Source organism: Hemiscyllium ocellatum, chromosome 35 (assembly GCF_020745735.1).
Source record: "Hemiscyllium ocellatum isolate sHemOce1 chromosome 35, sHemOce1.pat.X.cur, whole genome shotgun sequence".
Taxonomy (NCBI): Eukaryota; Metazoa; Chordata; class Chondrichthyes; order Orectolobiformes; family Hemiscylliidae; genus Hemiscyllium; species Hemiscyllium ocellatum.
The window spans coordinates 21931756-22074990 of record NC_083435.1 but is presented as its reverse complement, the minus strand read 5'-3'; the positions used below and the strand labels follow the sequence as shown (position 1 = coordinate 22074990).

At 49.5% G+C, this 143235-nt stretch overlaps 4 protein-coding genes across 14 annotated transcripts in view; 1 reads left to right on the top strand and 3 right to left on the bottom strand.

The window, feature by feature from the left end:
- vars2 (valyl-tRNA synthetase 2, mitochondrial) overlaps window positions 1-8519 on the top strand; it is a 33655-nt gene extending 25136 nt beyond the window's left edge. Inside the window, exons 16-20 of the mRNA XM_060850653.1 lie at window positions 572-781; window positions 1597-1708; window positions 2528-2700; window positions 6564-6713; window positions 8144-8519. Coding sequence (XP_060706636.1) covers window positions 572-781; window positions 1597-1708; window positions 2528-2700; window positions 6564-6713; window positions 8144-8233 — 735 coding nt within the window. The 3' untranslated portion in view covers window positions 8234-8519. The remainder of the gene's footprint in view (window positions 1-571; window positions 782-1596; window positions 1709-2527; window positions 2701-6563; window positions 6714-8143) is intronic.
- A 15193-nt stretch (window positions 8520-23712) lies between these two features.
- mgat1b (alpha-1,3-mannosyl-glycoprotein 2-beta-N-acetylglucosaminyltransferase b) lies at window positions 23713-59384 on the bottom strand. Of its 7 annotated transcripts, XM_060850838.1 has the most exons (3): window positions 59307-59384; window positions 49642-50466; window positions 23713-25424 (listed from the first exon to the last, which is right to left on the bottom strand). In XM_060850838.1, exon 3 carries the CDS (start codon window positions 25304-25306, stop codon window positions 23915-23917), a length of 1392 nt encoding a protein of 463 aa, XP_060706821.1. In that variant the 5' UTR covers window positions 25307-25424; window positions 49642-50466; window positions 59307-59384; the 3' UTR covers window positions 23713-23914. The 7 variants fall into 7 exon arrangements, with proteins under 7 accessions (XP_060706821.1, XP_060706825.1, XP_060706827.1 ...); XM_060850842.1 differs by lacking the exons at window positions 49642-50466; window positions 59307-59384 and adding an exon at window positions 48580-48631; XM_060850844.1 differs by lacking the exons at window positions 49642-50466; window positions 59307-59384 and adding an exon at window positions 47105-47239.
- Window positions 59385-64154: 4770 nt separating this feature from the next.
- Window positions 64155-76523, bottom strand: polr1h (RNA polymerase I subunit H). Of its 5 annotated transcripts, none has more exons than XM_060850535.1 (5): window positions 76449-76523; window positions 73769-73900; window positions 68297-68403; window positions 65576-65685; window positions 64155-64732 (listed from the first exon to the last, which is right to left on the bottom strand). In XM_060850535.1, exons 2-5 carry the CDS (start codon window positions 73893-73895, stop codon window positions 64708-64710), a joined length of 369 nt encoding a protein of 122 aa, XP_060706518.1. In that variant the 5' UTR covers window positions 73896-73900; window positions 76449-76523; the 3' UTR covers window positions 64155-64707. The 5 variants fall into 5 exon arrangements, with proteins under 5 accessions (XP_060706518.1, XP_060706519.1, XP_060706521.1 ...); XM_060850536.1 differs by lacking the exon at window positions 76449-76523 and adding an exon at window positions 76265-76383; XM_060850538.1 differs by lacking the exon at window positions 76449-76523 and adding an exon at window positions 75704-75915.
- A 2870-nt stretch (window positions 76524-79393) lies between these two features.
- dhx16 (DEAH (Asp-Glu-Ala-His) box polypeptide 16) lies at window positions 79394-126828 on the bottom strand. The gene is made up of 21 exons (XM_060851110.1): window positions 126754-126828; window positions 125724-125931; window positions 123858-124069; window positions 118527-118695; window positions 117436-117492; window positions 115728-115982; window positions 114877-115098; window positions 112881-113069; window positions 107984-108094; window positions 107330-107445; window positions 106757-106967; window positions 105477-105575; window positions 105041-105193; window positions 98621-98761; window positions 91788-91950; window positions 90345-90463; window positions 89773-89840; window positions 85663-85825; window positions 85306-85467; window positions 84303-84476; window positions 79394-80031 (listed from the first exon to the last, which is right to left on the bottom strand). The coding sequence occupies exons 2-21, from the start codon at window positions 125919-125921 to the stop codon at window positions 79903-79905; spliced, it is 3111 nt and encodes a 1036-aa protein (XP_060707093.1). The 5' UTR covers window positions 125922-125931; window positions 126754-126828; the 3' UTR covers window positions 79394-79902.
- Window positions 126829-143235: the final 16407 nt, after the last annotated feature.

The window sequence follows — 143235 nt, the reverse complement described above, 5'->3', positions numbered from 1 at the left end:
CCTGTGCCCCTCCCTCACTGACCGCCCTGTGCCCCTCCCTCACTGACCGCCCTGTCCCACTCCCTCACTGACCGCACTGTCCCACTCCCTCACTGACCCCCCTATCTCTCTCTCCCCCTCACTGACCCATTCACTCTCTCTCTCTCTCTCCCCCCCTCACTGACCCGTTCACACTCTCTCTCTCCCCCCCCTCACTGACCCCTCTCTCTCTCCCCCTCACTGAACCCCCCCTCTCTCTCTCTCTCTCTCTCCCTCCCTGACCACCGTGTCTCTCTCTCCCCCGCTCACTGACCCCTCTCTCTCTCTCTCTCCCCCCTCACTGACCCATTCACTCTCTCTCTCTCTCCCCCTCACTGACCCATTCACACTCTCTCTCTCCCCCCCCTCACTGACCCGTTCACACTCTCTCTCTCTCTCTCCCCTCACTGACCCCTCTCTCTTCTCTCTCTCTCTTTCTCTCCCTCCCTCCCTCCCTGACCACCGTGTCTCTCTCTCTCTCTCTCTCTCTCTCTCCCCCTCACTGACCCCTCTCTCTCTCTCTCCCCCTCACTGACCCCTCTCTCTCTCTCAGGAGTGTGTGAAGCCCGTGTTGCAGTGCGGGGAGCCCACTCACCGGGAGACGGTCCGGCAGATCCTGTACGTGTGTGTGGAGCAGGCCCTGCTGCTGATCTCCCCGTTGATGCCGTACCTGAGCGAGGAGCTGTGGCAGAGATTACCGCACCGTCACCGGGCCCGGCAGCCCAGCGTCTGCGTCAGCCGCTACCCAACCCCCAGCCAGCTGGTACGGCACGGGCTCACCGGGGGGAGTGGGGTCGGGAGAGGGAATTGGAGGGGTGGGGTGTGGGGGTCAGCCTCTGGGCGTGGTCAGTGGGGTGGGGGGGTTCGGGGGTTTCCTGTGGCTAAAGGAAACCGCTGGTTATTCCATACACGGCTGTTGGAGGTGGAGGGTGCGTGCTGGGGGAGTGGGGTGTAGGGGGGAGATGCAAGGGGGTGGTTGCTGGGGGGTGTGGAAGGGGGAGGTGATGGGTGTAGGAGGGGAGAGGGTGGGGGCCTGGGGGGGTGTAGGAGGGGAGAGGGTGGGGGCCTGGGGGGGTGTAGGAGGGGAGAGGGTGGGGGGCAGGAGGGGTGTAGGAGGGGAGAGGGTGGGGGCATGGGGAGGGTGTAGGAGGGGAGAGGGTGGGGGGCCGGGGGGGGGTGTAGGAGGGGAGAGGGTGGGGGGCCGGGGGAGGGTGTAGGAGGGGAGAGGGTGGGGGGCCGGCGGAGGGTGTAGAAGGGGAGAGGGTGGGGGGCCGGGGGGAGGGGTGTAGGAGGGGAGAGGGTGGGGGCCTGAGGGGGTGGGGGGAGGCAGTGCCAATAGAGGGATGGTGTGGGTGGGGTCGGAGGGAGATGGGGAGGGGGTAGGTGGGGGTCGTGGGATGGGCAGAGTGTGCGTCCCGAGGTGCGAGGGGGGGGCGTTGCTGACGGCGTAGTGGTGATGGTGAATATCACCCTGGGAGGGAGGGTGGGGTTGCTGCCTGTGGGGATGATGGGTGGGGGGGGGGGTCCCGAGCGCTCCTGGGTGCCTGGCTCTCCTCGCTGTTTGTCCATCTTTTCCAGCCGGAATGGCGGGATCCCGGAGCGGAGTCGGACTTTGTGCTCGCTCAGGAGGTGGTGCGAGCGGTGAGGGCGCTGCGTGCAGAGTACCACCTGACCACAGCGCGCCCGCAACGTGAGTCCCCCCCCCCCCCCCACCCTCGCCCCCCCCCTTCCCCCTCCCCCACCCACACCCCCGGGGACAAACGGGCACTGGCGAGGGGGCAGGGGTATCAGGGGACCAGGCCATGGGGGGTGGGGTAGACCATCGGTGAGGTGCTGCTGCTGCTGGTGCCACCCTGCTCCCTACCCCCAGAGGCATTGTGGCAGGGGGGGGGGGGTGGTGATGAGAAGCTGCTTGCTCAGGGTTAGGTGGGGGGGGGTGGCACTCCTGAGCTATCATACGGCGAACACTCAGAGGTGGGGAGGGGGTGGGGGTGGGAATCGGTGTGGTGGGGTGGGACCACCTCAGGGCGACGGGTATCTGGGGGAGGGGCGTGCTAGGGGGAGAGGGGTTTGGGCTCACGCTCTCTGTTGCAGTTGGATACAGTGTGGAGAATAGGCCATTTGGCCCATCGTGCTGGTCACTGTCCAACGCCCTGGTGTTCCCTCCCCGTCTCCCCCCCCCCGCCTCCCCCCTCTCCCCTCCCCGCCTCCCCCCTCCCCCCCCCCCCCCACCTCCCCACTCCATTGCCCAGCCCGGGCGAGGGGATGTCTGAATACTACCCCGACCCTGGCAGGGTGCGGAGGGAGGGGGGAGGTTTTCTCGCGGTGGGGTGGGGGGGAGTGTGGAGGGGGGGGGGGGTTTCCCCACTCCTCCTGCCTGTGACATCTCTGTGCCCTGGGGTGGTTCTCTGTTCCCCCCACCCCCAGCTCGCCCATCTTCACTAGGTGGAGCAGCTCCCACTGACTGTGTGTGTGTCTGTCTCTCTCTTCCCCCCCGTCCCGTCTGCAGTGTACGTCTCCTGTGAGGCCGGCGTGCGGGCCCGGCTGGCTCCCTTCCTGGGCCCCCTCCGGACGCTGTCCCGCTCGGGTCCGGTGCAGCTGCTGATCCCCCGAGAGGCCGTCCCAGCCGGCTGTGCGGTCTCTGTGGTTAGCCAGCACTGCCAGGTCCACCTGCTGCTGAAGGTAGGGGCCCCCCCCACCCAAGGGCCAGCGAGGGGCCCTCCCTGGGGTACTGACCCGCTGGCGCACGGCCAACAGGCAATCTCGTCCCACTGCCCTGCACGTCCAAGGGCCAGAGGGAGAAGCGTGTAGACCCACAACAGAGAGATGGTACCAACATGGGCCTGTTCTCTCTGGAAGTTAGAGGGTTGGGAATCTCTAAGACGTCAATCAGGAGATTTAGGGTCGATAGAGATAAACTGTTTATGCGGGTCAGGGACCCGTGTAAACAAGGGGCGTGGTCTGGGGATTAGGGCCGTTCTGTTCAGGAGAGATGTTAGGAAGCACTTGGAGTCATCATACAGAGTGGGAACAGGCCCTTCGGCCCAACATCCAGGCCCATTCCCCTACCCTATTACTCTACATTTACCCCTGACGAATCCACCCTAACCTACACATCCCTGAACACTATGAGACAATTTAGCACGGCCAATCCACCCTAACCTGTACATCCCTGGGCACTATGGGACAATTTAGCACGGACAATCCACCCTAACCTGCACATCCCTGGGCACTATGGGACAATTTAGCATGGCCAATCCACCCTAACCTGCACACCCCTGAACACTATGGGACAATTTAGCATGGCCAATCCACCCTAACCTACACATCCCTGGACACTATGGGACAATTTAGCATGGCCAATCCACCCTAACCTGCACATCCCTGGGCACTATGGGACAATTTAGCATGGCCAATCCACCCTAACCTGCACATCCCTACACACTGAGGCAATTTCCCATGGCCAATTCTCCTAACCTGCACATCTTTGTGACTGTGGGAGGAAACCGGAGCACCCGGAGGAAACCCACGCAGACACGGGGAGAATGTGCAAACTCCACACAGACAGTCGCCCGAGGCTGGGATCGAACCCGGCACCGTGAGGCAGCGGTGCTAACCACTGTGCCGCCATAGAGCCATACAGCACGGAAACAGACCCTTCGGTCCAACCCGTCCACGCCGACCAGATATCCAAGACTAATCGAGGTTGCCAGCACCTGGCCCATGTCTCAGCTACACCCAAAGGCCGGGGGACGGTCTGGGGAACCCTCTCCCACAAACGGCAGTGGATGCTGGGCCAGTTTTTCACCTCAGATCTGAGAGAGAGAGATACCTCCGTGTTTAAGCGAAGGCCTAAAGGGGTGGGGGCCAAAGGCAGGTACGGAGCGTGAGGCCACAGGGTCCGCCATGATCTCTCACTGAATGGCGGAGCAGGCTCTTGAGGGGCTGAGTGGCCTCCTGCTGTTCTTGTGTTTCTCCCTCCCCTCAGGTAATTGCCCAATCTATTATAAAAGCCTACGGTAGAATCACTGTCCATTCGGCCCAACAAGTCCATACCGACCCCTCTGAAGAGTGACCCACCCAGACCCATTACCCTATTTCTCTACATTTACCCCTCACTAATGCACCCGACCCACACATCCCTGAGCATTATGGGTAATTTAGCATGGCCCATCCACCCTGGACGGTGGGAGGAAACTGGAGCACCCGGAGGAAACCCACGCAGACACGGGCAAACTCCACGCAGACAGTTGCCAGAGGACGGAATCGAACCGGGGTCCCTGGCACCGTGAGACAGCGGCGCTAACCACTGAGCCACTGCCTGTAGCAAGGGGGGAGCATCCCCAGCCTGACCTCTGTGATCCCGGGGATGTGCGAAATTACCCCACAGGCTGGGTGGGTGGGTGAGTGGGCTAGCCGCGAGGAAATGCAGGGCGGCATGCTCTTCGGTGGGTCAGCATGCACCCGATGGGCCGAATGGCTTGCTCCTGCCCCGCAGCGACTCGACGAAATGCGTCAGGGTGACTCGCTCCGAACGCTGCACTTGCCCAGCCCCCGCTAGGTCTTTGGGTTCCGAAGTTAATTTTCAGACCCTTTCCGCTGCCCCGAAAGTTCCCTCTCCCCCCCCGCTCTTCCGTTCCGGAGAAAACAGCTGCAGCCCGTTTGGTTTTTCCCGGCCTTTGCGGCTCGTCGGGACTTTCCCACCCGGACACTGGTGGGAATGTGGAATGCACAGTCCTGGAGAGTGGAGAGGGGGAAATTCGAGGTGGGAAACCACTCAACTTCTGGGCAAGAAAGCAGTTGGATGAGCCACAGTGTAACAGTCAAGGCTACCAGCCTGTGTAGGTGGTAGTGTACGGTTTGCCCCCAGAGACTCGATGCTCTCTGACTGTATGAGCAACCCGCTGGAAAACCATTTCTGGACCTTCTTTTTAAGACTGAGAGACCAGAAGTGACTGTGGCGCTCGCGAGTGCCTTATTCCTTCCCAAGTTTTAACGTGACGTCTCTGCTGTTGTCTGTGAGCCCTCTCCAGACGATCCCTGGCGCACTGTCTGTTTGTCAACACCTCATGACCGTGCAGCGCTGCCCTTCAGTGCTCTGCAAGTCTACTCCCCTCGCTCCCACTTCGACACCCACTCTCCGCGTGCGCCTCTGTTTGATGAGATCAAAGCACCTACCCCACGGTCGGTGCTATTAAAATTCACAGCCCGACGTTTTCAGGCTGAGAGGGAGCGCTATGGCACCTCTGGAAGTGGTTCACCCTCTGCCAGTGCACGTTCGTTCCCGTAACCACGAAACAAACCCGACAGAAAATGCCCTTCAGCAAATCAGGCAGATCCTGTGGAAGGAGAGGTAGAGGCTGGTTGGGAAGTGGGGTGGGTGGGGGTGGCATAAGGCAGTGAGCTGGTGCAGAGGGGCAAAACCCCCACAAACACATTCTTCACTCTATCTCTCTCTCTCTCACTCTCGCTCGCTCTCTCTATCCCTCTTTCTCTCTCTCGCTCGCGCGCACTCTCTCTCTCCCTCAATCTCTCTCTCTCCCCCTCAATCTCTCTCTCTCCCTCAATCTCTCTCTCCCTCAATCTCACTCTATCTCTTTCTCTGTCTATCTCTCTCCCCCCCCCAATCTCTCTCTCCCCCCCAATCTCTCTCTCCCCCCCCAATCTCTCTCTCCCCCCCAATCTCTCTCTCTCCCCCCCAATCTCTCTCTCTCCCCCCCAATCTCTCTCTCTCCCCCCCAATCTCTCTCTCTCCCCCCCAATCTCTCTCTCTCCCCCCCCAATCTCTCTCTCTCCCCCCCAATCTCTCTCTCTCCCCCCCAATCTCTCTCTCTCCCCCCCAATCTCTCTCTCTCCCCCCCAATCTCTCTCTCTCCCCCCCAATCTCTCTCTCTCCCCCCCAATCTCTCTCTCTCTCCCCCCCAATCTCTCTCTCCCCCCCCAATCTCTCTCTCCCCCCCAATCTCTCTCTCCCCCCCAATCTCTCCCCCCCCAATCTCTCTCCCCCCCAATCTCTCTCCCCCCCAATCTCTCTCCCCCCCAATCTCTCTCCCCCCCCCAATCTCTCTCCCCCCCAATCTCTCTCCCCCCCAATCTCTCTCCCCCCCAATCTCTCTCCCCCCCAATCCCTCTCCCCCCCCAATCTCTCTCTCCCCCAATCCCTCTCTCCCCCAATCCCTCTCTCTCTCTCTCTCTCTCTCTCTCTCTCTCTCCCCCCCCCCCCCCCAGTCTCGCGCTCTTTCTCTATTTCTCACTCTCATTCTCTTTTTCTCTCTCGCTCGGTCTCTTTCCCCCCTCTTTCTCCCCCTCTCTCTTTCTCCCCCTCAATTTTTCTCTCTCTCTCTCTCCCCCTTAATCTCTCTCTCCAGCTCTCTCTGATTCTCGCTCTCCCTCTCCCCCCCCCCCCCCCCCCCTCTCTCTCCCTCCCAATCTCTCTCCCTCCCTCCCAATCTCTCTCTCTCGAGCGCGCGCGGTCTCTCTTGCTTTCTCTCTCTCTCTCTCTCTCTCTCTCTCTCTCATTCTCTCTCTCTCTGATTCCCGGGCAGGGCCTTATCGATCCCGGGAAGGAGCTGGCGAAGCTGTTGGCCAGACAGAGACAGATCGGGGAGCAGCTGTCTGCCGCCATCACCAGAACGCAGATCCCTGGCTATGAAGAGAAGGTTCCGGAGAGGATCCGAGAGGGTCACACCCAGAAGGTGGGTGCCCTTGGCTGGAGCAGGGCAGGCAGTGGGCGACTGGGGCAGGGCAGGGCAGGGCAACAGTGCCCTGGGCAGCTGGGATCAGGCAGTCTGTCTGCAGCACTTCCACGTGTAGCCTGGTGTGACATTGGGAGCAACCTGATCTGGCAGATGGTGGCCAGTGTTTGCCCAGGGTAGCCAGGGTTGGCCGTGTCAGATGGCCAATGGCGAGGTGGGGAAAGCAGGACACAGGGAGGTGTTTATTCTCCTGGTTGGTTTGGTCCCGGGATGTGGGCTTCGCTGGCTGGACCAGCCTTCATCGCCCATCGCTAATCGCCCTTGTAAAGGTAGAGGAAGAGCTGCCATCTTGAACCACTGCGGTCTCGCGGCGCTGTGTGGGACGAGGTCTCGGGATGTGGTCCCGGTGACAAACTGGAGGGGTGGTGATCTGGATCCAAGTCCGGGGTGGCACGGTGGCTCAGTGGTTAGCGCCGCTGCCTCACGGTGCCAGGGACCTGGGCTCAATTCCAGCCTGAGGACAGCTGTCTGGGTGGAGTTTGCACATTCTCCCCGTGTCTGCGTATGGGATCTTCCCCCACAGTCCAGGGGGGCCCAGGCACGGTGGGTTAGCCTTGGGAAATGCAGCATTACAGGGATAGGGTAGGGAGGGTGGGACACTCTTCAGAAGGACTCAGTGGGCCGAGTGGCCGGTTTTCCACACTGTAAGGCTCCTGTGTAGTCAGGGTGATGTGTGAGAGATGTGGAGGGGATCTTCAGGATCATGGTGTCCCCATCTATCTGCTGCTGTCAGAGAGTCATCGAGTACAGCATGGGAACAGACCCTTCGGTCCATCCCATCCAGGCTGACCAGATATCCCAACCCAATCTAGTCCCACCTGCCAGCACCCGGCCCATATCCCTCCAAACCCTTCCTATTCATATACCCATCCAAATGCCTCTTAAGTGTTGTAATTGTACCAGCCTCCACCACTTCCTCTGGCAGCTCATTCCATACACGCACCACCCTCTGTGTGAAAATGTTGCCCCTTAGATCTCTTTTATATCTTTCCCCTCTCACCCTAAACCTATGCCCTCTAGTTCTGGACTCCCCATCCCCAGGGAAAAGACTTTGCCTATTTACCCTATCCATGCCTCTCATGATTTTATAAACCTCTATAAGGTCACCCCTCAGCCCCCGACGGTCCAGGGAAAACAGCCCCAGCCTGTTCAGCCTCTCCCTGTAGCTCAAACCCTGGCAACATCCTTGTAAATCTTTTTTGAACCCTTTCAAGTTTCACAAGGTCCTTCCGAGAGGTGGTTGTCCTTCGAGGGCCTAGAGGTCAGGGCGTTGGAAGGTGGCTGTCTCCAGGGGTTGGTTTTGCGCGCGCAGGAGGCGTGACTGATCCTCGTTTTTAATGGTTTGGTTTTCGAACCCTCCCGAACGGCAGGTCCGCTGTCTGAGGGCTGAGCTGGAGCGAGTGCTGCAGGCCGTCGACAATCTCCAGAGTCTTCGGAAAACCCATGGTGACGTAGCGTGAGGGGGCGCGTAACCCGGGAATGCATCATCGGACAGGCCGAAGCCTCCACTCGCCCAGCCCTGCCTGCTGGGCCCCATCCTCTCTCTCTCTCTAACACCGGCCCTGGGGAGGTGGGATGGGGAAAGGGAGCAACTGTGAAGCCAGGCCGTGGTCTGCAACTGCCCCCCCCCCAGACTGGGGCTGAGCCGTCAGCAGGATTTGGCGCCCAGGCCCTGGGAAGGCCGAAGGTCTCGGGACTGGAACAGCCCCCGCTGTGAATAAAAGATTTTCAGACATGGTTCCTGCAGCGAGGAGGTGTGACTCTCTCTCTTACTCACCCGCTCGGTTGCGGGGGTTAGCACCGTCCAGGCGTTCCCGCAGGAGAAAACGCTACGAGGTTTACGGGGGAAACTACTCCCAGTTGCACCCAAGGTGGAGGGCGGAGAGAGACAGACTGTGTCCGCTGTCCCACCCAGTCCTAGAGGGAGGAGGGGAAAGGACAGTGTCTGACCCACTGTCCCACCCAGTCCCAGAGGGAGGGGGAGGGGAAAGGACAGTGTCTGACCCACTGTCCCACCCAGTCCCAGAGGGAGGGGGGGAAAGGACAGTGTCTGACCCACTGTCCCACCCAGTCCCAGAGGGAGGGGGAGGGGAAAGGACAGTGTCTGACCCACTGTCCCACCCAGTCCCAGAGGGAGGTGGGGGGGGAAAGGACAGTGTCTGACCCACTGTCCCGCCCAGTCCCAGAGGGAGGGGGAGGGGAAAGGACAGTGTCTGACCCACTGTCCCGCCCAGTCCCAGAGGGAGGGGGAGGGGAAAGGACAGTGTCTGACCCACTGTCCCACCCAGTCCCAGAGGGGGGGGGAAGCGATGGAACAGTAAAGGGCTGGAAGTGTGTTCAGATTGCACGTATCTGTACCCCACCCAGGACCCTTTGATGCGGACTGTTGTATGTGATCTCCCTGAAGCGAGTTGCAGCCTGTGGGAGCCTGTGTCCCTTTGTGCACTCTGCCCTGGGATCTACGCCGTCGATAACCTATCAGTCCCACTTCCTTTCCGGACTCTGCACGGCTCCTCCGAGTCTGAACCTTTATCTCTCTCTCTCTCTCCGGTGCCTGTGGACTGTCAGCCGCCTCATGCTGACTCATGGGGAAGTCTCTCGGCACGCTGTGACTGTGTACCAGAGCTTGTACAGTGAGGTAGTTTACAGGGAAGGAGGCCAGGAGCTAGCGATGGAGGTTGGCAAACAGCCTGGCTTCAGTGTCCGTGCAGCAGCGGAAGCTCCGATTATGCTGGGTAATACTGTCAGAGCGTTCGATCGAGTGTGTAGGAAGGCCCTTCTGTTGAGGGCCCCCTAACCCAGGGCAGAGGTTACATAAAAGGTGGGGGCGATGATTCCGGAATTTTCTTTTCCACTCGAGTGGGTGCAGCTGGAACTTTGAAAATGTGGTAGAGGCAAAATCCCATCAAGTGTTTAACGGGTTTAAGTACCAAGGCCCTCAGGGCAGTGGATGAAGAGGTGGATGTGGCCATGTGCTGGATAGATACACTGAGCTGCATAGCCACTTTCCACACCTATCCCATTTATATGTTGACATGATTCTGTTAAAGCAGCAATTGTTACCTTAAAGCCCACATACACAGGACCCCTCGCCCTGTTCCCTTTCATCCCAGTGTAGGACCACCTTCAGCCTCAAGAGGTGGCACAGTGGGTTAGCACCTCTGCTTCACGGCGCCAGGGACCCGGTTCGATCCCAGCCTCAGGCGACTGTCTGTGTGGAGTTTGAATTGAGTTGAGTTTATTGTCCCGTGTACCGAGACGCAGTGAAAAGCTCTGTCCTGCGAGCAATACAGGCAGATGACAGAGTTAAGTCGCGTAGATAGTAAATAATAGGGAAACAGCGACAAAAACAAAACGCAGGGACAGGCGAATGCTAATAATTTGTGAGTCCATTCAGTATTTGAACAACATTCTCCCCTGCGTTCCTTCCAGATGCTCCAGTTTCCTTCCACAGGTGTACAGGTTAGGTGGATTGGCCGTGCTAAATTGTCCATTGTGCAACTTTAATGCCTTGGGGCACGCAGGGTTCACAGAGTGGGATGCTTTTCTGCGGGTCAGTGTAAATTTCTGGGCCAAATGGCCTGCCTCCATGCTGTAGGGATTCCAAATGCCCCCTTCCTGAGGCCTCCAGCATCGTAGATACAGCTGTTCGACTGGTCAGATTCACTCCACGTCTGGAATGCTGCGTGCTGTTCTGGTCTCCTTCCTATCGGAATGATGTTGCAAAACTTGAAAGGGTTCAGAAAAGATTAACAAGAATATTGCCAGGATTGGAGGGTTTGAGCTACAGGGAGAGGTTGAACAGGCTGGGGCTGTTTTCCCTGGAGTTTCGGAGGGCATGGGTTTAAGATGGGAGGGGCAAGATAAAAGAAACTTAAGGGGCAACTTTTTCACACAGAGGGTGGTACGCGTATGGAATGAGCTGCCAGAGGAAGTGTGGAGGCTGGTACAATTGCAACATTTAAGAGGCATCTGGATGGGTATATGAATAGGAAGGGTTTGGAGGGATATGGGCCGGGTGCTGGCAGGTGGGACTAGATTGGGTTGGGATATCTGGTCAGCCTGGATGGACCGAAGGGTCTGTTTCCATGCTGTACGTCTCTATGACTCTACACAAAGAAATGGCTGAAGGCTCCGGGTAATGTGAAGGCGACCTGTTCCGCTGTAAACTTGACCTCCAGAGTTGGCTGCATCCCAGCCGGGTTGTTCCAGTTCAGCTCCGACACTGTCCCAGCGCTGTTGGGAAATGCCAGGCTATGCCCAGTCCACACACACACACACACACACACAACAAAATCACGGCAAATGTGATCTGGTCCCAACCATCTGCTAAACAATGGAAGGTGTCATGCGTGCTGCTGTTAGGCTGCACTTACTCAGCAGTGCTTGGGTTGTGTTCCATGGAGGGGATGCACTAGTCTCCTGCCCTCACTACAACTTTGGTCCAAACATTGGAGCAAAGACTGAACTCAGCATGGGAGCTGAGAGTGACGGCCCTAAGCAGCGGGCTCCTTCACAACCGGGAGTCTGTGGGAATCGGGGTTTTGGAGTCACGCTAGGTTCAGAGTCAGGTTTGACTGGTCCATCCGCTCCATCCCAAGATACTGCAGGAATTGTTAATGCTGGAATGTTTGAGCTAATTACTTTCAGCTGCTTTTTCAATGACCTTCCCTCCATCATAAGCTCAGTGGTTAGCACTGCTGCCTCATGGCGCCAGGGAGCCGGGTTCGATTCCAGCCTCGGGCAACTGTGTGGAGTTTGTACATTCTCCCCGTGTCTGCATGGGTTTCCTCTGGGTGCTCCGGTTTCCTCCCACACCCCAAAGATGTGCAGTTTAAGGTGGGTTAACTGTGGGGAAACTCAGGGTTACAGGGATAAAGGTGAGGGTCTGGGTGGGATGCTCTGAAGGTTCAACATGGACTGACTGGTCCCCTTCCACATGCTTGGGATTCTGCAGGTTAAAAAAAAAGTGTGGATGCTGGATGGTAACTGCACAGTGTTCAGGACCGTTTGTGACTTCAGCTACTGCCTCAATCTGCACGCTGAAAAACCCGGATGATATCCAAGATTGAGATAAATGTCAAGTATTGTTCATGCTACCTGAGCTGGGCAATCGCCATCTCCAACAAGAGTCATTCCAAAAATCTCCTCATGATGTTCAATGGCATGACCATTGCTGAGTTCTCCACCACCCACCTATACCCCCTCCCAGCGGCTGGAAGAGCAGGGAGGAGGCTGGAAATTCTGTCAGGAGTAACTCTCCTCCTCAATCCCTGCTGTCCACCTACAAAGCCTGGATGACATCACTCAGGAAGCTCAGTACCACTCAGGGCGTGGCAGCCTGCCCATCACCTTCAGTCTATCCCAGTGCACAATGGCAGCGGTGTGCATAACATCTAGCTGCTGAATTACAGCAACTCTTCAGGGGGTCTGTGATTCAGGGAGGGGATGCCAAATGGTGGAGGACCCTTAGTTCACTCTTTCAGTATTCAGCCTGATCGCATTAACTATTCACTCAGCTTTCCTTTCCGGTATTCTAGTCTCAGTTCTTAGTTGGAGTTTCCAGCTCTGTGTTTGTATTTCCATATTCAAATCCTCACTGTTGTCCCGCTGTGTGGTATCTGATTCCATTTTTTCTTCCCCTCAGAGGCAGCTCTCGGAGTGAACAGAACTTCTGACATTCCTGTTTATTATTTTTCTTTTTTGTTATATTTTCTGTTCTTTTTTTATTTTCCCCACACTATTACCTAGCAGCGATAGTGCTTATTTTTCCCCAGTACCCATCTTGTGTAAGTGTGTACGTAGGTGTTGGATACAGTGAAGAACAACATGCGTAATTCTAATTCCATTCTTTTCTGTCTACTGAAAATCGAGTGATCACCTGCAGTGATCTACTTCACCATCAGCTCTCAAACCCCACCCACCCCACCCACCCCACCTACCCACTTCACTTTCTCTGATGTACAGGTTCATCAGAAGTTTCCTTCAACTCAATAATAGGAATTCTGAACATGTGGTGTTTGGTTCCCATTACCAAACTTTGTTCCCTCACTGCTTCTTCACCCCTCTCGTTGAACTAGACCTATATCAGCAAAATTACACAGACCGCTTAATTTCACCCCCATGACACACCCAACACAGCACTGAATCAGCTCAGCTGCTGAAAACCTCACCATTACCTTTGCTGCCCCTGGCTTCAACCATAAACATAGACACATTGCAAACTCTGCCACCCGTGTGCAGCTCCCACTAAGCTCTCTTCATTCCACAGCCCTGATCACATTGGCTTTGGTCTGTCAATAGTAGAGTTCTACCCTTCTCCACCTTGTTTTCAAATCTCTCCACAGACCTCACCTTCTCCTATCGCTGTAATCTCCTACAGTGCTCTGTGGAGGATTCTCCACATTCCCCCAGTCCTGGCCTGTCATGTATCCTTGATACCCTGTGCCTCAGGCTGTTTCTCCACTGAAGTTGTGGATTTCCTTTGGTCAATCTCTCTTCTCATAAGCCCCAAAGAAACTCCTCATTTTTCAGCAGGCCCTTGGGTCACCTGTCCTAATACTCATTTGGTGTCAGTTTTGCCGTATGATACCCTGTGGATATTTCAATAAAGGTGCTGTGTAAATACAAGTTATTGTTGTCACCTCTGGGTTTGCTCATTCTCATGGACGGCTCCCATTCATCTAAAACTCTGCTACCTGCTCAATTGTGTTCACTCACCTACACTGGTTGCTGGTCACAGAGTCACTAACCTGTTGCAAATTCCACATTGTGGGAATGTCGGTGGACGATAATAGATGGAATTTAAATTTGACAAATATATCTCAAATACAAAGCTAGTTTCATGAACGGTGCCTGTGGAATTGCCAGCAATTGTGGTTAAAAACCTGCCTGGTTTCTGAACACCCATTGGAAAGGAAAGTCTGCTTTCCTCATCTGCAATTGCCTACATTTGACTCCAGATCCATAGCAATGCAGGGTTGATTCTTATCTATCCCTTGGAAATGGCACATCAATTAGTTCAAAGATAATTGGGAATGGACAACAAATGCTGGCACTGCCAGTGATTTCTACATCACTTGTTCATGGCCTTGTTGCTCGATCCTCCCGTGTCCTTCTCCAGTTTTACTGAATCAGAGCGGACCTGGACTGTCCCAATTCCTCCAGCTATTTGTGCTCTACCTGCCTCCCCGCACTGGTCACCAAGTCTTCAAGTCCTGTGACTCTGGCCACTTCAACATTGCCTTTAAACTCCATCTGGGGTTAAGGATTTTGGTCACACTTTCTGAACTCTCCTCAGCTCACGAACCCTCTCTGGCCTCTTACTCCTGTGTGGCACAGCTTTCAGGAATGGTCTCTTTTCTGAACTTTTCTGAAAATACCAAACAGGGGTCGTGTGGTTGATACGGTCTTTCCGAAGACAACTGATAAGATATTAAATCAAGTTCAATGAAGGGGACATTTTGGCAGCCTGAACTACAAAACTGACTCAGAAGCAAAGGATAGAGCTGAAGAGTTGCTTTCCAGGCTGATGGGATGTATATAGTGGTGTCCATGAGGGATCAGTGCTCATTTCTGATATATATCAGTTCTTGGGTATATAGAGCAGACGGTATGGGACTTAGAAATGTGGTAGGAGAAAGTGAGGTCTGCAGATGCTGGAGATCAGAGCTGAAAATGTGTTGCTGGAAAAGCGCAGCAGCTCAGGCAGCATGCAAGGAGCAGGAGAATCAACATTTCGGGCATAAGCCCTTCTTCAGGAATGGCTTATGCCCGAAACGTCGAATCTCCTGTTCCTTGGATGCTGCCTGACCTGCTGCGCTTTTCCAGCAACACATTTTCAGCTTAGAAATGTGGTAAACAATGATGAGATTAAAAAAAGGAGGACCACAACTAAATAGGCACAAGCCCGTGGCAGACAAAAATGAAGAGGAGTGACGCATCTTGATGGAGAGGTAGGTTGAGAGGAAACATGATACAATTCCAAAGGGCATTCAGAAACAAGGAGTGAAGTAATTAATGCAAGTGACAGGAAAGGCTGGTTAACAGTGCACAGAGTACAAGGAGCATGCCAGGACGGAGATTATCAACACCGACCCTCCACAGAGTAACCCACCCAGACCCATTTCCCTCTGACTAATGCACCTTACACCTAATTTAGCATGGCCAATTCACCTGGCCTGCACATCTTTGGAGTGTGGGAGGAAGCCCACGCAGACACTGGGAGAATGTGCAAACTCCACACAGTTGCCCGAGGCTGGAATTGAACCTGGGGCTCACAGCAGTGCTAACCACAGTGCCACCCCACACAGTTATTCTGACAAGTAGTCAACATCATCCAGAGGAGTAAGCAAGGCAGTCAAAGTAATCTAAACAGAGAAGTAGTGTCCAAGAGGGGAAAATACCAGATTGGTGAGTATTGGTAAGATTTCTGCTGTATGACTTGTGGTAGTTCTTTTTTTGCATTACTGGTGTACAGGTCAGTTTGACCAAGTGGAGTGTATCGCTGTGGTATATACAAAGTCATGGATGGACCATGTGTTCCAGAAGGACATATCTGCAATCAGTGACCCCAGTTGCACGTGTGTAGGTGATGAGGATCAGCACTTGAGCAGTGGCATTCAAGACGCTGTTGTGAATCCACAAGGGAGAGAACAATTTGAACAGCACTTTCAGGGAGGTTGTCATATTGAAGGTTAGATGTGTACTTGAAGCAAAGGGATGGAGAACACTAGGTGCTCTAAGATAACTGGGCTGGAAGGTGCTTGCTACGAGTAGGTTAGGATTGTTTTCATTAGAGAAAAGGGGATGGGGGGGGGTACCTGATTGAGGTTTACAAAATCATGAAGGGTATGGACAAGATGGATAGAGACAAGCTTTTTCCCAGGGTGAAGGATTCAATAACGAGAGGTCATGCTTTCAAGGTGAGAGGTGGAAAGTTTAAGGGGGATACATGCAGCAAGTACTTCACACAGTGGGTGGTGGGCATTTGGAACGTGTTGCCAGCAGAGGCAGGCATGGTAGATTCATTTAAGATGCATCTGGACAGATGCATGAGGAGGTGGGGAGCAGAGGGATACAGAAGCTTAGGAATTAACCAACAGGTTTAGACAGTAGATTTGGATCGGCTCAGGCTTGGAGGGCCGAAGGGCCTGTTCCTGGGCTGTAAATTTTCATTGTTCATTGTTCAACTAAGCTGGTAGTGCAAGAACTGCCAGAGCCTATCCTGCATGCCAATTGGTGTTCCATTTTGAATGCTGGTGAGAATGATGGTTCTTCAGGGGAGTGTGGCCAGAGAGAAGTCAATGGCACCACAGATGGCTCGGCTGTACAGTAGAGGGATAAAGGATTGAACAGCATTTTTTTTTTATTCAGGGAATGTAGGTCTTGCTGGCTGGGCTAGCATTTAAGGCCATTCCTAATTTTCCTTGTGGGCTGCCTTCCTGAACTGCTGCAGTCCATTTCATGTAGTCACACCCACAATGCTGTTAGGGAGAGAGTTCCAGCAGTTTGACCCAGTGACAGTGAAGGAATGACGATATTTTTCCTACTCAAGATGCTGAGTGGTTTGGAGTGACTTGCAGGTGGTGGAATTACTTGAGAAAGATTCCTAAATACTCACCTGCTCTTGCAGCCACAGTATTTTACGGCTAGTCTAGTCCAGTTCAGTCTCTGGTCATAAGTAAACTGCAAAGTGTTGGTCCTGAGAGATCAGTGAGGGTTGCACTATTTAAAAGCAACTGTGGGAAGCTAGAGAAGTGATTGCTGGGCCTCTTGCTAAGATATTTGTATCATCAATAGTCACAGGTGAGGTGCCAGAAGACTGGAGTTTGGCAAACGTGGTGCCACTGTTTAAGAAGGGCGGTAAAGACAATCCAAGGAACTATAGACCAGTGAGCCTGACCTCGGTGGTGGGCAAGTTGTTGGAGGGAATCCTGAGGGACAGGATGTACATGTATTTGGAAAGGCAAGGACTGATTCGGGATAGTCAACATGGCTGAATGCATAGGAAATCATGTCTCACAAACTTGATTAAGTTTTTTGAAGAAGTAACAAAGAAGATTGATGAGGGCAGAGCAGTAGATGTAATCTATATGGACTTCAGTAAGGCATTCGACAAGGTTCCCCATGGGAGACTGATTAGCAAGATTAGATCTCATGGAATAAAGGGAGAACTAGCCATTTGGATACAGAACTGGCTCAAAGGTAGAAGACAGAGGGTGGTGGTGGTGGGTTGTTTTTCAGACTGGAGGCCTGTGACCAGCGGAGTGCCACAAAGATTGGTGCTGGGCCCTCTACTTTTTGTTATTTACATAAATGATTTGGATGCGAGCATAAGAGGTACAGTTAGTAAGTTTGCAGATGATGCCAAACTTGGAGGTGGAGTGGACAGCGAAGAGGGTTACCTCAGATTACAACAAGATTTTGACCAGATGGGCCAATGGGACTGAGAAGTGACAGATGGAGTTTAATTCAGATAAATGCAAGGTGCTGCATTTTGGGAAAGCAAATTTTAGCAGGATTTATACACTTAATGGTAAGGTCCTAGGGAGTGTTGCTGAACAAAGAGACTTTGGAGTGCAGGTTCATAGCTCCTTGAAAGTGGAGTCGCAGGTAGATAGGATAGTGAAGAAGGCGTTTGGTATGCTTTCCTTTATTGGTCAGAGTATAGGAGTTGGGAGGTATGTTGCAGCTGTACAGGACATTGGTTAGGCCACTGTTGGAATATTGTGTGCAATTCTGGTCTCCTTCCTATCGGAAAGATGTTGTAAAACTTGAAAGGGTTCAGAAACAATTTACAAGGATGTTGCCAGGGTTGGAGGATCTGAGCTATAGGGAGAGGCTGAACAGGCTGGGGCTTGTTTTCCCTGGAGCGTTGGAGGTTGAGGGGTGACCTTATCGAGGTTTATAAAATTATGAGGGGCATGGATAGGATAAATAGATAAAGTCTTTTCCCTGGAGTCAGGGAGTCCAGAACTAGAGGGCATAGGTTTAGGGTGAGAGGGGAAAGATATAAAAGAGACCTAAGGGGCAACTTTTTCACGCAGAGGGTGGTACATGTATGGAATGAGCTGCCAGAGGAAGTGGTGGAGGCTGGTACAATTGCAACATTTAAAAGGCATTTGGATGGGTATATGAACAGGAAGGGTTTGGAGGGATATGGGCTGGGCGCTGGCAGGTGGGACTAGATTGGGTTGGGATATCTGGTCGGCATGGACGGGTTGGACCGTTTCCATGCTCTATATCTCTACGACTCTATAACCTGGATTTGCATCTTACGACCTGTAACCTGCAAGGCTTACAAACCCGGTGACGATAAATAGGATTAGGTTGGGCGGGCGGTGTATTCAGATAATCCATAAACAGCGGGCAGACTTGCCCCTTGCTGTGCTGTTGATTTTCTATAGCATATTTGCCTCAAGATTAATGCAGAAATCGGGTACAATGGGGAAGTTAAAAGCTTTGTAAAAGGCTGAACTGGCCTCAGCTAAACGTTTGGCAGTCAGTTCTGGGCAGCCACTGCTGAAGAAAGGAAAGGGTCTGAAAAAACTGCTTCGGTGCAGAGTTTCAGTGGTGCTGAACTTGACAGAGATTTGACACAGCTAACGTCATGATCTTCCAGAAGAGCAATCATTTCTGCAGAAGGGTGTGTAACTGGAAACTGAGGGTCAGGAGCAGCCTCAGAAAACTGTGTGACAAAGCCAGTTGTGTTGTGCAACCCCACGATTTGGAAACTCTTAAAAAGAACTGCAGATGCCAAAAAAGTCAATCAAAACCAGAAATAGCTGGAGATACTCAGGGGGCTACTCAGTGCAGCATCTTTAGAGAGAGCGAAACAGTTAACATTTCGGGTCCAGTCTGAAGAGCAATCATTGAACTTGGAATGCTTTCTCTACACAGATGGTACCAGACTCTGCTGATATTCTCAATCCATTTGTGATTTTGTTTTGGAAGTTTTTTATCCTTGCACTCAAAGCTCTTCATGGTTTTATGGCTCCCCGTTTCTGTAACTTCCTGTGTGATATAAATGTATGCACCTTTTTCTCAGGGTGTTTTGAGTGAAGAATTTATGGCGATTGCTTGTGACTTGTTCAATCAACAAAAAATACAAGAAGAATAAAGCAAAGAACAGTATTTTTTTAATTTCATTTTTCAAAAAAAAAGTCACAGTAATAAAATAGAGGGGGGAGAGAAAACAACAATAAACACCCAATCAGTATCTCCTGCAGAATTAACTCCCCTTATATAGGCTGGGACAGTGGTCGGGGGACACATCCTTTCAGTTATCGCACACCTCAGCAAGTTGGTTTTTAAACAGATTTGAGGGAAGTTTGATTTCAAGGTGTACAATTTGATTCATTCTGATCAAAAGGTTAACAAACTTGGAAACCCACAGACCCTCACTTGTGTCAGTTGAAAAGTTACCAATCTCAGGGTTATATCCACTGACACCTCAATAGAAAAGTGAGAGCTTTGACATCATTTATCTCAGACCTGTTTCCTCGATTTTTTAAAAAAAAATCAACACCCTTAAAAAAAGTTCCTCTTGTACGAAGGTAGTGTGTACTTTTGTTTCTTTAATTCTAAAATTTAAAAACTGCGAGGCAATTTGCAACCAGGCTGTATGCTGAAGGTAAGGATCAGGGCTGGCTTAGTAAATTGGTCTTTGGCTATTGAGCATCCTCTATCTCTCTCGCACCCACCCCCCCCCCCCACCCCACCCACTCCCACTACACCCCACCATAAATATGGTGAGAGCCCCACTGTAAAGATTCACCCAGGCAACACCTTTTGAGTTTGCTGTAGATTTGGACTCCATACCTGCCAACTCTGACATTTGGATCTTCTTCCGAGAGTGTGGATTTCTCAACCTTGTGATGTGCACTTTTCAAGCAAGGGGAAGTGGGTGGGGGTTAAAAGATAGCTGAGTGCTTTACCCGCACATCGCCCCCCCCCCCCCCACTTTCTAATCCAGTGTTGAAGTCAAGTATAAGCCCCAATTCCCCTCCCCTTAGCATCACCCCTGTCCATTCTAACCCAATCCCAAAGCATCCATCCTGTCCTGGCTGACACAGTAAACTTTGATTCAGAAATGGGACAATCGACACCCAAATTACCAACTGGCTCAATATACCTACACCAGAGGTTCCGGGAATTGGAGGTTTATCTTGAGGGCTTTGTCTAGAATATCACACAGAAGAGCAAAAGTTTTTTTTTATTTTGAAAGAAAATCCAAGGTGTTCAAGGCAAACCTTTGAAATTAGGTCACAGGGTGAAAGTGAAGATCGGACTGGTATTTGGTTATTCACCTCAAAGGTAAACAACCTTTGAGCCAACAATCTCATTTCCAGCCCAGTCTCCACCTGATCATTTTCAGAGTAGGATTCCTCTGCTTTAACAGCAGATTTCCAGATGTCTGCGGTACCTTTTTTGCTTCACGGGTAAAAACAGGAATCAGAGTAATTAACTCCCGCCACCACCATAAGTGTTACTGCAATAATGACCCATCTTCTGCTCAGGAAGAGACGTAATCACATTTCCAGGCCATAACCCATCTTCCATTAACTGGTGTGACTTGCTGCTTGACCCACATAACCCATCACCCACAGTCAGTTTGGGAGCAGAACCCAGTCCATGGTCTCCTGCTTCTCACGGCTCCGCCCCCAACCCTTCTCAACAACAACCACCACCAAAAAAGGCCCATTTGCAATATTTTTAATAGATAAAGAAGAAGTTTCAAAGTTTTGCCTGTGCAAGTTTTTCTCGGTTGGCTGGCTGACGGGGAGATGAATCTCTAATTCGTTGGAGACTCTGATGGTAATTCTGGACAATTTGGAGACACTCCCCACAGCAGAAGGTTGCAGCAACACTGTCGGCTGGTTACCCATCATCGGGGTCTAACCAGCAGACAGGGGCATGTAGCATATCTTGTAATCTTGCCCACTAATTAAAGAAAAACCCATCCCAGTGCATTAAAAAAAAGTTGGCTCAATAATATGTCATCTATAAATTCCTATTCCCAAATTTGCAATCCTGATTAACCCCTTCTTTACTTCACTCCCACCCCACATAAATAGTTCTTCTCTCCACCCAAGCCCCAATCATTTTGGTTCGCTTTCCACAATACCAAGTGGTGAGGGAGGTGATTATATAGTGATTCTCTCCCCCTTTCCCCTCCCTTATTTGATGCATGCTGCCGGTTAGCAGAACACACAGAAAAATAGTTCCATTTAAGTCCAGAGGGATCATTGTAAAATGTACAAACATCTTGCGTTTAATGAGATCAGAGCAAGTCAATCACAGCTTCAAGGGAAAAAAAAAGTCACATATAACAAACACCCCAGGTCTAGAAATAGATGCTGTATAAGATATATAGATGTGTATTTAAAGTTATTTACAACTGCTGCCATTCCCTTGTGCCTCAGCCCCAACCCAGGACTGTCAAAAGGAAGGATGGAAGTCATTTCTCTGTGTGTGTGTGTGGTGGAGGGGTGTATAATACCCGCCCCTGTCTTTAAATGGGCAATTTTTAAAAAAATATAGAAATTGCTCAAAATACACAGAAGGTGTAAATGGGGAAAACACACTCTCTGCTCATATATTTATATATATATATATAAATTTGTGAAATAAAAATAAAAATTGTAGCGTTTGCCCTTTATCACCCTGCCACTCAGACGGAGGTCGAGATGAGGCTAATTACTCTAAGCACCCATGGGTGGTGAAAGGATATTCTCTCAAGGGGGATGCTTTCACATTAGGGAGGTCAGCTAGGCCCCAAGCACAGGACTCTGGGCAGCTGTCTGAATTTTGCATGTCATTCACATTCAACGGGTGTCACATTATGCATAAGCACTGCCCGATGATTTGCCATCCAGGTGCTCAACTGCCCCAAAACATCCCAACTGGTAAAACATTGGCTCCTGCAAATATCTAGTGTGTCTTTCCTTAAACGTCTTGTTGAAAGACTTGTTTCTGTCTTGGAGAGGTGAACTGACCATAAAGGGTGAGGGGATGAACTCCTGTACAGATGTCAGTGACAAGGACTTCAGGCTTTGAGTTAGCTGGGTGCGGTGAGGCAGAGAAGGAAGCGAGGTTAAGTTAAAATGCACTGCTGTCCTCAGCACCCTCCTTGAGCTTGGGAGTAGGTACATTTTAGTCTTTCCTCCCTTTTCTTTCCCCCCCCCCACACCAGATTAAACTTTGCCTGGGTTGGGCCTGGGCTGGGTTGGACAGCAATAAACACAGAGAGGGAAATAAATGGAAGAAAAATCGGGTTGGGTCCCTCTCTGCATCAGGAAAACAGCCCACTACCAATGTATTCAAACACCCTTCCTCTCCCCTTGACTGAAATTGTTCCACCTTTGTCGATTCTGAGCATACAAATGAAATGACACTATTGACCATCCCTGTGCCACGTTAATGGAACAGAACGTATGGAGTTCAAACTTACTTTGAAGTGTCTTACTCCACATTAACAACAGGTTTCGAGGGAGTGGGAGACAAGGACAGAGTGAGCAGGGGTTAATTCAGGACAGGAATCCTGTCAATCAGATCAAGGTAGCCCCTAACTAGGTGACCCCCAAACTCAAAGGCCATTTTCAATGTGTAAGGCCCTCAGCTTTTATTTGTCAGTCTCTGGGACACAGCCCACCCTGCCTTCCCTCTCCCACTGCTTCAGGAGATTGGTCCAAAGTCATCCCTATCAGACTCCTTCCCCCAGGCACATAGTCAGTAGTTAGTCTCCCAAATTGGAAAACCACCCCACCAAATCGAGAACAGGACAGATTTACGACTGGTCCTAGCCCCTGTCACCCCAGTCAGCAATCTAATCTCCCAAATCTGAAAACCTTACCCACCCTACCAAATCGAGAAAGTAGGCAGCCTTACAACTAGTTCTAACCCACCCCACTTCGCCCCAGTCAGCAATCTAGTCTCCCAAATTTGAAACCCCAACCCCACCAAATCAAGAAAGGGAAGACTAACACTAGTTCCAACCCCGAGTCAGCAGTGCAATCTCCAAAACTGGGAAACCTTCCCTTCCCCACCAAATCAAGAAATGGGCAGATTGACACTAGTTCAAATCCATCAGTCAAATCTCTTGAAAAAAAGAACCCACACCATATCAAATCAACAAAGGGCAAGCGCAGCTCAAATCGCACTGGTCAGCAGTCTAACCTCCCAAATTTGCAAACCTCCCCTACACTACTGAATCAAGGGCATTCAGATTTACTAATCCTAACCCCTTCACCTCAGCCAGTCATCAGTCTGACCTCCCAGGTTTGAAACACCCCCCTCCCCCCCACCACTACGACAGCTCCAGCTTTGACAGCTCTCTGGTGAGGTAGGGGGAAGAGGAGAGAGGAAGGGGGATGGAGGGAGAGGAAGGGGGAGATAGAGAGGCTGAGAGAAGCGAGGAGAGAGGGAGGAGATGTGAGAGGGAAATGGAGATGGAGAGAGGAGATGGAGGAAAGAGGGTGGGGGGGAAGGAGGAAAGAGGGTGGGGGGGAGGAGGAAAGAGGGTGGGGGGCAATGTGAAGAGAGGGAGGGAGTGGAGATGGGAAGAGAGGAGTGGGTGGGAGGGGGGATAGGGAGAGAGGGCAAATGGGGAAAGAGTGAGGGAGGATGGGGAAGGAGGGAGGGCGGACAGGAAGGAGGGAGGGGGGATGGGGAGGGAGGGAGAATGGGGAAGGAGGGGGGGATGGGGAAGGAGGGGGGAGGGGGATGGGAAAAGAGGGAGGGAGGGGGGAATGGGGAAGGAGGGAGGGAGGGGGATGGGAAAAGAGGGAGGGAGGGGGGAATGGGGAAGGAGGGAGGGGGATGGGAAAAGAGGGAGGGAGGGGGGAAAGAGGGAGGGAGGGGGGAAAGAGGGAGGGAGGGGGGAAAGAGGGAGGGAGGGGGGAATGGGGAAGGGAGGGGAATGGGGGAGGGAGGGGATGGGGGAGAGGGGGATGGGGGAATGCGGGAGAGGGGAGGGATATGGAGAGAGGGATGGGATGGGGGAGAGGTGGGGGTGGGGAGATGGGGAGGGGGTGCGATGCTGTGTGTGTGTGTGTACATCATTATGAGTCACGGAGGGGGCGGGGCGGGGCTGAGGGGGCGGGGTCCCGGGGGGGCGGGGTCCCGGGTGGGCGGCGCCGCTAGCTCCACGTGGGGTCGTAGCCGCTCCAGTCCTCGGGCGGTGCCAGGTAGACGCGGCGGCCGCGGTACATGACGCTGACGACGCCGCGGTAGCCGGCGCGCGGCACCCCCGACTTGAGGTCGTCCATGACGCCGAGCGCCTTGGCGAAGGCCTTGAAGGTGTCGCGGGAGGTGTACTGCACGCGCACCCGCCGCAGCTCGGGCCGCTCGCCGCGCTGCAGCTCCTCGAGGCGCACGGCGGGCGCGCCGTACACCCGCCGCGCGAACGCCGGGTCGTACGCCTCCCGCGCGAGGTAGGACAGGTCGAGGCTGGCGAACGGCACGAAGCGCTCGCTCAGCTTGATGAAGCGCAGGTGCTGGTCGAAGAACTGGCCGTTGCTGACCCCGCGCCGCCCGAAGGTCACCGTGCGCGAGACCTCGGGCCGCACGCACGCGCGGCCGCGCCGCTGCGCCGGCCCGCGCATCCAGTCGTCCCAGAAGGCGGCGGGCCAGCGCGGCTCGAGCTCCTCCCAGGTGTCGCTCAGCAGCATCCAGCCGAGGCCCGGGAAGAAGTCGGTGCGGTGCAGCGCGTCGGCGCGCGCCGCCTCCACCATCTGCTCCTTGCCGTTGTCGTGCCACGCGGACGCGCACCACAGGCTCGGGTCGCGGCGCAGCAGCGGCAGCAGCGCGCGGAAGTACTCGAAGAAGTCCGGCGCCACCTCCAGGTCGTCCTCGAGCACCACGGCGGCGCGGTAGCGCAGCGCGCGGAACACCTGGTTGAGCGCCCAGCGGTAGTGCCGCGCGATCTTGTAGTAGCCGCGGAACTTGCGGTGCTCGGGCGGCACGCGCGGCTCGGACAGGTCCGGCTGGCGCAGGTGCACCAGCTGGTCGCCGTACGACGCGATGACGCGCGACGTCTCCTCGTGCCCGCAGTCCTGGCTCACGAGCACCGGGTAGAGCTCCTTGGAGGGGCGGTACTGCAGCAGCTTGTCCAGGCACCGCCGGATGCTGGGCCGGTCGCAGCCAATCACCAGCACCGGCAGCACCTCCTGCGCTTCCGGGATGATGACGACGGAGGAGGAGGAGGAGGGAGGTAGAGGAGGAAGGGGCGGGGCGGCGCCTGCGCCGTCAGCTCTCAGCCGCCAGAGCCCCTGGCGGTGCCGCTGGATCTGCTGCAGCAGCCGCTTCTGGTTCTCCAGCTCGGCCTCCACCTCCTCGGCCACCCGCACCACGTCGCGGGTCAGCTGCTCCGGGTCGGTGTCCTCCCCTCCTCCTGCTCCTCCAGCAGCAGCACCTCCTCCTGCAGCAGCTCCTCCCGACGGCGGCCGGCCCAGCAGGAAGAACAGCAGCAGCAGGTTCCAGCCGACGAACAGCAGCACGCCCCAGACGATGACGTTGGTCCGCCGCAGCATGTCTCTCTCAAACCCCCCCTTGCACACACCCGCACATGCACACGCTTTTCCAGCTTTGCTCCTCTTCCACCTCCACCACCACCACCAACAGCGGCTGGGTCAGTGCAACTCCATCAACCTGCAACGAAAGGGGTAGGGGGTGGAAGATACACGAAAGAAAGAGGAGAAAACAAAAAAGGGCAGGCGTAAATTTGCAAATAACTTACATTCCCAAAGCAAGTGGAGCAGCTATAACAACCACCACCATCGCCAAAATCAACGCTGGGAGTTTTAACCAGGTTTCAAACACGGAGGAGAAGGTGCTGAAGGCTCGAGGGCTTTCCTGAGTTGGGAATTTATGTTGCCCTGCTCCTCTCGGATGCTGCCTGACCTGCTGTGCTTTTCCAGCGCCACACTCTCAAGCACGGTGGGGAATGGCAGAGTGGGGACACACACGCTGGCTCTGTGGTTAGCGCCAGGGACCCAGGTTCGATTCCAGCCTGTCTGTGTGGATTTGCACATTCTCAGCGTGGGTTTCCTCCCACAGTCCGCAGAGGTGCACATTAGGGTGGTAGTCTTAGGTGCATTAGTGAGGGAAATGGGTCTGGATGGGTTACTCTTCAGGGGGTAGATGTGGACTGTTTGGGCTGAAGGCCCTGTTTCCACACTGTAGGGAATCTAATATCGCATGTGAACGTGTTGAAGTTTGAGAGAAAGTTACACCCTCTAGTTAGTTACTTACCTCAAATTACAACAGGATCTGGACCAGATGGGCCAATGGGCCGAGAAGGGGCAGATGGAGTTTAATTCAGATAAATGCGAGGTGCTGCATTTTGGAAAAGCAAATCTTAGCAAGACTTATACACTTAATGGTAAGGTCCTAGGGAGTGTTGCTAAACAAAGAGACCTTGGAGTGCAGGGTCATAGCTCCTTGAAAGTGGAGTCGCAGGTGGATAGGATAGTGAAGATGCCGTTTGGTATGCTTTCCTTTATTGGTCAGAGTACAGGAGTTGGGAGGTATGTTGCAGCTGTACAGGACATTGGTTAGGCCAGAATTATGGGGCAACTTTTTCACACAGAAGGTGGTATGTGTATGGAATGAGCTGCCAGAGGAAGTGGAGACTGGTACAATTGCAACGTTTAAGAGGCATTTGGATGGGAGGCATAGATGAATGGGAAGGGTTTGGAGGGACATGGGCCAGGTGCTGGCAGGTGGGACTAGATTGGGTTGAGATAGCTGGTCGGCATGGACTGGTTGGACCAAAGGGTCTGTTTCCATGCTGTACATCTCGATGATATGTATGAGAGAGAGAGAGAGACTCGCATGTTGACGTTTCAGAGTTAGATGCACACTGACATTTATGGAGTGCTGACCACAATCTGCCTGCTGCACTTTCCTCATTACTTCAACATAAAAGCTACTTTTCAGGAGAACCAACAAGGGTAGGACTTATACAAGTTAATAGCAGCACCCTGGGTAGTGTTGTCAAACAAACCTCGGGAGGGTTCAGGTACATCAAACTTTGAAATTTCCGTCACCAGTAGACAGGATGGTGAAGGTGGCGTTTAGCACACATACCTTCATTGGTTGGTGCTTTGAGGTTGTGCAGGATTCAGAAGATATTTTACCAGCATGTTACTAGGAGTTGAGGGTTAGAGTTTTGGACATATTGACACTGGTTTCAACTGTGCCCTCTAGTTACTGACGCAACTGTCACCACTATAACAATTTATATTTATATCGTGCCTTTAAAATAGTGAAATGTCACAAGATTCGTGGGCACATTTTTTTTTACACAATTACATGTTTATATGAACCACAATTTCATGTTCAAAGTGAGAGAGTTGGCGATTGTCCAATTTGGCTGGAATACAATTTTCTTAGTGCCCAGAGACGCGACACTGTAGAGATGCAAAAGGAAATTAAATATCCATACATAGATTACTGCACGCTAGTATATAGCTGGTATAAAGTAATCCAAAATGCCAACACAGAATATTAGCCTTTATCTGAAATAGGGAACAAGAATACAAGGGAAGGGACAGAAGCTATGTTCCAGTTGTAGAGAGCACGTTGTGAAATAATTCTCCCAAAGAATGCAATGGCTGGGCTGGGAGAGTATTGTTATTTTTAAAACTTGTAGCTTAGCCATAAGGAAAATGGGAAAGACTTTTATAAAGGATAGTGGAAATCTTTAACTCCCTTTCCCTCACAAACATTCTGGATTCTACGTCATAAATGGATTGATTGATTGGATTTATTGTCATATGTACCTAAGCACAGTGAAAAGCTTTGTTTGTGAGCAGTACAGGCAGACCATAGTAAGCAAAGAAATACAGATCATGAAATGAAAGAAAACTTGGACAGAGTAAGGCATACAGGTTACAGTGTGCCCAAGGCAAGATCCCATTAATAGGGTGAGCATTATTTGAAGTTAGAGAGTCCATTCAGTCTAATAAACAGCAGGAATTCTCAAGTCTGCATAGGCAGATAGTTTTTGGGATGCAGGCCGGCTGTGATCTAACCGTATGGTAGGGTAGCTTTCAGAGCTGAAGTGCTCTCCTTTTCATGTGGCTCTGTGGTAATGCCCCGGACTAATCTGCACTGTATATGCTCGGAGTTTGTTTGGATGGGAGAGCTCAGAGGGAGCTTTACACTTTTCCTAGTTTTTGATGGGACAAGCGTAAAAGGAGTTGTACTGACCCAAGTTATTCATGATCTGAAGGTGTTTGGTGGGATATTTTCACTACATAGCTAACCTGAGTTATACCTAATCCAAGTGTGTTTGATGGAACAACGAAAGTGGGAACTTTACTCTGTGTCAAATCTGGGATGCCAATATAAGATATACCACCATCACTGAAGGAACTCTCATACAATGTAAACAAGGAGCAAACCCAGTCACAGGGTTAATCTGTCCCAACAGGAATCAAACAAACGAACTGCCTGGACTAAGTTGCAGTCAGTGTGCAAGAGAAAAAGACAGTTCATGCAGAGTGTGTTACAGTTAAAGATAAATGGTGGTGACAGGGTTAAAAATGGATAGACTAGGCTCCCGGTTGAAGAGCAGCAGCTTTGGGGTTAATAGGAACAAGCAAAATAAGAGAATGGTTTATAAAGGGTTAATGAGGACACCCCAATCTCAGAGTACATTGTGTGACTTTGTTAATAGATGAGGCAGTTCGCATATGCCAATATCACACCCAGGCACTAATTCATGTAATTAGTTACTTCCCTGAATGACAATAAGCCTGTATCTATTGGTACTGATAATTATATTTACAAGGCAGCCCTGCTTCCAACAGCACGGCAACAAATTAAAACTGACAAAGATATGGCATCCAAATATTACGTAATTCAGGGAACAGTGTGTACACAAGGACTGGGGGAGTTCAGAAAGAAATCTGGAGACTGTCAGTAAATATACAGAAACGATTTCTGCAAATAACACTTCCTCTGCCTCATCTTTGATTCCCATGGTATTAAGTTAAACTCTAGGATTAACACCCTCCACCACCCACCCACACACCCCCATCCCTCCTTTCCATCTTCCCCTTCTACATTTTTAACTCTGACAATAGGAGTGTGGAAGTGGGCTCATTTTGACCCATTTTACATGGATGGTTAGATCAGATACAGAAACAGCTGAATGCAAGTCAGGAAGTCAGCAGAACAGCTTGCTAAGATATTAGGCAGCAACAATCCCCAAAGCTTCCTTCTTTCTCCCCCTCGTTCCCCTCTGTCCTCCCTTACCCACCGGTACTCTACTCATGTCTCTCACCCTATCCTTCGGTACTCACATTGGACTCTACCCACTGTTGGACCCTATTCGACGCCACTTGGCTGCCAAACCCACCGCTGATCCGGACTTGAAACAGAACCTGCCAGCCCAGAATATCCTCTCACCCAGTCAGATGTTGGAGGTTTCCGCACAATCTCTGCTAGATGTTGGGAGCACTGATATCTGACTCCCTCTAAGGATCATTTCAGGGAATCCTCTCAAGAAAACATGGTTGAAGTGTGAGTGCTGCCCTTTAATGGGGCCTCCAAGGGTGACAGGCCTCACTAATCACAGCTGTTCTACATCATTTCTGAACCCTCTTTCATTCAGCCAGGGACTAGCCAGCTGTTTCCCTTGTTTTCATTCCAAAAAAGCTCAAACAGCTCTGAAAGTAGGCACAACATGATTCCTGCAGAATTGCCTATTAGATATAAAATACTAGAACTTCAGGGAAGAGAAATAAAGAAATTCTTCACAGACTCTGCCTCTCGGACACCATTTTTATTGATAGACACCCTTAATACACCCTCCCTTTCCTACAACACCTTTCCATGCAAATACCACAGCTGCAACACCTGCTTGTTCACCCACTCCCTGAAGAGACTCCAAACACTGTATTCATTGCTCATGTAGTCTCTAGATTGGAGGGACCAAAATTGAGATAGACAGATTTTTAATCAGTAAGGGAATCGAGAGTCATAGGGATAAGGCAGCAAAGTGGAGTTGAGAATGATCAGAACTGCTAATACTATTGAATATTGGATCAGACTTGATTAGCTAAATGGCCTATCACTGCTCCTAATTTTTATGGTCTTATTAATGCAGACTGGGTCATTGCTTCACGGGATAGCTCTTCTGTTCAGTGTGCAAGTGGGACCCTGAGCTACCTGTCACTTACTTCAACATTTCATCTTGCTCCCATTCATCCCTTTCCATCTAGGCTCAGTTGCAATGTCGGAACATTGAATTCACAGACCCACGAACTCAACACTGCATTCACCATGTTTAGATTGCATCCTCCACTCCCATTTTTAATGTGTTTATTAACTGGTTTATGTCTTACTTTTCTTCGTTTTTCCCTCATTTCCTCGACTTGCTTTCGGAATGTAGCTATTCGGAATTTTGCCATTTACACCTGCCGTAAACATGTCCAAGAGAGACAGGCAGTGGCAATAGTTTTGTCCTTGGAAAGATAATCAAGGGACCCAGTTTAACACTCTCTTCCAATGAAAACATTTGCAGTATTTATAATCATATACACATCTACCAAGATTCTGCCCACTCAACTTGTCTGTATCCTTCTATAGACACTGTCATCCTCAGTACCTGCCTTCCCACCAAGTAATATGGGCAAAACACAGGCAAGTGGGACTAGTTTACTTTGAGAAACTTGGTCAGCACGATGAGTTGGATCAAAGGGTCTGTTTCCATTCTGTATCTGAATCCTGCTATTGGGCTACATGTGAGTCCAGGCCAAAACAATGTGAACGATTCTTGATCATCCTCTGAAATGGCCTAACAAGTCGTTGTATCTGACCATGCAAAGTCTGATAAAAGGAATTAAACTGGACAGACACTGATTGTTTTCCCCCTCAACATTCTGGGAATACTATCAGAGACTTGTGTTCCGTATCTCACTACACCACTAGTCAAGCAGTTCCAATACAGGTGGAAGGCAGAGTCAGGAAACAACATCAGTAAACCTAACTGTCATGATCGGGGGGGGGGGGGTCAAAATTCAGAAGGCTGTCAAGCAACAGCCTAGTCACATGCATGGAATTGTATCTTACAAGACAGTGTCCCAGGCAAAACCAATCCCAAGTTGGCAGTAGAGTGATATATGATCAGGAGGGAGACACCCTGATAGTCCTCAACATTAATTCTGGATCTCAAAGTCTCAGGTCCAATATGGACATTTAAACACCTTGCTGATTTTCATATCCCCTTCCTTCATTAATAAAAGAAGTTTCCTTCATGTTGAACACAACTTGGAGGAAGGAGAACAAAGACAAAGGTATATCTGTGTAGGGACTTCCACGTCCATCACCAAGAGTGGCTTGGTAGTACCACTACTGACTCTCCAAGCTGGCGGAGTTGTAAACAAAATATATGCTAGACTAGGTGTGCAGAAGGTGGCAAGGAAACCAACAAGAGGGAAAAATGTATTTGACTGCATCCTCACCAATCTGCCTTTTCAGCTGCATCTGCCACATGGCAGTGTTGTCAGGAGTGACCGGGGCACAGTCCTGGCGGAGATGAACTCACATTTCAAACATATTGCAACGTACTATGTGGCAACCATGCTGAGCAGGTTAGATTTTAACTAGATCTAGCAATTCAAGCCTGGTCATCCACGAGACACAGCGAGACAATTGCAGTCAGCAGAGCTGTCTTCAACCACAATCTGTAAGCCCATAGCCTGGTAAATCCCCCATGTTAACATTACCATCAAGCCGGGGAATTAGTGAAGTTTCACCAGAAGCAGCACTAGGATATAACCTAAAGATAAAAAGTATTAACCTGGAGAAGGTATAACAACAGTCTGCAGAGGAACCTTAATTATCCTAACATTTGATTTTCCAAACAAAATACTCCCCATCCATGCTGTTTGAATAATTGAGGTTCCCCTGTGTTTGCATACCAAGGACACAAGCCAAGCTAAATGATTCCATGTCACTGGATCAGATCTACACTCTGTAGTCTTGCTACATCCAGTAATAAATGGTGCTGGATAAAATAAACAACTCACTAGGAGGAGGGACTCTCTTCAATTATCCCCATCCTCTACTAGTGAACCCCAATGTCTGTGTTGGTTTGTTAAACTCTTTGCTTTCAGGGGCAAGGTGGGGAGGCAGGCTGTATCAGCTGGATATGGGAAAGGGAATTGAACTCATCTAGCCAACTAAGTAAAATTGTGACCATTTTACCCTCCAAAGGATCAATAAATTATCATGTTCGGTTCATCACCTGATCTATGTTGGGGAGATCTCATTTTCCCCATCTATCTAAGACGAGGAGATCAGTTTGACAAGTCAGTGAAGGGCTCTCTGACAACTTGGATCACACGGTGCCTGCTGTGGCTCTGGGCTAACACTTTCGTCCCAAGAGTCAGATCATCATTAGTTTGAGGACAGCTTCACAGAGAGGTGCACGCAAACTAAACGGACACTCCAGTGCAGTACCAAAGGAGTAGGTGGTGTCAGAGATACCACCTTATGGATGAGAAGTTAAACAAAAGCACTATCAGTCTCCTGTTGTGGAGTTAGGAGATACTGCCACACACTGTGAACTCGCACGTTTCCTGGTTATACCTTAATCAGCTTCACTAAAAGAGATTAGTGATCATCACTGCTGTTCATTACTCTGTACAGTGGAGCTGACACATTTCCAACATTGGACACGTTTCAAATGTTTAATCAGCCAAGAGAAGCTCAGAGGATCTGAAAAGCACTTTAAAAGCGCAAAGCCATATTTCGTTCATAGCTTTAAACAATGCTACACCTAAAGAATATACCAAGCAAATGAAAAAAAGTTAAACCCAAAACATGAGGGAGTTACTGGTTTGCTGCAGTGAATCTCTAGTTCTGTTAGTCAAATTCTCAGTGGCAGTATCTGGTTACAATCTATGCCTGATACATTAAGTAGTTAAACAGCGTGAGAGAGCTGGAAACAGGATATGGACACAAAACCAACAACACATGACATACAAAAACATACACACCCCCTGAAAATATACCCAGAAAAACACTTTAAACCAGTGACACAGCTCCACACCAAACAAAAAGCCTAAAACAAATCCAGAGGCTTGAAGCAAACTAAAGCAAAACCAGTGACACACACCTAAAGAGCAAACCAAAACACATTCTACATTTACACGTGTACACAAACACAAAACCAAGAACAGTTGGGTTCCCATGTAGAAACGCACATCAAAGCTCAGAACCTAGGTACTCAACAGTGACACGGAAACCAAAGACACAAGCAACGCACCCGTACGCACAGAAACAAAACCACGCAACCAGATGCACAAAAACAACCAGTATGTACACACATACACCCAGGTACACTTGTATGCACACACCCTGAACTAAAAACAAACCAAGCTAAACACCCAGCTGCACAGGGAATCAAATTCACACCCCAGAGAGTCAGAACCAAAAAACACATCCAAATGAGAATCAGAGCTGCAGATTAAAAGCAAGAGAGTATGTGAGAAAAGACAGAATAGGAAACAGAAACCACACATGGTCAGTGAAGCTTTTTATGTTCAATTGGGCTGGTTTCCAGGGAAGTAGAAACATGTTGCATATCTAATTACATCTCAGGGACAGGAGGTTTAGGAGAGAAAGGAGGATCTGAAACTGATGCTGGAACTTGAACGAAATTAAGCTACCATCTGGCAAATTGCTAACCCCCAGAACCTGCTTCTGTTAAACGTTCACAGGTGTTAGATTACCTCAAATGGTCCCACGTAAAAAGGGGATTGGCAGGAGCCTCCTTTCAAAGGATGAAGATCTCAATCAGACTGCTGTCTTACGTTATCTGAACCTGATTCCACAATAGCAGTCACTACGTACAGTGCTGGGACAAACTTATTAATAACTGGGCAGCTGGGAAAAAGCACACCAAGTGTTGTTGAACCAGCAGCTGGAGAGCAACACTGAAGAAGGAATCCATAAGGTGTACTGGCAGGAGGCGGCCATTTGGCCCACCGAATCTGCTGCGCCATTCAGTGAGACCGTGTCTGATCTGATCACCCTCAATTTCACTCTCCTGACTTTAGTTTTGGTCTGTTTCACTGTGTCCATTTCAACATCAATTCACACACACCCTTTCACTGAAGGAGAAACCAGAGCCAAAGATAGGAAATCCTACACGATGGACAAGAACTTTCACTCCATGGGCATGGGCCAAGGAGTTCCCCATGGCTCGGCAGTGAGCACTTACAATTCCTGATTCCAATGCAGGCCCAGTCTGCCTTCCCAAGTGGATGTAAAAGGATCCCATGGGGAAATAATTTAAAAAAAAGATAACATCTTCTCAGCGTTCGGGCTAATATTTCTGGACTAACACCACCTTAAAAAGAAAAATAAGTGCTGTCTACCTGCCTGCATTTAAGTGTAATTTTGTGTGTGTGCACTGTAAAGTGCTTTATGGAGCCTGAAAAGTACTATATCAATGCAAGCTTTTCTTTCAAATGCTGCCAACTCATCCTTTGGGCCGGGCCACTGCCAGCCAGACTGTGCTACAATGGTCGTTCGTGGAAATTAGTTAGTCTGTGCAGAACTGCTCCTGACATTTATTTTTTGCTTCTCTTGCTAGCAGGGGCCACTGGAGTTGCAGACACAGGACATCCTGACCGATCCCAGTGTGCAGTCACAGGCGAAACTGGGGGCATCCAGTCACTCCAGCACACACAATCCCTGCCAGGGAGATCCAGCACACATTCTGGGGGCGAGGCAAGCCCTGGTGGCAGCAGGGAACAGAACAATTCCAGTACCCATCACACAACAACAACGCTGGCTTCCCAGCAGACCCCCACCACCAAATGCACCGTGACCAGAAGCCAGAGGGCAGGATCTCCTCCCAGCCCCAGGAGCATCCGCAGCGACTGATCCTACACAACTACTGCACACACTTTACAAGTGATGCGTTAAAATGCAAAAGCCGCATGCGAACATTAAAGGGGGAGGGGGTGGGTGGGGGGGAAGAGGCTTTGAAAAGGGTCTACTACCCCAGAGTGCCACACGTTGACAAGTGAAAGAAATCTAAAACGCACCTTCAGGGGAACGTGGGGATGGCCAGGGGAGGCTGGGCGATGAAGGCATTAAAAAGTTCACACACATTAAAAAGTTTCTAAACCACTCTCCCCAGAGAGGAAGTGCAATTTTTTTTTTACATACTGGCTACCAACTCGGTCATAGTCCAACGATCGCGGCTCTCTCTCACTCCTCATTGCCTACTGCCGGCTATTCTGAAATCTTGTCCAAGCGACACCAGAATAAAACGTTTGGGAACAGACTAGGTGCTTCGGGGAAGTTGGAGGGAGAGGGAGGGGAGAGAAAAAAAAGGCTGATGGAAGGGAAGCAGCTTCCAGACCGAGTTCTTTATTTCTTGACGTCAGACTTTGTGCTGTGCACAACTTTGAATGAATACAATCTGCCACTCCCTGTCTGGGGTGAACAGAACTGCCTGGTCAGCTCAGCGAAGGTGCACGACATTCCTGGCTGCACGCATCACCAGATTTCCACCTCCAAACTAACAAATAAAAACCCCAACACCGTGGCACAAACCTCTTCGACAACAACAACAACAACTTGCATTTACAGAGCATCCTCAATGTACAGCGAGGGCCCCGAGGTGTTAACTGTATAAATTAAGCATATACTAAGTACATGATTGGTTGGTTCTCAGTCACGCCGGAATTTAAATTTGATCAGTCTTCTTTCTTGAAAATAAATTGTTATGGTACCCCTACCTAAGACTCAGTAGTTTAACGCAAGAACACTTCTTAGGAATGAGGGGTGACCGTACAGAAGTTTTAAAATCATGAAGGGGCATGCATAGGGTGAATAGTCAAGGTCTTTTGTCCCCCAGAGTAGGCTAGTTCAAAACTAGAGGGCATTGGTTTAAGGTGAGAAGGGAAAGACTTAAAAGGGACTGAAAGGGCAACTTTTTCAACAGAGTGGTGCGTGTATGGAATGAGCTGCCAGAGAAAGTGGTGGAGGCAGAGACAATTACAACTTTAAAAGGCATCTGCATGGGTATATGAACAGCAAGGGTTTAGAGGGATATGGGCCAAGTGCTGGCAAGTGGAACCATATTAATTTCGGATATCTGGTCAGCATGGACGAGTTGGACCAAAGGTACCGTTTCTATGTTGTGAATCGCTATGACTCTGTGAACAGACATCCTCCCAAAGGTGTGGAGCCTAGTTGTGAGTACACTGCTGCGCACAAATTGACTGCCGCACATGCTATCTTACCAGAGACTCCACTTCATGTACCTCCCTGGTCACACAGTGCCTTGGAAGATCCTGAAGTTCTGATAGGTGCTACAGAAATGCACCTATGTGTTTTCCATTCTTTTTATTTGGATCAGTGTATCATGAGGGGAAATAAAGGCAAAAGTAGGGAGTTTATTCGTCCTTTATATAGGGTGCTGATGAGACTACTGCCGTACTGTGTATAATATTGATCTCCTTGGCTAAGGAAGGATGCAAGTGAGTTGGAAGTACTTCAGAGAAGCTTATAGACTAACCACTGGAATGGGTAAGTTGCATTACCAGGAAAGACTGGACAAGTTAAGCTTGTAACTGCTCAAGTTCAGAAGAGTAGGGATCTTCACAGGGTGGATGTGGGAAGGATTTCTCTTGTGTGAGAATCTGGGAGTCACTGCTTAAAAATAAGGGGGTCACCCATTTAACACAGATGAGGAGAATTTTCTTCTCTCAAAGTCAGAGAAACTTGAATGTCAAAGTATATAAAGCTTAGGACTGTTTAAAATAAAAAAAAGCTTATGGCAGATACCAAGGGCAGAGTCCGTGTTAGAGTATAAGAAAAAAAGTGCAGGGATGAATTTAAAAGGAAATTATGAAACTAAGAGAAGGATCAGAGCAGCAGAAATATGGGAACACCACCACCAGCAAGTTTCCTTCCAAACACTCATTGTCTTGACTTGGGAATATATCACTGTTCCTGTGTCTCTGGGTCAAAATCCATCTCTAATGGCATTGTGGGTTTAGCTACATCAAGTGGACTGCAGTCATTAAAACCTTTGAGCGTGGGAGTTGGGATATTATGTTGAGGTTGTACAAGACATTGGTGAGGCCTCTTCTGGAGTACGGTGTGAAGTTCTGGTCACATTGTTATAGGAAGGATATCATTAAGCTGGAGAGGGTTCAGAAGAGATGTACCAGGTGTGGAAGGTTCGAGTTATAAAGAAAGGCTGGGACTTTCTTTCACTCCAGCAGAGGAGGTTGGGACTTGACGTTATGAAATTTATACAGTACTGAGGTATAATGGTAGCTGTCTTTTCCCTAGGATGCAGGATTTCAAGACTAGGGAGCACATTTTTGTGGTGAGAGGAAAGATTTTAAAAAAGACATGAGGGGCAATTATTTTTACACAGAGAGTGGTTCACGTGTGGAATGAACTTCCTAAGGAATTGGTGGATGTGGGTAAAATGACAAAGTTCAAAAGACATTTGGATAGATACATGAATAGGAAAGAATTGGAGGGATGTGAGCCAAGACCAGGCAGGTGTGATTAGTTTAGTTTAGGATTATGTGCAGCATAAACTGGTAGGACTGAAGAGTCTGTTTCTATGCTGCATGATTCTATTACTGAGATATGAAAATTGGTAAGGCATTAAATGATGATCAGTGGACATCAGGTGAACAGACAGCAACAAATGGAATCCTAGAGAGAGTGCAGAGGAGATTTACCAGGATACTGCTTGTGCTAGAGGGTCCAAACTATGAGAAAAGGTTGGATAGGCCTGGGGTTAACCCCTCTGGAGTGGCAAAAGTGAAGGAAGACCGATAGAGATCTGCAAGATTAAAAGTACATTGATAGGAATGCAATTTTTCCATTATAGAGAGGTTAATAACCAGAAGGTGTAGATTTAATGTAAGAGGTAGAAGGTTAAGATGGGAATTGAGGAGAAGTCTTTTCACCCAGAGGGTGTGGAGAGTCTGGGTTTATAAAATCATGAGGGGCATTAGATAAGATAAATAACAAAAAGATCTTTTCCTTAGGGTGGGTGAGTTCAAAACTAGGGGGCATACTTTTACAGTGAGAGGAGAAAGATTTAAAAGTGACCTGAGGGGCAACTTTTTCCATAGAGAGTGGTTTGTGTGTGGAATGATCTGCCAGAGGAAGCGATAGTTGCAGGTACAGTTACAACATCTAAATGACATCTCGACAGGTACATGGATAGGAAGAGTTTAGAGGGATATCGGCCAAATGCTGGCAAATGGGACTGGCTGAGGGGTGACCTTATAGAGGTTTATAAAACCACGAGGGGCATGGATAGGGTAAATAGACAAAATCTTTTCCCTTGGGTGGGGGAGTCCAAAACTAGAGGGCATAGATTTAGGGTGAGAATGGGAATAATTTAAAACAGGCCTACGGGATAACTTTTTCAAACAGATGGTGGTACATGTATGGAATGAGCTGCCAGAGGAGGGTGGGTCAATTACGACATTTAAATGGCATCTGGGAATATGAATGGGAAGGGTTTAAAGAGATATAGGCTAATTACTGGCAATTGGGACTAGATTAGGTTAGGATACCTGGTCACATGGATGTGTCGGACCAAAGGGTCTATTTCCATGCTGTACATCTCTATGACTCTAGTTTAATTAGATTAGATTAGATTTCCTACAGTGTGGAAACAGGTCCTTCGGCCCAACCAGTCCACACTGACCCTCCAAAGAGTAACCCACCTAGACCCATTTCCCTCTGATGAATGCACCGAACACTATGGGCAATTTAGCACGGCCAATTCACCTAACCTGCACATCTTTGGATTGTGGGAGGAAACTCACACAGACACAGGGAGAATGTGCAAACTCCACACAGACAGTCGCCTAAGGCTGGAATCAAACCTGGGACCCTGGTGCTGTGAGGCAGCAGTGCTAATCACTGAGCCACCATGCCACTCGTGGGGAAACTTGGTCAGCATGGATTGGTTGGACCGGAAGGTCTGTTTCTGTGCTCTGACTGAGTCAGAAATTCTTTGGCTCTGGAGGATATGGTTCAAGAGCTACAAAACGATGTTAGTATAGTTAGAGCTGTGCTGCTTGACAAGTACACAATGGGCCAATTGGCCTCTTTCGATGCTGTATAAATTTATGAGTCTATGGAATTCTCTTCCTCAAAAAGGTGGTGAAAGCAGAATCCTTGAAGGCTTTTGAGGCAGAGTGGGTGAAAGGTCATCAAGGTTGGTGGGAATGTTCAATAATTAGATCAGTCTTGATTTTATTGATTAAAGCAGTGTCAAAAGATTGCATGCCCTCAAGAAGGGTCCTAAAGGAGCAGAGGAAGGCAAGGAGTTTAAGGGAGATAGTTCCAGAGCTTGGAGCCTACCTGAAGACATGGAAGTCAATGGTGCGGCAAAGAATTTGAGGGACATACAAGAGGCATGGACTGCAGGAGAACAGTACCCTCAAAAGTCTTTAGTGCTGCAGAGACAGGGAAGGGTAAGGCAATAAAGGGTTTTGAAGAAAAGAGATAGCACAGTGTCTCAGTGGTTAGCACTGCTGCCTCACAGCAACAGGGACTGTCTGAGTGGAGTTTGCACATTTTCCACATGTCTGTGTGGGTTTCCTCTGGATGCTCTGGCTTCCTCCCTGTGGAAAGTGATGCAGATTAAAGTGGCTTGGCCATGCTGAATAGCCCATAGTGTCCAAGGATGTGCAGGCTAGATGGATTAGCCTGGGAAATACAGGGTAGGGGGTGTGGATCGCTCTTTGGAGGGTTGGCATGGACTCAGTGGGCTGAATGGCTTGTATCCACACTGTAGGGATTCTCTGGATGAGAATGTCCTTCCACAGTGCTGAGTGCAGTGAGTCTGGCGACAGTGTGAACCATCCTACCCAGCACTGTGAGAACACATTGATGATTACACTGTGCACAATAGCTCAAATCAGTAGCAATGTAACCCCACAGACTGTAGGTCTGTACTCCATTGGAAACTGCGTGGGTTAGGTCAGGATAAGACTTGGCCACAGGTCTCTACCCCCAATTTAAACGTTTATCACATGAAGAATGGGCACAGCGGGTAAGTGACATCTGTGGACCTTATTCCTAACATTTTAGGGTGGTGTAAAGCTGGGATTAGCACAAAACAGGCAGGGAGGGGATAGGAAAATAAAATGAACAGTAAAGGGTTAAGGGACTATGGAATGCATTATGCATAACTGTCAAGTCAGTCACGGCATTTGTGAAACACTTATCTAATTTCCTCTTAAATATCGTGATTGTCTTGCAGAAAACAATTATCAAAGGGGGGTCAAAGAAAACAGCCATTATTGGCTCAATCACCCACAGAGGAGCTAGGAACAGTGCAAGGGTCAAAATAGCAACCATATGTTCTTGAACAGCACTGACTCATTGTGGGCATTATATACGTGTACATGTCCACTGTAATGTTTTTAGTGGGGCCAGTCTATGATCAAATGCTTCAGAGGAGTTCCTTGGAACAGCAGGAAGCCATGTGAGCTTAGTCTGTCTTTCATTTATGGCTTATTTATATTTTAAATTCCAGCTTGGATCGCTGACCTTTAACAATTCCAATTAATCCACACCCCTTTACAGGTTTTTTTTTGGGTGGGGGAGGTGGGAGAAATGGAGAGAGAGAGAAGGTGGGGACAGAGCTCCTGATTGCTCTGAACAGCCTGGATTTTATGGACTGTTATGGACTCCCCGCTTCTACTTCACAAATGAATAGTTTCTCCACATCCACCCAAATAGTCTCAAATAGCCACAAATTAAATCTTGTACAAATTACTACAAACTACCCGACAATCTTCTGTGCTGCAGGAAATACAATCCTGGTCTACGCAACCAGTCCTTGTAATTTTAAGCCTTGATTAGCAGGGCTCTGGTAACAGAAATATGCACCACTGATTGAAGGCAGTTCAGAGACACAACGTACCACATTGGCACGCTGAGTTTTGATCGTCCTGACACAGGAAACTGTCCATTCACTGCCTTCACCAGAGGACAGCGAGTGTAACTCGCTGTGTGCACGTCTCTGTCTCTCTCGCTGCAACTCTGTTCGGGTCTCTCCCTCTGTGGTCTGGAACACCTGCAGCATGGCTTGTAAACACTAGCACTCACTCAGCGAGCCCATGACGTGGAAAGAACTGAAAGGCTTTCCGGCTCGCGTATTTACAAAAGCACCTCAGACCGGCTCAGAAGTGCTGTTCTGAAGCACCGCCACGAGGAACATAGAAGCAGCCACTTTGCGCACAGGAACCCTGTCCAAACCTCCCACAAACGATAAAGTGATAATGACCAGCCCATTGGGCTCAAGGCCAGAGGTGTACCCCCATGCAAGTGAGTATCAGAAAGCTGCAAAGAAGAGAAGGCCTGGACTTCATGAGCTGGCTGGCCAGGGGGTTGCATGTGGCCCACAGAAGCAGCTTGGAGATGTTTTTAAAGCAGGCGCTGCACATCACAAAGACTACTTTTTAACACATACAACCAATGCACTACTTGGTGGAGGGGGAAGGGTGAAGAGCTGGAAGATGGAGGTAGGAACTGCAGTGAAATGAGCAGAGTCCCAGCCAGTCTCACAAATGAAACTGCTATCTGAAGGTGCAGCACAGAGACAGACACACACACAAAGCAAAAAAGAGTGGCCAGGCAGAGGGCGAGAGGGGGCGTCTGATAGTGTAGAGGTACATGACACAGAGGAGAGGAGGGGGTGCAAGGCTCAGAGAGGGGATGGAACAAATGAGAAATCACACGAGTGAAACACAGCACTAGTAAAGGAGCGTGCAAGCAAGCAAGACAGGACAGCAGCCAGCAGAAAATGCAGGTGGTACACAACTCAAAACACTGGAGAGCAAACAATCTCAGGGTGAAACTGAAACTCATAGCCCCCTGTCCTAATTACAAATGCTGAAAAGGAGTTCGATACCTTAACGCCTGCTGCAGATCCCAGTCACCCAGGGGCACGATATTAAACCGTTAATGGTTGGTCACAAGCACATGACCTAGGAAAGTTTCATTAGTGCTGTTGTACAGTCACCAAATCGTCAGCAATAACTAGAAGAAAAACAATATGCCTTAAAATAGTACACACTATCTACGATTACCCAGGTGCTGTATGACTGACTCAGCCAAAGTTTACACTAGTTGATGACTGATCACTTTGTAATTGGCTAACCTGCATGTCTTGGTCAGTGGACACAGGGCTTAAAGTCTAACTCCCTTACACATTAACCAAAGGGAAGAGCAGAACACAAGTTTTTGCACCGTGACTGCTGAAGGAAACACAACTGAACCTGTTTGCTGTTACTGTCAGAGATAATGCTCCTCAGATGCTGCCTGAACTGCTGTGCTCTTCCAGCACCACGAATCCAGAATCTGGTTTCCAGCATCTGCAGTCATTGTTTTTACCTATCAGAGATAATGTCCTGTCCAGAGAAAAAAAAATTAAAGAACTTGCACCTATAGTGTGCACAATGAATGTTTGGACCTTACGCACAATTAAGGACTTTTAACTTTCTAAAAGGTGGCAGCCATTCTAAGCACAGAATAGTTCCATAGCCATGTGATAATGTCCTGTTGATGCTAATGCTTTTTTCATAAATGTTATGTTGGCTGAGGGCTAACTAATTTAGTGCAGCACGGTGGCTCAGTGGTTAGCACCGCTGCCTCACAGCACCAGCGTCCCAGGTTCAATTGCTAAATTGCCCATAGTGCTAGGTGCATCATTCAGAGGGGAATGGGTCTGGGTGGGTTACTCTTTGGAGGGTCAGTGTGGACTGGTTGGGCTGAAGGGCCTGTTTCCACACTGTCGGGAATCTAATCTAATCTAATTCCCCATCAACTTTGCAGCAGTTATCGTGGTATCTTTTACATTCACCGTATAGGGCAGACATAGACTAAGTTTAGTCTACTCATCTGAAAATGCAGCACTTCCTCATCTGAACTGAGCTATCAGCAGAGAGAGCCACCTTTTAAACCAAATGAGGAGTGATGAATCAACTCTACTCTTTTTAACCCCTCTATCAGTCAGAACAAATATCTTTAATTCTTTCCAGCAAGCAGCTTTAATGCTCTTCATTTGAAACATAGTATAAGACCAAACTAAAAAGCGGATTTGAACAACAGAAAGAGGTATTTTGTTATTTACTAACTGAAGAAAAATAATAAAACTTGACATCAAACATTTGTGGTTGGCTCAGTGGTTGGACTGTTGCCTCACAGAACCAAGGTCCCATGTTTGATTCCAGCCTCGGGTAACTGTCTGCGGGGAGTTTGGATTTCCTCTGGGTGCTCCAGTTTCCTCCCACGGTCCAAAGATGTGCAGGTTAGGGTGAATTGGCCATGCTAAGTTGCCCATAGTGTTCGGGGATGTGTAGTTGAGGTGTATTAGTCAGGGGTAAACGTCGAGTAATAAGGTAGGAGAGTGGGTCACTCTTCGGAGTGTGTACTTGTTGAGCTTGGTTCCACACTGTAGGGATTCTATGCGCAGGTTGTGGGGGGATCTGACCATGCTAAATTGCCCAGAGTGTTCAGGGATGTGTACGTTAGCAATGTGAAATGTAGGATTACAGAGATAGGGTAGGGGAATGGGTCTGGGCGGGATGCGCATTGAGGGTTGGTGTGGACTTGTTGGGCCAAATGGCCTGTTTCCATATTATAAGGATTCTATAAAAAAATACACACACACGCAGATATAAAGTTTAAAAAAAGGAGTATGTGACTTGTATTAAACAAGAAGGTCAAGAATGTGCAGTTTTTTAAAAAAAAGGTGCTTTGAATCTTTGAAATGTTAAATTTTAACCTGTGACTGCGGTTGTTTAGTTGACGTCCTGTATACTCAAATACTGGCAAATATCTAAATATCCTTGAGCTCTTGGTGAATTTCCAATTCACTTTGTTATTGTTTACTGTTATGAGGCGCTGAGGAATACAGGCATGGAGTGAGGGAGAACGTTTGACTTAGCGTCACACAGCACAGAAACAGACCCTTCAGTCCAACTAGTCCACACCGAACATAACCCCAAACTAAACTAGACCCACTTGCCTGCTCCTGGCCCACATCCCTCCAAACCTTTCCTATTCATGTACTTATCCAAGTGTCTTTTAAACATTGTAACTGTATGTACATCCACCACTTCCCCTGGAGGTTCACTCCACACACCAACCACCCTCCGTCTAAAATAATTTGCCCCTCATGTCTTTTTTAAATCTCTCTTCCCTCACCTTAACAATATGCACCCTAGTCTTGACATTGCACATACGAGGGAAAAATAACACCTGCCGTTAATCCTATCTACACGCCTCGTGATTTTATAAACTTCTGTAAGGCCACCTCTCAACCTTCTACGCTCCAGGGAAATAAGTGCCAGCCTCATCTAGCCTTTCAAACTCAAATCCTCCATACTCTGCAGCATCCTGGCAAGGTTCTTCTGAGTTCTCTCTTGCTCAACAATATCCTTCCAAATTAGGGCATCCAGAACTGGATGCAGTATTCCAGAAGGATGTTGCCAGGAATTGGGAGGGCTCCCGCTATACAGAGAGGCTGAAAAGGCTGGGGCTGTTTCCCCTAGAGTGTCAGAGGCTGGAGAGTGACTTCATAGAGGTTTATAAAATTATGAGGGGCATGTATTGGGTAAATAGGCAAGGTCGTTTCTCTGGGGTGGAGGAGTTCAGAACTAGAGGCCATAGGTTTAAGGTGAGAGGGGAAAAATTTAAAAAGGGACCTAAGGGACAACTTCAGGGTACCGCATGTATGGAATGAGCTGCCAGAGGAAGTGGTGGAAGCTGGAACAATTAAACATTTAAAAGGCATCTGGATGGGTATATGAATAGGAAGGGTTTAGAGGGATATGGGCTAAGTGTTGGCAAATGGGTCTAGATTAATTTAGGATATCTGGTCAGCATGAACGAGTTGGACCAAAGGGTCTGTTTCCATGTTGTACATCTTGATGACTCTAGAAGAGACCTCACCAATGTCCTGTACAACCTCAACATGATGTCCCAACTCCTACATGCAGGGGTCTGAGCGATTAAGACAAACCTTTTTGACTACCCTGTCTACATGTGATGAAAACTTCAAAGAATTAAGTATCTGAATCCTTACATCTATCTGTTCTGCAACACCACCTAAGGCCCTACCATTAATTGTACAAGTCCTGGCCCTGCTTCTGTGTATTAAAATTCCTTTTTTCCTTCTCTGCTCTGACCATAAGCTGTTCTCTTGAAATACATTGAACTTGGGTGTTTCCACATCAGCGGTCACGGTTTTTAAACCAGCTGGATAATGTATGGTCGACCACCCATAAAAGCCCAAGAGGTATAACGGAAAGAAATCAGATGAGAATTTCTTCACACATGAGTTTCAGTTTCTTTTGATAAACTGTTAAATTTGGTCCAGGAGACCTTTGTGAATCTCACAATGGTTTTGCATGTTTGGCTGAACCTGGCTTTCTCCTAGTGTTAAAAACCAGTTTAAAAGTCTCAGATTGAGGTCTCGGATACTAAAACCAGGTGATGAAAGCTGGAAATTATTAGTTCATTTTTTGCTACTATAGTGACAAATTGTTTTCATAAGAACTAAAGACTCATCATCTTAACAAGAATGGTAGAAAATGTAATAGAATTCCTCCCAATGGGGGAAATCGAAAACTGCATAGAAACTTAAAGCATAAATAAGCTTGGATTTCAAAAAGAAAACTTTTTTCTGTCACATTTTCTTGATAAAAGATTGGCTTAAAATTTGTTTTTAACATTAGATTGGATTCCTCTACAGTGTGGAAACAGGCCTTTTGGCCCAACTAGCCCACACTGACCCTCCGAAGAGTAACCCATCCAGACCCATTCCCCCGACTAACTCTATGGTCAATTTAGCATGGCCAATTCATCTACCCTGCACATCTTTGGACTATGGGAGGAAATCCATGCAGACACGGGGAGAATGTGCAAACTCCACGCAGACAGTTGCCTGAGGCTGGAGTCGAACATGGGTCTCTGGCTCTGTGAGGCAAAAGTGCTAACCTCTGAGCCACCGTGCCACCTTATAGAAGATTGGTAGAGAATTGACTAACAGAAGACAGAGACTTGGGATGAAGGGACATTTTCAAGGATCAGTTTTGGAGCCACAATTCATTACAATACTTACTGGCCTGGACGACAGAAATTAATGCACTATCTTTGAATGTACAACTTTCCACTCAATGTGAAACAGGAGTCACACAGCACAGAAACAGACCCTTCGTTCCAACTCGTCCATGTCAGTCAAGTTTGCCAACTAAACTCTTCCCACTTGCCTGGGTTTGACCCACCCCTGCATGGGAAGGCATGTGGGGTGAATGACAGAGGGATACAGACAAGTTATGTGAGTGGACAAAGTCCTGGCAGATATTGTTCTGATCACGTGACATAATGATGATGTCATTGACCATTTAGTCTCACACACTCTCATACCTTACGGCCCGCAGAGTGAACACCTTCATAACAAGCTCCTGCTGTTTAACAATTCAGCCTCCTGGTCCTCCTCGGAGCTTACCAGAGGGCTACACAGTAAACGTAATTTATCTAAAATGTCCAAAGGTGCTTCAACAAGATACTGCATACAAATTAAGACAATAAGGACAGTGCATGCGGAACATTTTTGGCATGCAAGTGTTGTAATTTCAGCAGATGGACACCTCAGTTTCAGGTATGTCTGGCACTCCCTCCTGTGCTCTTCACTGCACAAGAGCTGATCTTGTGGCTGAATGGTAACGACAGAATGTTGGGAGGGTGGGTGTGCTGAACCATGTGGTACAGAATGTACTATGTACTTGCACAGTTCTGCTCACTATTACAGGACAGAAAGGGCATGGACAGACTGTAAATGACTTACAAGCACTTTACCAGAAATGCAACATTTTTCCCATTCAGGAAAGGGACAAGCGAGCCAGGAAGGCTGAACAGAAGCACATTAAAAAGTTACAAAAGGTTTTAAATCGACTTTATTTCCCGGCTAACTTCAATGTATCATTAGCAGGAAGTCAACTGACGAATGCAGAAGAAACATATTCACTCAAGTGAACGTGAAACTTGATACTAGAGGGAGCGTTTGAGACAAAGAGTTGTGAAACATTTAAGGGAATGCTAGATAAATGTAAAGTAGCATGGAACGCTGAGTTACAGGAAACAGGCAAGGAGGCCAGGGTAGAGCAGAAATGGTAGGGGCAGGTTGGACCAAACTATTTCGGTGCTGTATACTTTAAGCAAATTCTATGTAATTTATAACACTCTGCAGATCTGGTGATCTCCCTTTCATGGCAAGCAAACAGCTAACTTACTTGGTACGCGTGTTTTTCTGAAGATGTCCGTGTATCTTCCAGAATACATAATGGCCTTTTCCATTTGGCTTCACATTTATCAACAGGCTTCCTGTTTACCTATGAAGAAGCTTGAAGCTTGTTCATCTCTTTCACTCTCTCTGATGATCAGACAGGCTGTTCGGTTTCTTCCCCCACATTTTCTGTCTCATGTGATGAAATGCTTCCTTGCTTATCAATTCTGAGGAGGGCGAATGTGTCTCTCTTCTCTCCCCCCCCCCCCCCCCCCCCCCCCCCCCCCCCCCCACCCCACTCTCTCTCTCTCTCTGGAGTTTCCATGTATTTCCTCCTTATGTTTCCGATCTCTAGGCATTAGTCATTCTTTTTATTCCTGTAGCTTGGCCACTGCCCACTTTGCATAAGGAGCTAAAGGCTAAAATGGTAGAGATCCTGAAAGTGCAACGCTGCAAAGTGTGATTGTATGAAAGTTTTACGCAGCAGTTCAAACCCAAAATATGGATTCAACCACATTTCAATCTGTAGTTCACTCCCAGGTATCCATTATTCTGTATATAAACCATCTGAACCCCTCGATTAGATTCCAGTCTGTAACTCACTCCCAGGTATCCATTATTCTATATATAAACCATCTGAACCTCTCGATTAGATTCCAGTCTGTAACTCACTCCCAGGTATCCATTTTTCTACATTAATATCCATGTCCCCTCGGGTGGATGTAAAAAATCCCATAGATGTATTTTGAAGAGGAATAGGGGAATTAACCCTTATGTTTGGACCCTAATTTTAATCTCGAGCAAACTGATATAGCAAACTGAATAGGCTGGAAGCTTTTTTCCCCACTGGAGTGGGGAACGTTGAGAGGTGACCTTATAGAGGCTTATAAAACCATGAAGGGGTATAGATAGGGTTAGTCGCAGCTGTCTTTTCTCTCGGTGTGGGATTTTAAGACTGGGGGTAAATTATTTTAAGGTGAGAGGAGAAAGATTTTTAAAAGTCTTTTTTAAAAAAAAAACACATACAAAGGGTCAGGTGTAGAACGAACATCCAGACGAAGAGGTGGATGCGGTTTCGGTTAAATTTAAAAAATGTTTAGCTAAGTACTTAAATAAGAAATGGTTGGAGGGTTATGGGCTGTGCACAGGCAAGTGGGACCAGTTCAGTTTGGGATGATGGTCGGCATGGACTGGTTGGACCAAAGGGTCTGTTTCCATGCTGTATGACTCTGTGACTGGGTAACTCATCAAAACAAGTTACCCAGTCACTGACACACTGTGGTTCCTAAAGGCATTCCATGCATAAATTGGCTTCTGGGCTCATTACAGATACTACACTACAGAAGGATGTCACTGACTGAATTGCACATATTGGGTGTCCTGGATTTATGAAAGGTGCTATAGAAATGTAAGCATTTTACGTTAAAAAAATCTATGAACAATTTGAACGTCGTGATCAGATTCCTGACCGTGTATACTTACAGCCATCCATGATTCTTTCGAACACTGTCTATTCCGAAACCCCGTGTGGTAAGAAAGGTATTTCTCAGTCACAGAATCAAGCCCCAAACCACTTTGTTGGAGTTTAACAAATGTCTAACAGTAGGAGGCTTAAGATGCTGATTCAACCATTATTGAGACTGTGCTACAAACACGTGCTTGCTACGTTGCAGAACTGCTGAGCTGTTCCACAAGTTCAGCATGACTCAAGGGGGTGGCTTAAATGGACACGAGGATCCCTTGCGAATGCACAAACATTAAAAAGAAAACAAAAGACAAACCCACACCCTGCACAGCCCAAAGTGACCTGGACAGCCAGCCAGTCAGTCAGTCAGTCAGTCAGAAGCAGCAGCAGCAGCAGCAGAGACAGAAAACAGCAGCACAGATGGGCCGATATAAAAGGAGGGCAGCCTACAAGTCACTCGTTGCAATTATTCAGACCCCCAGCCTAGGGATGCCAAACCAGCCCTAGCTGGAAACAACACACCGACCAACTTGCTACCTTTTTAGGAAACAGAACTGCAATTTGGAAAGAGAATGAGAGGACGGGGGAAAAAAAAAAGGGACAGAAACTTGGAACAACAATTTTTTGGCAAGACGTGGGTTCCTTCCCCTCCCAGGGCTGCAGACTGTAATAAAGAGCAAATGCTGAAAATGGCACCTTCCCAAGAACATGGGAAAAAACCTGGGGAGGTTAAAAGGTTTCCCACTGGGACAAATAAATTCCTTTAATCTGCCATGGACATATGAACGTGAAATAAAAACCAGGACAATTGAGGGCATTGAGCTTAATTTAGAGAGAAAAAAAGCAGCTGGTTAAAGCCAATAGTTTGAAATAAAGAGAACGAACATTTCCACCACAGCAAAGAGTTGACAGATTAGTTTAGTTATGAATACTCATCCAGCACGCAGGGATTCTCTCACCCATCTTCTGCCAGTCACTGTGTGTGAACAGAAAGGCTCCTTGGTTGCAAATGCAGTTTTTCACCCCAAAAAAGCTTTCTAACAAAAATTAATGTCCACAAAATAAAAGCATGGTCCTACCAGAACAAGGGGCTTTGATCCTATCTGCCCATCTCCTCCTCGGAGGTGGGGGGTTGCACCAAGTATGAAGTGGAGTGCCGGCCGTACCCTCAGGTCCCTTACTCCAACGGTCAATTATCGGAGATCCTGTTGTTTCCAATTCTTCCTCCTCCTCCTGTCTCCTTTGTGTGTCTGTGCACGCTGAGAGCTGACTTTGCTTTTCTGTACTTTGGCAGCTTTGGGTGTAAACCACTCACCCTCGGCAGAGAGGAAATGTGTCACTTTCGGGTAGGCCTCCTGGTCAGGAAATCTTTCACGCTGACTGTTTGGAGCATAAGCCAGCCTTCCTTGTGCTGGCTCTTTATAAGCAGAAACAATTCCAAGCTGCCCACAGCCGGTCCTGCCTCTGGGCTGCCGGGCACTGTTCGCCAGAGGGGGTTGGGTTTGAACAGAGCGTTCGGAAGCCGTGAGTCAAGGGGAAGGGACGGGGGTGGCTTGGGGATGCAGCCAAGCCCTTCAGCCAGCAGAGCGACCGGCATCAACGCTGATCCTCACCGCTATAGCTGCCGGCACGCGCGGTCTAACCGTTTAGTGCAGAGGGCCGTCTGTCCTCTGCCGCCAGGCGTTCCTCTGTGCCATGTTGTTTCTGGTGCTCTCTGCTGTCACGTCCACCGGCAGATGAGGACGGAGTCAGTCCAGGTGACTGGAGGCTGATAGGTTTGCCGTGCCCAGCTCAGGGCAGCCGCTACTCCGTTTAGCAAAAATCCCGCCGCGTCTGCAGGTTTAGATGGTGTCTCCACTCCACCGGTTCAGTCACGGTCTCCTCCGCTGCACGGGAGGGTTTCACTAAAGGGTTAAAAGAAAGAAACGAGCTCAGAATTAATACGTCACTCCCTTCCCAACATCAAAAGCTTCCAAACACAGCCGAGAAATTTCACCCCGGAGATGGGTCGCGGGAGCCTAGAACTTCACTGGCTTCCACACCTTCCTCAGGAACGCCTTTACATCCCACCCAAAGGTGGAACCTTCATTCAGTGGCTTGGGCCGGGGTGGTTTGGACTGGGGAGGACGACACAGGCTGCAGGGCTGACACCACCTCCGAGCACAGATTGATGGCGGCCACAAATGCTGATGAGGGTCAAGGCGGTTTTCTGGGATGTCATCCCAGTTTACAGAATTTGTTTTTAAAAGCAGAACAGAAATGATTCCTTCAGCCCAGCGTATCCATGCTTTCACCAAACATCCATCTATTCTTATCCCAAATTCCATCACCATGGCGTTTCAAGTGCTACTCTAATTTAGTTCTTAAAAATATCTTGAGGGTTCCTGCCTCTACCACTTTTACAAACAGAGTTTCTGATACCCCACCACCCTCTGGGTAAAATTTCCTGTCCTCAATTCTGTCTGAGCCTCCTACTCCTAACTTGAAAACTGCCCCAGTTATTGACCCCTTTAGCAACGAGAGCTGTTTCTCCCTATGCTACCATCGCACTCATCTTCCTACCACTGAGCCAAATTTGGATTCAATTTACCAAAATTACCCTTGAACCCATCCCAAGGACTCCTAGCTTCTGAGCCAGTCTGCCATTTGAGACTTTGTCAAAAGTCTTACTGATGTCCATGTAGACTACATCACCTTCTCAAAAAAATCCCATCAAGTTTACTAGACATGATCTTCCTTCGATAAAGCTGACCATCCTTGCTCAGGCCGTGCCCCTCCAAATGGAGATTAATTCTGTCCCTCCTTGTTCTTCCCAATGATTTCTCTACCACTGCTGTTAGACTGACTGGTCTATAGTTGCTTGATTTACCCCCATAGCCCTTCTTCAAGATCACATTGGCTGTCCTTCAGTCCTCTGGCAACCCTCCTGTGACCAAAGAGGCCGTGAAAGTTAATGTCACAGACCGTGCAATCTCCTTGGTTGCCTCCTACAGAAGCCTGGATAGTTATCTACTTTGTGTTCTATGATCTATGAAAACTCTGAAAATCACCTTCCTCTGCTGATTTGTTCAAGTATATCACAACTGATCTCTAGAGTGAACATCGATGCAAAGAAGTCATTTATAACCTTAGCTATGTTTCCCAGCTGCACATACTGACCGTTAATTTAGTCCTTAATGGTTATTCTCCTGTTCTTAATTTCTCTGATCAGGTCCAGGGGATTTATTTACTTTTATGTGTATTAAGGCCTTCAACACCTCCTCTTCTGTCATACGGACACTTTTTAAGACATCACTATTTATTTCCCCAAGCTTTCTAGCTGCCACGTCCTTTGCCACGGTAGACACGGACGTGAAATATTTGTTTAGTATCTCTCCCCTTTCCTGTGGGTCCACACAAAAATGATCTTGGTCCTCAAAACTCCTTGAATAAAAAAATGAAAGTGCTGGAGAACCTGAGCAGATCTGGCAGCATTTACAGAGAGAGAAACAGAGTTGGTGTTTCAAGTATGTTATGACGCTTAATACAGAGCTAATGCAAAAAGCTGTAGCTGAACAACAAAGCAGATCCATTTCAGCTTGAATCTCTGCGGCACGGTGGCACAGTGGTTAGCACTGCTGCCTCACAGCGCCTGTAGACCTGGGTTCAATTCCCGACTCAGGCGACTGACTGTGTGGAGTTTGCACGTTCTCCCTGTGTCTGCATGGGTTTCCTCCGGGTGCTCTGGTTTCCTCCCACAGTCCAAACATGTGCAGGTCAGGTGAATCGGCCATGCTAAATTGCCCGTAGTGTTAGGTAAGGGGTAAATGTAGGGGTATAGGTGGGTTGCGCTTCGGCGGGTCGGTGTGGACTTGTTGGGCCGAAGGGCCTGCTTCCACACTGTAAGTCTAATCTGGTCAGTGTTGAGTCGGTTGACTGCAAACACGTAGGCAGCAGTTGAGTGCAAAAGTCACTGGATTGGTCTTGTTGATTAGCTAATGATAACAAGCGAAGAGGTGCGCATTCATGGACTTTGAGCGAAGCAGAATTGGGATCACTGTGATATGCCGGACAGAAAATCAAGAGAGCCAACAAGAATTTGGGAGATGAACCAAAAGGAAGTAAAGCATCAGCTGGTGCCTTTATGATAACTGGAGACAAAAAAAAAAGAACAGACGACAGAAAACTTGATCTCTTTATAATCAGGTAATATCAAAAAGCTATCAAGGGAAATTTTAGGTGCACGGAACACCGGCAAACGGATTTCAGCCCGGAGAAGGATAGGGTATTGTATCTGGAGAAGGTCATCAACATAAGGGAATGTGCAGGATGTAGAGAGAAGGTTTGCACGACAGATAGCCTATGGGGCCACAATATGGCCTGCAGAAGGCTCCAATTTGGTTTGTTATTCTAAATACAACTAAGTGCAAATTTCTGCAAGCTGTTGCACCCCCAATCAGAGTCCGCTTCACTACGGAGCCTAAAAGATGGGAGAGAAGCAACCTCCGACTGGAAAAGCGTAGCAAAGGGAGCGGTGTTTCACTCAGCCCAAGGTCTTTGCACTCGGTGATCCCTCCCTTCATCGGTACGGGAACACATAGGCCCTGCGCTCACACTATTACCCTTTTGAATTATTCCAACAGTTTAGATGTGGATTTTCCTGTAAGGAGCCGGTCGCAGTCCACTTTGGTCAGATCCTGACTTATTAGAATAAAAATTACCGTTCCCCACCACCCCCAGTTCAAAATCATTATTCCAGGCCGTCTCTATCCTTATCCATAACTGCCTTAAATTTTATTGAATATGATCGCTACCATTTCATTCCTTAAAATTAGGTCCAGCACTATCTTGCAGGACTTATTAACATGCTGGCTTAAGCAGCTCTCCCGGACACTAAGAATTCTGACCTCTAAGTCTTTCACACTCTGTCTATCCCAGTTAATAAAGGGAAAGTTGAAATCCCTTATTAGTATCCTACTATTTTTACACTTAGTCATACAGCATGGAAACAGACCCTTCGGTCCATCCAATCCATGCCAACTATTATCCCAAACTTCTGGAGATATGCCTGCATATTTGTCTTTCCATGTCTTTCAATCTTTCCCCAACTGTTCCGCTGTCTATAGCAATATGGTTGCCCCATTTTTTTGCTCTCAGTTCTCCCCACACAGTCTGATTTGAGGAACCTAAAGTATCACACTCCTCCTTGATCAATATTGAGACACCACGTCCCCTTCTACACTAACCCACCTATACCCACACACATCTATCGTGCGGGAAGATTCTACACCCTAGGTTACTGAGCTGCTAGTCCTGCCCTTCCCTCATCCATGTCTCCTAGATGGCAATGCCACATCCCCAAGGGTTAATCAACACCCTCAACTCATCTGCTTTTAAAAAAAAGACTCATCCAGCTTTGCCTCAACTCGATTATAGCTGATTTCTTAAAATTTTCCTAAATGTCTGGTTTTCCCAACAGCCCTCCATGCCCATACATGTCAAGCCATGCCCTCCCACTCACCTCCAATAGCACCTCACATTTTCGATTTCAGTCCATAACACCACTTCACCCCACACATCTCTTCATGGCCTCTTGTAACTTGTATAGGCTCAGGCATTTTCAGTACCAAGAGAGGCCAATCGGTTCTTCGTGTCCACTCTGGTCAAAGATCTGACTATACTAATTCAATTTCCGAGCTCCTGGCCCAGGGCCTGGAAGCTATGGCAACACAAGTTAGTATCTAAACACTGCTTAAATGTTTCCAGAGCTACTGACTCAACCATCCATTCCCAGGCAGGGAGTTCCAGATTCTCACCCAGTCAGTGAAAACAAAATCCTCAACCGTCTCCTTCTATCTCATCTTAAATCTTTATTGACCCCTCTACCCAATGGAAGAACTGGCTTCCTGTCTCCTCTTCCTTACTATGCCCCTCGTAATCTTCATACAGCTCTATCAAGTCCCCTTTCAACCCAAGGAAAACAGCCTGTCCAAACGTTTCTCATATTGGAGATCTTCCAGTCCAAACACACAAGTTGAGCTGCGTCCTAAACCACACTGTATACACTTCCAGCATACCCTCCCTGCTCTTGTATTGCATGCCTTGGCTAATAAAAGCAGGTGTCTTCATGCATCTTGACTGCCTTATGTATTTGCCCAGCTACCTTCAGGGACCAGTGGATAAACACATGGAGGCCCCAGTGAACTTCAGAACTTTCCAGGGTCCCTCCAGATGGAGTATACATAGACTTTGGCTTTGTCAGCTATGCACAAGTGCAATACCTCACATTTCTCCAGCTAGAATTCCATTTGCTGGCTGCTCTGCTCACTTGATATCCTCCATGCTATTTACCACCCTACCAAATTCTACGATACCCTGAACTTCTTGATCATAACCCCAGTCACCCCGCCCCCCGCATTGAAATCCAATCCTCAATGTGTACTACAAACAGCAGGGGTCCGAGCAACAGCACCCCACTGGGGAGAGACCTCCAGTTACAGAAATATCCTTTGAGAGTCACCTTCTCCTTTTCCAGCCAATTTGGGATCCAAAGTGCCTCTGTTTTGGATCCTGTGGGTTCTTTCTGCCAGTGAGACCTTATCAAATGCCTTGCTCACTTCCATGTCGATCAACCATATGTATTACCAACTCATGCCCTCCCCACATACAGTCACCCTGTTCCTCTTGTGAGCAAGTGAAAGCATCTGGAGAAAGAAGATTGAGAAGCAGCATTTTGATTCGCATAAGAATAAACTCAGCAAACCCCATAGACAGACAATGCTGATCAGAGTCAAGATTAGAGTGGTGCTGGAAAAGCACAGCAGGTCAGGCAGCATCCGAACAGCAGGAAAATCAGCATTTTGGGCAAAAGCCCTGAACTGTCTTTTTAATCTTTCCTTCCATCCTTTCTTTTGTGCTGGTCTGTACACGTGTCGAGAGGAAATTTATAAAGGGGTTAGCATTTAAATTAGTAGTTATATTTTGATGTTTCATAATTGTAACTACAGAAAAACGTTTAATTGTAATAGATAGTAATTCTTGTTAAGTACAGAAATCTAGTCCACGCTTTTGGTCAACTTCGGTTTGAAAGACAGGCAAATTGGGGAATTCTCCAGACGTTCAACAACGTTTAACTTTTGTGAAAACTCTGGAGCTTGGTTTCTAGCACACTATCCCAGGGAGACGTCATGCAGGAAAGTAGGAGAAGGTGGACAGATGGGCCTGTAAATTGATGAAGATATACGTACAATAGGCAGGGATAACCTAAGCCCATGAAAGCAAGATGAGAAAGCAATTTGGGTAGAAATGAGAAATTATAATGGCAAAAGGTCAGTTCTAGGAGTGGTGCACTGCCTCCACTAACAGTAACCACAACGTAGTATGCAGCTTAAAGGAAGCAACAATAAGAACTTGTCAGAAAGGCATAGATGTATTCCACAATCCTAATTTGGAAATATATCACTGTTCCTTCAGTGTTAATGAGTCAAGATGTCAAAACATTTCCCCCCTTGCCACGGGGTGATTCATGAATTGACTGTTCAATCTCTACCCCTTCTCCGTGAGATAACTGCACATCAAATATAGAATCTCAACCCTCTCTGTGGGAGTTTTTAAAAACCAATTATAGAAACTCATCTGCCTTGCTGGATATTAATAGAAACTTTTAATCAGCTTGTTCGGGCATGTTGGTGACACACCCGTAGAACAGGTGGAACATAACATTGGATTTTCTGCTACAGAGGTAGGGACGCTACCACTGTGCCACAAAAGACATTTATGTATGGATTGTGAAATTTCTCACCTCCTCTGTGGGGTATTTATGCAATACAGGACTTCCTCCACCTTTCAGTTGGACATCTGCATGTTCATTCCAGGGTTTCTCACCTCCCACAGGTAGGATATGCATGTATATTTAATGTGGAGTCTGCCCCCTTCCCCTGGAGGGATATACATTAAACCTGGGGTTTCTCACCTTCCCCTGCCAGGAAAGACATGAAACCTGGAGTATCCCCCCTGTGGTGGGATACACATTGACCCTGGAGTATCCCCCCTGTGGTGGGATACACATTGACCCTGGAGTATCCCCCCCTTGTGGTGGGATACACATTGACCCTGGAGTATCCTCCCCCTGTGGTGGGGTATACCTTTAACCTGGAGTATCCCCCCCTGTGGTGGGGTATACCTTTAACCTGGAGTATCCCCCCCTGTGGTGGGGTATACCTTTAACCTGGAGGATCCCCCCCGTGGTGGGATACACATTGACCCTGGAGTATCCCCCCCTGTGGTGGGATACACATTGACCCTGGAGTATCCCCCCCGTGGTGGGATACACATTGACCCTGGAGTATCCCCCCTGTGGTGGGATATACCTTGACCCTGGAGTATCCCCCCCCTGTGGTGGGATATACCTTGACCCTGGAGTATCCCCCCTGTGGTGGGATACACATTGACCCTGGAGTACCCCCCCCTGTGGTGGGATATACACTGACCCTGGAGTATCCCCCCCTGTGGTGGGGTATACCTTTAACCTGGAGTATCCCCCCCGTGGTGGGATATACATTGACCCTGGATTACCCCCCCCCCCCGTGGTTGGATATACACTGACCCTGGAGTATCCCCCCTGTGGTGGGATATACCTTGACCCTGGAGTATCCCCCCCCTGTGGTGGGATATACACTGACCCTGGAGTATCCCCCCCTGTGGTGGGATATACACTGACCCTGGAGTATCCCCCCCCCCTGTGGTGGGATACACATTGACCCTGGAGTATCGCCCCCCCCTGTGGTGAGATACACATTGACCCTGGAGTTTCCCCCCCTGTGGTGGGATATACCTTGACCCTGGAGTATTCCTCCTGTGGTGGGATACACACTGACCCTGGAGTATCCCCCCTGTGGTGGGATACACACTGACCCTGGAGTATCCCCCCTGTGGTGGGATACACACTGACCCTGGAGTATCCCCCCTGTGGTGGGATACACACTGACCCTGGAGTATCCCCCCCTGTGGTGGGATACACACTGACCCTGGAGTATTCCCCCCCTGTGGTGGGATACACACTGACCCTGGAGTATCCCCCCTGTGGTGGGATATACACACTGACCCTGGAGTATCCCCCCTGTGGTGGGATACACACTGACCCTGGAGTATCCCCCCTGTGGTGGGATACACACTGACCCTGGAGTATCCCCCCCTGTGGTGGGATACACACTGACCCTGGAGTATCCCCCCCTGTGGTGGGATACACACTGACCCTGGAGTATTCCCCCCCTGTGGTGGGATACACACTGACCCTGGAGTATCCCCCCTGTGGTGGGATATACACACTGACCCTGGAGTATCCCCCCTGTGGTGGGATACACACTGACCCTGGAGTATCCCCCCTGTGGTGGGATACACACTGACCCTGGAGTTTCCCCCCCTGTGGTGGGATATACCTTGACCCTGGAGTATTCCTCCTGTGGTGGGATACACACTGACCCTGGAGTATCCCCCCCCTCACCCTGTGGTGGGATACACACTGACCCTGGAGTATCACCCCTGTGGTGGGATACACATTGACTCTGTGGTGGGATACACATTGACCCTGGAGTATCCCCCCCCCTGTGGTGAGATACACACTGACCCTGGAGTATCCCCCCCTGTGGTGGGATATACCTTTAACCTGGAGTATCCCCCCCTGTGGTGGGATACACATTGACCCTGGAGTTTCCCACCCTGTGGTGGGATATACCTTGACCCTGGAGTATTCCTCCTGTGGTGGGATACACACTGACCCTGGAGTATCCCCCCTGTGGTGGGATACACACTGACCCTGGAGTATCCCCCCTGTGGTGGGATACACACTGACCCTGGAGTTTCCCCCCCTGTGGTGGGATATACCTTGACCCTGGAGTATTCCTCCTGTGGTGGGATACACACTGACCCTGGAGTATCCCCCCCCTACCCTGTGGTGGGATACACACTGACCCTGGAGTATCACCCCTGTGGTGGGATACACATTGACTCTGTGGTGGGATACACATTGACCCTGGAGTATCCCCCCCCCCTGTGGTGGGATACACATTGACCCTGGAGTTTTCCCCCCTGTGGTGGGATACACATTGACCCTGGAGTTTTCCCCCCTGTGGTGGGATACACACTGACCCTGGAGTATCCCCCCTGTGGTGGGATACACACTGACCCTGGAGTATCCCCCCTGTGGTGGGATACACACTGACCCTGGAGTATCCCCCCCTGTGGTGGGATACACACTGACCCTGCAGTATCCCCCCCTGTGGTGGGATATACATTGACCCAGTGGTGGGATACACATTGACCCTGGAGTATCCCCCCCTGTGGTGGGATACACACTGACCCTGGAGTATCCCCCCCTGTGGTGGGATACACACTGACCCTGCAGTATCCCCCCCTGTGGTGGGATACACACTGACCCTGGAGTATCCCCCCCTGTGGTGGGATACACACTGACCCTGGAGTATCCCCCCCTGTGGTGGGATATACATTGACCCTGGAGTATCCCCCCCTGTGGTGGGATACACACTGACCCTGGAGTATCCCCCCCTGTGGTGGGATACACACTGACCCTGGAGTTTCCCTCTGGCTTTGGGATGTTTACCCTGATGCTCCTGGGCTCTGAGGGGGAGCCGCTCTCTCTCTCTCTCCGGTCACCATGACGACGAGTCCCTAGTGACGGGACGGTTACCCGACGGGCCGCGGGTTCGCCCCCCCCACCCCCTGCCCTCCGGTCTCCATGGTTACCTACCTTCCACCACCCCCCACGCACACAGCCCTCGCGCGTCCCTCTTCTTCCGGCTCGAGCCCAGCTCGGCGCGGTGCCCGCGCGCACCAAATGCACGTCAGCGCGTCCTCCCTCCTCCACCCCACCCCTCCTCGCCGGCACGCCGGAAGGCGGCCGCCGGCTGCCATTGGCCCGGGACGGTCACGTGACGGCTGGCTGACGTGTCCGCCGCCGCCGGGCCTCCGATTGGACGGTCCTGGTCACGCGGCGCGCACCCAGCCCGGAAGGAATGAATGAATGAATGAATGAATGAATGGAGTGGGTTGCATCGCCCCTCACTGTGTCTCTCATTCCCAAACCTCCCCAGAGGATGCACCAGGAGGAACAGCCTTAACACTGGCCTTCAAAAATAGTGAAACGTTTTAAATCCACAAACTATTTTCATTCGTTTTTAAAAATTATAGCCATTGATGGGAATAAAGGAAAAAAATCTACAATGTGTAAATAATTTACATGGGTTAACATTATTGTGCATTGCTGTGTACAAGTCCGGTCTCTCCTCACTGAACTAAGGGTGTAAATGCATTAGAAGCAGTTCAGAGAGATTCACTTTATATGATTTTCTAATCCATGACTAGATTAGGTTACTTACTTTTTTTATTTCAAAAATATACATTATTCATAAAATAATTTGATGGTCTGTACAGTTGGTCGTGCCATACATATGTAGACATTGACATACAGAGATCAGAATTCATCATTTTTATACAGGTCTGTACGTTTTTCAATCATATGTCCATATAATTACCTGAGGTGTCAGCAGAGCCCAAATGACTGCACGGGCCCCCTGTTCTTCTTTAGACAGGCAGATGTTACACGGTGGTCTTTCCCCACCGCGCCTTGGCGGCAGCTGCCCCAAACTTCAGCGCGTCCCTCAGCACGTAGTCCTGGACCTTGGAATGTGCCAGTCTGCAACACTCAGTCGGGGTCAACTCCTTCAGCTGGAGGATCAACAGGTTTCGGACCACCCAGAGAGCGTCCTTCACCGAGCTGATGATCCTCCAGGCGCAGTTGATGTTCATCTCGGTGTGCGTCCCGAGGAATAGGCCGTAGAGCACGGAGTCCCGCATCACGGCGCTGCTCAGGACGAACCTCGACAAACTCCACTGCATTCCTCTCCAGACTTCCTCTGCATAGGCACATTCCAGAAGGAGGTGTGTGACAGTCTCGACTTACAGTGTGGAAACAGGCCCTTTGGCCCAACAAGTCCACACTGACCCTCCGAAGAGTAACCCACCCAGACCTATTCCCCTACATTCACCTCACACTACAGGCAATTTAGCATGGCCAATTCACCTAACCTGTACATTTTTGGACTGTGGGAGGAAACCCATGCAGACATGGGGACAATGTGCAAACTCCACACAGTCAATTGCCTGAGGCGGGAGTCTGGTGCTGTGAGACAGCAGTGCTAACCACTGTGTTACTGTGACCTTGCAGAGGTTGAAACAATCATGAGAAGGGCATGGAGAGGGTAAGTAGATAAAGTCTTTTCCCTGGGGTTGAAAAGAACTGGAGGGCAAAAGTTTACAGTGAGTGGGGAAAGATTTAAAAGGGACATAAGGGGCAACTTTTTCACACAGAGGGTGGTGCATGTATGGAATGACCTGCCAGAGGATGTGGTGGAGGCTGGTACAATTACAACATTTGAAAAGGTGTCTGGATGAGTACATGAATATGGAAAGTTTAGAGGGATATGGGCCAAGTGCTGGCAAGTGTGACTAGATTAGGTTGGGATATCTGGTTGGCATGGACAAGTTGGACTGAAGGGTCTGTTTCCATGCTGTACATCTCTATGACTTGTTCAGAGATGTTATTACACACCCTTTGGAACGGGTGAGTCTCGAACCCAGGCCTCCTGACTCAAAAGTAGGGACTTCCCAGTAAACCCCAACAGCCCTTGAGTATCAATCAACTGGTAAGATAAGACCATAGGACATAGGAGTGGAAGTAAGGCCATTCGGCCCATCGAGTCCACTCCGCCGTTCAATCATGGCTGATGGGCATTTCAACTCCACTTACCTGCATTCTCTCCGTAGCCCTTAATTCCTTGTGACATGAAGAATTTATCAATCTCTGCCTTGAAGACATTTAGCGTCCCGGCCTCCACTGCACTCTGCGGCAATGAATTCCACAGGCCCACCACTCTCTGGCTGAAGAAATTTCTGTTCCGAATTAACCCCCTCTAATTCTAAGGCTGTGTCCACGGGTCCTAGTCTCCTCGCCTAACGGAAACAATTTCCTAGCATCCACCCTTTCCAAGCCATCTATTATCTTGTAAGTTTCTATTAGATCTCTCCTTAATCTTCTAAACTCCGATGAATACAATCCCAGGATCCTCAGCCGTTCCTCGTATGTTAGACCTGTGCAAAGAACTGAGGGTGCTGTTTGTCTGAAACAAAAGCAGATATCATGGGAAGGACTCAGCAGATCTGACAGCACTTGCAGCGAGAGAAACAAAGTTAACGTTCCGAAGGTCACTAGTCTCGTTCTAGACGGTGGTATTTTACAGGGAGTGTTAGAATTTTACAGGTTAGGCCTGGTAGCCATTGGGGTTTAGAAAAATGAGAGGCAATCATGCTGAAACATGGAAGAGCCCAAGGAGTCTTCACAGTGGACACTAAAAGGATGTTTCTCCTCATGGGGAGAATGGAACAAAGGGACACACAGTTGGCTCATGCTATTTCAGAGGTCAGGAGGATCTCTTTTTCTCTCAGAAAGTTGTCAGTCTTGGAACTCTGCCCCAGAAAAATGGTGGGGGTGGCCTGATTTAATATCAATACAACATTTAATTGAGGCAGATATATTTTTTGCTAACAAGGGAGTCATGTGGTTATTGTGGGTAAGTGTGAATGTGAAATTGAAGCTACAATTAGATCAACCATGATATTGTTGAATGGTGAAGCTTGGCGGATCGACCAAATGTCCTATCCCCACTCCTAACGTATACCAGTATGGGCACCCACAATTTTATTGACAGTGACTTGTTATAGTGCACAGAAGAACGTGGGCATCTTGGACACAGACAATTGGTTATATATAGCTTGTGGGGTACTACTCCACAATGGACACTGAAAGGAGGCAAGCCTCCATAAACACCAAGAATCAGAATAAGGATTGAATCTGTTCCGTTTGTGTACGTGGCACATGTGCCACTTAGTCAAAAGCAAAAGTCAAGCTCACAGGAACAGCAGTGGCCCTAGTACCACACTGACCTCTGAGGGACACCGTATCATATTTTCTTCCCAGGTCTGAAAAACCAATCATTCACCACTCATGTTCCCAGTCGCCATTGTCCCTTTTCTTTGAGCGTGACCGTGTGCATTCACAAGCTAGCCTCTGGAAGTTCAAATACACCATATCAAACACTACCCTCATCAATTCTTTGTTACTTCAAAAAAAACCCGATAAGCAAAGCATTGTAACCTTTGTGCTGATTTTCCTTAATTAATCCTTGAGTGGCTGTTAATTTTGCCCCAGCTTATCCTCTCTGAAAGCCATCCCACCACTGATGTTTAGAGTAACGGGCCTGTAGAAGCTGGGTTTCTGCTTACATCCTTTCCTGAACGGGGGGTGCAATATCTGCATTTCTTTAGCCCTCTACCACCAATCCTGTATTTGAGGAGGATTATGGTCAGTGCCTCTGCAATTTCCACCACTCTTTTGCTCCCCACCTTTGATGTATCTCACCTGGTGTTGATGGTTTATCAGCATTAACTGGAAAATAGCCTTTCTGATACTAATCTCTACCATTTCTTTTAGCCAATATACAATCTCAACTACCTCCATCCCTCGTGACCCTGGTTGCATCTTCTTCCTTGGCAGGAGTATTCAACTTTCTACTGTCCGAACTTTTAACTGTTTGTTCTGGAGAAAATTTTTCTGCAAATAGCAAAATGACGTCATAAACCCATTTAAGATTTTGCTCCACCAAATGGCCCCAGGAATTAGTTTTGCACATGACTCACATGTGCTGCTTCAATCACTCAACGAGAGCACACATAAAACAAACAGAGGATTGTTTCAGCCTGTTGGAAAAGATCAATATGTGGCAATTTAAGCAGGGTCACATTGTTCCAAGACACATTATAAAGAAACTGCAGCGTACTCAATGCTGCAACTGATCACAGGCAATGATCTGAACAATGGCACTCTTATACTGCACAAAGCAGAAATGCATTGAACTGCCCCCGAGCACTTTTCGACCCACGACGTAATCCTGACAGCACACAAAAAAAAACAGTGAGCCATTCGTGCCCATTAGTCAGGTGGGCCGACATTCAGGGTCACGTGAGATCAGAAAGCACAGCAGCGTTATCAGGTAGTGGTGGTTCAGAGACTGCGAAGAGAAATTCTGCAGCAGGAATCCCCGCAGAGCGTCGAGAATATCAGTGGCTTTGAGGCCCGAGGAAAGCTGGCGAGTGCGGACGGGAGATCGGGGCGAAGTGAGGCCAGGACGGATTAACCGGGGGGGGAATCCGACTCTGTGCCACCTGATGGATGGTGAGACTGGCAGGTGTTCCGTTCTGGCGAGACGTGGGCACGTGATGTATCTGTCTGTCCCCCGTCAGGCGTGTCCCTGTTCCTGAGTCGCACCGGCCACGTCACCTTAGCCCGCTGCTCCAAGCGATCTCCTCAGGGTGTCAGTGCCCTAGATAGGGTGCCTTTGTTTTACCCCAGCCCGTGGGCAATCTCTGGTGGGGGTGCTACCCAGGGATCCAGAGATTCTGGTTGCTCACACCCCTGCAGAGCACCTCGGACGTTTCACAATGGGAACGGGTGCCACACAAACAATAGGCTTTGACACTACGATACGTGAAGTTTTGTTTATTACCTGTGAATCCCCAGTTAAGCCAACATTGTGCGACACCGTCTCTCAGACTCTCACAACCTAAATATGGTTTGCTCATCTATACAATCTGGAACAGAATATCATATGGGTGGCGGGAGACAGAGAAGTGAGTGAGAGAGAGAGAGAAGGGGAGACGGAAAGATGGAAGAAAGAGCAATGGGGGGGGGGGTGAGAACGGATTGAAGAGGGGAATGGGAGGGAAAGAAGGAAAGATGGAGCAAAGGGTGATGGGAGGAGGGTTGTGGGCAGAGGGGGGGGGGAGGGAAGAAGGGAAGATGAAACGAAGGAGCGGGAGATAACAGAGCCCCCCCCCCCCACCCGAACAGTAATCACTCCATTGGCTGCAGCGCAGTGCCCTGGTTCCAAGGGCAGTCCCAGCTTGCTGAGGGTATGTCTCCCGTGTTTGTGCGTCAGTCCAGGACACTTTACTGCGGCAGCAAACCGCCACCAAACCAGTTTCTCTGAGGCCAGTCCGACGTCTCGCCACACCCTCTCAGCCGTTCCCAACCCTGGTCAGGAGTCCTCCTTTTCTTGGTATCTGAAAGAACGAGATGTCTGACGTTGCGATAAAGCAGGAGGACAGAGTCACAGGCACTGGTCGGGGTTGGAGGGGGGGGGGGGGTTTTGCCAGATTGAGGCATCGTCCACCCACTGCATGTTCTGGCCATCCCCACCGCGCTTTCCCAAACACAGCTGCCCTCCCGGAACCAGCCCAACTCTGCTGCCCAGCCCCGGGTGGGAAGCGTCAGGAGCGGGACGTTAGCCCCGGTCACCAGGAAACAATCGTCGATAGTCGCACAACACAGCCCCCAATCAGCTGGTTCACTCGTGCGCTTTGGGGAGGGGAATATCGCCCTTCCTGACTCGGTCGGTCTACCCGTTAGTGTGGACCCGTGGCACTCTGCGGCTGAAACGAACCGCTGGTAAACGCCAGCCTTGCCCATCAATAACCATAAAGGAAAGGGTGGCACGGTGGCTCAGTGGTCAGCACTGCTGCCTCACAGCGCCAGGGAACCAGGTTCAATTTTACCGTCGGGGGTGACTGTCTGTTTGGGGTTTGTACATTCTCCCCGCGTCTGCGTGGGTTTCGTCCCACAGTCCAAAGATGTGCAGGTTAGGGTGGATTGGCCATGGCTAAGTTGCCCATAGTGTTATCTATATTAGTCAGGGGGGAATGGGTCTGGGTGGGTTACTCTTCGGAGGGTCGGTGTGGACTTGTTGGGCCAAAGGGCCTGTTTCCACACTGTAGGGAATCTAATCTAAAACCTTGGAGGCTGCGTCTCCCTCACACCCCCAACCCAAGACCCGCCCTACCGCGACTAGACCTTCCCTAGCCGACCCAGCCACCCCCTCCCCACCCCGTGTCTGGCCCTGCACCCACCTGCAGTTCATGCACGTGTAGAACACAGTCTGCCCTTCATCTGCCGAGCGGGTCTGCCTAGTGTGGTACACCATCCCTTCGTGTCCGCACCGCGAGCACTTCCGGTCCACCTGGGGGGCGCAACAGGCGCAGGTCAGCGGGTGGCAAATGTACCCCCACCCCCCTGCCGGGTTCCCGTCCTCCAGGCCACCCCTCCCAACCACGGACGGCACCCACCCGCACCGTGCCCCACCCTCTCCAACGGCTGCCTGCCTACCCGCGTGCTCCTATCCCCCCTCATGCAACATCAGCCTTCTCCCATTCACGGTCACAGAGTCATACGGCACAGACACAGACCCTTCAGTCCACTACGGCCATGCTAACCTGGTTTCCCACGCTGCACCAGTCCCATTGGCGTGTCTTAGAGGGACATGGGTCACATGTCCCCCCTAGACCTTTCCTATTCATAGGGTCTGGTTCCATGTTGTATTACTCTTCGGTCCAACCCGTCCATGTGTACCAGATTTCCCAAGTTAAATTAGTCTCACTTCCCTGTTTGGCCCATAAACCTTTCCTATTCATACACCTGTCCAAATGCTTTTTAAATATTGTAACTGTACCCCCATCCCACTTCCTCTGGCAGTTCATTCCACATACTAACCATCCTCCATGTGAAAAAAATTACCCCTCATGTTCGTTTTAAATTTTTCTTCTTAAAAAAAACAAACCCCCTAGTTTTGAACTACCCCACCCTGGGGAGAGACCTTGCCTGTTCACCTTATCCAAGCCCCTCATGATTTTATAAACTTCCATAAGGTCAGCCCTCGATCTGTTACACTCCAGCCTCTCCTTATAACTCAAACCCTCCAGTTCTGGCATCACTCTGGTCAATCTTTTCTGAACCCGCTCCAGTTTAATGTTTTTCTTACAGCAGGGTGACCAGAAGTGGACGCGGTACTCCAAAAGCAGCCTCACTCACGTCCTGTACAACCCCAACGTGACATCCCACCTCCTATACTCACAGGTCCGAGCAATAAAGGCAAGGTGCTGAATGCCGCCTTAACCACCTTGTCTAGCTGTGAGGCAAACGTGAAAGAATGATGTACCCGAACCCCTAAGTCTCTCTGTCCAACAACACTAACCAGGAGTCGAAGAGTGTGGCGCTGGAAAATTACAGCAGGTCAGGCAGCATCCAAGTAGCCGAGGAACCAATGTCTCAGGCATTCCTCCATCAGGCATGACTCCACCATTAATTGTACAAGTTTTACCAAAATACAAGACCTCGCCTTTATCCAGTTCCCTCCAACTGAGACCCAGCCTCTGTATTCAGAGCACCACCTCACACGGTTTTACACAGTTTGGGCCTTGTGGATGATGGGAGGACTAATGTGACCGGGTTCCACCTGCTCAGTGAGATCACGGTGAGTCTGTGTCCTGGCTGTCCGTTGCTGCTATCTTTTTTCCCAGATCCTGGAACAACCCCCAACTACAGTCACGACAAACTGATCGCCCTTTGCGGAACTGTGTTTCCAAACTTCCCTCATCTTTTGGGCGATACGGAAACGCCTCAGCTTACCCTTGGCCCCTAACGTTAGGAAATATTTCCCTTGGTCAGGGGGAGTGTAATGAGACATTTTGTTCTCTTAATATCCTGAAGTCTTAAATCAGATCAACCCCATTACAGTAGTTGACATACAGTCCGAGTTTGAGTCATCTCTCCTTAGATCTAGGTATCTTTTTCTTCTCCCTGAGTTTGATACTTCCTTCTGAAGAAGTCATGCCCAGAACTGCTCTCAGTTACTCCCACTCCATCCCTTCAACATTTCACACCTCTTGACAGAAAGACTGAGAACACAGAGCAGTACAGTGCAGGAACTGGCCCCTCGGCTCACTATGTGGTGAACATGACACCAAATTCAACTAATCCCTCCTGCCTGACCTTGCTCTGTATCCCTCCACTCCTTGCTTATCTAAAAGGCACTTAAACGCTCCTATCGTCTCTGCCCATACCACCCCACCCCCTGCAGCATATTCCAGACCCCTACCACCCTCTGTGTAAAAATAAAGGGCCCCTCACATCTCCTTTGAACGCCCCACCCCCCCTCACTTTAAATGCACACCCCTCCAATATTGGATATTTCAATTCTTGGAAAAACATTTTGACCGTCATCCCTACCTACGTATCTCATAATTTTATAGACTTCGAATCCATGAGCCTTTTTAATTATTCCCTGATGCTTAGTTACGCGAATGTGGAGACCTGCACCCCGTACCTTTGAATCTCTAGTCTTTTCACCATTTTGAGTGGGTCCTCTATCTTATTAAAGCCCGGAATGAATTGCCTCACAGTTACCCATGTTGATACCCACATACCATGGTTTCCTCATCTCTTAATTTTTCGCTACCTCTGCAATTTCATGCCCCAACTCTCAATATTGGCTGTTGGTGCTTCCCTCTCCTCTTGACACACTCTGCCATCCGAATACCCCTCCCACGCCCCATGTCCTAACACCTGACTTGTTGTGTCTCTCGAACAACACCTAATCAGACATTGTATTCAAAACCTCTCTCTTCGTTTAAAGTTGTCCCCCTGTTCCAGATGCACTTCCCACTTCATCAACCGCCTCCCCCTCCCCTCTGCCATGTACATCTGGATCCCTTTCGCAAGAATGTTCCTCCTGAGCGGTGCAGGTTAGCTGCTGCTACTGGCCTCTGCAGCCACCCTCCCTCACGGCCACTCACCACAGGTCCCTTGAGATCCCCACCCTCGTTCTCAGCGGCCAGGTTTGACTGCATGACGTCTGGATTGTTAAACACCATTTCAGAGTGGACCTCCGTTCCTTCAAACTCTGGAAGAAGAAGGTTGTCAGCGACAGAGAACCAAATGTGAGCCACAGGCCGTGGGCTAAGTGCAGCCGGCCAACGCCCCAGCCCACAAAGTAAACCCGACCCCCAAACTAGGCCCTCAGTTTGAATCCGGCACTGGGAGTACTGGATAGGGGGGAACACTTTCAAGGCAGCTTTACTTTCTGCTTAACACAGTAGAGAAAACTTTGCTCTGTGTCTAACGCCTTGCTGTACATGTTCTGGGTGTGACTGATGGGGACAGTGTTCAGAACAAAGGGAGGACTGCAGATGCTGGAGATCGTGTGGTATTAAAGGGTTAATTTGCTCTGCTGACCCCCAGGAAATGGGATGTCTCGAGGGTAGAGTGGTATGTCTCTGTCTTACAGGTAGAATGTAAGGAATTTACATTCCCATCTCAGGACATTCAGACCCATTTGCATGGCCATTTCCTAGGTACTCAGCGTAAAAGAATTACATTATCATCCCTAATCAGAAATTAGATTAGATTCCTTTCAAGGTGGTAACAGGCCCTTTGGCCCAACAAGTCCACACCAACCCTCCAAAGAGCAACCCACCCAGACCCACTCCCCTATATTTACCCCTGACTAATGCAACTTACACCACGGGGAACTTAGCTAGGCCAATTCACCTGACCTGCACATCTTTGTGACTGTGGGAGGAAACCGGAGCACCCGGAGGAAACCCACGCAGACACGGGGAAAACGTGCAAACTCCACACAGTCAGTTGCCTGAGGCTGGGATCGAACCCGATTCCCTGGCGCTGTGAGGCAGCAGTGCTAACCACTGTGCCACCATGTCGTTCCCCCCCAATCAATAAGACCATTACAACTAAAATTCTGACTATACCCTGCAGTTTAAAAAAAAATGATTCACAACAGATCTGGCCATTAAGGGATGAGTTATATGACATTGTTTCTGGAAATGATGTGATCACTACATTGTGCCTCGAGTGGCAGGTGACTGGGGGGGGTCGTCTTGTGAGTGTTACTGGCTGTAACGTGAAACTCTTGTACTGTATAAAGGAAGGACTGGTCCTTTTGTTCAGAGAGCTTCTCTTGACACACTTCACAAGCATTGCGAAGAGTGTTAAGTGATCCTTCAAAACTTGTTCTTCTTAATACATTTTGGTTGTCCAGAGAAAGTTGGCGTCTGCAGTTCCATCAAGTGTTAAAAGTATCTCAGAAACGAAAAGAACTCACGCTCAGAGTTGGAACAGTGAGACGCTGGAAAAGCGCAGCCAGATCAGGCAGCAACCGAGCAGCAGGAGAGTCAATGTTTCAGGCATAAGCCCTTCATCAGGAATGAGGCTTGTGGGTCAAGGAGATAAATATGAGGGGAGTGGGGCTGGGGTAAGGTAGCTGGGAATGTGATAGGTAGATGAAGGTGGGGGGGTGATGGTGATAGGTCGGAGAGGAGGGTGGAGTGGATAGGTGGGAAGGAAGATGGACAGGTAGGACTGTTCAAGAGGGCGGTGCTGAGTTGGAAGGTTGGGACTGGCATAAGGTGGGGGGGGGGAAAATGGGGAAACTGGTGACAGTGTCAAGTGAGCTTTAAAGTTTAAAAGAATGGGAGCTTTACTCTCCGTTTAGAAAATAGAGGCATACCTCTGGATCTAATACCATGCTGTACTTTCCCTGAGAGCGTTTGATGGAGACAACGTAGAGTTAGTTTGACTTTCAGTTTAGTGTAGAGACAACTTTACTCTGTACCTAACCGCATCCCAGACATAGTCAGATGTCACATGACACCAGGGTGTGGACCAACAGCTTTATTTGAAATCACAAGCTTTCGGAGCGCTGCTCCTTCACCAGGTGAAGTCTCCTATACATGTCTTTTTTAGATTACTTACAGTGTGGAAACAGGCCCCAACAAATCCACACCGACCCACCGAAGTGCAACCCACCCATACCCCTACATTTACCCCTTTACCTAACACTACGGGCAATTTCCCATGGCCAATCCACCTGACCCGCGCATCTTTGGACTGTGGGAGGAAACCGGAGCACCCGGAGGAAACCCACGCAGACACGGGGAGAACATGCAAACTCCACACAGTCAGTCGCCTGAGTCGGGAATTGAACCAAGGTCTCGGGCGCTGTGGGGCAGCAGTGCTAACCACTGTGCCGCCCACAATGTTTGGGAGTATTTGATGGAGACAGTGTCAAGGAAGCTTTACTTTCTTCATCCTACCCTGGGCTGTCCCTGTCCTGGGAGTGCTTGCTGGGGATAGGGTTGAAGGAGCTTTACTTTCTGTTTAACAGAGTAGAGAGAACTTCAGTTTCAGTTTACAACAGGAGACGTTCTTATTTTGATCTAGCCCATTCTGTACTTGCTGTGGGAGCCTTTAGTACCACAGTACAGGTCAGAGCACAATGTAGTCTTATTCATGGATTATCTTGAGAGTGACACTCTGGCTCCAGGTTGGTTGGTGTTGTTACCACCAGGCTAATAATCCAGAACCCTGGGCTAATATTCGGGGGACTTGCTTTCACCCTGACAGAGGGTAAAATTCAATCTGGAAATTGTGTAACCAACCGCGTCGACTGTCTCGCAGATTAACAAATGTCCTTCAGGGAAGGAAATCTGTCGTTGTTACCTGGTCTGGCCTACATCTGGACTCCTCTTGACTGCCCCCTGGGCAGTAGATATCAGCCTAACCAGAGATGCTCACGCCCAACAGACGTTGTTTTAAAACATGTCGACTTCCTTGCAGCCAGGTACTTTCCCCTGACCGGTGTGGGTGGGGGTTGTGTGCGTAGGGGGTGAGGTGTGTGTGTATGTGTGAGAGAGAGGGGGTGGGAGGTGGGTGTGTGTCTGTGCGAGGGGTGAGGTGTGTGAGAGAGGGGTTGGAGTGTGAGAGGGAGTGAGGGGGGTGGGTGTGTGTGTGTGTGAGGGGAGGAGGGAGTGGGTTGTGTGAGGGAATGAGGAATTATGGGTGGAGGTGTGTGGGGGGTGAGAGATGTGTGAGAGGGAGTGGGTGTGTGAGGGAGTGGGGGGTTGTGGGGGGTGGATGGGAGGTCTGGGGGAATGGGTGTGTGTGTGTGTGTGTGTGTGTGTGTAGGAGTGGTGTGTGTGTGATCTTTTCTATGGTAAGTGATCAGCCCCATGGGTAATACAGGTACGCAATCCTTTATCCGAAATCCAAAAAAGCTCCAAATTTTGAAGTCTTTATCGTGACATTTTCTTTCCTGTATAAGACGGTTGTTTGGGCGAATGAGTGGCCCAACCCCACCCCCATCACTCAGTGGTGAAGATGGTGGTGTTGCCAAGCACCAGCAGGTGTCACTGGTGTCCCAGCCCTCGGACTGGTCACACGCGAGTCTGCCACTCTGTACATCACTGTGAAAACATTTATTCTGGAATCCGAAAAATTCCTAAATGTGAGAAACAACCGGCCCCAAGGATTCGGGTAAAGGATTGTGTATCTGTATTTCGTGGACGCATCGGAGGATTTCAATGATGGTTCTACCTGTCGTGCCAACCAGCTCCTCCACACCCCTCCCTGGTGCGTACTAAACGCTGGCGGAGGTTGGGTTTGCTTGCACTGCTGGCATTATTTCATGGTATTATCACATTCAATGATTTCAGCTCCTGTATCGCTTCCCCTCGCGCGCTCTGACACTCACTGCTCCTGTGTCGCTTCCCCTCGCGCGCTCTGACACTCACTGCTCCTGTATCGCTTCCCCTCGCGCGCTCTGACACTCACTGCTCCTGTATCGCTTCCCCTCGCGCGCTCTGACACTCACTGCTCCTGTATCGCTTCCCCTCGCGCGCTCTGACACTCACTGCTCCAGTATCGCTTCCCCTCGCGCGCTCTGACACTCACTGCTCCTGTATCGCATCCCCTCGCGCGCTCCGACACTCACTGCTCCTGTGTCGCTTCCCCTCGCGCGCTCCGACACTCACTGCTCCAGTATCGCTTCCCCTCGCGCGCCCTGACACTCACTGCTCCTGTATCGCTTCCCCTCGCGCGCTCTGACACTCACTGCTCCAGTATCGCTTCCCCTCGCGCGCTCCGACACTCACTGCTCCTGTATCGCTTCCCCTCGCGCGCCCTGACACTCACTGCTCCTGTATCGCTTCCCCTCGCGCGCTCTGACACTCACTGCTCCTGTATCGCTTCCCCTCGCGCGCTCTGACACTCACTGCTCCTGTATCACTTCCCCTCGCGCGCTCGGACACTCACTGCTCCTGTGTCGCTTCCCCTCGCGCGCTCCGACACTCACTGCTCCAGTATCGCTTCCCCTCGCGCGCCCTGACACTCACTGCTCCTGTATCGCTTCCCCTCGCGCGCTCTGACACTCACTGCTCCTGTATCGCTTCCCCTCGCGCGCTCCGACACTCACTGTTCCTGTATCGCTTCCCCTCGCGCGCTCTGACACTCACTGCTCGTGTATCACTTCCCCTCGCGCGCTCGGACACTCACTGCTCCTGTGTCGCTTCCCCTCGCGCGCTCCGACACTCACTGCTCCTGTATCACTTCCCCTCGCGCGCTCTGACACTCACTGCTCCTGTATCGCTTCCCCTCGCGTGCTCCGACACTCACTGCTCCTGCATCACTTCCCCTCGCGCGCTCTGACACTCACTGTTCCTGTATCGCTTCCCCTCGCGCGCTCCGACACTCTCTGCTCCTGTATCGCTTCCCCTCGCGCGCTCCGACACTCACTGCTCCTGTATCGCTTCCCCTCGCGCGCTCCGACACTCACTGCTCCTGTATCGCTTCCCCTCGCGCGCTCCGACACTCACTGCTCCTGTATCGCTTCTCCTCGCGCGCTCCGACACTCACTGCTCCTGTATCGCTTCCCCTCGCGCGCTCCGACACTCACTGCTCCTTTATCGCTTCCCCTCGCGCGCTCCGACACTCACTGCTCCTGTATCGCTTCCCCTCGCGCGCTCTGACACTCACTGCTCCTGTATCGCTTCCCCTCGCGCGCTCTGACACTCACTGCTCCTGTATCACTTCCCCTCGCGCGCTCCGACACTCACTGCTCCTGTATCGCTTCCCCTCGCGCGCTCCGACACTCACTGCTCCTGTATCGCTTCCCCTCGCGCGCTCCGACACTCACTGCTCCTGTATCGCTTCCCCTCGCGCGCTCCGACACTCACTGCTCCTGTATCGCTTCCCCTCGCGCGCTCCGACACTCACTGCTCCTGTATCGCTTCCCCTCGCGCGCTCCGACACTCACTGCTCCTGCATCACTTCCCCTCGCGCGCTCTGACACTCACTGCTCCTGTATCGCTTCCCCTCGCGCGCTCTGACACTCACTGCTCCTGTATCGCTTCTCCTCGCGCGCTCCGACACTCACTGTTCCTGTATCGCTTCCCCTCGCGCGCTCCGACACTCACTGCGGACGCTGATTTTAAAGTCACACTTGCGACACACGACATAGTTCTCAGGCCCGGGGAGCACCAGGATCGTTCCACACTCGGGGCAGAAATCCGGGTCACACTGGAAGCAAGAATCGGCCATCATGGGGTCTGCAGAGATCAGAAGAAAGGAACATCCAAAACGTGCGCAACATCCGCGGAGGGCCCAGCGTGGGAGATGCAGAGGGGCCGCTCGCGTTCGTGGGAACGTTGACAACCAGAGGGGAGTAATCTTGGAGTATGGGGTGACTGAGAAATGTCTTCTGTTGAATGATTGTGAACCTATTGAGAGGGCTGTTGAAGCTGAGCTATCACGTATATTCAAGGCTGAGGAAGATCGACTTTTAATCAGGAAAAGTTTGAAGGGAATCTCGAGGGAAGTGAAATTGACGATTATCAGATTAGCCATGATCGCACTGACTAATACAGCAGACTCGATGGGTGACTTCTGCACCTTGGGCTCAAATGGGAGACCACCTTTTATTCTTTTGGGTAGTTAGATCACCCACTGAAGGTGAAAACTGGATGCTCCTACCGCCACATGCAGGTCTGCAATGTGTCAACAATTTCAGCACAGAAACTGACTGGGCACAGATTAACACAAATCCCAGTGTGGCCGTTCAGTACTGAGGGAGTGCTGCACTGTCGGAGTGTCAGTACTGAGGGAGTGCCGTACTGTCAGAGGGTCAGTGCTGAGGGAGTGCCGCACTGTCAGAGGGTCAGTACTGAGGGAGTGCCGTACTGTCAGAGGGTCAGTACTGAGGGAGTGCCGCACTGTCAGAGGGTCAGTAGGAGGGAGTGCTGCACTGTCAGAGGGTCAGTACTGAGGGAGTGCCGCACTGTCAGAGTGTCATTGCTGCACTGTCACAGGGTCAGTGCCGAGGGAGTGCCGCACTGTCACAGCGTCAGTACTGAGGGCGTGCTGCACTGTCAGAGGGTCAGTACTGAGGGAATGCTGCATTGTCAGAAGGTCAGTATTCAGACGAGGTGTTAAACATCTGTTTGGGCAGATAAAGAAGAGATTTTCATGAAGAACACAGAATGGGCATGCATACGAACAAAAGAACTAGGAGCAGGAGTAGGCCGTCTGGCCCTGTGTGCCAGCTCCACCATTCAGTAACATCATGGCTGATCTTTTTGTGGTCTCAGCTCCACTTACCCACCCTCTCAGCGTAACCCTTAATTCCTTTTACTGTTCAAAAAATCATCCATCTTAGCTTTTGAAAGCATTCAATGAGGATGCCTCAACAACTTCACGGGGCGGGGAATTCCACAGATTCACAACCCTCTGGGTGAAGACGTTCCTTCTCAATTCAGTCCTAATCTGCCCTCCCTAATTTCGAGGCTGTGCAGAAACTCCCTTCATGCTTCTGTCTTATCTATTCCATTCGTGATGTGACATGTTTCTATAATTCTTTTAAATTCCAATGAATATAATCCCAGTCTACTCAAATCACTCCTCATCAGCCAACCGCACCCCCAACTCTGGAATCAACCTAATGAGGTGAAAGTGAGGTCTGCAGATGCTGGAGATCGGAGCTGAAAATGTGTTGCTGGAAAAGCGCAGCAGGTCAGGCAGCATCCAAGGAGGAGAGTCGACGTTACGGGCATGAGCCCTTCTTCAGTCCCTTTCCTGAAGAAGGGCTCATGCCCGTAACATCAACTCTCCTCCTCGGATGCTGCCTGACCTGCTGCGCTTTTCCAGCAACACATTTTCAGAATCAACTGTATGAACCTCCTGTGCACCCCCTCTGGTGCCAGGACATCCTTTCTCAAGTAAGAGGCCGAAGCTGCACCTAGTACTCCAGGTGCGGCCTGATCAGGAGCCCATACAGCTACAACATAACCTCTCTGCTTTTAAACTCAATCCCTTTGGCGGCGAAGGACATAATTCCATTTGCCTTTTTGAATTACCTGTGGTACGTACCTTGGTGTCCCTTCCTTGACAGCAGGCTCCAGCAGCTTTCTCCGGTGAAGCCGGAGTAGGGCAGCACGGTGGCACAGTGGTTAGCAGTGCTGCCTCACAGCGGCTGAGACCCGGGTTCAATTCCCGACTCAGGCGACTGACTGTGTGGAGTTTGCACGTTCTCCCCGTGTCTGCGTGGGTTTCCTCCGGGTGCTCCGGTTTCCTCCCACAGTCCAAAGATGTGCGGGTCAGGTGAATTGGCCATGCTAAATTGCCTGTAGTGTTAGGTAAGGGGTAAATGTAGGGGTATGGGTGGGTTGCGCTTCGGCGGGTCGGTGTGGACTTGTTGGGCCGAAGGGCCTGTTTCCACACTGTAAGTCTAATCTAAAAAGCCAAACCGGTCCATAATTCCCCAACTTTTGTCTACCTTTTGTCTACAAAAATTAAACATTTTGGGGTCACATGTCCCCTTGACCAACATTAACCTCCCAATGTCCTCTCAGAGGAGCAGACAGTTTAAAGTTTAATGGGATCTTGCCATGCCCGACCCCCCACCAACCCACACTCACTGCACACTTGCTTCCAGAAGTCTTCTGGGTGGTGCCAGGCGCTACACAAATGCAGTTGTGATATTGTTTATTTTCCTGTCGCCGTCTGCATCCCCCTCCATCCTGGGCCCAACTCAAAGCAAAACACCTCCCCAAAACAGCGCCTGACCCCTGAAACTGAACGGGGGATGTGGGTCACACTCACCTGCGGCCTAACGCTCAGGCTCCGGGCACAGAAACAGGAAACATCGGCTCCAGCGGCCGCCGCAGACAGCGCCGCCAGGAGGACGGGAGGAACCGCCGCAGACAGCGCCGCCAGGAGGACGGGAGGAACCGCCGCAGACAGCGCCGCCAGGAGGACGGGAGGAACCGCCGCGGACAGCGCCGCCAGGAGGACGGGAGGAACCGCCGCGGACAGCGCCGCCAGGAGGACGGGAGGAACCGCCGCACACACCGCCGCCAGGAAGACGGGAGGAACCGCTGCAGACAGCGCCGCCAGGAGGACGGGAGGAACAGGCAGGGACCAAACTGAATGTAGGATGCTGTAGGGGTCCCGGTGACCAGGTCTATCAGGGAGATACACTGACTGCTGAAGGGGGTCCCAGTGACCAGGTCTATCAGGGAGATACACTGACTGCTGTAGGGGTCCCAGTGACCAGGTCTATCAGAGAGATACACTGACTGCTGAAGGGGGTCCCAGTGACCATGTCTATCAGGGAGTTACACTGACCGCTGTAGTGGGTCCCAGTGACCAGGTCTATCAGGGAGATACACTGACTGCTGTAGGGGACCCAGTGAACAGGTCTATCAGGGAGATACACTGACTGCTGTAGGGGACCCAGTGAACAGGTCTATCAGGGAGATACACTGACTGCTGTAGGGGGTCCCAGTGAACAGGTCTATCAGGGAGATACACTGACTGCTGTAGGGGGTCCCAGTGACCAGGTCTATCAGGGAGATACACTGACTGCTGTAGGGGGTCCCAGTGAGCAGATCTATCAGGGAGATACACTGACTGCTGTCGGGGGTCCCAGCCACCAGGTCTATCAGGGAGATACACTGACTGGTGTAGGGCGTCCCAGTGACCAGGTCTATCAGGGAGATACACTGACTGCTGTAGGGGACCCAGTGAACAGGTCTATCAGGGAGATACACTGACTGCTGTAGGGGGTCCCAGTGACCAGGTCTATCAGAGAGATACACTGACTGCTGTAGGGGGTCCCAGTGACCAGGTCTGTCAGGGAGATACAATGACTGCTGTAGGGAGTCCCAGTGACCAGGTCTATCAGGGAGATACACTGACTGCTGTAGGGGGTCCCAGTGACCAGGTCTATCAGGGAGATACACTGACTGCTGTCGGGGGTCCCAGTGACCAGGTCTATCAGGGAGATACACTGACTGCTGTAGGGGGTCCCAGTGACCAGGTCTATCAGGGAGATACACTGACTGCTGTAGGGGGTCCCAGTGACCAGGTCTATCAGGGAGATACACTGACTGGTGTAGGGGGTCCCAATGACCAGGTCTATCAGAGAGATACACTGACTGCTGTAGGGGGATCCAGTGACCAGGTCTATCAGGGAGATACACTGACTGGTGTAGGGCGTCCCAGTGACCAGGTCTATCAGGGAGATACACTGACTACTGTAGGGGGTCCCAGTGACCAGGTCTATCAAGAAGATACACTGACTGCTGTAGGGGGTCCCAGTGACCAGTCTATCAGGGAGATACACTGACTGCTGTAGGGGGTCCCAGCGACCAGGTCTATCAGGGAGATACACTGACTGCTGTAGGGGGTCCCAGTGACCAGGTCTATCAGAGAGATACACTGACCGCTGTTGGGGGACCCAGTGACCAGGTCTGTCAGGGAGATACACTGACTGCTGTAGGGGGTCCCAGTGACCAGGTCTGTCAGGGAGATACACTGACTGCTGTAGGGGGTCCCAGTGACCAGGTCTATCAGGGAGATACACTGACTGCTGTTGGGGGTCCCAGTGACCAGGTCTATCAGGGAGATACACTGACTGCTGTAGGGGGTCCCAGTGACCAGGTCTATCAGGGAGATACACTGACTGCTGTCGGGGGTCCCAGTGACCAGCTCTATCAGGGAGATACACTGACCGCTGTAGGGGGTCCCAGTGACCAGCTCTATCAGGGAGATACACTGACTGCTGTAGGGGGTCCCAGTGACCAGGTCTATCAGGGAGATACACTGACTGCTGTCGGGGGTCCCAGTGACCAGCTCTATCAGGGAGATACACTGACCGCTGTAGGGGGTCCCAGTGACCAGCTCTATCAGGGAGATACACTGACTGCTGTAGGGGGTCCCAGTGACCAGGTCTATCAGGGAGATACACTGACTGCTGTAGGGGGTCCCAGTGACCAGGTCTATCAGGGAGATACACTGACTGGTGTAGGGCGTCCCAGTGACCAGGTCTATCAGGGAGATACACTGACTGCTGTAGGGGTCCCAGTGACCAGGTCTATCAGAGAGATACACTGACTGCTGTAGGGGGTCCCAGTGACCAGGTCTATCAGGGAGATACACTGACTGCTGTAGGGGGATCCAGTGACCAGGTCTATCAGGGAGATACACTGACCGCTGTTGGGGGACCCAGTGACCAGGTCTGTCAGGGAGATACACTGACTGCTGTAGGGGGTCCCAGTGACCAGGTCTATCAGGGAGATACACTGACTGCTGTTGGGGGTCCCAGTGACCAGGTCTATCAGGGAGATACACTGACTGCTGTTGGGGGTCCCAGTGACCAGGTCTATCAGGGAGATACACTGCTGTAGGGGGATCCAGTGACCAGGTCTATCAGGGAGATACACTGACTGCTGTAGGGGGTCCCAGTGACCAATTTATGAGGGAGATACACTGACTGGTGTAGGGGGTCTCAGTGACCAGGTCTATCAGGGAGATACACTGAATGTAGACTGCTGTCGGGGGTCCCATTGACCAGGTCCATCAGGGAGATACACTGGGTGCTGTAGGGGGTCCATTGTCAATGCACCCCAGTCTTGTCACAGAGACACTCCGACAGGAGGATGCTGTGGAAGTTAAGGGATTGGAGCCTTCTGCATTGTTAGATTACAGATTACAAATATTGACAAACGAAAAGACAACAGCTTCGACAGGAAGACAGACTGGCCTTCTTCTTTTCCAAAAGTGCCAAACTTTATTTGAAACATCGGGAAGTGGCCGCTCTGGATTGCCGTAGACAGCCCTGTGCTGCACTAACCTCACTCGTGCAGATGTGAAAGTGTTCTGAGGGGCAAGGGCCCTGCTGCTGGCACAGGCCACAGGACCGGCCTGAGCCCTGGCATCGGGAACTCCTTCCTCCTTGGTTATTGTTCCCGGTGGCTCAGATCCACTGTGGCCATTGCACTGCAGCTCAGAGGCTCCATTCTCCGCCCAGCCCTAGCTCGCTGCCGGCTGAAACGCGGTGTAACAGTTCCTCCCTGGGGGATGGAGGCTGCAATCCGATCCGAACCGGGCATCCAGTGCCAGCACGACGCCGGGGGATTTGAGGCTATCCTTCAGGCAACCCTCGCTCCGTCTAATCTGAAACAGTGAATGTTCACCCTGTCGATAATGAGGTGTGGTCCCACTGCAGAGGGCTGGGTGGCCGAGTGGGCAGGGCACCCGTGCCCAGGCCCCCTCAGCCGAGCTCCTCCCGAGTCTTGCCCACTTTCTTCGGCATCTTCTTGCTGGCCGCATCCTGCAGCTCCTTGGATTTGTAGTAATGCGGAGCCACCTCCAGCAGCCACCCACTGTCGATCTCGATCACCTGAGAGACAGAGGGGGGAGAATTGAGAGGCGCAGTGCGGAGCTTCGAGGTCGCTGCGGTGGGGATGGGTGGTCCCCACTCGGTGCACTGTGGGTAGCTGAGGGCGGGGGTTAGGTGGAGCGTCACTGACGGTCCAAACTGGAAAAGGACCACAAACACCAACACGGATGAGCATGTAGGAAGCGTGGTTAGTAGGTTGGCGGATGACACCAGAATTGGTGGTGGTTACACAGGAATCTGGAACACTTGGGCCAATGGACTGAGGAGTGGCAGATGGAGTTTAATTTGGATAAATGCGAGGTATTTGCATTTTGATAAAACAAACAAGAGCAGGACTTATACAATTCGTGGTAGGGCCCTGGAGCGTGTTTTCGAAAAGAGATTCCTCGAGGTTCAGGGACACAATTCTTTGGATGTTGCACCACAGGGTGGTTAAGAAGGCGTTTAGTCTACATTGCTCACACATTTGATGTAGGAGTTGGGACTGTAGGATGTTGTTGAGGCCTCTTCTGGCAGCTCTGTTACAGGAAGGATATTACTCAGCTGGTCAGGGTTCAGAAAAGGTTTGAACAGGATGTAACTGGTAATGGAGGGTTTGAGTTATGAGGAGAGGCTGGATAGGCTGGGACTATTTTTACTGGAACAACAGAGATTAAGGGGTTGAAGGAATTATGAGGGGCATAGATAAGGTGAATGGCAAAGAGTCTTTTCCCTGGGGTGTGAGAGTTCAAAACTCGGGGTCATATTTTTAAGGTGAGGGGAGTAAGTTTTTAAAAAAAGGGACCCGAGGGATATTTTTTTCCCACACAGAGACTGATTCACGTGTGGAAATAGCTGCCAGAGGGAGTGATAGATGCAGGCACAGTTACAACATTTAAAAAGGCGTTTGGGCAGGAACACGAATAGGAAAGGTTTAGAAGGATACGGCCAAGTGCAGGCAAGCGGGACTAGTTTAGCTAGGGAAACTTGGTCAACATAGACTGGTTAGACCAAAGGGGCTGTTCCTGTGCTCTGGGTGCTGACGCAGTGCCAGGCTCCATCATTAGATGGCGCACCTGTCCACCGTGCTGCAGGTATGTAATTGACAAGCTCTCAGTCTTGCTGAGTGAGTCAGGAAAGTCATGGGCTCCAGTCCCACATTGGGAACGCAGTCATATAATCCTGGCTGACAATCCCCTCCAAGGGTGTGCCGGGGGAGGCTGTCTCGGTTTAAAGGATCAATCATTTTTCTTTTAAAAGGACTGAGGTGACGAGAAATGACTTCATTTAAAGGGGTCAAAGCATTTGGAATTTCCTACTGCAAAAGGGCTGTGGACACTTCCATCATTTTAGGCTGGAATCAGCGATGGGGGGGTAATGTTTGATCTCTCATCAGGGTTGTGTGTAGCAGGCTAGAATGTGAAACTCAGTATCATCCACGCTTCCACTGAACAGTGAGGCAGGCTGAAGTTGGCCCACTACTGCCTGCTGCTGCTAATTCCTGCCAGCTCCAGTGTAAAAGATCCGACGTCGTCACGAACCTGAAGAGACGCCCGTACTCCAGAATCCCCATCGCGTGGAGGCAGGCCGGCCGTCTCCCCTAATCCCTGCATTTCCCATGGCTAACCCAGCTAGCTGGCACATCCCTGGGCGCTGTAGGCAATTTCATAGAAGTACAGCACAGTCCAGGCCCTTCAGCCCTCGACGCTGTACCGAGCATTTATCTTAATCTAAGATCAACCTAACCCACACAGCCCTCAATGTACTGCCATCCATGTGCTTGTTCAGCATGGTCTCTGACTCTACTCTCACCGCTGCCAGTGCATTCCACGCACCCACCACTCTCTGTGTAAAGAACCCACCTCTGACATCTCCCCCAAACCTTCCTCCCATCACCTTAAACTTATGACCCCTTGTGACAGCCATTTCTGCCCTGGGGAAAAGTCTCTGGCTATTTACTCGATCACTGCTTCTCCCTACCTTGTACACCTCTCTTTCTTCCTTCTCTCCAGTGTGAAAAGCCCGAGCCTCACCCGACCTCTCTTCATAAGACAAGCCCTCCAATCCAGGCAGCACTCCGATAAACCTCCTCTGCACCCTCTCTGAAGATCTAAATCCCACCTATAAAATGAGGTGACCAGAACTGGACACAACATAGTCAAACCAGGGTTTTATAGAGCTGCAGCAAAACCTTGTGACTTTTAAACTCAATCCCCCTGTCAATGAAAACCAAAACACCATATTCCTTCTTCACAACCCAATCAATATGGGTGACAACTTTGGGGGATCTATGTACCTAGACCCCAAGATCTCACTGTTCCTCCACACTGCCAAGAATCCTGTCTTTAACCTTGTATTCAGCATTCACATTCGACCTTCCAAAATGAATCACTTCACATTTATCCAGGTTGAACTCCATCTGCCACTCCTCAGAGCAGCTCTGCATCCTGTCAATGTCTTGTTGTAGTCTGCAACAGCCCTCAACACTATCTACAACACCACTGACCTTTGTGTCACTGGCAAACTTACTAACCCACCCTTCCCTTCTTCATCCAAGTCATTGATAAAAACAACAAACAGCAGAGGCCCAACAACTGTCTTCTTTTGGCCAGCCAAGCCATATTTTCCCGTACCCATACCTCCTACCTTTCTGAATGAGCCTATCGTGGGGAACCTTATCAATGCCTCACTGAAATTTGTATATACCACATCCACTGCTCGTTAACTTGTCCTGTCACATCCTCAATGAACTCAGTCAGGCTGGTGAGTCATGCCCGACCTCTCACAAAGAGATGCCGATGATATCGCAGGGCCGATCCACCTAACCTGCACACCTTTGCACAACAGAGGTAACCCGGAGCACCCAAACAAACACCACAGGGAGAACGTGCAAACTCCACACGGTCAGTCACCTGAGCTTGGAATTGAACCCAGGTCCACGGCACTGTGAGGCAACACAGCTAACCTTCTGTTACATCTTCCCAAAAAGAGGAGGAATAACAAACCACGTCTTTAGCCGCTTGGGTTCAATGGCCTTGTTTAACCACATCTTTAGCCACTTGGGTTCAATGGCGTTGTTTTCTAAGAACTTCAAAAATAAGAGTGGGATTAAAAAGATTCCCTACAGTCTGGAAACAGGCCCTTCAGCCCAACAAATCCACACCGACCCGCTGAAGAGTATCCCACCGAGACCCATTTCTCTCTGACTAATGCACCTAACACTATGGGTAATTCAGCACGGCCAATTCACCCTGACCTGCACATCTTTGGACTGTGGGAGGAAACCGGAGCACCCGGAGGAAACCCACGCAGACACGGGGAGAATGAGCAAACTCCACACGGACAGTTGCCCGAGGCTGGAATCGTACCTAGGACCCTGGTGCTGAGAGGCAGCAGTGCTAACCACTAGAGCCACACCGGGCGGCATAGTGTTAGGTGCATGAGTCAGAGGGAAATGGGTCTTGGTGGGTTACTCTTCGGAGGGTCGGTGTGGACCTGTTGGGCTGAAGGGCCTGTTCCCGCACTGTTGGGAATCTAATCTCGTGCATTCGGCCCCTCGGTTCTGCTCTGTCTGAATGTGGCCTCAACCCCACTTTCTATCCTAGCCCTCACCCTCCAAGTCCCTGTCAATCAGAAAGCTGTCATACACATCCTTGAAAGTATGGTTTCTGGGAAAGAGAATTTCACAACTCACTACTCCTCAGAGAAAAGAAATTCCTTCTCACCTTCATCTTAAATGGCAGATGTCTGATTTTAAAACAGCAACCTTCACGAACTGAATCCCTGTATTTTTCTCGTTTAAATTAAGAAGGGCGTTAAATATTAACTGATTTCTTCATTTTTCTACTTATTCTATGAAGGTAATGATTAACTTTTCACTCTTACTACTTTGTACCCAAGATTTTTTTTACACCTTTGTATCTAAAATGGCGCTTTTCACTGCACTCCTGTACTTGAGTACACGCGACAGTAAAAAATAAATTTAAAAGTCTCCCTCCCCAGTTCCACACTCCCCACTGTGTGATAATAATCTCCTTAACCTCAAGATAAACCTCTAATTCCTCTGCGTGTGGCGATGGTTATCTGGATGTGGAGACTTGGGGAGGAGGAGCTTTTAACAGGAATGCAAGAGGGGCCAATGATGCCCTCCACAGGTGAACAGCTGCCAACCTCACACTGGACGGAGGAGGGGGGGGTCATCCAGCACAAGGATGTTAAAAGAGTCAGCAGGAAATGGTGGAGTAACAAGAGACAGACAGAAACAGGGAAACTGCGGTCAGCCGGGCACGTACCTGTCTCATGAACTCCTTTGTGGTGAAGACCAGCTCATGGTAGATGAGCCAGCGGGGCTGCTCCTCGAACAGGCTGCTGTTGGGGTGGACGTAGACCGCCTGCTGGTGCTTCACCGTCTTGTAGCCAGTGCGAGTGAGCCGGGCGGTGTGGTAGAAGAAGCCAGCGGTGATGGCCTGCAGGCAATGGAGTGGGTGGGTGGGGGAAGAAACCGTGTGTGAGAATCATCTCCCAACTATCTTTCAGACGGCTCTTCCTCCCAGCTGGGCAGTAGTTACTGGGAGGGAGGGGGCCAATGACCAGATCGGCAGTCAGCTCTTCTCTCAGTGCCACACACACACACACACACACACACACACACACACCCCGCCCCCAATTCAGCACAGCGTTTGGTGAACTTCACTTCAAACACAGCTACAGAGCCGTAGCACCGAGCAAGGTGGTGTGCCCTATCACTGAACGTGTGCTGACTCTTCGGTGGATCGATCTAACAAACTCTGTTCTTTCTCATCCCCTCGGCCCTGCACACCTTGCCTTTTTCAAGGACCTGTTATTCTGCCAATTCCCCTTTATGAAAGTTCAGACTGAACCTGCTTCCACTGATCTTTTCAGGCAGCTAAATCCAGACCAAACCCACCCCCGCCCCCCACCCATTTCTCTCGGACTAATGCACCTAACACTATGGGTAATTTAGCACGGTCAATTCACCCTAACCTGTACATCTTTGGACTGTGGGAGGAAACCGGAAAGCCCGGAGGAAACCCACGCAGACACGGGGAGAGTGTGCAAACTCCACACAGTCAGTCGCCCGAGGCTGGAATCGAACCCGGGTACTAGCACTGGGAGGCAGCAGTGCTAACCCACTGAGCCACCATTTCACCTAGCAAGGTTCAAACCCAGGTCTGCAGAACACTAGCTCATTTTCAGTCCAGCGAAAATGCCACTTAGCCATCGCCTTCCCCCTGTACACTTGAGAGCGACCCTCGCTGTGCTCCCCACTCTCACCTTGCGGATGAGGACGTTATCGCCCGCAGATGATTTCATCTCCACTTCAATCCTCTCCATCAGACCCTCCAGCTGGTCCCGCACGTCCCTGGCTCTCCGCATCGACCGGAACTGAATGAAATTCTCGTAACACCACTGCGTGGAGTAGCCGCTTTCTACCCACTGCAACAGAGTGGGGGGGGGAACGAGGAGTGAGAAAGGACAGGTCAGGCTTACACGGTCCTCAACGGTGGTGAGATGCACGCGCCGCTCCCCTCCCTGCCACCGAACACGAGGAGACTCACACAGTCCCTGAATGTACAGGGTGACTGTGCTACAATTTGGTGTTCAGATTTAGTCCCTGCTGCTCCCCCTCACCTGTGTATAGACGTTGAGCAGGACCAGATGATCCCCTCCAGGCAGGAAGAAGTTCATGCGAGCATTGTCAGCATGCACCACCTTGTCTTTGGGCCGGTAGAAGATGGCGTTGTTGACCGACAGCATGGCTGCGATGGTTAGGATCTCCTCAGAGCACTGGTACCTGTTGGGTGGGGGGAGGGGGGGAAGCGAAATGGCAAATCAGCGCACACTGGCCTTCACCAAATCTCTTAACCACACACAAGTTAACGGGGGGGGGGGGGGGGGGGGGGGGGGGCGGGGAGAGAGCCTTGAGCTGATCATTTTTGCTAATAGTCATGAGTCCTTTCCTTCTCCAACAATACCACACTGAACATAGAACGTAAGTTGCGCCGACCTGTGGAACCAATCTCGAGCCCATCTAACCTACACTATTCTATTCTCAGCCATAGGTTTATCCAATGACTATTTGAATGCTCTTAAAGTTTGAAAATCTACTACTGTTGCAGGCAGGGCATTCCACGCCCGTACTACTCTGAGTAAAGAACCTACCTCCGACACCTGTCCTATATCTATTACCCCTCAATTTAAAGCTAGAATCCCTTCGTGCTAGCCATCACCATCCAATGGATGTAATGGGTAGCCATAACTGTGGCAATGAGTTATTTTCAATCATTGTGACTTTATTAAGTGAGGAATAAAACCATATTCTATTTAACTGCGGTCACTTTCTGCAAGGTCAAAATGGGTTTATGACTTGATGGCTATTTTTATGGGCAATGTAAAAATGTTCAGGTTAAAAACCTTTCACAAACAGACACAGGTTATGTTTTAAAATGGTTTAATTGCCTTACAAAAAAAGCAGCAGGTCTGTTGGAGAAAGAAAAATTCAGTGTGGTCTTTTGAAAAATCAGTGAGTTTGAGTCAGGCAACAACAGCTATCGTTGTGAGTCACACATGCTTCTTTTAGCTAAATGACATGGATGAGATTTTTGAATTTTCCAAAATAGTTACATGTATCTGTTAGGGTGTCGGGAATGAGATTAAAACGCTCAGGGATGATCCTGCATGACCCTCTCAAGCAGACAAACAAATCACTCTGCGGGTGTCACGGTTATCTTGGTAGAGACCAAGTAAGAGAATCAAGTTACAATCACAGAGATATAATTGTCACTTGAAGGAACAAATTCGGAAACAATAAATGCTGCCAGTAAAATATCTATCAGAAATCAGCTACACACTACCTACCAATGTGAGATTCATATGGTGTCTATGCATTGGCAAACCAATTAGATTTCAGGATGTCTCTGATCATGGGGAGGCTAACAAGGGTTAACAAACAGAGACTCTTAGTGGTTAGGTGCACAGCAAAGGAGACAGGAGGAGAACATCAATCAACAGAGGAGAACAAGGGACCAGTGCCCAGTTAACCAGGAAACCCTGGCTGGGTCCAACTGAAAACCACCGCTTTTATTAAGTATTGTTTGTTTTGATAAACTTCATAAACTGTAAAAACACATCTATATCTGAAAGGAATCCTGTGATTAATCAGGACCAGTAAGCTTTTACGATTGGCTTTCTTAACTCAGTTTATAATTATAATTGACGATTACGATTAGAGCAAAGCCCACAATCTTGCAGTACACATTGAGGTCTTTGTGGTCATGGTGATTTTGGAGATGGTTGTGATGATCATGGTGAATCTAGGGATGGTCGTGGTGGTCACGGTGATTTTGGAGACGGTCGTGGCGGTCACGGTGATTTTGAGACAGCCGTGGTGGTGGTGATGGTGTTTTAGGGGATGACCAGGGTTATGATAATTTTGGGGATGGTCGTGGTGATGTTGAGTTTAGGGATGGTCATGGTGGTGGTGATTTTCGGGATGGTTGCGGTGGTGTTTTTGGGGATGGTCGTGGTGGTGTTTTTGGGGATGGTTGTGGTGGTGTTTTTGGGGATGGTTGTGGTGGTGTTTTTGGGGATGGTTGTGGTGGTGTTTTTGGGGATGGTCGTGGTGGTGTTTTGGGCGATAATCTTGGTGGCGGTGTTTTGGGGGATGGTCGTGGTGGTGGTGTTTTGGGGGATGGTCGTGGTGGTGGTGTTTTGGGGGATGGTCGCGGTGGTGGTGTTTTGGGCGATGGTCGTGGTGGTGTTTTGGGGGATGGTGGGGGTGGTGTTTTAGGGGATGGTGGGGGTGGTGTTTTAGGGGATGGTGGGGGTGGTGTTTTGGGGGATGGTGGGGGTGGTGTTTTGGGGGATGGTGGGGGTGGTGGTGTTTTGGGGGATGGTGGGGGTGGTGGTGTTTTGGGGGATGGTCGTGGTGATGGTGTTTTGGGGGATGGTCGTGGTGGTGGTGTTTTGGGGGATGGTCGTGGTGGGGTGTTTTGGGGGATGGTCGTGGTGGGGGTGTTTTGGGGGATGGTCGCGATGGTGGTGTTTTGGGGGATGGTCGCGATGGTGGTGTTTTGGGGGATGGTCGCGATGGTGGTGTTTTGGGGGATGGTCGTGGTGGTGGTGTTTTTGGGGGATGGTCGTGGTGGTGGTGTTTTTGGGGGATGGTCGTGGTGGTGTTTTTGGGGGATGGTCGCGATGGTGGTGTTTTGGGGGATGGTCGTGGTGGTGGTGTTTTGGGAGGGTGACCATAGACGTAGGAGCAGAAATTAGGCCATTTGGCCCATCAAGTCAGCTCTACCATTCAATCATGGCTGATAAGTTTCTCAACCTCATTCTCCCACTTGCTCCCTGTAACGCTTAGCAATAAAAAACCTATCTATGTTCGTCTTAAATATACTCAATGGCCTGGTCTCCACAGCCTTCTGTGACGATGAATTCCACAGATTCACCACTCTCTGGCTGAAGAAACTTCTTCTTATCCCTTTACTCTAAGGCTATGCCCTTGAGTTCTAGTCTCTCCTACCAATGGAAACATCTTCCCAACATCTACTCTGTCCAGGCCATTCAGTGTTCTGTAAGTTTCAATTAGATTACCCCCCCCCCCCCCCCCCACCCATCTGTTTAAACTCCATTAAACATAGACCCAGAGTCCTCAAACGTTTCTCAGGTGTTAAGCTTTTCATTTCCGGGACCATTCTGGTGAACCTCCTCTGAACGCGCTCCTTCCTGACATAAAGGGCCCCAAGACTGCACACGATACTCCAAATGTGGTCTGACCAGAGCCTTACAGAGCCTCAGAAATACATCCTCGCTTTCATATTCAAGTCCTCTCAAAACAGATGCCAACACTGCACTTGCCTTCCTAGCTACTGACTCAACCTGCAGTGACTGTAATTGATATACATTTGACATTGTCCGCACCAGTTAGGACTGGCGTAAAAACAGGGTTGTAAAAGCTGCAAATTTCAGCAGAATGAGGAAGGAACTAAGATAAGCAGACAGGAACAATCTCAATTAGGAAATACAAGTAAACACCAAATTGGAAAGGAGCACAAATTATGGCACACCACAGTTAGCCCAATGGCTGGACTCTGTGCTGTAAATTCTTAGTCTTCTCAAACCGGTGAGCAATAAGTATCTATGTGTGTCTATTAAGAAAATCGATTTATAAGCAGGCCCCAAAATACGGTCACAGACTCGTACATGGAAACAGGCACTTCAGCCTACTGTGTCTATACTGACCAACAAATACCAAATTACACCAATCGCATTTACTTGGTACATAACCCTCTCAGGTAGAATGTTCCATACATCCACCACCCTCGGGGTGAAAAAGATCTCCTCCAAACTATTTACTCCTCACCTTAAACTTTCTGGTCTTCAGGCATGGCTTACCGGAGGAAAAGAATACTGGATAAACAGGGCAGCTGAATGCAAAAGCAAGGTTGGTGAATAACTAAAGGGTGAAAAGAGAACTCGGAGATGTTTAGTGAAAGGGTCTTTTTGACACGTACAGAGAATGCCGCAGCGGGATGGGGCTGAAACAGGATAGGGACAACTTGAAAGGGGACCAGACGTGATGGTAAACGCATCCCTTTCCACCGTGGAACAAATTTTATTTGAAAAACCAATTGCTGGAACTAAGGTTTTGAATCAACAAGGAGTTCAGGACTTGTCAACGTCAGGGTTTCGACAACGCGCCGGTCAGACCACCCATCGTCTGCTCTGGCCGTCACTCACCTCTCAGAGGCTAGGATCATTTTGGACAGCATGGGGTCCACAGGGAGCTCTGCCATCCTGCGACCGAGCTAGAACAAACACAGAGTGCGGTACGTTAGGGAAGTACGATGCACTGACACACCGCCAGGGGGCAGGAGCGAGGAGGGGGCAGGAGAAGGACACAGCCAAGAGCAGGGAGGTGGCTGGGAACTGCAGGCCTGCTGCGCTGAGGGTTTGGGAAGGAGCTGAGGGGACTTGCCGGAACACGCGTGCAAGGATGCGATCTCCCCGGGTCCACTCTCAGGAAGGCCCCAGGAGTCGGCTCAAATCAGTGACTCGGCAACAAGCTGGGCATTTCAAAGCCTGCTGATTTGCGAGGGAAGGGCACGGCTGGAGAGGGGGGTAAGTGGTTCTGGAGAAGAGCCAGTCAGGGGTGGGAGATGGTGCGATTTAAGGTGCGACTTGCCGAAGGGTGCACGAGAAGGGGTGCCTGCAGCTCTGGGAGGAGAGAGAAGCAAGGGAGGTCCAGGAGAGCAGGGTCAGGAGGCAGAGGCCCCATCATTCCCCATCTCCCCCCCGGCACCACACCTTACCTTGGTCAGTTCTCCGAGGTGGTTCAGAGCCCCCAGGGCGTACAGCTGCTCCAAGGCCAGCACGAGGGTCTCGTGAGGAGGGGGGTCCATGAAATCAAAGTGGATCAGGTCGTTGATTCCTGTAGAGAGCAGGGTGCAGCATTAAATGGGGACTCCCTGATGGCCAAACGGACAGAAGGTGCCCAATAAAGAACAGCCATGTTGTGACAATAATTGCAAAACGCTGTGTGGCCGCCGGAAATCAAAACAGGTGTCGTGGCGGAAAGGAAGTGGGGCTGGCAGCTTCCGGGAAGACGAAAATAATTCATGTTGCGTTCGAGATAACTCGTTTTTTTTTAAGAAAGGGACACACGTTGCACGTGGAGTCCAGGAATTTTGCCAATCGAATGCTGAGAGTGACCAAAGCCGGATCAGTGGCTTAGCCGACTGATAGGTTGTTGGGAGAGGTCAGATATCCAGCAGGTCCAATCACGGTTACAAATGTTCTCTTTTCAACCAGTCTACCGACGCCATTTCCCTCAGCGTTAATCCAGGAAAGACATGGTCATGGAGGAGCAGCTGCAGGCACAATCAGGAGGTGGCTTTTCAGCACTGAACTCAATCAGAGCAAATTCGAGTGTGTTAAAACAAAAAAGGTGACCTTTTCGAGATGTACGAATAACAATTTCCAGCACCACTCTCTCAAAAGGTGTTGGAAAGGGGCCCTACCCTCACCCCGCTGCCCCAATCACCTCTTGCCTTCCTTTCACAGATCACTGCGTCGTAAACCCCTGGGGTTCAATTCCCACGTGGGTCGCGAGCGCACAATGTGGGCTGACATTCTCCGGGAAGCAGGGCTGGAGTGCCGCACTGTCTTCCTGAGATGACATTAAATTGGGATCCTGTTGGTACTAGGATCCACACCAGTCAGTGAGACAGAAACCAAGACATGCACCGCTTCTTTGTGGAGAGAGTCATTGACTTGCTCAGTGTCAGCCCTCTCATCCCACACTGACCTCTCCATTTATATGTGCTCAGACAATTAAAATCCACCACTCGTTGGTCTCGGTCTCCAATGAAGACACTGACAAACATGAGTGGAAATTGAAACAGAAATTGCTGGCAAAACTCTGGGAAGCCTGGCAGCATCTGTGGACAGAAATCAGAATTAACGTTTCCCATCTGGTGACCCTTCCTCGGAAGGAGAAATTGACCAGACCCTGACTATGAATGTGACATTAATGCGAAGTGAAGCAGGTCAAGATGCCATGCCCTGGTCAGTACTGACCAACAACACTGAGAACAGAATTCACGGCACTGAATACCGGATCCTGCTGCGAACAAAGGAGACCACCAGAGTTACAACCGTGACTGCAGCGGCTCAGAGCTACTGCAAGTCGGTTGTGAAGTGTCTGGGTGGGTTGAGATGGTGCCGTGTAACAAGCCCCACTTCTATTTCCTTACCTAAGCTCTTCAGCAGCAGCACCACGTTGCCCAGGTTTGTTCGCTGTATTTCCGGGATGGACGTTTCCTCCATTTCGTGCTTGAAGGCCCAGGCTGTGTAGAGACGGAAGCACTTCCCGGCAGCCACGCGGCCAGCCCTGCCAGCTCGCTGGTTGGCTGATGCCTGGAGTCACAAGGAGGCAGGGACCCACAGGGTTAGAGCAGTAAGCATTTCCGCCGATGGCTGGCGAACTACAGTTACTGCCTCAGGACAGCCGCGCGCTAATCCTCGTGGCTGGGAGAGACGGGGACCAGGGCTGAGCAACAATAAAACTGGCTTTGTGCGAGGGAAATCATGTCTCACAAACTTGATTGAGTTTTTTGAGGAAGTAACAAAGAGGATTGATGAGGGCAGAGCGGTAGACGTGATCTATATGGACTTCAGTAAGGTGTTTACCAAGGTTCCCCATGGGAGACTGATTAGCAAGGTTCGATCTCACGGAATACAGGGAGAACGAGCCATTTGGATACCGAACTGGCTCAAAGATAGAAGACAGAGGGTGGTGGTGGAGGGTTGTTTTTCAGACTGGAGGCCTGTGACCAGTGGAGTGCCACAAGGATCGGTGCTGGGTCCTCTACTTTTTGTTATTTACATAAATGATTTGGATGCGAGCATAAGAGGTACAGTTAGTAAGCTTGCAGATTTTTGATAAGGAATAGCATTACAGCTGTGCTGAGGGAGGATATTCTCGGAAATACATCCAGGGAAGTTATTTGGGTGGAACTGAGAAATAAGAAAGGGATGATCACCTTACTGAGATTGTATTATAGACCTCCCAATAGTCAGAGGGAAATTGAGAAACAAACTTGTAAGGAGATCTCAGCTATCTGTAAGAATAATAGGGTAGTTATGGTCGGGGATTTTAACTTTCCAAACATCGACCGGGACTGCCATAGTGTTAAAGGTTAGATGGAGAGGATATTCTTAAGGGTGTACAAGACAACTTTCTGATTCAGTATGCGGATGTACCTACTAGAGAAGGTGCAAAACTTGACCTACTCTTGGGAAATAAGGCAGGGCAGGTGACTGAGGTGTCAGTGGGAAAGCATTTTGGGGCCAGCGACCATAATTCTATTAGATTTAAAATAGCAATGGAAAAGGATAGACCATATCTAAAAGTTGAAGTTTTAAATTGGAGAAAGGCCAATTTTGACGGTATTAGGCAAAAACCTGATTGAAGGCAGATGTTCGCAGGGACGGCTGGAAAATGGGAAGCCTTCAGAAATGAGATAACAAGAATCCAGAGAAAGTATATTCCTGTCAGGGTGAAAGGGAAGGCTGGTAGGTATAGGGAATGCTGGATGACTAAAGAAATTGAGGGTTTGGTTAAGAAAAAGAAGGAAGCATATGTCAGGTGTAGACAGGATAGATCGAGTGAAGCCTTAGAAGAGAATAAAGAAAGTAGGAGTATACTTAAGAGGGCAAATCGGTGACATGAGATAGCTTTGGCAAATACAATTAAGGAGAATCCAAAGGGTTTTTACAAATATATTAAGGACAAAAGGATAACTAGGGAGAGAATAGGGCCCCTCAAAGATCAGCAAGGTGGCCTTTGTGTGGAGCCACAGAAAATGGGAGAGATACTAAATGAATATTTTGCATCAGTATTTACTGTGGAAAAGGATATGGAAGATATAGACTGTAGGGAAATAGATGGTGACATCTTGCAAAATGTCCAGATTACAGAGGAGGAAGTGCTGGATGTCTTGAAACAGGTGAAGGTGGATAAATCCCCAGGACCTGATCAGGTGTACCTGAGAACTCTGTGGGAAACTAGAGAAGTGATTGCTGGGCCTCTTGCTGAGATATCTGTATCATTGATAGTCAGAGGTGAGGTGCCGGAAGACTGGGGGTTGGCAAATGTGGTGCCACTGTTTAAGAAGGGCGGTAAAGACAAGCCAGGGAACTATAGACCGGTGAGCCTGACCTCGGTGGTGGGCAAGTTGTTGGAGGGAATCCTGAGGGACAGGATGTACACGTATTTGGAAAGGCAAGGACTGATTCGGGATAGTCAATATGGCTTTGTGCGTGGGAAGTCATGTCTCATAAACTTGATTGAGTTTTTTGAAGAAGTAACAAAAAGGATTGATGAGGGCAGAGCGGTAGATGTGATCTATATGGACTTCAGTAAGGCGTTCGATAAGGTTCCCCATGGGAGACTGATGAGCAAGGTTAGATCTCATGGAATACAGGGAGGACTAGCCATTTGGATACAGAACTGGCTCAAAAGGTAGAAGACAGAGGGTGGTGGTGGCGGGTTGTTTTTCAAACTGGAGGCCTGTGACCAGTGGAGTGCCACAAGGATTGGCGCTGGGCCCTCTACTTTTTGTCATTTACATAAATGATTTGGATGTGAGTATAAGAGGTAGTAAGTTAATTTGCAGATGATACCAAAATTGGAGATGTAGTGGACAGCGAAGAGGGTTACCTCAGACTACAACAGGATCTGGACCAGATGGGCCCATGGGCTGAGAAGTGGCAGATGGAGTTTAATTCAGATAAATGCGAGGTGCTGCATTTTGGGAAAGCAAATCTTAGCAGGACTTATACACTTAATGGTAAGGTCCTAGGGAGTGTTGCTGAACAAAGAGACCTTGGAGTGCAGGTTCATAGCTTCTTGAAAGTGGAGTCGCAGGTAGATAGGATAGTGAAGAAGGCGTTTGGTATGCTTTCTTTTATTGGTCAGAGTATTGAGTACAGGAGTTGGGAGGTCATGTTGCGGATGTACAGGACATTGGTTAGGCCACTGTTGGAATATTGCATGCAATTCTGGTCTCCTTCCTTTTGGAAAGATGTTGTGAAACTTGAAAGGGTTCAGAAAAGATTTACAAGGATGTTGCCAGGGTTGGAGGATCTGAGCTATAGGGAGAGGCTGAACAGGCTGGGGCTGTTTTCCCTGGAGCGTCAGAGGCTGAGGGGTGACCTTATAGAGATTTACAAAATTATGAGGAGCATAGATAGGATAAATGGACAAAGTCTTTTCCCTCGCGTCGGGGAGTCCAGAATCAGAGGGCATAGGTTTAGGGTGAAAGGGGAAAGATATAAAAGGGACCTAAGGGGCAACTTTTACCTGCAGAGGATGTGGTGGAGGCTGGTACAATTGCAACATTTAAGAGGCATTTGGATGAGTATATGAATAGGAAGGGTTTGAAGGAATGCTAGCAAGTGGGACTAGATTGGGTTGGGATATGGACAGGTTGGACCAAAGGGTCTGTTTCCATGCTGTACATCTCTATGACTCTAAGTCCACACCGACCCTCTAAAGTGTAATCCACCCAGACGCATTCCCCTACCCTATTACTCTACATTTATCCCTGACTAATGCAATTAACCTACATATCCCTGAACACTATGGGACAATTTAGCATGGCCAACTCATCCTAACCTGCACGTCTTTGAATTGTGGGAGGAAACCGGAGCACCCGGAGAAAACCCACGCATGACATGGGGAGAATGTGCAAACTCTACACGGACAGTCGCCCGAGGCTGGAATTGAACCTGGGTCCTTGGCACTGTGAGGCAGCAGTGCTAACCACTGTTAGCAGTTCCCCGAACCTGTCCCGCAAGCTCAGCAAGGTCTGGTTGGAACCTCAAATCCACATTCTCGCCTTACCCTGATTAATTCTCACTCCTTGCTTCAGAAACATCAAAATACTTCTCTTAAAAACGCTCAGAAGCTCTGCTTCTTCTGAGGAAGAGAGTTCCAAACACTCACGACCCTTTCAGAGTTAATGAGTCTCCTTTCCTAAATGGGCGACCCCTTATTTTTAAATTGTTCTGCAGTCACCCACAAGGAGCATCATCCTTTCCATGTTCACCTGACGTAAGACCCGGAGAGGTCTTGACATTTTAATCAAGTCACCTCTTACTCTTTCAGAGCTCTTTCAGATACAATCCTAACCTGTCCAACCCTCCTCCTCAAGACAGCCTGACCTCTCAAAGTCTCAAAAATTTGAACGCATTTGTATCCTTCCTTAATAAGACGACCGGTATTATACACAGTCTTGAGTCATAGAGATGTACAGCACGGACAGTGACCCTTCCATCCAACCCGTCCATGTCGACCAGATACCCGAAATTAATCTAGTCCCGTTTGCCAGCACTTGGCCCATATCCCTCTAAACCCTTCCTATACCCATATTCATATACCCATCCAGATGCCTTTTAAATGCTGTAATTGTACCAGCCTCCACCACATCCTCTGGTAGCTCATTCCATTCACGCACCACCCTCTGTGAGAAAAAGTGGCTCCTTAGGTCCTCCTCACATCTTTCATCTCACACCATACCTACGCCGTCACGTTGACGATCCCAACCCAGGGAAAAGACCATGTCTATTTGTCTTATCCATGCCTGTCATGATTTTATAAACCTCTATAAGGTCACCCCCTCAGCCTCCAACGCTCCAGGGAAAACAGCCCCGTCCCATTCACCCTCTCCCTATAGCTCAAATTCTCCAACCCTGGCAACGTCCTCATAAATCTTTTCTGAACCCTTTCAGGTTTCACACCATCTTTCCTATAGCAGGGAGGCCAGAATTGAATGCAGTATTCGAAAAGTGGTCTAATCAGTGTCCTGTACGGCTGCAGCATGATCTCCCAGCTACGCCACTCAGTGCACTGACCAATAAAAACAAGTGTGCCAAATGCCACCTTTTTTTACCCCCCCCCCCCAGTTTACCTGTACCTCCACCTTCTAGGAAACTATGAACACCCCAAGGTGTTTTCATTCACTAATGGCAGCACGGTGGCTCAGTGGTTAGCACTGCTGCCTCACAGCATCAGGGTCCCAGGTTCAATTCCAGCCTCAGGCGACTGTCTGTGTGGAGTTTGTACATTCTCCCCGTGTCTGCGTGGGTTTGCTCCGGTTTCCTCCCATAGTCCAAAGATGGTGCAGTTCAGGTGAATTGGCCAGGCTAAATGTTAGGTGCATTAGTCAGAGGGAAATGGGTCTGGGTGGGTTACTCTTCAGAGGGTCGGTGTGGACTGGCTGGGCTGAAGGGCCTGTTTCCACACTGTTACGAATCTAATCTAATCTAACTCTCCACAAGTCTAGGAAAAGCAGCAACCTAATCTGGACACAGCATGGTCCCATCAACTGCATGGTGATCATCACTAGATAATTGGTTTCTGTGATGTTGGTGTGGAATAAGTATTGACCCAGGACACTGTAGATACCTTTCCCTGTCCCTTTTCCAAAACAAAAGCACCCTATCATACTTTGCATCCAAGAAGTAAGTAGATGAAGGCCTCAGGTAACAAGTGAGGGTAACAAGGACCTGGGAGTGCTAGTTGAGGATTCTCTAAAGGTAAACATGCAGGTTGAGTCCGTGATTAAGAAAGCGAATGCAATGTTGTCATTTATCTCAAGAGGGTTGGAATATAAAAGCACCGTTGTGCTACTGAGACTTTATAAAGCTCTGGTTAGGCCCCATTTGGAGTACTGCGTCCAGTTTTGGTCCCCACACCTCAGGAAGGACATACTGGCACTGGAGCGTGTCCAGCGGAGATTCACACGGATGATCCCTGGAATGGCAGGTCTAACATACGAGGAACGGCTGAGGATCCTGGGATTGTATTCATTGGAGTTTAGAAGATTGAGGGGAGACTTAATAGAAACTTATAAGATAATACATGGCTTGGAAAGGGTGGACGCTAGGAAATTGTTTCTGTTAGGTGAGGAGACTAGGACCCATGGACACAGCCTTAGAATTAGAGAGGGTCAATTCAGAACAGAAATGCGGAGACATTTCTTCAGCCAGAGAGTGGTGGGCCTGTGGAATTCATTGCCGCAGAGTGCAGTGGAGGCCGGGACGCTAAATGTCTTCAAGGCAGAGATTGATAGATTCTTGATGTCTCGAGGAATTAAGGGCTACGGGGAGAATGCGGGTAAGTGGAGTTGAAATGCTCATCAGCCATGATTGAACGGCAGAGTGGACTCGATGGGCCGAATGGCCTCACTTGCACTCCTAAGTCCTATGGTCTTATGGTCTTAAGTGGTTTGCAGAACACCACCTCTGGCGCTGCATGAGATGATCAGCCAAGATCATCTTTCTGCCCCACTGTACTAAACAATACTTCTCCCTCAGTTGACACCATTGAATGCTGTTTGTGTGAGCTTGCTGTGCTCAAATTGGTTGCTGTTCCGTCCTACATGTCAAAGGAGCGGGTGTGTCAGGGATTAGAGTATGTCATTCTTTAAGTGTGCTCATGGCCCCTGGGTGGAACTTGACCCCTGAGCCTCTGAATCAGGGTGGAGTAAGGATTGTCCTAGAAAGGGAGCCCATGCTGAGCCATCGTTGGTATCAACAGGACGTTGTATATCTGTCAGAAGGAAGGCAGGTTTACCTGCAGAGAATGGTATGCGCCCAATGGTTAGAGTCATAGAGATGTACAGCATGGAAACAGACCCTTTGGTCCAACCCGTCCACGCCGACCAGACATCCCAACCCAGTCTCGTCCCACCTGCCAGCACCTGGCCCATATCCCTCCAAACGCCTTCTTCACTATCCTATCTACCTGCGACTTGTTGGACTGAAGGGCTTGATTCCAGACTGTAGGGATTCTATGAATATAAGTGCATGGCCTTGTCCTCCTGATTTGTATGCAAACTTAAAAACCAAAAGGGTAGCACTGAGTGTGAAGTGCTTCAGGAGATTCTCAAGTTGCTGTATGAAGGCAGAATGCCTTAAACCACGCCTGTTTTCAGATGCTGATATCCCCGCTACCACTGCCTCTAACCGAGGAGCACCCCCTCAAACCGCACACGCACACACACAGGGTGAAGGCACCCACCTTGGAGCAGGGTGTGACAATGAGAGACTCCATGCCTGTGCGTGCATTGTAACTCTTCTGCTTGCAGAAACCAGGGTCGATCACATAGATGATCCCGTCGATGGTCAGGGAGGTCTCCGCGATGTTGGTGGCGATGACGACCTGGGGGCGGGGAATAGGGCAGCAGGGGAGGGGGAAAGAGAGAGAGCTCGAGTTAACAACGGCAAAGTTGAGAGTCTGTGCAGAGTGGCTCCGTGTTCAGGAGGGATGGGGGAGCTGGGCCACAGAGGGCTCACTTCCTCAGTAGCAGCCTCAGCCAGATCCTGGGAATCGCAGGCATCTTGGGTTTGCCACCTAACTTGCGCTTCCTCATTCTCGGGTTGAATGTTTTTTTGGAACATCAGCTACTACTTATCGGGGACATTTTCATGCACTCACAGGTGACAGTGGCCACTACTGAAACCTCAGCTCGCCCGCTTTTGTACATGGGTTATCTGAGGCTGCTTAAAGGACACAACTGCCTGAACCTCAAGGGCTGGAGAGGAGGGATGGGGGGGAAGGGTAGCTTGTTTCCCAAGGACCCAAGGCTGAATATCTCGCTCCATATCAAGCAATTCTTCACCAGTGAGCTGATCCATCACTATCAACTTTTACTAAAAAAGCAGCAATCCAGAAAAAAGATTTACAAAGCCTAGCCATAAGTCACAAGCCAGGAGGGAGACGGAATACTCTTCACTTGCTTCGATGAGGACAGTTCCAGTAACACTCGTGCAGTTCAAGACCTTTTCTTAGCACCCACCATCCAACACATTCACAACTCACCCTCTCCACCACACAGTGGCAGCAGTGTGCACCCAGTTATAAGACGTACTGCAGTAACTCAGTTAAAAATCACACACCAGGTTATAGTCCAACAGGTTTAATTGGAAGCACACTAGCTTTCGGAGCGACGCTTCTTCATCAGGTGATAGTGGAGGGTTCAATCCTAACACACAGAATTTATAGCAAACATTTACAGTGTGATGTAACTGAAATTGTACATTGAAAAATTGATTGTCTGTTAAGTCTTTCAGCTGTTTGAATACAGTGATAGTTTCATGTGTAAATCACAAAACCATTTTTAAAACGTTGCATTCTCAGGTTAGCTGTTAACAATGGTGATAGCTAGACAATATGTTGAAGGTGTTAGCCCCCTGTGTTCTCTATCGGGCAATGGGACCCTGTGTGAGAATGTCTCCAGCTATGTTGAAACCTATTGTACAGGGGATTCCCAGCTTCTGTCGCGACACTACGGATTTCTTACAGAAACTCAGCACCCACGGACCAGTCAAACCGGGAACATTCCTCATCACAATGGAACGTTTCCGCACTCTACACCAGCATCCCCCACAATGATGGCATTGCGGTAACAGCCTCAGTACTCAACACCAACAACTGCCAGTCTCCAAACACCATCCTACAACTCATCGGCTTTATCCTCAATCACAACGTCTTCACCTTTGACAACCAGTTCTTCATCCACACGAACAGCCATGGGGATCAAATTTGCACCCCAATATGCCAACATCTTTATGTACAGGTTCGAACAAGGCTTCTTCTCTATGCAGGATCTCCAACCAACATTATACACCAGGTACATCGACAACATTTTCTTCCTCTGGACCCATGGCAAGGAGTCACTGATAAAACTACACAGCGACATCAACAAGTTTCATCCCACCATCAAACTCACCATGGACTACTCTTGACTATCTGTCTCATTCTTCGACACATGCATCTCCATCAAGGATGGACACCTCAGCACCACACTTCTCCAGCTTCCACCCAAAACATATTAAAACAGCCATCCCCTATGGACAAGCCATAAGCGTACACCGGATCTGCTCAGATGAGGAATGCGACTGACACCTGGAAGTACTCAGGGATGCCCTCACAAGAATGAGGTACGGTGTTCAACTCATCGACTGGCAGTTCCAACGTGCCACAGCAAGGAACCGTAATGACCTCCTCAGGAGACAGACATATGCTGCAACCGACAGGGTATCCTTCGTTGTTCAATATTTCCCAGGAGCTGAAGAACTACGCCATGTTCTTTGTGACCTGCAACACATTATCAACGAGGATGAGCACCTCACCAAGACCTTCCCCACACCTCCATTACGTACCTTTAAACAACCGCCAAACCTCAAACAGATCATTGTTCGTAGCAAACTGTCTGGCTCTCAGGACAACTCCATACAACCCTGTCACGGTAGACGCTGCAAGGCGTGTCAGAATGTGGACATAGATACCACCATTACACGTGGGAACACCTCCCACCTTGTACAATGGCAGGTACTCGTGTGACTCAGCCAACGTTGTCTATCTTATACGTTGCAGGCAAGGATGCCCTGAGGCATGGTACATTGGGGAAACCAAGCAAAGACTACGACAACGGATGAATGGGCACCGCACAACAATTAACAGACAGGAGGGTTCCCTCCCAGTTGGGGAACACTTCAGTGGTCTAGGACATTCGATGTCGGACCTTAGAGTGACCATCCTCCAAGGTGGACTTCGGAACAGGCAGCAGCGGGAGTGGCCGTGCAGAGGCTAATAGCTAAGTTCAGTACCCATAGGGAGGGCCTCAACCGGGACCTTAGTTTCATGTCACATTACAGGTGACCACCGTTGCATTGTATATACACACACACACACAAAGGCACTCCTGTGCACATGGACACACATATATACAGACGCACACAGACACCCTCATAGACACACACACTCCCACATGCACCCCCTCACAGACTTAAGCCACTCTACACTCACTACACAAGCACACACACACTTTCTCACACTCACGACCCCACCCCAGACAGACACACACACAGACAGAGACCCACATGCACATATATATTTTGTGGGGTGAATTTGTACTTGCAGGGTTACATTGTATTTTGCTTAAAAACTGCATGCATTCATGTAAAACTCCGTTATCTCACTTTTTAGATTATAATCAATTTAAACATCATGGCATAGACAGAGAATACAGGGAGCTAACACCTTAAACATATTGTCTAGCTATCACCATTGGTAACAGCTAACCTGAGAATGCAACTTTTTAAAAAAGGTTTTGTGATTTACACATGAAAGAAGTGAAACTATCATGGTATTCAAACAGAAGAAAGACTTAACAGACAATCAATGTTTCAATGTATAATTTCAGTTATATCACACTGTAAATGTTTGCTATAAATCCTGTGTGTTAGGATTGAGTCCCCCACTATTACCTGATGAAGGAGCAATGCTCCGAAAGCTAGTGTGCTTCCAATTAAACCTGTTGGACTATAACCTGGTGTCGGTGGTTTTTAACTTTGTACACCCCAGTCCAACACCGGCATCTCCAAATCATGTAGTAACTCATTAAGCCTACTGGGTCAGCGCTTTACAAACCTGCAACCTCTGCTGTCTAGAAGGTCAAGGGGAGCAGATGCATGGGAACATCTGCCCTCCAAGCCACTCTCCATCCCAAGATGGAAATATTTGATTTGGTCTATTAGTGTCACACGTACCTGGGTACAGTGAAAATTTACATTCAGGTGATAGAACAGAGCGAGGGATATTATGTTATGGCTGCAGAGATGGTGCATAAAGGATGAGATTAACATTAAATGGGGTAGCTCGGTGGCTTAGTGGCAGCACCAGGGTCCCAGGTTTGATCCCAGCCTCGGGCGACTGTCTGTGTGGAGTTTGCACATTCTCCCCGTTTCCGCGTGGGTTTCCTCCGGGTGCTCTGGTTTCCGCCCACTGTCCAAAGATGTGCAGGTTAGGGTGGATTGGCCACGCTAAATTGTCCATAGTGTCAGGTGCATTAGTCAGAGGGAAATGGGTCTGGGTGGGTTACTCTTCAGAGGGATGGTGTGGACTTGGTGGGCCGAAGGGCCTGTTTCCACACCGAAGGGAATCTAATCTAAATTCAAAATTTGAGAGGTCCATTCAGAAGTCTAATAGTGGCAGGGAAGCAGCTGTTCTTGAACCTGTTGGCACATGGGTTTAGGCGTTGGTATCTTCTGCCTGACGGGAGAGGTCGGAAGAGGTTATGACCTTGATGATGTTAGGAGACAGTGAGGTCTGCAGGTGCTGGAGATCAGAGTTGAGAGGGTGTTGCTGGAAAAAAACAGCAGGTCAGGCAGCATTCCATGAGCAGGAAGGCCACTGGCTTGAAACATCGATTTTCCTGCCCATGGGATGCTGCCTGACCTGCTGTGCTTTTCCAGCAATACACCTCTCATCTTCAATGATGTTGGCTGGCTTCCCAAGGCTGCACTAAGTGTAGATGGAGTCATTGCGCGATGGACTGGGCTCTGTTACCATTACTGTATATTACCGCCCCTTCACTGTCACTGGATGGAAAGCCAGAGCTGCCCCCTCTCACAGCAGTGTAGGTGAACAGCTACACCACATGGACTGCAGGGGCTCAAGAAGGCAGCTCAATCTCCCAAGGATCACAGAAGCAGGCAATAAATACTCAGCCAGCAAAGCAAACATTCCGTGAGATCATCGCAAAGGAAGGTCAAACTGTGACCGCCGGCCATGAGCACTTTTCGTCCAGTTAGTTTCAGCACATCCTCCTTCGTTGCTGATAATTCAATCATTGCTCTCACGTCCCAGGCAAAGGGCTGTGGGCTAACATCCCACACAATACAGGCTTCAGCCCGAAGATCGAGGCTGACAACACAGTTCTTACATTGCTGCTTACGGGAGCTGGCTGTGCATAAGTTGCCAAACTTGCAGCACTTGGGGTGGCACGGTGGCACAGTGGTTAGCACTGCTGCCTCACAGCACCAGGGACCCGAGCTCAAGTCCCACCTCGGGCAACTGTCTGTGTGGAGTTTGCACATTCTCCCCGTGTCTGCGTGGGTTTCCTGTGGGTGCTCCAGTTTCCTCCCACAGTCCAAAGATGTGCAGGTCAGGGTGAATTGTCCATGTTAAATTGCCCATAGTGTTAGGTGCAGGGGTAAATACAGGGGAATAGGCTTTTTTTGGGGCGGGCTGAGAAGAGGTTACTCTTCGGAGGGTCGGTTTGGACTTGTTGGGCCGAAGGGCCTGTTTCCAGATTGTAGGGAATCTATTCTAATCTTGTTACAATAACGATGCTTCAGTGAAGTACTTAAATGGCTGCAAACTGCTTTAGACCTGATGGGCACTAGATAAATGGGCAAAAGTGTAACAGAGGATGTTGGAAATCTGAAACAAACTCCCAGAATGCTGGGGGAGCTGAGCGGGTCCAACAGCAACTCCAGAGAATGAAATGTTTCAAGACCAATGATCCTTTCTGCAGAAGTTTGGGGGGGGGGTGGTGTTTGAGAGGGTCACGCATTTAGGTACCTCTGGGAATGAATTCGTTCCAAGGGTGAGAGGTTTAGGAGGATAGGCTGCAGAGGCTACAACTGCTGTCTTTGGAAAGAGGAGGAGGCTAAGAGGAGACTTGGTGGAAGGCTTCAAAATCACAGGGGCGTTGGATAGATAGAGAAACCTGCTAGAAGGATCGAGAACTAGAAGGCACTGATTTAAAACGGATTTACAAAAGAAGCAATTGCGACGCAAGAGAAAGCTTTTTGTCACATGTGGGGGTTCGGGCCTGGAATTCACTGCCCGGGGATGTGGTGGAGGCAGGCTCGATTGAGGAACACAAGGGGACAGGGACAATTATTTAAACAGGAACAAGGTGTAAGGGTATGGGGAAAAGGGAGGAGATCGGCACAATGTAACAAAGCCCGCTTCGAGGGGCTGTGGAGACCCGATGGCGCTGACCCGTCTGTTTCTGAGAGATTCTGGGAATGAGGAAGAGTGACATCAATAGTTGGTCAACTGCAAGTGAGAATGCACCATTCCGAAAGACCATGCTACTAGCTAGCTAAAGGAGAAGGGAATAAAAAGGTGCAGCAAAGGCATGGGGTACAAAGCATTGTGACAATAGTTCATGGAGTGATGGGAGTGGGTGTGTGCACCCAAAACACCAGCAATCTAAAGATGTGCCAATGAGGTGGACTGACCACACTAAATCGCCCACGGTGTCCAGGGATGTGTAGGTTAGCTGGATTAGGCATTGAAATGCAAGGTCACAGGGATGGGGGCGGGGAGGGATCTGGGTGGAATGTGGAGGGGTTGGTGTGGACTCGATGGTCTGAGTGGCCAGCTTCCACACTGTCGGGATTCAACGATTGCTGGGGCCCAGTGTGCTCTCTGCACATTTGAATACCTCTGAAATCTTACGTAAACAACGCTGGTGATTTGCGTCAGCTTATGTTCAGAATAGGTCCCGGAAGGCTCCCTACAAAACTAATCCTGGCCCATGCAGCCAACACCGACACAGTCACACTCCTGCCAGCGGAATGACGCTTACCTGAAAAGGGTCACTTTAAAACAGTCATAATTAGTGTGGGCTCGCCCCCTCACCTTCCTGGCACCTGCTGGGGTGGGCTCAAAGATCTTGGCCTGCATGTCTGAGGGGAGGTTGGCGTAAATGGGGAGAACCAGCAGCTCGGCAATCTTGGAGCCCAGGCGACGGCATCGCTCCTGCAACATCTCGCACGTGGTCTCGATTTCCTCCTGTACAAGAAGCAAGGCACTCCATCACAAGGGGTGCGTGCGGGGGAGGCAGGGGTCAGCACAAAGCACAGGGGCCCAGCCGTCGGCGGCTTTGACTCAACGCAGCGAATGCCCGGACACCGGGAATAACACAAGGAACGGCACGGAGCATCAGCTCGGCTCAGCCAACCCGCGGCGGTGAGATCTGCACAGCTGATTGGCCAGGGGCCAGCCGCGGGATGGATCTGGTCAGTCCAGCCCGAGGGGATCCCGGCTGAGCGACCGGGCCCCGTGACCGCCTTACCTGACCGGTGAGGAACACCAGAATGTCGCCAGGAGCTTGAGTGACGTGGATCTGCAGGACAGAAACCACACAGGCTTCCAGATAGTCCGCTTCAGGGGCCTATGGGGAGACAGCAAGGGCAACCTGTCAGTCAGTGCAAACATCTGCTCGGGCTTCTGTGCTGACAGAGGGGGCCATTTGAGCTTGGGAGGACCCACTGTCGTTCAGGGGCTCACGTGTGCTACCTTCGCCTGGGGACACCAGCACAGGAGAGGTGAAGCCACATCGTCTTTATCCTCCTGGGACCACATGTACTGCCTGTTAATATCAAGCCCACAGCTGCTCCCCCCGCCCCCCCACCAGCCCCCCTGAGGGAGATCTCAGGCAATGCCACAGACGAGGGAGCCAGCCTGGGATCTCTGTGATCTGCTGGCATCAGTCACACCGATCAGGCGTGCGAGACCGGAACTATTAAGACGTCACGACGCTCCGACCTTTCGCATCCTGGGACAGCACAACACAAGAGACCACACTTTCCTCGCCCCCACCGCGCCCCAATCCGGCTGACGTTATTCTGAAATCTTGGAGAGCACTGGAGGTCACTTAAGCCATGGGGTGTATGCTGGCTCTTTGAGAGAGCCACCCACATTATTATTGCTTTATTCACCATTATTATTCATTGAATTGTTCATTGTGATTTGTTGTTATTAGCGTCCTTCCTCGGTCTCATACCAGACCCCTGCACGTTTTCAGTCCCCTTCTTCTGAACAGTTCCAATCCACAGCAATGCCCCTCTCCCCCCACTGAGGCATTTCTCTCAGTCTACTCTTTGCCATTTACCTCAAACCCACTGGTTACTGATCTGACGAAAGGGGTGAGGGGACCTCCTTAACAAAAACCTTTCATCGCTTGGGCATAAGGAGGATGGGCTCAGATTCTCTCATCTCTGCCCTCCATTGAAGCTCTTCATCACTAGCAATTCTCCTCAGCTCGCACCCCAGGGCCCTGACATCCTCGTCCCACACCCAGCCGGTGAACACCCCCCAGGTCAACCCCGCAGTTTAACAAGAGGGAACCGTGCCGCACACTGTTCGCGAACAATCGCCCCGCGTGCTGCGTTCGTGGCCAGCGAGTACCGACACGCTCCACAGAACCCGGCACGGTCATCAGTCGAGCACAGCTCGTTCATCATCCACGGCAGAGGGAAGGAGCTGGCAACATCAGCTCCAGCAGCACCTCCACCCCCGATGGAGGACCCTGGACAGGCTTTCCCCCCGAAATGCCCCACACGATCCTGGCACCTTGGTGTAGTAAATATCAACGGGGAACCGTCGCCCCGGGATCCGAAAGATCGGAGCATCGTCGAAAAACGTCGAGAACTTCTCGGTGTCCAGGGTGGCGCTCGCAATCAGGACCTTCAGGTCAGGGCGGAAGCGGGAGATGTCTTTAATCAGCCCGAAGAGAATGTCAGTGTGAAGTGTGCGCTCGTGGGCTTCGTCAATGATCACCACGCTGTGAAGGCAGACAGACAGAACACACATCAGCCAAGACCATGCAGCAGGGGGAAAGGTTACCCTGCACCTTGAGCACATGCCCAGCACCCCGTGCATACACACGGGGTGTAACTCAGCTCTGTACGAATGCACCACATTCCCAGCATCATGCAAACACACACCCACCCTCCCATTACACGTATCCCAGCACCATGCAAACACACACACAGACACACACACACACACCCCCCAGCACTGCAGGAACATGACATTCGGAGTTTGCCAGACTGAAGAAAGCTCTACCTATCATCCCCGACGTATCGTAACGTTCTGTGACGCTCAGTAACAACCCGCGCTCTCTCATGTGGGAACCTTGCTCACCTATATCCAGCCAAGTCCGGCTCCGTGAGGAATTCCCTCAGCAGCATCCCATCTGTCATGTATTTTAGCACCGTCCGCTCTGAGGTGCAGTCTTCAAACCGGATACTGTAGCCGACCTGGGGGGTTACGCATGCAGGAGTCAGATGACCACCCCCTTTGAATGCAATGAAGTACTCAACTCATGACCACTCCTTACATAATACCCGCTCTCAACCCCTGCCTCTGCTCCTTTTCCCAGGGTTACTTTTCCGCACTAACATTCCCACTCATCTCCCATCCAGCATTGTTGATGGATCATGGCTTTTGAGTCCTGCCCTGCCATTAACGTTGAGACTCCCCATCTTTCCCCTCACTGCTCCAGTCTTGCTTTGGCCCCTTACCCCTCAGTACTCAATGCTCACCAAAACCAACCAGTTAACACTAAAGCAATAAATTCAACGTGCATTAATTGTTCTGGAGGCTTTTTAAAATGCATTTTTGCCAATGTATTTCCCTCTTCTCACACCCTGTATTATTTTCATTGCTCGCTGGTCCCCTCTTCTGCTGTCACTATGCCTGTTCATTCCCCCCACCCCGACGGTCCATACCACCCCCATCACACTGTCCTTGGCTCAGTTTTTTTTCCCCTCTCGGTGCCACAGACGAACAGCTCACCTCATTTCCCAGCTTGACCCCGATCTCCTGTGCCACTCGGGCAGCCACGCTCATGGCTGCCACGCGCCGAGGCTGCGTGCACCCGATCTTCATCCCCCCGGCCGTGTAGCCCTGCGGAGACAGCGTCGTAAAACTCAACGCCGGATCATCAGGGAACGAGGGCGAAGCAAAGCTCCAGTGAGGTGCTGGAATGAACCAGCTCAGGTAACACGAGCTGCACTTTTAACCAACCAGAGGTGGGGGGGCTCGAGTGGGTAGAGGGCATCTGATTTGATACTCCATTGATGTCGGTGATGAACGTTAGGCAGAGTGCAAATCTGACAATCCACCTGAGCCCGTGGAATTACTGCCCTGTGACTCAGCCCAGTATTTCAGAGAGTGAAATGTTCAAATGGCATCCATTTCACAAGAGCATGTGTCGCATAAAGCCTTACTTTTTGCACATACTAATAGGTGCGGCATGGTGGCTCAGCTGTCAGCACTGCTGCCTCACAGGGTCAGGGACCCGGGTACAATTTCAGCCTCGGGCGACCGTCTGTGTGGACTTTCTCCCCTGTTCTGAGCAGAACTTCCTCTGGCTGCTCCAGTTTCCTCCCAAAATGTAAAGATGTGCAGGTCAAGGTGAATCGGCCATGCTAAACTGTCCATAGCGTTCAGGGATGTGTAGATTGGGTGCATTAGTCAGGGGTAAATGTAGGGGGAATGGGTTTGGGTGGGTTACTCTTCGGAGGTTTGGTGTGGATTTGCTGGGCCAAAGGGCCTGTTCCACACTGCTGGGATTCTAATTTATAAATACCAAGAAGACTGCAGTAGCCAAAGGGCCATCTCATTCCTTAGCGGCACTGGCCTGGGCTTCTCTCAGGTCATGCTTAAGGTGGGGGAAGGCATGTGTGCAATGAACTGTCAGGGGTGGGTGGGGGAGGAAGAACAACATTTAAAAGGCATCTGGATGGGTATATGAAGAGGAAAGGTTGAGGGGGATATGGGCCAAATGCTGGCAAATGGGACAAGATAAGCTGTACCACTCCATAAATATGAAAAGGATTCCTGTGGGAGACTTGGGAGCAGATGGTAAGGAATGATGGACAGTATCTAATAGATTGCTTTGAGTACAATATAGGGAGTAGCTTAAGAAAAGACGTGCAATAAGTTGGGAGGAACAGTTGACTTTGTTTCCCAGAAGTCTCCATCTTGTAGTTTTATTCCAGGTCATGATCACGGCTGGAACCAGACTAGCAAGTGCATGTTGATTGATATGATCAGCCAACAACTCCAGTATCATTGTAACAAGCAACTCCCGTCTTGGAAGGCAGCAAGGTTCCTGATCCAGTGTTTCCCTCCATCTAGCAATGCTGGGAAACATATTGCTGTCTCATATGATAAAAATAGGAGTGTCTCACAGGCTGAACACTGCTCTGTATCACTCCCAGTTTTACAGGTACAACACTGCTCTGTATCACTCCCAGTTTTACAGGCTGAACACTGCTCTGTATCACTCCCAGTTTTACAGGTACAACACTGCTCTGTATCACTCCCAGTTTTACAGGCTGAACACTGCTCTGTATCATTCCGAGTTTTACAGGTACAACACTGCTCTGTATCACTCCCAGTTTTACAGGTACAACACTGCTCTGTATCACTCCCTGTTTTACAGGTACAACACTGCTCTGTATCACTCCCAGTTTTACAGGCTGAACACTGCTCTGTATCACTCCCAGTTTTACAGGTACAACACTGCTCTGTATCACTCCCAGTTTTACAGGAACAACACTGCTCTGTATCACTCCCAGTTTTACAGCTACAACACTGCTCTGTATCACTCCCAGTTTTACAGGTACAACACTGCTCTGTATCACTCCCAGTTTTACAGGCTGAACACTGCCCTGTATCACTCCCTGTTTTACAGGCTGAACACTGCTCTGTATCACTCCCAGTTTTACAGGTACAACACTGCTCTGTATCACTCCCAGTTTTACAGGTACAACACTGCTCTGTATCACTCCCAGTTTTACAGGTACAACACTGCTCTGTATCACTCCCAGTTTTACAGGTACAACACTGCTCTGTATCACTCCCAGTTTTACAGGCTGAACACTGCCCTGTATCACTCCCTGTTTTACAGGCTGAACACTGCTCTGTATCACTCCCAGTTTTACAGGCTGTACACTGCTCTGTATCACTCCCAGTTTTACAGGTACAACACTGCTCTGTATCACTCCCAGTTTTACAGGTACAACACTGCTCTGCATCACTCCCAGTTTTACAGGTACAACACTGCTCTGCATCACTCCCAGTTTTACAGGCTGAACACTGCTCTGTATCACTCCCAGTTTTACAGGTACAACACTGCTCTGTATCACTCCCAGTTTTACAGGCTGAACACTGCTCTGTATCACTCCCAGTTTTACAGGCTGAACACTGCTCTGTATCACTCCCAGTTTTACAGGCTGAACACTGCTCTGTATCACTCCCAGTTTTACAGGTACAACACTGCTCTGTATCACTCCCAGTTTTACAGGAACAACACTGCTCTGTATCACTCCCAGTTTTACAGCTACAACACTGCTCTGTATCACTCCCAGTTTTACAGGTACAACACTGCTCTGTATCACTCCCAGTTTTACAGGCTGAACACTGCCCTGTATCACTCCCTGTTTTACAGGCTGAACACTGCTCTGTATCACTCCCAGTTTTACAGGTACAACACTGCTCTGTATCACTCCCAGTTTTACAGGTACAACACTGCTCTGTATCACTCCCAGTTTTACAGGTACAACACTGCTCTGTATCACTCCCAGTTTTACAGGTACAACACTGCTCTGTATCACTCCCAGTTTTACAGGCTGAACACTGCCCTGTATCACTCCCTGTTTTACAGGCTGAACACTGCTCTGTATCACTCCCAGTTTTACAGGCTGTACACTGCTCTGTATCACTCCCAGTTTTACAGGTACAACACTGCTCTGTATCACTCCCAGTTTTACAGGTACAACACTGCTCTGTATCACTCCCAGTTTTACAGGTACAACACTGCTCTGCATCACTCCCAGTTTTACAGGTACAACACTGCTCTGCATCACTCCCAGTTTTACAGGCTGAACACTGCTCTGTATCACTCCCAGTTTTACAGGTACAACACTGCTCTGTATCACTCCCAGTTTTACAGGCTGAACACTGCTCTGTATCACTCCCAGTTTTACAGGCTGAACACTGCTCTGTATCACTCCCAGTTTTACAGGCTGAACACTGCTCTGTATCACTCCCAGTTTTACAGGCTGAACACTGCTCTGTATCACTCCCAGTTTTACAGGCTGAACACTGCTCTGTATCACTCCCAGTTTTACAGGTACAACACTGCTCTGTATCACTCCCAGTTTTACAGGTACAACACTGCTCTGTATCACTCCCAGTTTTACAGGTACAACACTGCTCTGTATCACTCCCAGTTTTACAGGCTGAACAATGCTCTGTATCACTCCCAGTTTTACAGGTACAACACTGCTCTGTATCACTCCCAGTTTTACAGGAACAACACTGCTCTGTATCACTCCCAGTTTTACAGCTACAACACTGCTCTGTATCACTCCCAGTTTTACAGGTACAACACTGCTCTGTATCACTCCCAGTTTTACAGGTACAACACTGCTCTGTATCACTCCCAGTTTTACAGGCTGAACACTGCCCTGTATCACTCCCTGTTTTACAGGCTGTACACTGCTCTGTATCACTCCCAGTTTTACAGGTACAACACTGCTCTGTATCACTCCCAGTTTTACAGGCTGAACACTGCTCTGTATCACTCCCAGTTTTACAGGTACAACACTGCTCTGTATCACTCCCAGTTTTACAGGCTGAACACTGCTCTGTATCACTCCCAGTTTTACAGGTACAACACTGCTCTGTATCACTCCCAGTTTTACAGGTACAACACTGCTCTGTATCACTCCCAGTTTTACAGGCTGAACACTGCTCTGTATCACTCCCAGTTTTACAGGCTGAACACTGCTCTGTATCACTCCCAGTTTTACAGCTACAACACTGCTCTGTATCACTCCCAGTTTTACAGGTACAACACTGCTCTGTATCACTCCCAGTTTTACAGGTACAACACTGCTCTGCATCACTCCCAGTTTTACAGGTACAACACTGCTCTGTATCACTCCCAGTTTTACAGGTACAACACTGCTCTGTATCACTCCCAGTTTTACAGGTACAACACTGCTCTGTATCACTCCCAGTTTTACAGGCTGAACACTGCTCTGTATCACTCCCAGTTTTACAGGCTGAACACTGCTCTGTATCACTCCCAGTTTTACAGCTACAACACTGCTCTGTATCACTCCCAGTTTTACAGGTACAACACTGCTCTGTATCACTCCCAGTTTTACAGGTACAACACTGCTCTGCATCACTCCCAGTTTTACAGGCTGAACACTGCTCTGTATCACTCCCAGTTTTACAGGTACAACACTGCTCTGTATCACTCCCAGTTTTACAGGTACAACACTGCTCTGCATCACTCCCAGTTTTACAGGTACAACACTGCTCTGTATCACTCCCAGTTTTACAGGTACAACACTGCTCTGTATCACTCCCAGTTTTACAGGCTGAACACTGCTCTGTATCACTCCCAGTTTTACAGGTACAACACTGCTCTGTATCACCTCCAGTTTTACAGGCTGAACACTGCTCTGTATCACTCCCAGTTTTACAGGCTGAACACTGCTCTGTATCACTCCCAGTTTTACAGGTACAACACTGCTCTGTATCACTCCCAGTTTTACAGGCTGAACACTGCTCTGTATCATTCCTGCTTTGAGAAGTGGAACACTGCACCAAGTATTCCACCAATTCTCTATAATGTGTCAAGCATCTCCCAGTCTGAACAGACACTCACCTCCTCGTACAGATACTGGGGGATCTGTGTTGTTTTGCCAGAGCCCGTCTCGCCCTCGATGATGAGGATCTGGTGCTCAGCGATAGCTGCCAGCAGGTCCTGACGGTAGGGGAAGACAGGTAGGCTCCTCCTCACCTCCTGGAGGGTCATCTTCTGCCTCTCTGCCTCTGACATCTCTACTTTTTCATCCTTGGATGGAAAAAGAGGGAAACAAATCGTCTTTGGAATGTGACAGCACTTTTCCTGTCTACTTTGGACAGTGTCCCAAAGACCAGAGATCCTCTAAGAAGAAACCTTTACGTCCTCGCTGGGAACTTTACTCTTAACACAGTAATTCCTAATCCTAGATTCTCCCACGAGCCTAAGTTTCCTTTGCCCATTCACCTTTGAGCCAGATAGGTACGTCTGAGAATCAGTAGGTTCCTGATCATTACTTACGAGTTTAGAAATTTATGCCAGAACTGTTACTTAATTAAATTTCTCCCAGCCAAATAGGGATTTGAACCCAAATCTCCAGACCTTCAATCTCCGTCTTTGGAAGGAGAAACAAGGTGAAGTTGTATTTAATGAGTGGCTGTTCACTGAGTTGCTCAGAGGGGTCTTGGGGTAATTACTCCCAGATCCCTGAAGTCAGCAGGCAATGTGAATAGGATAGTTAAGGAAGAATATGGGACACTTGTGCCAGAGGTTATAAGAGCAAGGAGGTAATGTTGGAGTCGTACAGAGCATTGGTTAGGCCATAGCTGGAGTACTGTGTGCCACCCTGGTTACCTCACTAAAGGAAGGATGTGTGAGATGGGGTACAGAGGAGGTTCACCACCGTGTTGCCTGGGATGGAGAAACTGAGCGAGAAGGAGATGGGCTTGGATAGTTTTCTCTAGAATTAGAGAAGACTAGGACGGGGGAGGCGTGATTGAAGTGTGTAACGTTATGAGGGGTATAGGTAGGGTGTGCAGGGAGTGACTGCCCTTGGTGGAGGGGGGCACAGTTTTAGGGTGAAGGACAGGAGATTCAGAGGGGATTTGAGGAAAAACCTTTTCACTCAGCGGGTGGTGGGAATCTGGAATGCACTGCCTCAGACGGTAGTGGAGGTCAGTAACCCTACAAACCTCCCAAATTTATTTGGATGGGCGATTAAAATATCATAACATTTAAGGACAGGGGACTGGTGCAGGAATTTGGGATTCGTATGCCTTTAGTGGTAGTTATTGTCGATGCAAACTCGATGTGCCAAATGGCCCTTTTCTGCACTCTAAGACTTCAATGGCTCTGAACTTCTAGCCCAGTAAACAAACAAAGGCAAGACTGATACAATTAAGGGCTTTGGGTGGTGGTGTAGAACAGAGTTCTAGGGATTCAGATAAACATAATACAGATAGACAGGGCGGTTAAGAAGGCATTCAGCACGCTTGTCTTCATTGCTCAGACCTTTGAGTATAGGAGTTGGGACGTTATGTTGAGGTGTACAGGATGTTGGTGAGGCCTCTTCTGGGGTACTGTGTCCGGTTCAGGTAGCCCTGTTACAGAAAGGATATTATTAAGCTGCAGAGCGTTCAGAAAACAATCTGCCAGGATGCTGTCAGGAATGGAGGGTTTGAGTTACGAGGAGAGGCTAGGACTGTTTTCACTGGAGTGGGAGAGGTTGAGAGGTGACCCTATTCAGGTTTATAAAGCAATGAAGGCCATGGATAAAGTGAATGGCAGGTGTCTTTTCCCTCGGGTGGGGGAGTTTGAGACATAATTTTTAAGGTGAGAGAAGAAAGAGTTTCAAAAGATATACAGAGCGGTTCCGGTGTGAAATGAACTTCCTGAATAAGTGGTGGATGCAGGTACAATGACAACATTTAAAAGACATTTGGATAAGTCCATGAATAGGAGAGGTAGGGAGGGATATGGACTAAGCGCAGACAAGTGGGATTGGTTTGGTTTGGGATTATGGTTGGACCAAAGGGTCTGTTTCTGTGCTATATGACACCACTGTCACTGTGCAGCCTACCTTAGACACGGTTCCCTGCATGGTGACGGCGGTCACAAAGTCAATCATCTCGTCCTCCTCCAGCACAAACTCGTACTCCTTCTGCTGGTTACGTTCCCTGGCGTCCCGGGCCCCGAATTTTAACAGCGCTGCATCCATGTGCTCCTCCTCCCAACGCCTCTGCTCGTCCCGAGGGGCATGCTTGTCATCCGCCTTGGGCTCCTCGTAGCGATCCGGAACTTTCTGACAAAACACAAAGGGTAGCAACGAGTCAAAGCTGCAGCACAGAGCAAAGGGTCAGTGCGAGGATGGGAACGGGAAAACAGTCAAAGAGGACGCACAGGCAGCGACCGGTGACTGGCAGTTGTGCAGGTGAAACAGGTCGGGCACCAACCTGTCACAGTGCAGTTGGGGTCGGACGGTTAAAAAGGATATTATTAAGCTGGAGAGGGTTCAGAGAACATTTACCAAGAAGGTAGGTTTGGGTTATGAGAACAGGCTGGGGCTTTTTCCCAATGGAGTGTGGGAGGATGACAGATAATCACATACAGATTTCTAAAATCATGAGGGGTATAGATAAGGTGAATGGCAAAGTGTCGTCTCCCCTAGTGTGGGGGGGTAGGGTGACACAGCGCACTGCTCACTGTGACATGCTGCTGTCAAACACAAACCCTGAACTGTGTTGGTAACACACGTCCCGGAGCTGCGTCCAGCAGCTCCCCTGTGGGTTAGTGCCCCCACACACAACCCCCACATCCTCCCACACCTCCCCCAATCCACCCACAGCTTCCTGATGCCCGGTTCCGACCCACATCACCCCCCACACCCCTGACCCATATCCATCACCAACACTCCCCCAACGCCGTACCGACCTTGCTGCGGGACTCCTCGGGCATGTAATAGCGGTTGCTCTGCTCCTGCTTCTCCTGCTCTCCGGCTGCTTTGTACTCCCGCGCCAGGTCGCGCACTTTCTTCTTGTAGTCCAGCTGCTGCTTCTCCCGGCTGCTGAGGTCAGTCGCGGAGAACAGGTACTCGTCGTCCAGGATTTCCGCCTCCAGGTCCTCCAGCTTCTCCTGCTCTCGCTTGCCCAGGTAATCCCTCCGGGACCTCTTGCGCAGCTCCGGGATCTTGTGGGGGGGGGAAACACGAGTACCGGGGATCAGGGGGTTTGCATGCTGAGCAACGGTCAACCTTATATCCAGGCACAAACACACACCAGACATGAACTGCATGACAGTGTAAGGGACGTTGCATTTTGTTATCTTTTCCCATCACTCGTTACAATTTCCTCTGTACTTCAGGAATCTTTGCACTGACCAGTGAAAGGAGGTTAATTTTTGAGAATGGAAATGTTTTTCATTTCAGGCATCCATTGACACTGAACCTATTCTGTGCAGTGGTCCCACTGAGTACTGCCAGTAGGTGCAGGGGAAAGCAGGGTCCCCTCGACACTCCACCTTCTCAGACTATTCGCAATGTGGGTTAGATCATTCTATACTGTCCCCATCGAACACACTCAGGGTGGGCACAGAGAAAAGCTATCTCGACACGGTGGCTCAACAGTTAGCACTGCTGCCTCTCAGTGCTGGGGGCCCTGGTTCGATCCCAGCCTTGGGGTGACTGTCTGCGTAGAGTTTGCTCATTCTCCCCCATGTCTGCGTGGGTTTCGTCCGGGTGCTCCGGTTTCCTCCTATAGCACAAAGATGTGCGGGGTAAGTGGATTGGCCATGGGAAATTACCCCATAGTGTCTGGGGATATGCAGGCTAGGTGGATTAACCATGGAAAATGCGGGGTTACAGGGACAGGGTGGAGAGTGTGGGTCTGGGTGGGATGCTGTTCGGAAGGTCGGTGTGACTCGATGGGCCAAATGGCCTACTTCCACACTGTAAGCCCCCATCGAACACTCCTGGGACAGCCACAGCACAGTTTCAATAGAATAAAGCTCCATCTACTCTTTAAAACTGAAAGCGAAACCCACTCTACGCTTTCCCCATCAGACACTGCCAGAACAGGGGCAGCACAGGTTTAGGATCAAGGTAATGGTCCATTTAGTGTTTTAAACTGGAATTAAAGCTCGCTTCACAATGCCCCCCTCAGACACTCCCAGAACAGGAAGGGCATGGGTTTGGTATAGAGCAAACACACAGCTCTGGTCCTCGAAGGAGTCTTCCTGTGGCTCCTCAATGGGACACCGCCCTTGAAACCGCAGGCAAAGACTGTTCCACACTTAACCCCTTGGGATTGGCCTTCCACTGAAGCTGATGAACCCGGAGCATTCAGAATGACAGGCAGTGACTGACCCAGGGTGCCAGGCAGCACCCATCTCACAACTCAGTAAAACTCAGCTCGACCCATGGCTGCAAAGCCGCTGCAGAACCTAGAGTGGGGACGGGCACTGTCGAGGATGCCTGCGGTCACCCCGTCTTTTCAATGCCTCTGCACAGAGAGAGAGGGTAGAGTAAGTGAAGGGCTGCCCCATCACCCACACGCAAGGTGCACAGTGGCCGTGTCGAACCTCGCAGAGAGACATGATGCTCTCCAGCCTCCTAACGGAAAGCTGACTTCACTCCCCATCGTACCATTGCCCGCCGGTCTTCCTCGCCCATCTTCAGACGTTTCTGAGCTTCCTCGTAGGCCTGGAACGGGAGAAAGCAGGACTGAGAAATCCCTTATTAAACATAGAACACATGCCTTCTATATCTGTTCACATATAGCCCATTCCACAACCTGTAACCATCTGAACCCCTCGATTAGATTCCAGTCTGTAACTCACTCCCAGGTATCCATTATTCTGTATAAAAACCATCTGAACCCCTCGATTAGATTCCAGTCTGTAACTCACCCTCAGGTATCCATTACTCTGTATATAAACCACCTGAACCCCTCGATTAGATTCCAGTCTGTACCTCACTCCCAGTATCCATTATTCTATATATAAACCATCTGAACCTCTCGATTAGATTCCAGTCTGTAACTCACTTCCAGGTATCCATTATTCTAAATATATACACCATCGGAACTCCTTGATTAGATTACAATCCATAAAGTGCTCCTGAGTATCTCGATACAAACATGATTTGGAGATGCAGTGTTGGACTGGGGTGTACAAAGTTAAAAATCACACAACACCAGGTTATAGTGTAACCGGTTTAATTGGAAGCACCAGCTTTCGGAGCAGTGCTGTTGTGTGATTTTTAACTATATAAACATGCATTAACATGGTTTACAAGACAATAATAAATATTTGGGTATGAGTTCACTAATACTTGTTTAGGGAGGGAAATCTACCAACCTTACTCGGTCTGGCCTACGTGACCCCAGACCCAGAGAAACATGGTTGACTCTCAGCTGCCCTCTGGACAAATACGGAGGGACAACAAATACTGGCCTGGCCAGTGACGTCCATATGTCATGGATAAATGAAAGATATAGTTCGACACTGGAATCTAAGTGAGGGAAGTGTCAAGGTTCAGACAGGGAACGATGAGACAATTTGACCCTCAGGTTATATTGGACAGTATCTTCACCCTCCCTCTCACTGAGACAGTATTCTAGCTGTAGTAATCCAGGTGGATTGGAGAGAGCCATGGCCTGACTGAAAGCTGCCTCGAGGGAGCGAAAGGCCTACTCCTGTTGCCACGGTCCCGTGTCTCTGCGAACATGCCCCTACCTTCTTATCAGAGCGCTCCAGGATATTTCGGGTCCTGTCCTTGTCCCGTTGCTTGATACGCTCTGCGAAAGCATCTCGCTCCTCCAGATCTTTCAAGCGATCCTTCTCCTCCTTTTCCCATTCTTCTTCTTCAGATCCCGACAGTTTCTGTGGCGACGGGTTCCTTTTCCTGATGTCAAAGGTACAGGCTATTCAGTAGGATTCATTTCGCCTCTACAGGCTGTCCCCTCTAAGTCCTGCTGCCCCTACTGCAATGATCCTCTGCTTAAGTTATTACCAGACATGTCAAACCCCAGACTGAAATCTAGATCAGATTTTGGTTTGGTTTTAACGGGAGTAATCCCTCACTGATAGAGACATACAATTTTCATTAATAAAGAAAGCTGTTATGAAGATGTGGGTGTACTGTTCCTTTAACAGAGTTAAAAGGAACACAACTACATGACAGAACCAAGTGTTCTGAAAAGAAATATAATGTAACATTTGGCCGAACAACTTAATTAGCTGGTTGCCCTGGAGACGACAAAACAGATTTGAATTAGGCCAATCAGTTTAAATTACATCCTGAAAAATACCAAACTCCAATTCAGTTTGAATTGAGTATATTGACAATCTTAAAAGTTAATGACACAATCCGATGCTTTGGGTATGTAAGACTTGGGAAAATTGAACAGTTAAGAGGAGAACTGCCAAGCCCCAGCATGTCAAAAGACTGCCTGAAAAATAGTTCTCTTGAAAAGGTACCTATAATGATCAGTGACCTGTGAGAAGAAACCCCTAAGAAGTCCAGAAATCAGAGAAAACAAAAGCAGTCTGGTTTTGAGGTAAGATTTCTTGTTTTTGGGAGTTTTATTGGACTAATATTATATAAGAGAAGGTAACAGATAGGTCAGAGTAAGGAATTGTAAATAGTTGTTAGTTAATTATTCTCTGTCATACTGTAAGAAATAAAGTTGTTAATTTTTACTTTAACTACTTCTTGGCCTATCGAATTTTCAGATTACTGCAAGGGATAAATCTTTTCTGTGCTGCTGGTTTTAAATTAAGCAGGAGAGTTTACCTCGTAACGTAATAGTTTAGGGGCTTGGATCCGTGATTTGAACTGGCCTAGATAGTTTGGGGTACAAAAGGTCCCAGCAGATTTAAACACTTGTAGCTTAGCGTTCTAGATCTTTAAATAAACCGTACGTGAGACAATTTGTTTAATCTCGGTGACATGTGGTTGATTAAATCAAAAGTGAGAGAAATAGCTCTTAAAATTGCGAAAGCGGTTCTGGGATTTGAAGATGATTCTCAAATTTGTCAAGAAGGTTTGGAAGGAAAGATAAAGGCCATACTTTTAGAATTAGCAAAGAAGTTAGCTTTGGGTTTAACTAAGGACAAAAATAAAGCTGAAATCGTAAAGGAATTACTCAAACACGTGGGTGACTCAGAGAAACAGCCAAGTGCAGCAGAAGTAGTAAAACATAAATTACAATTGAGGAAAATGGAGTTGGAAGAGAAACAAATGGAAAGAGAAGGAGAGAGAGAAGGTTCTTAGCTGAGAAAAGAGAGAGAGAGAGAAGATAGGGAGAGACCAAAAGAGAGAGAATTTGAACTTGAGAAGTTGCAACTTAGTCAGCAAAGTCAAGTTAACAGGATGGGAGATTAAAAGAGAAGGTAGTAGTGTTCATAAATATGTCAAAACTCTACCCATTTTGATGAGAGAGATGTTGAAGCCTTCTTTATTTCATTTGAAAAACTGACCAGACAGATGGAGTCTTCCGAGGGGTTATGGGTAATGCTAGTTCAGACTAAACTGGTAGGCAGAGATAGTGAGTTATCTGCCGCACTGTCAGCTGAGATGTCAAGAGATTATAAAGAGGTTAAACAGGCTATTTTAAGTGCTCATGGATTGGTACCAGAAGCATATAGACAGCAGTTCAGAAACACAAAGGAGGAACCAGGTCAGACTTATGTCGAGTTCGAAAGAATTAAACATAGTCACGAAGTGAGAGACCCTTTGAAATTAATTAAAGAAAAATTGACAGGACCAAAGTTGGAGGTCTCACACTTGGATTCTGTATCAGAGGTGAGGGAGAGGTTAAATAGAGTAGGTGAGTTAGCTAAACAGCACCTAATAAGGGAACAGTGGAGAATGAAGCAGGTAACAGATAAAAGCTCAGACTCTGGCATTTTCCCAAGGGGATGACGTGTTAGTACTGTTACCAGTGGTAGGAGATCCCTTCAAAGCCAGGTTTAGTGGTCCCTATCAAATTGAGAAAGTGTTGAGTCAGGTGGGCTACCTAGTAACGATACCAGATAGAAAAAAAATCGAGTATGTCACATGAACGTGTTGAAACTGTATTGAACCAGAGAGAACGACATGGAGAAACGGGTGTTAGTTACTGCCCCGCAGAGTGAGGTATCAAATCCAGATGATATAGAGTTTGATGAGCCTCAACATAGATTTAAAAAATGCTGGTTCATTTTTTTTTCTCAAGGAGGGAGGTGTTATGAAGGTGTGGGTGCACTGTACCTTTAACAGAGTTAAAAGCAACAGAACTACCTGACAGAACCAAGTGTTCTGAAAAGAAATATAATGTAACATTTGATTGAACAACTCAATTAGCTGGTTGCCTGGAGACAACAAAACAGATCTGAATTCGACCACTCAGTTTCAAGCATACCCCGAAAAATACCAAACTCCAATCCAGTTTGTATTGAGTATACTGACAATCTTGAAAGCCAATGACACAATCCAATGGTTTGGGGGGGGGGGGGGGGGGGGGGGGGGGGGGGGGGGTATAAGACCAGGGAAAAATGAACAGTTGTGAGGAGAGCTGCCAAGCCTCAGCATGTCAAAAGACTGCCTGAAAAATAGCTCTCTTCAAAGCTACTTTAATCGATCAGCAACCTGTGAGGCAGAAATCCCTAAGAAGAAGAAAAGAAGTCTGGAAATCAGAAAACGAAAGCTGTCTGGTTTTAAGATAACAATTCTTGTTTTGTAAATCATAATCAGGAGTTTTATTGGATTAGTATTATAGAAGGGAAGGTAACAGTTAGGTTACAGTAAGGAATTGTAAATAGTTGTTAGTTAATTATTCTCTGTTATACTCTAAGAAAAAAGTTGTTAATTTTTACTTTCACTAGTTCTTAGCCTATCGAATTTTCACCAATTACTGCAAGGGATAAATCTTTTCTGTGCTGCTGGTTTTAAATTATGCAGGAGAGTTTACCTCGTGTCGTAACAAAGCCAAAGAATTGAAGATAAAATAGAATAAACCATCCTATTTACTCATAACACAAGTTCAAAGATTCTTAAATATGCAATTAAAGGTATCATCCCATTAATTCAAAAACACTTCTTTACAAGTTAAAATCAAAACCCATGTACTGTCCTGTACTCACACCAGAATCCCTTAAACATCACAACAGGTTTAAGTAACTGTGGTTTTAACTTTAGATCAGGAACTTGACAGCTCAATTCTGGAGTTACTGTACACCCAAGTTTAAACAAACTCAACATCGAGTCCTCTTCAGGGTATTATCCCAGTCTGGAACACTCTGAAGGGTCACGCAACATGAAACATTAACTCTGATTTCTCTCCACAAAAGCTTCCAGACCTGCTGAGTTTTTAAAGGAATTTCTGATTTATAGCATCCACAGTTCTTTCGGCTTTTATCTGGAATTATCACTAACCACTTACTTGAAGGATTTGAGTCTCAGTATATTCTCCCCTTCCCAAATGCTGTTCCATTTATGTATCTCTGTGCAAAGACTTCACAGAACGCAGAAACAAAGTAAAATTTAAAGAAATTCTCTCCACCTCATCTTTGGTTGCTTCCCCAAAGTTCCATAAGACATCGGAGTGGAAGGAAGGCCATTCGGCCCATCGAGTCCACTCCGCCATTCAATCATGGCTGATGGGCATTTCAGCGCCACTTACCCTCACTCTCCCTGTATCCCTAAACTCCTTGCGAGATTAGGAATTTATCAATCTCTGCCTTGAAGACATTTAACGTCCCGGCCTCCACTGAGCTCCGTGGCAATGAATTCCACAGGCCCACTACTCTCTGGCTGAAGCAATGCCTCCTCATTTCCATTCTAAATTGACCCCCCTCTCATTCTAACGCTGTGGCCACCAGTCCGAATATCTCCACCTGACAGGAACAAGTTCCCAGCATCCACCCTTTCTAAGTCGTGCATTATGTTGTAAGTTTGTATTAGATCTCCCCTCAACCTTCTAAACTCTAATGAATACAATCCCAGGATCCTCATCGTATGTTAGGCCGACCATTCCAGGGATCATCCGTGTGAATCTCCGCTGGACACGCTCCAGTGTCAATATGCCCTTCCTGAGGTGTGGGGCCCAAACATGGACATAGCATTCTAAATGGGGCCTAACTAGCGCTTTATAAAGTCTCAGTAGCACATCGCTGCTTTTATATTCCAACCCTCGAGATGAAAGCTCAGTCTTTTTTCCAAGTCAGTCTTTAGACTTCTTGATGTACAGTGGTAGCGTCCTTACTTCTGATCCAGGAGGCCTGGGTTCAAGCCCATCAGCTCTGGATGGGCAGATTAGAAAGTATCTAAGAAATAACTTGAAAGAAATTCCTCCCAGAGCCCACAAAGCTGTAAAATGTTCTATCCATTAGGCTGCCAAAGGGGCCCTTTGAAAAGGTTTTAAAAGAAACCACCATAGCTTCACAAATACTTAGGAGTTAATTGTCAACTTCAGACAAGTTCTCAGCTCAAAATTGAAAACCCACATTTAAACCAAAACAGCCAGATTATGGCACGGTGGCACAGTGGTTAGCACTGCTGCCTCACAGCGCCAGAGACCCGGGTTCGATTCCTGCTTCAGGCGACTGTCTCTGTGGAGTTTGCACATTCTCCCTGTGTCTGCCTGGGTTTCCTCCGGGTGCTCCGGTTTCCTCCCACAATCCAAAGATGTGCAGGTTAGGGTGGATTGGCCATGCTAAATTGCCCGTAGCATTAGGAGGATTAGTCAGGGGTAAGATGTAGGGGAATGGGTCTGGGTGGGTTGCTCTTTGGAGGGTTGGTGTGGACTTGTTGGGCCCCAGGGCCTGTTTCCACACTGTAGGGAACCTAATCTAATATCTCACACATACACACACACAGGGTATGGTCATAGACAGCCTCTAGGCCACATTAAGGGGACAAGGAGTCAAAACAAACCCAAATACAGTGTCAGATTGTTCCTGTCCCCGGCCGTCTCCCGCAGCCAGACGGTCTGTTGCCCTTCCACACACACAGGGCACCGTGTCAGATGGTCCCCTCTCCGTTAACTGATCACAGGTTTCAGCCCGCTCACTCGAGAAACTTACATTTTGTGGTCGGAGTCACTCTCCGATGAGGCCGCCCTCTTTTTCCGGATGTGTTTCCGCTTCCGTTTGCCTTTACTGTGGCTCTGCTTCTCTTCGGGCCCGCTGTCCTCGCTGTCCTCCAGTAACAGGTAAGTCCGGTTCTTCTGCTGCATGGCGAGGGCCTCTCGCTCGACGGCACGCGCTGCCTTCTCAACCCTCTGCTTCCTGGGGATCTGACCGAGGGAGGCAAGGGAAGAGTCAGCGCCCTCCATACCGCCTTGCCAAAGCTGTAGCCTCTATCACCCTGAAGGACAAGGGCAGCAGATACATGGGAACACCACACCCCCTCCCTCCACCCACCAAACAAGTAACCGTCTGAGCCACTTGTCACCCTGACTCGGAACTACATCGTTACCAGGCCGGTGCACCAAGGAGTGGCAGATAGCATTTAATTCAGATGAATGCAAGGTGTTGCATTTCTTTTTAATTGAAAACAGGACAGAATCCCTACAGTGTGGAACCAGGCCCCTTGGGAAGGCAAACCAGGACAGGACTTCACAGTTAACGGTAGGGCTCTGGGGAGTGTTGTCTAACAGAAAGACCAGGGCACTCAAGCTCCTTGAAGGTGGCGTCACAGGTTGACTGGGGGGTGAAGGTGGCGTTGGGCACGCTTCATCCTTCACCCATCAGTGCCTTGAGTAATAGCCTCATTTTGCAGACATTGGTAAGGCTACGCTCGGAATACTGTGCACAATTCTGGTCAATGTGCTATAGGGACTATGCTATGGAACTGGAAAACGTGCAGAAAAGGTTTACAAGGGAGTTAACCAAGACTCCAGGGTTTGAGTAATAAGGAGAGGCTGGACAGACTGGGACCTTTTTTTTGCCCTGGAGTGCAGGGGGCTGAGGGGTGACCTTATAGAATTATGAGGAGCAAAAATAAGTATTTTTCTCAGAGGAGTTCAAACCTGGAGGGCACAGGGAAAGATTTAAAAGTGACCAGAGGGAGGTGCGCATATGGAACGAGCCACCAGAGAATGTGGTAGAGGCAAGCACAATTACAATTTAAAAAGACTTTTGGACAGGTAGATGGATAAAGGACGTTTAAAGGGATTATGGACCAAATGCAGATGGATGAGACTAGTTCAGTTCAGGAAAACTGGTTGGTATGGACGAGTTGGGCTCAAAGGCCTGCCTCCATGCTGTATGACTCTGGGTATAAATCCTGAAACTCCGTCTGTAAACATCACAGGCCTGGTCCTGTATCACATGGACTGCAGCCAAGGTTCAAGGATGTGGTGCACCATCTGCTTCCGAAAATTAGGGACAGACAGCGAATAGTGGCTTAAGCCAGCGACACCCACATCCCATTAACTGGTGCTAAAGATTTCAGGTTAGCAATGAACTGATAACATGGAAGAGATTAGATTACTTACAGTGTGGAAACAGGCCCTTCGGCCCAACAAGTCCACACCGACCCGCCGAAGCGCAACCCACCCATACCCCTACATTTACCCCTAGCCTAACACTTCGGGCAATTTAGCTTGGCCAATTCACCTGACCCGTACATCTTTGGACTGTGGGAGGAAACCGGAGCACCCGGAGGAAACCCACGCAGACACGGGGAGAACGTGCAAACTCCACACAGTCTGTCGTCTGAGTCAGGAAGAGATGGTTTCCCTAAATGGCGCTGTCCACCGTACTGGATCAAGAGAGGAAGCGCGGCCTGGAAGCAAGACAAGGTGTAACCGACAACAAGTCAAATTCAGGAGCCCAACAGCCTGCAACTCCTGTCACCCTGGACATGCCACGACCCAGCCTTGAACCCAACCCACCCTGTGCAGTAAGAGTCCCACACGCCACCAACCTTCCCCCCCCAACACCCACCTTCGTCCAGAGCTCGTCTGCGAAACGTCGGACTCCCTGCGTGATGTCAATGGTCCCCGTCTCCTCCAGGCGCCGGATAAAGTCCGCCACGCTGTCACTGCGCTGGGCAGTGCCGATCAGGAACTGTGCCACGTACTTATCGCTCAGGCCCAGCAGCTGGTGAAGCTCATCGTTCACCCACTTCTCCAGTGAGCCCATGGTGGTGTCTCTTCAAATAGTGAGCAAGAAAACTCTTTTCAAAACCAAAACAAAACAGGAACTGGGGATGTGGTAATTCAGTCAGAAAACGCGGCTCGGACGAGTATGGCTGGAGCACACGCTGGGGTTTAAATGGGGGTCTCGGGGCTAACTCAAACCTGGGGTTAATGGAGAATCTGCTTAATGGGGACTCGGCCAGGAATAAATGGGAAACCCAACTCATGGGAACTTGCATTGATTGGGGAGCCCAGCTCATGGGCAACCTCAGGTAGATGTAAAGTTGATTAATGGGGATGAGGGGTAAATAGGAATTTGGTCAGTGTAAATCCGAGGCAAATGGGGAACCGGATTAGTGGGGACTCGGGGAAAATGGGAAATTGGTTAATGGGGGCCCGGGGTAAATGGGGAATTCGGTTAATGGGGGTGAGGGGTAAATGGGAAATTCGGTTAATGGGGACCTGGGGTAAATGGGGAATTCGGTTAATGGGGGTGAGGGGTAAATGGGAAATTCGGTTAATGGGGGTGAGGGGTAAATGGGGAAATTCGGTTAATGGGGGTGAGGGGTAAATGGGGAATTCGGTTAATGGGGGTGAGGGGTAAATGGGGAATTCGGTTAATGGGGGTGAGGGGTAAATGGGGAATTCGGTTAATGGGGGTGAGGGGTAAATGGGAAATTCGGTTAATGGGGGCCCGGGGTAAATGGGAAATTCGGTTAATGGGGACTCTGGTTAATTGATGACCTTGGGTAATGAAGACCCAACACTAACAGGGTTCAGAGTAAATGTACATGTTTCTGTTTGTGGCCAGAGGCACAATCGCTGACCACACTCACCGTCTCAGGCTCCACTCAGACCAACTAGGCCTCTGTCCCGAGCGTCCCCACAACACACCCAGCCCGCATGCGCAACAACCCCTCAGTCTCCGCCTCCCGACACCGACAGACAGCAGAGGGAGAGGGGGTCGGAGACTCCGCCTGCAGCGCCGCCTCTGTCCGGGAGGGCAATCGGCGGAGACTCCGCCTGCAGCGCCGCCTCTGTCCGGGAGGGCAATCGGCGGAGACTCCGCCTGCAGCGCCGCCTCTGTCCGGGAGGGAAATCGGCAGAGACTCCGCCTGCAGCGCCGCCTCTGTCCGGGAGGGGAATCAGCGGAGACTCCGCCTGCAGCGCCGCCTCTGTCCGGGAGGGAAATCGGCGGAGACTCCGGCTGCACCGCCGCCTCCTCAGTCCGGGAGGGCAATCGGCGGAGACTCCGCCTGCAGCGCCGCCTCTGTCCGGGAGGGAAATCGGTGGAGACTCCGCCTGCAGCGCCGCCTCTGTCCGGGAGGGGAATCGGCGGAGACTCCGCCTGCAGCGCCACCTCTGTCCGGGAGGGGAATCAGCGGAGACTCCAGCTGCAGCGCCACCTCAGTCAATAGACAATAGGTGCAGGAGTAGGCCATTCTGCCCTTCGAGCCTGCACCACCATTCAATATGATCATGGCTGATCATCCTTAATCAGTATCCTGTTCCTGCCTTATCTCCATAACCCTTGATTCCACTATCCTTGACAGCTCTATCCAACTCTTTCTTAAATGAATCCAGAGACTGGGCCTCCACTGCCCTCTGGGGCAGAGCATTCCACACAGCCACCACTCTCTGGGTGAAGAAGATTCTCCTCATCTCTGTCCTAAATGGTCTACCCGTATTTTTAAGCTGTGTCCTCTGGTTCGGCACTCTCCCATCAGCGGAAACATGTTTCCTGCCTCCAGAGTGTCCAATCCTTTCATAATCTTATATGTCTCAATCAGATCCCCTCTCAGTCTTCTAAACTCAAGGGTATACAAGCCCAGTCGCTCCAGTCTTTCGGCGTAAGGTAGTCCCGCCATTCCAGGAATTGACCCCGTGAACCCACGCTGCACTCCCACAATAGCCAGAATGTATTTCCTCAAATTTGAAGACCAGAACTGCACACAGAACTCCAGGTGTGGTCTCACCAGGGCCCTGTACAGCTGCAGAAGAACCTCTTTGCTTCTGTACTCAATCCTTCTTGTTATGAAGGCCAGCATGCTATTAGCCTTCTTCACAACCTGCTGCACCTGCTTGCTTACCTTCATTGACTGGTGTACAAGAACACCCAGATCTCTCTGTACTGCCCCTTTACCTAAACTGATTCCATTTAGGTAGTAATCTGCCTTCCTGTTCTTGCCACCAAAGTGGATAACATACATTTATCCACATTAAACTGCGTCTGCCATGCATCTGCCCACTCACCTAACCTGTCCAGGTCACCCTGTAATCTCCTAACATCCTCATCACATTTCACCCTGCCACCCAGCTTAGTATCATCAGCAAATTTGCTAATGTTATTACTAATACCATCTTCTATATCATTAATATATATTGTAAAAAGCTGCGGTCCCAGCACTGATCCCTGCGGTACCCCACTGGTCACTGCCTGCCATTCCGAAATGGAGCCGTTTATCACTACTCTTTGTTTCCTATCAGCCAACCAACTTTCAATCCAAGTTAGTACTTTGCCCCCAATACCATGCACCCTAATTTTGCTCACTAACCTCCTATGTGGGACTTTATCAAAAGCTTTCTGAAAGTCCAGGTACACTACATCTACTGGATCTCCCTCGTCCATCTTCAGAGTTACATCCTCAAAAAATTCCAGAAGATTAGTCAAGCATGATTTCCCCTTCATAAATCCATGCTGACTCTGACCTATCCTGTTACTACTATCCAGATGAGTTGTAATTTCATCCTTTATAATAGACTCTAGCATCTTTCCCACCACTGAGGTCAGACTAACTGGTCTATAATTTCCTGTTTTCTCTCTCCCACCTTTCTTAAAAAGTGATATAACATTAGCCACCCTCCAATCCGCAGGAACTGATCCTGAATCTGTCAAACTCTGGAAAATAATCACCAACGCATCCACGATTTCCCGAGCCACCTCCTTCAGTACCCTGGGATGTAGACCATCAGGCCCTGGGGACATAGCAACCTTCAGACCTAATAGTCTCTCCAAAACCAATTCCTGGCAAATATAAATTCCCTTAAGTTCAGGTCCTTCAGCCACTGTTACCTCAGGGAGATTGCTTGTGTCTTCCCCAGTGAACACAGATCTGAAGTACCAATTCAATTCTTCTGCCATTTCTTTGTTCCCTGTAATATATTCCCCTGTTTCTGTCTTCAAGGGCCCAATTTTAGTCTTAACAATTTTTTTGCCTTTCACATACCTAAAAAAGTTTTTACTATCCTCCTTTGTATTTTTAGCCAGTTTACCTTCGTACCTCATTTTTTCTCTGCGTATTTCCTTCTTAGTAACCCTCTGTTGTTCTTGAAAAGCTTCCCAGTCCTCCGTTTTCCCACATATCTTTGCTACGTTATACTTTTTCTCTTTTAACTTTATATGTTTCTTAACTTCCCTCGTCAGCCACGGCCACCCATGCCTCCTCCTAGGGTCTTTCTTCCTTTTTGGAATGAACGTAATCCTGCATCTTCTGCATTGTACACATGTGGGATATAGGTAAAGTAGTGTTACTTCTGCAATTATAATTACTTATACAAAGTAAATGAACTCACATCAGTGTGTAATTGTTTCAGCCAAGAGCTGAGTCAACAAGAATGGGAACTATGTGGAGGAAATGCATAATTTTTTTTTGTATTAGCTAAAAATGTATGCCAGAATGAAACGTGACTGCAAAACAATGGTAGATATTACAGGGCAATAGATAAGATGCTGTGAGGGGAGGCAGTTAAGCTAGATACGCCTGTACAAACAGTAGGTATAAACATCTGTTTCCCACTTTTACAGAAACACAGGAACAAACCCCAATTGAAAGGGTCTTAACGATAAGCTGCTGAGAGGGGAGGCACAGATGGAGGGAGTAGATAGTGGTAAGGAAATGATATGCCTAACAATGACCCAGAGCAGGATGAGGTCAAACGGCCTTGTGAGGCCAGAAATAAGCATTTTGTCACAGACAAGGCCGGATAAGACAAGAGATAAACAGGAGTAATGGGTACCGGTCTTAGAGAAGTGGAGGATGTAAACAGGGGAGGAGCAATGAAATAAAAAATATATAGAAACCAAATTATATAAATATCGAGTATTCGTTGAATTCGGTGTGTGAGTCCCTTGCCTTGTAGACAGACAGTGGACATCACACCCTCTTGCAAGAGTTAAATAAAGGACACTACTGATTCAGATTTTGTCTCGGACTGAAATTGTTGACGGGTGTGAGCTTAGTTTCTCACACACAGAAATATCCGCCATTGTTCCTCCACTGTCATCCCTGCTAAGGTATTGCACCATTGAACTTTGGCCAGCTCCTCCCTCATAGCTTCATAGTCCCCTTTATTCAACTGAAATATTGAGCCGGAGGGAAATCGGCGGAGACACCAACACAGTGCCGTGTCTGTCTGGGAGGAGAATGGCAGAGACTCCCCGAACAGCGCCGCCTACGTATGAAGGAATGTACTGTATGGAACTGTTCGGAAATGACTATCTCCAGCAAGAGAGAATCCAAATAGCTCCTCTTGACATTGAGGAGATGTCAACATCTTACGTGTTACCATTGACCATTACTGGATTGGACTAGCTGGATAAATAGGGTGTGCCCAAAGGCTTGGTATTGTGCTGTCAGTAACTCACTTCCTGGCTCCCAAAGCCTGTCCAATTCAGTAGTGTGACAAAATGCACCCCACTTGCCTGGAGAAGTGCAGTTTCTAACACACAAGAAGCTCAACACCATCCAGGACAAGGTAAAAACAATGATTGCAGATGCTAGAAACCAGTTTCTGGATTAGAGTGGTGCTTGAAGAGCACAGCAGTTCAGGCAGCATCCGAGGAGCAGGAAAATCAACGTTTCGGGCAAAAGCCCTTCATCAGGAATAAAGGCAGTGAGCCTGAAGGGTGGAGAGATAAGTGAGAGGAGGGTCAGGGTGGGGAGAAAGTAGCATGGAGTACAATAGGTGAGTGGGGGAGGGGATGAAGGTGATAGGTTGGGGGGGGAGGGTGGGGTGGAAAATAAGATAGGCAGGTAGGACAAGTCATGGGGACAGTGCTGAGCTGGAAGTTTGGAACTGGGGTGAGGTGGGGGAAGGGGAAATGAGGAAACTGTTGAAGTCCACATTGATGCCCTGGGGTTGAAGTGTTCCGAGGCAGAAGATGAGGCGTTCTTCCTCCAGGCGTCTGGTGGTGAGGGAGCGGCGGTGAAGGAGGCCCAGGACCTCCATGTCCTTGGCAGAGTGGGAGGGGGAGTTGAAATGTTGGGCGACGGGGCGGTGTGGTTGATTGGTGCGGGTGTCCCAGAGATGTTCCCTAAAGCGCTCTGCTAGGAGGCGCCCAGTCTCCCCAATGTAGAGGAGACTGCATCGAGAGCAACGGATACAATAAATGATATTGGTGGATGTGCAGGTAAAACGTTGATGGATGTGGAAGGCTCCTTTAGGGCCTTAAATGGAGGTGAGGGAGGAGGTGTGGGCACAGGTTTTGCAATTCCTGTGGTGGCAGGGGAAAGTGCCAGGATGGGAGGGTGGGTTGTGGAGGTGGGGGGGGGGGGGGGGGGCGCGTGGACCTGACCAGGTAGTTTCGGAGGGAACAGTCTTTGCGGAAGGCGGAAAGGGGTGTGGAGGGAATTGGCCATGCTAAATTGCCCGTAGTGTTAGGTAAGGGGTAAATGTAGGGATATGGGTGGGTTGCGCTTTGGCGGGTCAGTGTGGACTTGTTGGGCCGAAGGGCCTGTTTCCACACTGTAAGTAATCTAATCTAATATCCCTGGTGGAGGGGGTCTGTTTGGAGGAGGCGGACAAAGCAGCCCCCTCTATTTACACCATATCGGCAAACACTCTCTTCCCTCCACCACTGATGCTCAGTAGCAGCAGTGTCTACTCTCTACAAGATGCGGTGCTGCAACGCACCAATGCACAGCTTCCAAACTCATGATATCCACTACCTGGAGGTCAGAGGGCTGCAGACATGGGAGCACAGCCACGTGCAAGTTTCCCTTCAAGATGATCCCCGCTCTGACTTGCTGTTTCACTGTTGCCTGGATCAGAAACTGGAACCTTACGGCACCATCGATGTCCCTAGAACCACACAACCCCCCCCCCACCACCACATTCTCCAGGGCAGTTGGGGATGGGCATCAGGCACTGACATTGCATGAACGAATAAGTGAAAGCCAGACTAGAAACTGGGAGCAGTGGTCACTGCCCACTTCATTCAGTGCAGTAAATGGAGCCAATCAAGAGAAAAGGAATGTCAGAGCCAAACTGAAGGGCAGAGCAGCACTTGGCAAAGTAGAACAAAGAACTGTGGATACTGATAATCTGAAACAGAAACTCGGCAGGTCTGGCAGTATCTACAAAGAGAGAGAGAAAAAGAGTTACCATTATGTACCCTTGAGCCTTTGTCAAAACATGACAATAAATCCAGTTTCTGGTGTTGGGTGAAAGAGAACTGTGATTGGCTGGTGAATAGGAGTTAGAAGCTGAGAGACTGAATCCAGGAGAGTTGACATAAAACCATGATTTGAATGTTCAGCTTTTATTTTGAATTTTCTTTGTGCATTTGTATGGTCGTGAGCTGAGTACCTCAACAGCATGAGGATTAGGGACTGTCCTTCACAAGCGCCTGTACGTGGAAAGACATCTCGTTTCGCTGGCCCCACTCTGATCACACTCAGTCCCAAGAGAAACATTGCACCGTGAGCTCTAGCAGCGTGGCTTAGTGAGGCAGAACACACTTGTACAGCTCAGTATTACCCGATGCAGGAAACTGGGATCGGACACACAGAAGGGGATCGGTGCATTGTACCCACTGAAAATAACACCAATTAGACCCACCTTCCTGCTCCACCCTTATTTCGTCTTCTTTTCCAATTCCCTTTCGCAAGTGATTTGACTAGCCTTTGGGGCAATGCGTCCCAGGTCATTGTGCAGGAAATATGTTTCAACCTCAAGTGTTGGGCATTAGTCAGAAGTAAATGTCGAGTGATAGGTCGGGGAATGGGGTTTGGGTGGGATACGCGTCGGAGGGTTGGTGTGGACTTCTTGGGCTGAAGGGCCTATTTCCACACTGGAGGGATTCAAGACAGTCTGGTTAATTTTCATTCTCTTCTCGTTCTGACCTATCTGTTGCTGCGGTGAGTGATGGAACCCAATGCACTTCATCCCTTGCTCTCCACTCACCCTTAGCCCCCACCATTTCAGACTGCAGTCTCTGCCTTTGCTTTGCAGCTTTCCCTGTTTGTCTCATTCCCCCTCCCATTGTCCCACCTCTCCCACTTTCAGTCGGCCATGGTTCATCACATGTCCACCAAGGGAACATCTTTTGTTCCTATTCATTGCCACTCCCTTCGGCCTTTTCATTGTTCAATGCATCCTGCACCATGTTACACAAGCATCCCCTTTGGATCTTTCTTAACATTCCATTCCATGGATGGTTGTTGACCTGAGAAAAGGGGACGAACCTTAGCAACAGGAGTATTCTATTCAATACATCGGGCCTGTCCCTCCGTTCCATACAGAAGTGGCTGATCAAACCCTTCATCGCCTTTTACCCAACCCTATCCCGATAACCCCGACTTTTTGTTTAAAGGAAATAGTTTCAGCCAAGGGAAACATCTTTTGTGCACCTACCCTGTCTATCCTCGTCCGCGTTTTCTCGGTTCTGATGAGATCACCTCCAGTTGTCTGGATCTCCGGAGAATACGGGGCCCACTTTTCTCAGACTCTCCTTCCCAGGAGCAAGTCTGGTGAACCCTTGATGTACTCCTCCTCCGGCAATAATATCTTTCCTGAGACTAAAACTGCACACAGTATTCAAGGCGCAATCTAACCAGCATGGTGCGATCCAGGTTGGAAGGACAGTTAATTGAGTCATAGAGGTGTACAGCACGGAAACAGACCCTTCGGTCCAACCCGTCCATGCCGACCAGATATCCCGACCCAATCTAGTCCCACCTGCCAGCGCCCAGCCCATATCCCTCCAAACCCTTCCTATTCATACCCATCCAAATGCCTCTTAAATGTTGCAATTGTACCAGCCTCCATCACTTCTTCTCGCAGCTCATTCCATACACGCACCACTCTCTCTGTGAAAATGTTGCCCCTTAGGTCTCTTTTATATCTTTCCCCTCTCACCCTAAACCTATGCCCCTCTAGTTCTGGACTTCCCCCATCCCAGGAAAAAGACTTTGTCTATTTATCCTATCCGTGAGGAGAAAGTGAGGACTGCAGCTGCTGGAGATCAGAGCTGAAAATGTGTTGCTGGAAAAGCGCGGCAGGTCAGGCAGCATCCAAGGAGCAAGAGAGTCGACGTTTCGGGCATGAGCCCTTCTTCAGGAATGCCTATCCATCCTATCCATGCCCCTCATAATTTTGTAAACCTCTATAAGGTCACCCCTCAGCCTCCGACACTCCAGGGAAAACAGCCCCAGCCTGTTAAGCCTCTCCCTGTAGCTCAAATCCACCAACCCTGGCAACATCCTTGTAAATCTTTTCTGAACCCTTTCAAGTTTCACAACATCTTTCCGATAGGAAGGAGACCAGAATTGCACGCAATATTCCAATAGTGGTCTAACCAATGTCCTGTACAGCCGCAACATGACCTCCCAACTGCTATACTCAATACTCTGACCAATAAAGGAAAGCATACCAAATGCCTTCTTCACTATCCTATCTACCTGTGACTCCACTTTCAAGGAGCTATGAACCTGCACTCCAAGGTCTCTTTGTTCAGCAACACTCCCTAGGACCTTACCTTATAAGTCCTCGCCAGTTATTCTGAATTCCTATTTCTCTATTTATCACTTCTTCTAATTATTTTTTCCCTAGGAATTTGTACTTAAGATTCTGCACCTTGCTACTTAAGGTGGCACTATAAGTGGCAACTTGTAAATGTTTGGCTGTAGTCATGTGATCACACGTGACAATACAGCTAAATCTTGTTCTAACCAAGCCCCTATACAACTGAAACGAGACCTCATTACTCCTGTATTCAAATTCATTTGCAGTAAAGGCTGACATTGTCTTCCTAACAGCTTGCTGCGCTTCCAGTGACTTGATCAGCAAGGGGGTCTCTGTATATATCTAGACTTCCCACTGCACCTACCATTTCAGAAATGCCGTGCTCACCTGTTCCTCCTATCATGGTGGATAATCTCACCTTTTAACAGATGATCTTCCACCTTGCCTGTTCTTGCCCATTGCCTCAGCCTGCCTAAACCCCCCTGGAACCACTGTATACCTCCCTCACAACACACATTCCCAATTAGCGGAGAGGTGGAAAATGTAACTGCGGTGGCCCGTTCCCGATGGCGGGATGGGATATACGGGTGCTGTTGGCTGCTCTCTGACCTCTGCCGGTTCTGTGAAAGCGGGACGTGTTCCGGCTGCGTGGGTGGGAGGACGCGGACGGGAGGGACCTCGCAGCAGTGAAAAACACGCCGTCTGCTGACTGTGCAGCAGGACCCTCCTGCAGAAACAAGTAAACTCCTCCTCGCTGGCGCAGCTGGTCAGACGGTGGCTCAGGGGTTAGCCCTGCTGCCTCGCAAAGCCAAGGACCTGGGTACGATTCCACCCTCGGGTGACTGTCTGTGTGGAGTTTGCACATTTTCCCCGTGTCTGTGTGGGTACCCTCTGGTCTCCTTCCACAGTCTGGCAATGCACAGGTTAGAGTGGGTTGGCCAGGCCCTGTAGTGTTTCGGGGTGTGCAGGCTAGGTAGGTTAAAACCCCTACAGTGTAGAAACAGGCCCTTCAGCCCAACAAGTCCACACCGACCCTTTGAAAAGTTACCCATTCCCCACCTGTATTTTTTTTAATTTCAAAAATATACTTTATTCGTAAAATAATCATAAAATAATTTGATGGTCTGTACATTTGGTCATGCCGTACATATGTCAACATTTACATACACAGATCAGAAATTATCATTGTTATATACAGGTCTGTGTATTTCTCGCTCATATGCCCATATATTGAGCTGAGGCATCAGCAGAGCCCAAATGACTGCAGGGCCCCCTGATCTTCTTTAGACAGGCAGATGTTAAACGGTGGTCTTTCCCCACCGCGCCTTGGCGGCAGCTGCCCCAAGCTTCAGCGCGTCCCTCAACACGTAGTCCTGGACCTTGGAATGTGCCAGTCTGCAACACTCAGTCGGGGTCAACTCCTTCAGCTGGAAGATCAACAGGTTTCGGACCGCCCAGAGAGCGTCCTTCACCGAGTTGATGATCCTCCAGGCGCAGTTGATGTTTGTCTCGGTGTGCGTCCCGGGGAACAGGCCGTAGAGCACGGAGTCCCGCGTCACGGCGCTGCTCGGGACGAACCTCGACAAATACCACTGCATTCCTCTCCAGACTTCCTCTGCATAGGCACATTCCAGAAGGAGGTGTGTGACAGTCTCGTCCCCCCCGCAGCCGCTTCGAGGGCAGCGTGCAGTGCGGCTGAGAGTCCGGGCGTGCATAAATGATCTCACAGGCAGAGACCTTCTCACCACCAGCCAAGCCATATCTTGGTGCTTGTTGGAAAGTTCTGGTGATGAGGCATTCTGCCAAATGGCTTTGACAGTCTGCTCAGGGAACCGCTCGATAGGATCCGCCCTCTCCTTTTCCCGAAGGGTCTCGAGGACGCTACGTGCTGACCACTTCCTGATGGACTTGTGGTCAAAGGTGTTTTCCTTCATAAACTTCTCCACGAAGGACAGGTGGCACGGAACGGTCCAACTACTCGGAGCGTTCCGCGGCAGCGAGGCCAGGCCCATCCTTCGCAACACCGGGGACAGGTAGAACCTCAGTACGTACTGACACTTGGTGTTCGCGTACCGGGGATCCACGCACAGCTTGATGCAGCCACACACAAAGGTGGCCATCAGGGTGAGGGTGGCATTGGGTGTATTTTTTCCCCCGTTGCCCAGATCTTTGTATAGCCAGTCCCTTCGGACCCGGTCCATCTTTGAACTCCATATGAACTGGAAGATGGCCCGGGCGACTGCAGCGGCGCAGGTTCTGGGAATAGGCCAGACCTGTCCCACGTACAACAGCAATGACAGTGCCTCACACCTGATGACCAGGTTTTTTCCCGCGATGGAGAGAGACCGTAGCCTCCATCTGCCCAGTTTCTGCCTCACTTTACTGATACGCTCCTCCCAAGACTTGGCGCACGCCCCAGCCCCCCCGAACCAAATACACAGCACCTTCAGGTGGTTTATCCTGATGGTGAAGGGGATCGAGGATTGGTCGGCCCAGTTCCCGAAGAGCATGGCCTCGCTCTTGCCTCGGTTTACCTTGGCCCCGAGGCCCGTTCGAACTGGTCACAAATGCACATGAGTCTGCGCACGGACAGCGGATCCGAGCAGAAAACGGCGACGTCATCCATGTACAGGGAGGCCTTAACCTGCAGGCCCCGCTGCCCGGAATAGTCACCCCTCTCAGGCTCGCATCCTTCCTGATGGACTCGGCAAATGGCTCTATGCAGCACACAAACAAGGCTGGAGAGAGAGGGCAGCCCTGCCTGACTCCAGATCTGACTGAGAAGCTATCAAGTCCCACAGAGCGGAATAGAGCTTGACCGGTCAGCCGTTGCTTCCGGGAGTTTTCTTCTTTTCGAAGGACTCGAGGGCCTTGGTCAGCTCATCCAGAGATAGCGGCTGGTCCAGCCTCTCGCGTGTTCATTCCCCACCCGTATTACTCTACATTTACCCCTGACTAATGCACCTAACCTGAACACTATGGGGCAAATTTAGCACGGCCAATCCACCCTAACCTGCACATCTTTGGATTGTGGGAGGAAACCCACGCAGACATGAGTAGGAAATGCAAACTTCACACAGACAGTTGCCTGAGGCTGGAAATGAACCTGGGTTAGCCATGGGAAATGGAGGGTGGGATGCTGTTCGGTGGGTCAGTGTGGTCCCAATGGACTGTGCAGACTGCTTCCACACTGCAGGTGCTTCTGTGACTCAACTCCTTTAACACGAGATTACTCTGCAGCTCAAATCTCTTTTTGAATTTACATTTCAATTGTAAATCATTCCCATTACATTAGTTTCACTTCTTTCTCTGCCATATGTTGTCATGGTTTGCAGAGACTAACTTAGAGCGCTAACTGTCCTGGCACAGCTCAACCTTCCCACACTTTGATGGTTAAATAGGAGTTCGGGTCATTTCCTTCATTTTGGAAGAAATAATTGTTGTGGGCTTTTTTTTTAATTGCAAAAATATACTTTATTCATAAAAATCTTTTGGTGCCTGTGCAGTTGGTGATGCCATTATTATGTATACATCGCATGTCTTTACATACAGAGATCAAACTGAGTCACTTAAATTTACAAGTCTGTATGTTAAAGTGAGGACTGCAGATGCTGGAGATCAGAGCTGAAAAATGTGTTGCTGGAAAAGCACAGCAGGTCAGGCAGCACGCAAGGAGCAGGAGAATCGATGTTTCGGGCATAAGCCCTTCTTCAGGATTCCTGAAGATGGGCTCATGCCCGAAACGTCGACTCTCCTGCTCCTTGGATGCTGCCTGACCTGCTGCGCTTTTCCAGCAACACATTTTTCAGCTCTGTATGTTAACCATCCAGCCTCTTGGTGGTTAGCTGAGGCATCAGCAGAGCCCAATTACCAAGTGGGCCCCACCCGTTCTTCATTGGCAGGCAGATGTTACACGGTGGTCTTTCCCCACCGCGCCTTGGCGGCAGCTGCCCCAAGCTTCAGCGCGTCCCACAACACGTAGTCCTGGACCTTGGAATGTGCCAGTCTGCAACACTCAGTCGGGGTCAGCTCCTTCAGTTGGAAGATCAACAGGTTTTGGACAGGGCCAAAGAGCGTCTTTCAACGAGTTGATGATCCTCCAGGCACAGTTGATGTTCGTCTCGGTGTGTGTCCCGGGGAACAATGTGGGTTTTTTTCTGTTCACTCCACATGTAAGGACAGTGTCTTTTTGTTTAAAGAAAGACTGCGGACTAGAATGAGGAAGGGTTGTTTTAAGATCACTGTTTGAAAGGCTGGCTAGTTGTCTTGAAAGCTAGTGGGCTGATAGCCCATTGCACAACAGACTTATGGACAACTGCGTGACCAAACCTCAATTGAAGCTGCAGTTACAGATCATTTGGAATAGAGGGCTGTCCAGCTTTGGTTGGCAACACGATTCTGATTGGTCTACGTAACAATGACTGGCTATCGATGCCCGTGTGATTGGTTCTCAGATAACTGAGCAGCTTGGAACAGGAGGGTCAGATTTGAAGAGTGTGGTGCTGGAAAAGCACAGCAGGTCAGGCAGCATCTGAGGAGCAGGAGAGTCGACATTTTGGGCAGAAGCTCTTCATCAAGAGTGTGTTATTGAGGGGGGTGGGGGCAAAGGGTACTGAGAGATATATAGGAAGTTGGGAGCGGGGCTGGGGGAAGGTAGCTGGGAAGGCGATGGGTGGATGCAGGTGGGGCCGGATGGTGAGAGGTCAGTGGAGAGGGTGGAGAAGGGAGTATGTGGGAAGAAAGATGGACAAGAGGGCAGTGCCGAGTTGGAGGGTTGGATCTGGGATGAGGTGGGGAGGGGGGGAAGATTTGGAAACTAGTGAAATTGACGTTGATGCTGTGTGGTTGAAGGATCCCAAGGTGGAAGATGAGGTGATCTTCCTCACATCGTCAGGTGGGTAGAATTTGGCGTTGGAAGAGGCCTAGGACTTGCATGTCCCTGAGGAAGTGGGAGGAGGAATTGAAGTGTTCGGCCACAGGGCGGTGGGGATTGTTTGGTGCATGTGTCCAGAGATACTCTCTGAAATGTTCCGCAAGTTGGCATTCTGACGTAGGGAGGAAAGTGAGGACTGGGGGGTTGGGTGGGGGTGGGGGTGGTGGGGTTGTTGAGGTGGGGGGGAAACGGGGTTCTGTCCTTGTTTTAGGTGGAGGGACAGTCTTCCGGGGTGGAGGTGCGGGAAATGGAGGAGATATGCTGGGGGGGAGGGGGCATTGTTGATCACGTGGGCGGGGAAATTGAGGTCCTGGAAATAGGAGGAAATCTGGGATGTCCTGGAGTGGAATTGCTCCTCTTGGGAGCAGATACAGCGGAGGCAGAGGAATTGAGTAAGGAATCATGTTTTTATGATTAAATAGGGGTGGGGCGTAGGGGAGGGGTGTGGGAGGAAGTGCAGTCCAGCATCAACGTTGACGTCACTAGTTTCCTCATCTCCCCCCCACCTCATCCCAGATCCAACCCTCCAACTCGGCACTGCCCCCTTGTCCTGTCCTACCTTTCTCCTTTCCCACCGAACCGCTCCACCCTCCCACCGACCTACCACCGTAAACCCCCCACCTTCATCTACCTATTACATTCCCAGTTACCTTCCCCCAGCCCCAAACATACCCCTCTATTAATCTCTCCGCTCCCCCCCACCCTTTCCCACCCCCAACATTCCTGGTGAAGGACTTATGCCCAAAACATCGACTCTCCTGCTCCTCGGATGCTGCCTGACCAGCTGCATTTCTCCAGCGCCACACTTTTCGACTCTGACTCTGCAGCCCTCACTTGCTCACGACTTGGAACTGGGAACAAGTTACAGAGAAAGAGAGAGAGAAAGAGAGAAATGTTCATTTTTGCTGAAGAGCAGTCTCTCTGTTCTTTGCAGTTTACTCACTGTAAACCTTAAGGAAGCCAGTTTATCATTCCCACAATAGTTATGAATTTTAATCAGTTAGTCAGTGCACAATGTTGATAGTTTCTGTGGAACTATTTAATTACTTGTTATATACAATGGTTCCCGATCAGTGCAGGAACCTGGTCCACGCTTTGTTTAAATCTGGTCCTGAAAGTCGGATAAATTGGGGAACTTTATGCTATTTACAGAATCGTTAACTTCTGATTGACTCTGGGAATAGCTGGGCTCGATGTCCAGCTCCCTTCTAGGCGAGATTAAAACATTGTCAGTAAACCCAGAGCCCCAGTGGGGACTCCGCGGCGTGGTTAGGGTGAGTAGCCAAGGTCTATGCCCCAGGCTAGGAGTGTCAAAAACGAGAGGGCACAAGTTTAAGGTGAGAAGGGAAAGATTTAAAAGGAACCTAAGGGGCAACATTTTCACACAGAGGGTGGTACGTGTATGGAATGAGCTGCCAGAGGAAGTGGTGGAGGCTGGTACAATTACAGTATTTAAATGTCATCTGGGACATGAATAGGAAGGGTTTGGAGGGATATGTGCCAAGAGACGAGATTAGGTTGCCATATCCGGTCGGCATGGACAAGCTGGACTGAAGGGTCTGTTTCCGTGCTATACATCTCTATGACTCTAGGATTCTGCCAGCCAACACCTGGAGATGGGCATATGTGGACAACACTGATGCCAGTCTTTGGACGCCTCACTTTTTTACCTTGTCCGTGCAAGACCTAACCTCACCCCACGCAGGACACCAGGCCTTCCTCTTTTCCAACCCTCCATGACTGCGTATTCTTTCCTCCTTTAGATCCCTGTTCCACTTTTGCAAGCCATTGACCCAACACCTGAACACCACTCCACTGAGCTGGAAGGTTCGTTTTCAGACGTTTCGTCACCATACTAGGTGACATCGTCAGTGAGCCTCTGGGTGAAGCGCTGGTGGTGTGGCCTGCTTTCTATTTCTGTGTTTAAGTTTCCTTGGGTTGGCAAAGTCATTTCCCATGGTGATGTCACTTCCTGTTCTTTTTCTCAGGGGATGGTAAATGGGATCCAAGTCGACGTGTTTGTTGATAGAGTTCCATTTAGAACCAGAACTCAACAGGAATCCAAAACCATGCCACCAGTGCTTCTTCCGGAGGCTCACTGATGATGTTCCCGCGTATGGTGACGAAACGTCTGAAAATGAACCTTCCAGCTCAGCGAGCAAACCTACATCCAGAGCCTCAACCTGAGCTATAAATCTTCTCAAAACTCACTAACTACGCCATCTTCAGGTCCTTCCCGGTACTTATAAAACCCAGGATTCTTTCTGTTCTATGTCTCAGGCTACCAATGCCTTAAGGTATTCATATACATCCTCCCCCCTCAGCGTCCTTGTCACTTTAATATTTTTCTGTTAAGTTCACACAAGGTGCGCCAGTTCAGCCTTCTCATCTGCTCCCTGTTGGCTCAGTTCACCAACCCCACCTTGAACTCCAAAGCGAAGTGTTGTGGATTCTGGGAATCTGAGACAGGAAATGAAAGGGCTGGAAGGAAAGTCAGGTCTCAAAGCAGGATCTGGGAGAGATAGAAGCGAGCGTCGACTTTTTGGGTCGATGACCTTTCATCAGAATGATGTGATGTATATTGTCGAACGGATTGGTCTCAATACTGACACTGGGGACACTTCCTCCCTCAGTCGGAGAAACAGCCGCCTGCATCATGCCTCTCACTGTCAGTCCCCCTCTCTCTCCCTCTCCACATCCCAAAGATGTGCAGGTCAGGTGAATCGGCCATGCTAAATTGCCCATAGTGTTAGGTGCATTAGTCAGGGGTAAATATAGGGTATGGGACTGGGTCTGGGTGGGTTACTCTTCAGAGGGTCGGTGTGGACTTGTTGGGCCAAAGGGCCTGTTTCCACACCGTAGGGAATCTAATCTAATCTAATCTCTCTTTCTCCCTCTCTCGCCTGTTTCCCTCGCTCAGATCCCTCAATCTTTTCCAACACTTCCATCAAACCCCTCTCAACTTCCTACAAGGAGAACAACTTCCCCAATCTCTAGTTAGAGTGAACTTTCATGAAGCATGTAATAGCCCGTTGCACTGGAAAATAGCAAATATAACTGCTCTGTTCAAGAAGGGAGGCAGTCAGAAAACAGGATGCCGTTGGCTGGATGTCTGTTGGGGAAGGTGTTCATGAGATTATAGCTTTGATAAACGTGAGGCAATCAGAAAATATCAGAACGGGTTTTATGCAAGGGAGATCACGTTTCAGCAATTTATCGGAGTTTCCGCAGTATCTAATTGGACTGAACTCCCAGCTTCCCGAGTCTATCCATCGGACTGAACTCCCAATCACAACTTCCCTCGTCTGTCCGTCAGACTGAATTCCCAGCTTCCCAAGTATCTAAATCAGACTGAATTCCCAGTCACAGCTTGCCCAGTTTATCCATCAGACAGGATTCGCTCATCCCTGGATCTGTGAAGAGTTCCTGCACTCCCCCAGCGCCTTCAAATCCTTTCCAAAACACAGAGTCCGAAACTGGGCATGACTCTCTGGCTGAGGCTGAACTGTGGGTTTGTTTTTCGCCTTTGTTCATTCACAGGATCAGCGTTTATTGCCGAGAGAGCAGTTAAAAAATTTACCATGCTGTGGATCTGGGGTTGAAAAGCGTGACGCTGGAAAAGCGCAGCAGGCCAGGCAGT

Excerpts from the sequence above, each read along its gene's own strand:
- mgat1b (XM_060850838.1), bottom strand. The coding sequence starts at position 25,306 with ATGCTGCGGCGGACCAACGTCATCGTCTGGGGCGTGCTGCTGTTCGTC.
- polr1h (XM_060850535.1), bottom strand. The coding sequence starts at position 73,895 with ATGATGGCCGATTCTTGCTTCCAGTGTGACCCGGATTTCTGCCCCGAG. Across the intron at positions 68,404-73,768 it reads CTTTAAAATCAGCGTCCGCA|AGTTTGAAGGAACGGAGGTC; the intron begins GTGAGTGTCGGA and ends TTCTTCTTCCAG. Across the intron at positions 64,733-65,575 it reads TACACGTGCATGAACTGCAG|ATACCAAGAAAAGGAGGACT; the intron begins GTGGGTGCAGGG and ends TCGTTCTTTCAG.
- dhx16 (XM_060851110.1), bottom strand. The coding sequence starts at position 125,921 with ATGGGCTCACTGGAGAAGTGGGTGAACGATGAGCTTCACCAGCTGCTG. Across the intron at positions 124,070-125,723 it reads CAGACGAGCTCTGGACGAAG|ATCCCCAGGAAGCAGAGGGT; the intron begins GTGGGTGTTGGG and ends TCCCTCGGTCAG. Across the intron at positions 84,477-85,305 it reads ATAACGTCCTCATCCGCAAG|GCCATCACCGCTGGCTTCTT; the intron begins GTGAGAGTGGGG and ends CATTGCCTGCAG.